General features: G+C 38.0%; 2 protein-coding genes across 2 annotated transcripts; one reads left to right on the forward strand and one right to left on the reverse strand.

Annotated features, from left to right (window-relative positions):
* Positions 1-4,153: 4,153 nt before the first annotated feature.
* CERKL (ceramide kinase like) lies at positions 4,154-56,495 on the forward strand. The gene is made up of 13 exons (XM_058809373.1): positions 4,154-4,382; positions 25,164-25,406; positions 33,582-33,713; positions 38,674-38,737; positions 41,372-41,514; positions 47,483-47,557; positions 48,604-48,781; positions 49,039-49,107; positions 49,429-49,454; positions 49,537-49,645; positions 52,535-52,631; positions 53,775-53,941; positions 54,772-56,495. Exons 1-13 carry the CDS (start codon positions 4,154-4,156, stop codon positions 54,851-54,853), a joined length of 1,614 nt encoding a protein of 537 aa, XP_058665356.1. The 3' UTR covers positions 54,854-56,495.
* Positions 56,236-90,803, reverse strand: ITGA4 (integrin subunit alpha 4). The gene is made up of 28 exons (XM_058809372.1): positions 90,591-90,803; positions 90,383-90,504; positions 84,360-84,466; positions 84,146-84,269; positions 82,801-82,868; positions 82,020-82,149; positions 78,542-78,627; positions 78,155-78,214; positions 77,924-78,061; positions 77,156-77,267; positions 75,498-75,592; positions 75,097-75,187; positions 73,745-73,790; positions 73,217-73,371; positions 71,715-71,869; positions 68,987-69,136; positions 67,537-67,613; positions 65,157-65,307; positions 64,355-64,453; positions 63,840-63,919; positions 63,417-63,503; positions 62,736-62,826; positions 61,946-62,053; positions 61,615-61,734; positions 60,109-60,228; positions 59,493-59,591; positions 59,167-59,286; positions 56,236-58,459 (listed from the first exon to the last, which is right to left on the reverse strand). Exons 1-28 carry the CDS (start codon positions 90,773-90,775, stop codon positions 58,367-58,369), a joined length of 3,069 nt encoding a protein of 1,022 aa, XP_058665355.1. The 5' UTR covers positions 90,776-90,803; the 3' UTR covers positions 56,236-58,366.
* Positions 90,804-144,179: the final 53,376 nt, after the last annotated feature.

Below are 144,179 nucleotides of genomic sequence, written 5' to 3' on the forward strand. Positions count from 1 at the left end.
CATTGTATAAACACACACTGTAGCCAGAAAAACATACAAGCCAAGGGTACGCTGCCAACTTCAAAATTCAGGTTTCTCCAGAAGGAAATCTCCATTAGCTACAGAAAACAAGTCAGCTACCAGAAATGTTCAGTCAAAAGCTCTAGGATGGGGATGTTTTCCCCAGAGTGTCCCCTTATTGCTTCTGGTCTAAATTCCTGTTCCTTAACTTGAACGTCACATTTCTTATGACTCCAAAACTGGCCTAGATACCTCATTGCATTTTTACAGACACTTTTTTTGAGGTGGGAGGACATATTTTCCAGTAGCAAGCTTTACCCACTTGCTGTCCTTCAGTTAACACTAGCTGCACTTCCCTCACTCACTACTTCTGTCACAGGTTGTCCTACCTCTTTCTTCACTTCACAGGGTTCTTCTGCAAAAGAGTTCTGAGGCTCTCACTACTTAGTAGCTTAGAGAGCAAGGGATGATTTCCAGAAAGAGACACTGTTAGTTAAGGAGAGCTTAGCTCCTCTCCTTGTTTCCCACTACCTCTTGGTCCATAGGGTGCTTCCCTCTCCTAGGCCATCTGGTTGTGCTCAAGGCCAGCACCCTGACCTGGGACAAAACCTCCCCTGGGTCCAGACTGCTGAGAACAAACTCTAAGAAACCACAAGGGAGATTTCCTCTCCTTCATGCAAGATCTGTGGTTTGGAAGAGGCTCTTAAGCGTGGTGTCTCCCTTCATCTTATTGCAGCCCTGTCTGTGCCATATCTGGGTCCTGACCCACAAACTCAAAATTCTTGTCTGACTTTGGACCTGCCTTGATAACACAAACTTCCCTGGTGGCTGCTGGGCTACCACTGACACTGGTACTGCCACCTGACCTGACCTAATGACTGTGCTTTTCAGCTTGACGCTGGACCTACCTTGATACAAGGGGTTTGTCTGGCTGGCTGGGCTCTTGTTGAACTCAGCTACACGCAGTTCTGTTTACCTTGCTCAGGTATATGGGCTCCTACCTGACTTGTAATCACTCTAAACCCCATTTCCTTTTTGAAGCACCCTGCTCCTACTGTTCCTCAGAATTCCTCCTCTTGTTCTTCTGGCTGCAAGGCCCATGAAGCCAGTACTGAGCCTTTAGAACCCTGAGCATCCCCACCTGCAACCCCCTCACTGACCCTAAACATGAGCCTGGAGCTCCATTCAAGTTCCTTCTGGGACTACAACTTTTTCAGTTCCAGATGGTGTGGGATGATGTTCTGCAGCTCAGCCACAATCCTGACCTGGCTCTGAACCCTGCTGATGCAGACTTGCCTCATCATTGCAAACCTGGCCGATGATTTGGGTCTTTGATGGAGTCTAACACCCTCCCCTGACTTCCCTGTTCTGTTGAATGTAGGCCCAGTGCTCCATGCTGCTTGAATGCCTGCTGTACAATTCCTACTGACTGTCTTGCATCTTCTTTCTCTGTTACAAGAACAGAAGATACCACATTAGATCATCCATACACATAACCATTTCTTACAAGAAAGTTAAAGGGAGTTTTATGTGTGATAATTCCAGACACAGCCTAGAAAAATTGATAAAATTATATTGTTGGACTATTCCATGCATTTCCAAATTCAATGTGCAACCTGAAATTTGTGATAACTAAAAAAAAAAAAAAAAAAAAAGGCTGTTATAATAGACTTGTTTGGAATCTTTGCCCCCAGGAAAAAAGTGTCTGTCTCAGATTTAGAAAGAATTGTGGTCATTGAGGATTTTTGAACAGCAGCAAAACACAATGAACAGACTTTTATGGGTTTTGTTACTATTCTATTAAGTTCTCTTACTATTTTATGTTTTTATCTAATATATTTAGTACCTTAACTGTTACTGATATAATAGACTTTTCAAGTAATGCCTATAAGAAGGTGTTAGAAGTTTTAATTACATCAGTCAAAGGATATTACAAGTCTCTTAGGGATTGCAGTACTTTCCCACTGGTGGTACTGAAAACACTATTATTTTAGGGTTCTAAGCCAGTTATCAATTTACCCTTTCCTCTACCTTAGGAGAAATTATCTGGTGGTAATACATAATATACACTAGGTGGTATAGGCTAATAAATTGTCCCAGAAACAAATACAAATGACTGCAGGGAATTATAGAGGGCATATGGCCTCAAAAGAGATTTGACTATACCTAGCTTCATATTATGCTTTATCTTCCAGTTAATGATTTAGCTTTCCTTTTGAATGACATCAGTGCAAACACATTAAAGATCACTGACACCAAATAACAAGCACAAATTGAATTGGATCATCTACTGCCGTATCAGAATGATAAAAGTTAAGGCAAGCTTGTTTGGCTCACAGTTTTTCCTGCCTCATCAGTCTTTTTTTTTTTGTTTAAAGATATTTTGCACAAAACTTCTGCACTCTACACATAATTTCAATTATTTATACCTTATTCTATCTGATTACTTTGCAGTTGAGATATTTATATCCCAACAAAAAAGACTTAAGGAACAAAACAAAAATTGTAATAAGTACTAAAGGTTTTAAGCAAACCTAAACCTTATGTGGTCATGTGATTCAGAAAGGCAAATTGGTGAGGCCTGCATTTCAGTAAAAGCTGTATAATTGGCTTGATGCAAATTGAAAACAGGCTGCATATTTAACAAATATTTGGAATATACATTAAACATGGCAAAGTAATAGATGGAAATAAGTATCAAAAAGTTGTACCATGATGACTTTTTAAAATGTGTCTTAAACCTGTCTTCTCAGCTACATAATAAGTAGCTTGTTCCTGTTCTTTATGGAATTATGACAGAAGGCAACATGCCTTGAAAACATGCATCATCTTGTGAGCTCTTGGCTGGTTTGACTCTCTTCTACAAGGCTAAACATCACAGGATACTCTAACATGTGGCTTAAACTGTATCAGCAAAGGGCAATGTTTTCAATATATTGCTTATTTCTCAGGAGGACAGTTACATTTGTATTGTGACAAACATAAAAGATAAAATTACTGAACTTTTTGTTAACTTTCACGCCCTAGCAAGCCACCATGACATTATAAAACTTTATAATTTTCCAAGTTTAGCCCTTACAGGCTCAGAAGCACCTTATAAACGGGAGTTGGCCCTGCACTCTAACATGATTGTCACCAGTGAACCTTACAGCAGCTGTGAGTAAAACTGTCGTATTTCCAAGCAGTAAAGTTCTATCATTCATAGAGCAAGAGTAAAGTGGTCTTCCTCCCTTGCTTTCAAGCTTTGAGGATGAGGGATGACTACGCAACCTCCTGGGTATTCCTTCGGCACTGGCCCACTTGACAGCGGATCTGTTCTAGTACGAGTGAGTAGCAGACTCCAAGTCACTGTTTTGCTCGAATGCAATGTTTTGCATTCTTATGAATAAAGGGTACAGCTGGATGATGCCTCCACCCGGGTTTATGGCAATAATCTGTTTTGCAGCAGGAATGCCAGCGTGGTATTTACATTAAGGTTATGTCAGAGTCACAACTTGTGAAAGACTCAGCCTTTTTAGTACGGAAGGGCTATTAGAACTTTACATCGTAGTTTTCTGAAGCTAAGGAATAGCAATATTGTTAATGATAACAGAAAAGTGGAAGACTTGGCACTCTGACAAGGAAAATTAATTTCTGTAGTGGGAGCTTTCCTTCCTTGCAGAAGTAACTGAGGAGAGCACAGCGCTGCGATGCCCGAGTGCCTTCGGGCCGCTCTTCGCCGCGGGCAGCGCACCTGACGCGGGTCCGGCCGGTGCCGCTCTGCGCTCTGCCCGGCGCCGGGGCGGCCGCGCTGTCCCGGCAGCCGAGCCCCGCTGTCCCGGTGTCCCGGCAGCCGAGCCCCGCTGTCCCGCTGTCCCGGCAGCCGAACCCCGCTGTCCCGGCAGCCGAGCCCGCTGTCCCGCTGTCCCGGCAGCCGAGCCCCGCTGTCCCGGCAGCCGAACCCCGCTGTCCCGGTGTCCCGGCAGCGGAGCCCCGCTGTCCCGCGGCTGCCGGCGAGGCACGGACGCGGCCCAAGCTCCGGCCCGGCCCGGGCGCCCTCCCGCCGGCCCCCGGGCGGTGCGGCCCCGCCTGCGGGGCGGGGCGGGCGCTGCTGGGCCCGGCGGGCCGCGGACGCTCGGCGGGGCCGGAGCGGAGCGGGGGTGCCGCTGCCGCCATGCCGGGCGCCGCCGCCCCCGCCCCGCTCCCCCGTCCGGCGGGCCGCGCCCGGGCCGCGCCCCAGGAGCGGCGGCGCAGGGTGGCCCCGCTGGCCGCGGCCCCGCCGGCCCGGGCCGGGGACGAGCCGCTCCTCAGGGGCATCTTCGAGATCGGCAAGAGGAGCTGCGACGTGGTGCTGAGCGCCCGGCGGCTCCGCTGGAGCCCCATCCTGCCCGAGAGCCCCACAGGTGGGACGGGGCAGGGCGGGGCGAGCTGGGGCCCGCGGGGAGAGGCGGCCGGGGCCCTCCGGGCAGCGCGGGACAGGCACCCTAACCCGGGATTGCAGTAGAGTGCTTAGAGGCAGTGCTGCGGGCACCTCTGTTCCCTTCGGGGTTACTTTGCTGACTGAAGAGAAACAGAAATTGTTCATAACGCTTTGAGTGTCTTGTACCTGAACCAGCTCTCTCTGGCAAGAGTCTTGTCTTCTTGGTGGGTCATACGGAAGGGACAGAAGGTAGAGAGCATGTTTGTATGGCCTCTTTAGCCCCAGGCAGAGCAGTAAGAGGATTTGATTTTGTTTCTGCGGCATCAACTTTTCCCGGCTTATACTCTTTGGCAGGTACATAAGCTAGAGCACAGAGAGGAGAGTATGGTTTTGCGCGATGTGTCTGAGTTTTGTGATGAGGCTTCTGTTGCAGGTCGTCGTTGCTCTATGGCGTTCACACGGCAACACGCTGAGAAAGTGTGGTTACAGGATTTGATCAAGTGAAACAAATTATATACGAAAGTTTAAGAAACAAAGGAGTGCTGCTTGAACATATCCAAATAGATACCTTTTTCCTAGAAACTGTTGAAACATACATATAGTTGTAAAACTGCGTACACACTCCTAAACGTCCTTGTTTATTTCAGTGACCTCCCAGTGTTTACATTAAAGAGAAGTCAAAGTTGTATTCAGGAATGCAGTTTCCAGGCAGCGTGTTTGCCTCCCGGGATGGCATGGTTTGCTTGTCCAGGCTTAAAATACCACATTTATTTTAGAAGTGTATTGGACAGAAATTAAAAGTTCCTGTAGGTAAGATCTCATCACCATGGAGTCAGCATTTAGTGAAGCAAAGAAGTAGTTAGATGCTCGCAGGTGAAGTCATTATGGTTCATTTAATGTTGGGATAGCAGAGCTATGGAAACTGATCAAGTACACAGTCATGCCCTGCTGCTGACTCCTCTCCTGTGCACAGTGTAACCGTGTTAATGCAGTGCTGCACTCACACTGAAATACCTGCTTTGCAGCCGGACTGCTGAGTTCTGATCGCCCGCACACCCGGTGTGGGGCACAGCCCTTCCTCCTGGGGAGCCGGTCTGGGTGCCGTAGGTAATGCTGCTAGCGCTGGAGGCTCTCTTCCTTCTCATTTGGGACTATCTACAGGTCTCTGTGTATGTGATCTGTAGTGTGATTTATTAATTATTTAGTTCTGTGTGTAGAGCTCTAATATGTCTGTCACTTTATGTTCTGCCTCCTTTAATGTAGGTTAAATTGCCATATATCAGGAACTAGGGTCTGTAATTGTCTTGTAATTGTCATCAGGGAAGGATATTAAGGTGCAGACAGGAAGAATAGATTCTGGTGTATATTGCTTCATGCTTCCAGAGATGGGGAGTATTTTCTGTGTTTTGGAATTTGTGTGGTTTTGGCTTTTTTTGTTTTGTTTGACTGGTTTGGTTTGTTTGTTTTCCTAGGAAAAATTCATCCCTCTCAGCTGCTTTCATCCACACACCAGAAACTTTCCATAGCTCCTGAGAGGTAATGACGTTAGCAGTGCCTATAGTCAGACCTGTAGCAGATGGCAGGACTTCAGGAGTCCTATGAAAAGCAGCACTGACAAACTGTTGCCAATTTTATCAGGATTTGAGCTTTTACTGCACATGTATTAAATATATGCTGAAACTTCTTTTCTGGTAATTTGGTTTTATACTATGTGGCATTGAGCTGCTGAATAGTTTCATTTTTGAGAGGCTGCAGTTGCAGCAGTCAAACACAGGTTCTGGAGCTTGAATGTTTTTTCTTTCCCTCATTCTTGGCTCCCAGCAGCACTTACCCTGGGGTGTTCTGTCCCGGTGCTGGGAGGAGCCATCTGTGGTAGGGTCTCATTCGTAGATAAGTACAGCAGTGGAGTGTTCAGAGATGGCTAAAAGATCTCTGGACAAGTCTTTCCACTGAGATTTGGCTTATGCATGTTCTCTCCAACCCAAAAGCTTCCTCATGTAGTTTGCCTGAGGCTCTAAGAGGTCAAGCCAGGTCTTCACGCTTTGCAAGCACTGCAGAATATCTTGCTTGGACTCATTTGTAGCAATTCTTCCTATTTTAGGGAAAGGTCTTTTTTCTATGGCAATTGCTACAGTCTGTCAAAATCAGAGAACCATAAGGTAGTTGCTTTGTTCCCTTTTTCCTAACCTCCCATCCCCCATAGTTCTCCAGATGTATTCCTGTCTTGCTGAAGTTGTCGTTTGTCATCCACAGCTCTGAGGTTCCGATTGTTTGTTCTTACACGTGGTATTTTGTGCAGCCTTGGCTCCTCCAGGTTCCACCAGAGCTCAAAGCTGCAGCTCAAAGTCCCCAGGCAGGGGACGTTTGCTGTGCCTGGGCCCAGTCATGTCACAGGGATGTATGTATGTGTAGTTCTGCTCCACTGTGCTGCTGCTGGGGGCTCTAGGCAGCCTGATTATCAGGAGGACTTCCTCCTTTACTCTGTCCTGGAGTTCTGCAGCTCTTGTCTCCAAGAGGTTTTTGGCTACCCATGCTTGCTGATGACTTTTGATGGCCTCCTTTGCTGTTCACTCCACAGCAAAGTTCCTACCTCTGAAATAAGCATGGCCCATTATGAGTTTTGTGTGTTATTTGTTATCACAGAGCTTATGGCAGAAGTGAGTCTTGGGCAGGTGGCTGGGTGTGGAGCCTGTGGAATGTGTCAGGTGGGAATGTGGACAAGTGAGGCACAGCTCAGGGCCCCCTTGGAAAGGCTGCAGCTCCAGCCTGGGTATGCAGCTCAGCTGAGCCTGTTCTCCTCCCTGCAGGCAGAACCCCTTGGCCCATAGCTGGTTGCTTGCCTTTAACAGTGCACTGGGCGCCTCAATGAGACACAGAGCTCACAGGCAGTAGTTGGTAGTTTTTCTCTCTAGCCTCTTTCTATGTGTCATTCCTGTGCTATAATAATGGAAATTAAGAAAAAGACAAGACTTGTATATTAATATTCCAGCCCTGAACTGGGGAGGTTCACTCATTTTGAGTGCTGCTTCAAAACTACAGCAGCGAAAGCGATCTTAAGTACAGATTTGAATATTATATGTGATTTTTCTAAGTTCCTAGAAGATCATTTGTATCCTCTTTATGCACACAGGTTTTTTTGTTGTTAAATAAAGACTGTAATTCTGATAATTTTTAAAGCCTCCAGCATGTTTTTAAAGTTTGCCACAGAGTTTCCTGATTAACAATAATTGCAGTTTTTCAGCAGATTTCTGACAGGTAGGAAATGTAACAAAACTGGCAATTGTCCAGTGCTTTACCAGTATGTGAAGCCTGGAGGATTTTGATCATCCTGATAAACTTTATAAGTGTAATTTCTTGTGTGTGTGTAGTGTACTAAACTGCACATGAAGTTATTCTCTGACTGACAGCCTTTGGGCTGGGCTGCCTATTGGGATAATAATAGTAATAATTTGGATAAAGCTTGCTTTTTAATTATAAGTAATTGAACATAATTTCTAAATTAATTAACAAACAAGAAAATAAGATCTTGGAGCAATCCAGAGGTTAATGTACTGTTGAATATATATTTCACAATGAATAAAATAAAAAAATATATTTTTATAATTAATTTAAATTAATTAATAATAAGCATACTATTCTTATCTATAGTATGCTATAGTTCTTGTTGCTGTTAATCTAAAATATAGATTTACAGATATTCTGTGGAAGTGCAGCAATAAGGAAAAAAGAATCACTGATGTATTTCAACAGTGAAAGAGTCAGCAATAAAGGACTTAAAATTAATTCCGAGTGCATAGTGGCCTGTTGCCAAGGCTATTTAGGAACAGATGTGGCTGAAATAGATACCAATAGTCTGTTTGGGATCTCTAAAGTAAGACATCTGTCAGTCTATCGGTCAGTCAGGAATAATGGAAATGGAAACTGGCTGTTACAAAATGTGAATTACTGAAGTTCCAAGAGGACTGAATTCAAAGCTTTTGATTCTACTTCTGACATGTAGAGAACATATTTTCTCTAAGTGGCTTATCTGTTATCCAAACAGAAAAACTATTTTTAAGGAAGAGACGTAAGAAATATGAAGTGTAACTGAAAGTGACATGTGCCACATAAATATGTGACATTTTATATACATATGTACATTTTAGGATGTAAATTGAAGGAAGAAAGCATGCAGTTTTAAACAATCCCATGGTATCTAAACTTATAAAGCACTCAAATATTTTTCCAGGAAGTCTGTAAAATTAATGTATTTTAGAAAACTGCTCTATGAAGCTGCAAAATAATTTACTAATCTACAATTTATTGTGGAAATTGAAAAGTATTTATGGAAATAGGATACACTAATTAAAGGAGTCTTAAATTTTGTTCTTTATTTCAGGGGACTTTTGAACATATCTTGACTGTCCATGTGGTTTTTTTTTTCCTTTATCAGAAGATCAGTTCACGTGTTTGTGGCACAACTTAGGTTGTTTCATTCTTTCTATTCTTTCTTGTATTTCACACATTTATCCACCTCTTTGCTTACATTGAAAAGGGCTAACATCCTCTGGATACCTAATAGGGCCTTTTATATGCACTTTAATTCTCTACCTCCAAAGAGAGAGATCAGATATTTAAAACTTTGTTCAGGAAAAAAGTTTCTGTGCTAGTTCTTGAAAATTATATTTGTGTGTTCAGGTTTGCATACACATTAAGTTCTGCCTGTGTTAGTGAGCTGGATTCTGATGCTATGGGAATTTGAAATAACAGGATTTATTTAGCTTTCATGGAAAGTAAGTCTACTTTATGGCCTGTTTAACGTAAGACTTTCTGTTGATGAATTTGTGGTTTGTGTTATCTTAAAGCTCTTGTAGGCCATAAACTGAGCAAGTTTTAGGCTTGGATAAAGGTGCTGGGTTTTGTTTTTGTGGGTGAGATTTTTTCCTTTGTTTCTCCTGTAGCACTGTGTAATAATTAGGTCTTTGCCATGTTGTATTATTAGAGATAAGGTTGTGCTTTGCTTTATTGCTCTCCTCTGCCTGCCTGGGGAGCGAGGCTGGTGCCTGGCTGGGTGCTTGGCACAGCACCTTGTGCGCCATGGGCCAGTTGGCACACCAGGAACGAGCCAGGCGTGGCTGGTGCTGGGCTTTGGCTGCTGAGCAGGGGATTGCAGGGAGATGGGTGGGCATCAGGGGCAGTCAGGAGCGCTGTGGTGGGGCTGAGATGATGTGTTATGGGAGTGTGGGGGCTTTGGGGCAGCTGATGTGTGCGGGAGGGATGAAAGGACTGGAGGGGACGCTGGAGCGTTCCTGGGCAGACAGGGAGACATGCAGGATGGTGCTGTGGAGTGAGGGGGTGTGTGATACAGCCTGGGGAATCACTGGAGAGTTAGAGGAGACATCATGAGGTAATGAGGAGTAGAATGTGAATTATTTTTAAAAAAGGTATCAAGGTTCCATAATTATCTTGTTCACAGTTCACTCTTGGCTATGCCTTTTGGCAAAGGCGTGCAAGAGTCAAATGATGGTCCTGCTTACAGAGCATGATGGAGAGAATCCAAAGGTGTATATTAAAAAATAAGTTGATATGCTAACCAATCTTTGATGCCCATGCTAGTGATGTTTTCATATCCACAATGGTGCTGTAACACTGAGTCACTTTCTCAGTTTAAATTATTGTTTTTTTAAAATTATTAAAGAATATGCAATCAAATCCCTTATTGAAGTAGGGATATGCAGTCAAATGTCTTATCTCAATTTCTTAATTATCCTGGTTTTTGTCCCTTCAGAAACACTAATTTTTTTAGCCCCTCCCTCTTTCAGATCCTAGATGCTATTGTATTCTTTCTTTGATTGTCCTTTTACCATATCATCCCCAAATCTGTACCCTCTATTATGCACCTTTGTCTTTTTCTATTGCATCAAATGTTGCCTGCTTATCTTAACTTTTAGGCGTAATTAATTGGAAGATGCATGAAAGTGAATTTTTTTCTGCAGCTGCAAAAAAGAAATAAAAGCAGGGAAGTCTGTCATCTGCTCTTGTTGGATTCAATAAAACTAAACTTAGAGAAACAATTTTCCTCTCCTTGTAAATGTCTTGTTAACTATGTATGTCACAGAAGCAGCAGGTAAATAATAGATACTGTTGCAATTATGTAAAACCCAAACAAATAGATATTGGATAGAAGAAATCCCTTTTTGTTTGCTGTTTCATTTAGGTATGCCTGGCTATGTTATGCACTGCCTTTAGAAGGAAGTATTTATTCAGGACATGCAGTTCTCTAAAGGTATTTTTATCCTACTAAGACAATTTATGAAAAAGCTTAAGTGGCAGAAAATCTGAGAACATAACCTGAAGAACAGAGTAGTCTGTGTACCTTAACATTTGTGGGTTGTGGAACTAATGTTTTCCTTTTGAGGAAATCAGTGGTCCTGGTTTTTATGACTTATGTTGTAGCAGTATGTGCAGACAAAAAACCATAATGTGTTGAGTATCTGATACATGTATTACCATATTGCCATAAGGAACTGCTATTATGTTAGACACCAACTGATTTCGTGATAGTGTTGGATTTCTCTCACATATGCTTATGTTTTTGTACAGATGATCCTTTAGGAACATCTGCTAGTTTTGTGGTGGTATCTGCTGTTTCCTTTCAAAATTTGACCTTTTTGTCGTTTAGTGCTGTGACTGCTATAGAATTGTGTTTTACCAGGATCCTTTTCTAAATTGATTCCTGTCTCATAGACATTAACTGTCAATTTTTGGGGTTGTGATTTTTTTTTAAAACTTTTAAAACTGCTGACTTGAAATAAGTGACTAGAATATTTTCCAACTCAATTGTTCAGGTTGTTTCAGAAATACAGGTGTCTGGGGACTAAAAGTGTGGATGGTACATCTCAAACTATTTCTCTAGGGAAGTAGTTTTGGAACTCTAGACTTGCAATTTAGGAACTCTTCCCCCTTTAGTTGAAGAGCAGATTTGAACAGTAAAACCATGTGTTATTAAAAAAGTTGAAATTGTAAGCCTGAATTTTTTTGTGAGATTTGATGTCTGGTAGCTGACCTGTAAGGGATTTGATGAAACACAATTCACTTATGTTTAAGATCTGATGGAACTTCCTCCTTCCCCAGCTTCTCACCTAGTTGTGAAAGGAATATATTAAATCACTTACAACAGTTTTTTCAATGACTTGGTGTAACTCACAGGTTTCTAGTCCAGCATGTGGCTGTTTCTCACCTGTGTGCTCCAAGTTTAAACAAATGGTCAGTTCATTAACAGAATTCAGTGCTGAACTCTGAATTTCCTGGCTGTTGCCTGTTTGAGCAACGTCAGATGGTAGTTAGTTGGATGCTTTTCAGTACTGAATAGTTGCTGTAGTTGTCAGTTTATTTGAACTGTGACAATATATCTGTTCTGCCAGTCCATACACTCAAGTGAATATAGGAAAGTATTCTTTGTGAGGCTCTCAAAATGCAAAGCAACAGATGTTATGTACTGCACAATTATAGGTATCCTGGAAACAGGTCTTTACACAGTGCAGGCAGTCTTGGAAAAACAAAATTTGACACGTGAATGATCAAGTTAAGGGTAACAGCAAGGAATCCTTATGACTAAATATAATGCTGTTTTGCACATACTGATCTGAGTTTGGGTAATTAAGTGCTTATTGTTATATCACCCTCCTGTCATTTGACAAAAGTTTAAAAATTATCTTGTAGTTATATTTTTCCGTGTTGTTTTAGTACAGCATAGTAGAAATAGAATATTCTCACTTAAAAATAACAAATGAAAATGACTTTTGAAAAAGCCTATGTAATTCTAAGTAGTGAAAATTCTTGTAAATAAATTGCTAACAGAAAATAGGAAAAAATTCAAGGTGACTTACTGGGTTTCTATGTGAAAATAGCACATTTTTGCCTGGCTGATCTGAAGATGGTTCAAAATGAGATTGCTCCTGTCCAAGTCCTCTCCCTGGTCTTCTGTTTGTTGCATGGCCTTTTGGATTCTTGTCAAAATGCTCTGTCAAGAAAGGTACTGGAAGATTTCACACTTGGATGGCTTTGGGTTTCCCAAAGGCCTGCTCTGTCACATCTATGTAATTTAACTTGGAGTGAGGTGATTAGCTAGGGATCAAAATTATTGTGCTGCCAGTGAATAATACACTAACAGTTAGATGGCTATAGATGGTGGTAACTCATGTCAACATCAAACTTTGAACAGATTTTTTCCGTGGATTCTGCAGCTGACATTCTCTGGTGAACCTAAATGTATTGTATGTATACAAAAGATTGTATACAGATGTCTGTTTTTAATTTTGTATTGTTTTTATTTAAGGAAAAAGAATATGCTGAGTATTTAATGTCAAATGTAATGTTTCTTGGACACTTGACTGCAACACACTCATTAAACAGAGCCAGTAGTAACTGGAGTTGGTTTGGGAAACAATGCTTACTAGAAAAATGAGTACCTGATCAATGTTTGTTTCTTTTTTTAATTGTAGTACAAGTTAAAATTAAATAAGAGGTGGGTTTTTTTTAGGATTTGCATTTGCTGAGTACTTAATTATTTAAAATATGATGGAAATGAGCAGGTGGTGTTTTTGAAATTTTGTCCCCAGGTTTCACTTGTTTTATGGAAACAGTTTGGGGAAGGTACACACAGAAATTCAGTACTTAATTTACAATGATTTGTATGTATACAAATGTTTGTCTTGCTTAAAACAGATATTGTTTTTTTCATCAGCATTTAGCAATATTGATTTTATGTGGGAGCAGAGCAATAAAGTAAGTTCTTTCCTACAGCCCAACTTCAAAGCCATGGCAGTTTTACAGATTTGACCAGGCAACAGGACAGTGAGTCCAAGAGTGGGAAGAATTACACATAGTGTAATTATTAGTGTATTGATCTCTTGCTTGAATGCCATCAGCTTGGAATAAAGATCAGGAGCTGTAGCTATACCATTCCTAATGTGTGTGATTATAGTTTATCATGTGCAAAATGTCATCTGTCACTTAAACAGTTGTTAGGATTATTATGTTGAGGATAATTAGAACGTAAGTAGAGGCTAAAGCAGATGTTTGTATGCTCTATAAACCAGCAGTTATTTAACCACATCTTGGATACTGTGTGCAGTTCTGGTGTCTGCAAAGGCAATGTGGGACTGGAGAAGGTTCAGGGGATGACAATGGGTAAAGGTGCATAATGGCTTCTGGATGAGAGTGGCAGACTAGGCTGGCACTTCTTGGTCTGAAAGGAAGGTACTGGAGATGGGCTCTGGACATATGGAAATATGGTGCTTCTAATAAGGCTGAGCAGAACCAGGCTGAAAACCAAATGGATAGCTATGAGAACTGTAAAACTTACTGCCAAAGGATTGTTAATGCTAAAAGATTGTGTGGATTCAGATGGATATGGAAGGCCTCATTTTACTGCTCTTAAATGTTTAGAAACCACAGTCAGCTCAGGGTGTCCCAAATGAAAACAGGTGGGGAATGGAAAAGTACTAGTGGGAAACAGAATAAATGCTTCCTTTATTCCTTCTCTTCTCTTAGCATCTGCTTATGGCTATGGTTTGATATAAGATACTGGGACAGATGGACGTTTGCTCTGTCCTGGTATTGCTGCTCTTACATACCAGAAACCAGTTAAATTATATTTAAATGATATTTTGAGTAAAAGCACACACATCGCTAGTCTGCAATTCCGCCAGTGTCTGCAGTGCCAAGCAAGATTTAATGATAAAATCTTAACTTCAGTTTGCCTGGCCTTCCATTTTCCATTTGCAAGGTGCTTCTTTTTATTGGTGGAACAATACAGTTTAAAGAACTATGTTCTTTGCCTAACAAAATACCTTTTCATTTTATTAAATGTTGGTTAAGTATTACAGTGCAGTAGCAGAATGTTTAAGAAACCTGAATTTCTTGGCCATAATTCCCTTGAAAATATTGTTCATATGACTGCTTCTAATTATTTATAGTATTGGGGTTTTTTATATATTTATTTTTTGTTGTGGAGATAGGAAGGTAAATTCCAAAGACATAGTTAGACTTGTATAGGATAAGAGTCTGAAACAATTACAAATGTTTTAGTTTGATCAACTTCAGAATAGGGAAAAAGTGTAACTTCAATATGCTTTGATGGTATTTTTCCATAAATATATTTATGGAAAAATATATTTATTTTAAAATTTATTTATGGAAAAAATTATATTTATCCATAAATGTGTTTGAGAAGATTTCTTATGTTCACAGAAGAAAACCCTTAATACAAAACATCCATTTCCATTAGTTTTGTCAGCCACTTAAAGATATGTGCCAAGATATCAATACAAATCATTTCTTGAACACAGGTGGTGATAATTTTATTGCACAATTCACTTTATGGTTAAGTCAAAGATTATTGTATGATGCGTAATGTGTGGCTGGATATGTGCAAGAACTAATATTTGTTAAATTTACTTTTAAACGAGAAAAATAGGTTTAATATTGAGATAGAGGAAAACTTGCATGGAATATAACAATAACACACTGTGAAAGTGCATGCTGAAGAGTTTGAAGATGCATCTTTCTGTTGCTGTGTGGGTGCTCTGAATGGGAATTGCTCCCTGACTCTGCAACCATATGCAGGATTGTGATGCTGTGAGTAAAATTTGTAGGATCTGCAAGTAAGATACTTACTTCAGCCTCATAGTGGTAATCCCTGTGCATATTGGTGTAATGCTAGCATTTAAAAGTTTGAGGGAGTAAAAATTCGTGTGTATTATGGGAGATTTGAAGCGCATCTTTGTCAGCTGACATGTTTATTCAACAGTGAAGACTGATCAGAAACGGCTTGTTTGTTTGTTTGTTGTTATATGTCAGTCGTATTTGTTGTCATATGTCAAGTAATCTTTCTGTTTGATTTTAGTACTTAGTACCAGGATATGTAAATGTGAAGTGCATGTGCAGTTACCATACTGGAGATAGGAGGAGTTGGTGGTAGATGCCAAAGGACTTGCTTAAAGTACATTGGAGAGGTTTGTTGGAAGTTTTTGGTGCATGCCAGGATGGAAAGCAGACATTGTGGAGCATTTTGGGGTAGGTTTTTTTGGCTGCTTTTTTGGCAAGTAGCTCTGTTTTAAAGCAGTCAGAAAATAGGTAAGTTTCTGTGTATATATTTACTATACTAATTTAGATTGATGTAAAAGTGCAAGTTATCTCTATACCTAATTTTGAATTTCATGATACTCAATGTTGACCTTTTATTCATAAAGCATTTTATGAATTATGCATGTTCTCTGGCATGCATTAACTTATTCTACTTTATGGACTGGTTATGTCACATTTCAAAATTGAGATCTCCAGATTTTTGAGAATCTTGTGAAAATCTCAATCGATATTTTAAATGACTCATTACCATTTATTAATGGTAATGAGTCATTTAAAATATTGTTTTAGGTATGGTAATAGAAATTATAATTTAGAATTATAATTTCTAAATGGTATAACAACATAAAATATTAAAACAACTCTAAGGGCTTCACCTGATCATTTTGAGTGTATTTTAATTTTTAAAATAGAAATATATACAATTTTTATAGACTAATCAGATATTCCCTAGTGTTATTTTTTCTGCTAAACATTGTGTAGACCTGTTGATAGACTTTATATGTGTGTGATGCAATGTACCAAAATTTAAATTAGCTCAGAGATATTTCTTATCTCCAGTTTTCCTTTGACATGGGTGTGTTGCAGTGTGTGCGCAGCAGTGCTGCTGCTCGATGCAGTGAGCCTGCCCTGAGCTCAGTGCAGATCCACGGGCACAGGTGGGTGTCCTGGTGGCACCACGCAGGGAAACACATGGCACTACACAACATGGGGCAAAGAGCACGCAGTTGGAATTCAGATTCATTCTGTGGATACCTTGGAAATTTGTGCTTGTTGATGTATGGGTTGTAATTTCTGAAAAGGGAGTGCGTGTTGTTGTATTGAACTTTTGTGAGACAGACAGCACCCTAATGTAGCTGTCCTTACTTTGTGCAGAGAGGAGCTATTGTATGAGCTTGTTTATGTCAATATTTTAATAATTTATCTTTATAACTGCTTTTGACTATATTTATAGTAACATTGGCACCCTGTGTACAGAAGATAAAATCAGTGCTGAAAGGAAACTTGCATCCATCTGGAAGCAATAAACTTTTCTAAAAGACTGCACAGTGTTACTTAATCCTGTGATTTCTCACTGTGAGTGAAATTAAGGTTTGGTTCAGTTGTGTCACATCATATTGGTATCAAATCTTTTGTGAGAGCCATGTCGTAGTGTTAAGCTACAAAAAAAAATTAAAATTTATGACAGTCTGAGATTGTAATTTCCTCAGTCACAGAATTATGCATCATTGCAAATGGAGTCAATTCCAGATAATAAAAATAATTGTAATACTGGAAAGCTTCTGGAGTGTTGCATTTTTAGGCCTTCTCTTTATATGAAGTGCTAATTTCTTTACTGCACAATTGACTAAGAATACTTTAAATTTGGTGTTGCATTCTAAGTAATTTTTGTATTGTACATCTATCATGTAATATAAATTATGTTTTTGTTAAGACAAAATATTTTATAAAGTTAGAGAAACATGAACAGTCTTCATAAGGAGAAAGGGGGGAAAATCTATATTATAAAGATCTTCTAATACAATTCTGGGGGGGTTTTTGGCCCTTTTCTTTTAAGTTTGTTACAAGTGTGGTGTACATGAACAAAATAGGATTCACTCACCCCTGCAGGCAAAGTGGTGTAGCCTGATTCTTCCTGTTCCTAAGTGGCAACTGAGCATTGGGGTGAGGGAAGGGTTTTATGCTTGTCAGAGGATTCTGGTGGTGCTATTGCCATCTCTTGCCCTTGGGCTAGGGCAGGAGATGCAGATACACTGATACAAAGGATCACAGAGTTTCCTTCATAAATCTCTGGAAAAAAAGAAACAGACCAGACATCAATGAGGATAAAGCCAAACATGTAGAAATTTGTGGATGAGGTCATCTAGCAGCTGATAGCTGTGCTTTGATAACTAAAAGCATGACTTGCTAGGGTACTTGAATTATCCACAGTTTACAGAAGGAAATTGTGTTTAGAAGAGGCTGCTGGTTCAGCATATTCAGCAATATGGATGGTTTATAAATCTGTATTTGAGGCTGAGGCAGATCTGGTGCCGGTAAGGCTCCAAGTAAAAGTAATTGTTAACTTGTATTAATCAAACTCAGTAATGTTGTCTGGCCATAAGAAGTCATTTGTTTCTCCGCTTTCCCTTATTTTCTGAAATGACAGAAGTAATTGCTGTGATTGTAACATAAATTAGTGGGTACCAAACACTGTGTATCTGTGAGATGCTTTTGAGGAAATGTAAAATTAGGCTCATGTTTCCTCTTTGGGAATTCTTTAGTATATTTCAGCTCTGCTAGCCCACTCTATTAAATCATGTAGGCTACTAGATACCAGTCTTCTCTTTATTTGAGAAATCTCTCTCAAAATAAATTCCATTTTATGATGGATGTAGGGTTGGTCTGTGTAAGACTAGTCATTGTATATGATACATATGTTTGCAGAGGTTTTGGGAAGTGATGGAAATCAGTGACACTTTTTAAAATGTTGTTACTCTGAAGTTTCTACCATAAGTCCTCTTACTTACTAAATGAAAAACCTCAAAGTTTAAGCCACTAAACAAAAGGTTTGCAGCTATTTGTCAAATCATATTATGAAATTAGGCAGTATGTGGGCCATGATCTTAATATAAAATGTAGAGCTTTCTATAGTACATTTCCAGTGACCTCTTTCTTGCTCTGGTATTAATAAGAAAGTGTAATTATTAAAAGCAAAGCTCTTGCTTCATGCATCCTCTCAAATGCTTCAGGAGGGGAATCAGTCCTTGTCTGCCTTGCTTCCTTTCAGCTTACCTTGTTGTTCTAGCATTATTCCTGATAGATCTTTATGCTATTTTTAAATTGATCATCTCCCTCAAACGTACGTGTAGAATGAGGGGGAAACTTCCTTAAGGTGAAGCTTTTTCTCTGGGACAGTGTTAGGCCTTCTGCTAAAGCTTCAATCACACTTTTTTTTTTTTTTTTTTTTGCAGAGGTATTTATTCACTAAGCTATCTGACTTCTTTTCAAACTGCCAGTGTCAGTATATTTTTCTAATGAAATTCTGCCATTAGCCTGTAGTTAATAAGCAAGGTAATTCACTGCTCTATGTGAGAGCTGAGTCAAGGCACTAATGAAATTTGATGGATAGATGTCTGATGAGCCTCATTACAAGAGGAAAGGCCTTTTCCATGGCCTGCTGGGCACCAAGCAGACTCAGGAGGATGTTTCACTCTGATGGGTGACAAGTGTCACTCTGAGATCTGGTCATACTCCCAGGGAAGTCCCCAAGCCTGGCCTTTCTCCACAAGGCCTCAGCTCCAGCAAAGCCAGCCTCTGAGCTGTACTAAACTATGCTCTTACAGTATGGGATCCTCTTTTCTTTTGGTTCAGCCAGAACTAAGTAGTTTGGTGATGGTTGTTCTTTTCAGAAGTTTGCCTATTGCCATTTTTTAAAGCTGTAGTGAAACTTAAACAAATTTTAAGTCTTGATCCAGCTTGAGTCTGATCCAGCTCAAGACTCCAAGGACTACACCAAATGTTCCCTAAGGCTGCCCTTCTTTCAGTTGGTAGGATGCTGTGCACAGGGGCTGTGTGTGCAACAGCCCTGTGGTTTGGTGGGGGTGTTCAGAAGCTTGAGGAATAGTTTTTAACAGATATGGTGGAGAACAGGGGCTGGAATCAGCTGGTTGTGGTGTCTTGGGGAAAGACCCGTTTGAAAAGTGGTGAGAGACAAGAGAGGAAGATGAAAGGTAGGAGGTTACATTTACCCATGCTTTTAGTATAGCAAAATTGTTTAGGAACAAGGGAATTATTCTATTATGTAATGTAAACCTTTATCCTATGACTGAGATTTGCACTGGAAAAGTACTTGGGTTTTTGGCTAGTATTGTGTTGAAAAATTGAAACATCAAGTACAAATTTGTTCTGGAATTTTATTTTTTAAATATGTCCATTATTCTTCATAAAAATATTCTTTTTAGCAATCTGTAATTGCTTAGTAGTTTAAAATAAGATGACTTTAAGCTAGAATAGTGAATAACTCCTTGTCCAATGAAACATAACTGAATGTGTCATTGTTTTGCAAAGTGGAATTTTATTCTGAGACTTGTAATTTATTTTTTTTAATGTATGAGATGTCACTAGGGCTCTGAAGCATTAAGAGAAGCCATTGTGCATATTTTCCAGTTCTCACTGACTCTTGTTGATCTGTGTGATCTTTGGGGAGTTGGCAATTGGAAGTGAAAATGCACAGCAGATTGGCTCAGGCCACGTTGACTTCCTGCTGATGAAAGCAGACAGTCCCAGTTCTTCCTTCTTCCCTGCTGTGAATTTTCTTAGCACTTTGTAGCATCTCTAGTTTTATAGGACTTGTGTTGAACTGATTGTACTAAACAATGTGTCAGCAGACTAAGCCAGGGAAAAGTGGGCAATCTCTGTTACTTTAGGGGTTGATTTGACTCAGCTGGGCTCTGTCCAGAGGCAGACTTCAGGAAAAGGGCTGGGCTGCGCAGTCATGGCAGGGGAGTGGAGGGTGGGTGTCTATTGAGAGAGGGATTAGCAGGAAGCTATTGCATTTGCTTGACAAAATACATCCCTTCTCCCTAAGATTCTCTAGAGAAGGAGAATGAAAGTGGGTTGTATCCCTGTCAGATGTTTTTAAGCTCAGTTTTCTGCCCTGAAGGAATACAGCTGCTGCTGCAAGTGAATAGCTGCCATTAAAAGGTGAAGTGAGTAGTTGCACCCTGCTTTTTCTCTCCAGCTCTGCACAAACTGAGATGCATCTCTTCAGTCCCTTGTAATACTTTCTGAGCTCCTTGCTGCTCCCAAGCAGGTCATTGCACAGTCTGAGAAATGTATTTCTAGATTAGGGCCTTGCTTGTGTTAAACTTCTCCTGTAACTCCTTTAAAAAGGACTAGAGTAATGTAAAACTAATCTTCAAACAAAAACCAGCCCCTCCCCAGCCTGGCCCTGGCTGTACCACCTTCTCCTCAGCTTACTGTTGGATACTTTTGGCAAGCAGAAACTGGAATTTTGATCTCTCTGCTTACAGAATTTGCAATAAGAAATCATTCAAAATTCATGTGTTTTGAAATAGATTTTCTGTCTCATGTTTAGGGTAGTTAAATAAGTGCTAAATAGCCAGAAAAGCTTTACACTTTTTCTTGGCTTTTCTGGCAAGAATGATCATATCTGCTTTTCTCACTGCCAGCCCTTCTTGATCAATAAGTAGCTGAAAACTGTAGAGGTTTTATGAATCAGCTGCATGCTGCTTTCTGTGCTTTGCTGATTTACAGTGAGGGAAAAATGGGCTTAGTAACTGATGGGCTGGTTTATAGGCATTAGACATTATATTAAATATTCCTAAACATAGATTTATTGACATACTGTCAAAAATTAATTTAAAATTCTATTTATTTTTGGGTTTATATTAATATAATTATGTTTATTGTATGTCCTGAATGCTTATTTTAAAAGTAGTATTCATACAGTATAGGATGGTCTGTGATCAATTTTATGATAAATGTTTTATAATAAACCACTTCTTTAATATGTACTGATCACTGTATTTTCTTTAGCATGGTCTTGAGGATTTTTAAAAATTTCTAATTATTTCTGTTAAGTTACACTGCACTCAGCTATATCAATCAACTATTAAGGAAGTAAACTTTGAGAACACAGTGGGGCAGAGAGCCTAAAATGTGTAAAAGCTTTATTTATTCATTATAGTCAGGAGGGCTAGGTATCTTGCCAAAGGTCATAGGAAGCATTTGTGACACTCTTTGCTTTTTGTCCAGTTCTTGTATTATTGTCACATTTTATGTGTGTTTTCTGGTATTTTCCATATACTCCAGATATTTGTTATGGAAATCAAGTCCTTAAGTACCATATCTGGATGCTGGGCTTCTGTGGTAAGGTAACAGTCCAAAAAGTGGTTCCTTGTTGAACTGTTGGTGTTTATATTTAAATAGCACATTTTCTTTAAAATTGTTCTATTTTTCAGTTGTACTGCATTTTTTCTTTGTGTATATTTTCATCAATTTTGCTGTAGACATGAGGTAGTTAACACTCTTAACTAATTAAAATTTGGTTTACTATTTACAATTAAGCTCTACTTGAGTGTATTAGTTCCTCATCTTTTGATTTAGCTCAGTCTGGTTGATTCAGACATAATTTTTTGTTAAATTAGAGATTTGATCACCATAAATAGGAAAAAGATAGGATAGTCTCGTTGCTTGAAATTAGTGCGATGATAAATAGCAGCATAAAACTTCCTAGAAATTCATCTATCCAGGCAGATTTTTCTTTTTTTCATGCTGTATTTGGAAAAAAAAAAAGTGGACATGTGCAGAAACTGTGAGTACAATTAGCGTCAAGCAGATAAATCCAACTCTAATCCTGTTTACGCTCCACATCAGACAGATGTGCTGAGATTGATTCAGACAAGCCCTTGGCTTATAGTAACTTTTTTTTAAGTGCCACATATTCTGGTTTTGTTAGATCTTTATTAAATGTTAAGTGCTGTTAGTTTTGCTCTTCCCTAACGCCTGTAACCTACTTTATGCAGATTGCCTCTCTGCTTTCATGATGACACGGCAGCCTGGTAGAAGAGATTATCTTTATTCCTTGTAATTAAATTGACTTTTTTTTTTCAGAAGATACAACAATGGGAAGTGGGTACTGAATTAAATAAATAGCATGATATCTAATAGATGTACACTTAAATCTCTTGCAAGAACAGATGGTACCCAATATCTTTCTGAGTAATGTGAGAGGACAGTTAATGTCCTGAAACTGCTTGCAATAACCAATATGATAGTAACAAACCAATACGGTTTTCAAAGTTTAAAAAGTGTTTACTACAATATATACTTTATTGCACAAGTAAGCTTGCTTGTCCCCTCATTCTAGAAATATTTTATAAACACAGCTTATGACCTAAATTTTCTTTATCTTAATGAGTTGTTTTATAAAATTTTACTACATTTGAGATGGTCTTATTTTCAGTAAGCAGAGCAAATGAAAATTATAGAATATGCCTGGGATTTTATGCAGATTTCTTTACAACTTTAGGAAAAAATGGGCTATCCTAATCCTACTAGCTAATTCAATGTTTCCTCTAGAAATTAAAACTCAAGGATGATGGTTTTTTACAATTCAGCATTCCTAGAGTTTATATCATTTTCCAAGATTCATCTGGAAATGTATTCCTGTAAAATCAGCAAAGTCAGATGATGGTTTTGAAAATCTAGTTCTATCTAGTAAGAATGTTTGATAAATGCAAGTAAGTAACTGGCTAAAGTAGCCGTGAAAAGAAAATGCAGACCTTACCTGACTTAAGACTAAATGTCATTTTATGAAAGCAAGTGGAGAATAAAAAGTATTTTGTCAGGCCTTCATTTTCCTTGACTTGTGTGGGGTAAATAGAGCAAAGTTTGTAACTTATATGTGGTGCACATCCATAACATTGGTATAATAGAGTTCATGATCTCCTCAGCAAAACTAAGAGTTAAATCCAAAATATGATTTATTTTAAAGAATTTAAAAAGCAAACCCATTTAGAATATTTGTATTCTAATGAATGAATGTTGCAGCTCAGTTATTGCTACAGAATGGTTGTGGTTATATTTCCTTTCTCCTAAAACATTGAGGTAGCGTGCTGGCATTTTCAGTGTACTGTATGTCTGACAGTGAGACTTTGTGAAAAAACCTAAGCAGACCCCTCAAAAATTCTATTTTAAAAGTTAAATAAGTCTTTAATGTAGATATTAAACTATGTAGTTCTAGGTAATTTGGAACATCACCAGTCAGTTTTTCATTTCAGGCCTACAAAGACTATTTGCTCTTAAATGTTTCAGAAGAGCAGTACAAATTTTGACAGAAATTAGGATCTTGGGTTTGGTAATGTTAGTACCAAGTTTGTTTGTGCAATGTCCACTTTGAGTTTGTGTAACATCATAGTTCAATTGGAATCATACAGTATTTCTTCCCCCTCAGTTCCCTCATTTTTAAAGGATACATTGGCTGAAAATATTTTTACAACAGTTGTTGCAGTACTTCAGGATTTATGTTGGGGTTTTTAAAAAAAGTCTTTAGGTGAGTTTTCTCCTGTTTATTTGCTGTATACTTCTGAAAATATGCACTACAGAGAATTTCTTGTTTACTGTCTCAATGCACAGTACTCTCAATTACTTGTCACAGTATTCCTGCTAAGAGTGGATTTCAGTCCAGTTTTACACCTTAGTAGCTGATTTATGGAAATATTAGGATGATAAAGTATAACAAGTTGGTGAAAAATATGTGGGAAGTATAACAAGGTCATGCTTGATTCAGAGCAGGAGAAAATGAATTGGTTGAGAGTTATGAGAAGTCATATAGACTTGAGCTTTAGCAGTGTTAGCATGGCTGAGGAGAAGTCATCCAGGATTCCTGGACAGAGAAATGATCACTCCTAGCCTCCTTTCAGAAATGATGTTGAGCAATGACAGTGTCAGACTGTTACAAGAATTGACAAAGTCATCTTTTTCCTGCCCAGAAAAAGTATATGGCTTTCTGAAACCCTCAGCTTCAAGTGGGGTAATGAAGTTGGGGGTGCTGTCCATCTTTCCCTGGGTGACAATTAAAATAGTTTTCCCAACACTCCAGTACAGCATGTATCAACTATTCATCAAACAGAATCTGCTGTAGTTTTTTTCTCTTGAGAAACCAGAGTTGTTGCTAGATTTGGGGAAGTTTTCTGCTTTCTAGCATTTCTTGCCTTGGGCTGCAAAAGAACCTTTATTGATGTGCTGTATGAGATCTGCTGTAATTAAGAAGAAAGCAGGGAAATTTTTCTTTCTGTGTCCAAAGAATCTGATACCTACAGGAAGGGTGATATTTTTCCTTCGATTTGTGTATTTGACTTTGGTTTTGAGGAATCTGAATGCAGCTCAAGAGAGCAGAAAAAGGAGAAGCCTGCACCACAGCGCCTCAGTTGATACATCTCCAAAAGGCACTTGGAAATGAAGTGGTAGCATCTGCAGCCACAGCATCCATGCAAATAACAGCCCCAAGATAACAAAACCTTCCCTTGGCTAACACAAATCTCCCCTGGGATGAGGATCTCAAACTCTGACAAGAACTTTTTGGACACTGTTTTTCTTGTCTGCTAAACTGAATTCATAAATCAAAAATGGAAGCAAAGATGAGTAACACAGTTTTGGCTTATTTGTCTGTTTTTCCTTGACTGTTTTCTGACATGTTTCTGCTGTAAACACAAAAGGTAATGGTTGTATCAAATGCAAAAATATACTCAGCTTGGGTCATAGCACACTATGACACTACAAGTATGATTGCTATGATTGCTGTGATTTAGGTGAATAGAATAAAGAATTTGCTTTTTGAATCTGAATTAAAAAAGGTGTTTCTTAGAGTGTGAAATTTTATTAATTTTTTTGAACACCAGAAAGCTGAGTAAATAACCTCTTTGAAATTGCTTTGTTTGTACAGCTGGATACATAACAAAGTTGGTAAAACAAAAGACCAATGATTGAGGGAAATGATATGCCATAAGTTTCAATGCAAGCATGAACAGATGCAAGAAGTGAACGTAGAGATGAAGTCCTAACAATACTTTTAGTTGTTACTCCCAGTCACTGTGGTAATGCTTTTCTTTTAATTTTTTTCTCCTTACAGGTGATTCCAGTGTGGCTTTACAGGCTCAAGAGGAGATTATTGAAATGAAGGATGTATTTTCAGTAAAACTGAAGCGTCGTCGTGTTGCAGGGCAGCAAAAAGGTGGTACTTTGTTGGGTATCACAATTTTTAAATGCTTGCATAAAGAGGAGAACAAGCTTACAGACTGTGCTATCCATTTAAATAACCTAAGTGAAGATCATTGTCAGTCATGGTTTAGACATCTGAAGGAAATTTTAAATGGTAAGCATTAAATAGAGGTTGCTGTCATATTTATTTCTATTGGCAATACATGAGGCTGACTGGAGCTCAGAAACATCTTGCCTGTGGAAATTAAAACACAGACATGAATCTTATTTCTGGCAAATGTTTACTACTGAAGTTTTACATAGTCAAGTGTAAAATCTAGGAAAGTGGCAATAATTGACTAATGTATCTGTAAAAGTGAAACAAATTGATGTTATTTTTGGAAGAGTCTTGAAAGCTACTGAAAAGAAGTGGTTTTCTTTATTTTGACTGAAGATTGTTCCGTTCAGAAATCTGCTTCTGAGAGAAAGAACATATTTAGCTGATATTTTCACTTGAAATTGCATCACACCTGATAGTACTAGAGTAGTTGCACTTCTGGGAACTCTTCAGGAACTTCCTGGTGATGGTTTAGGAAATCCCACTTGAGGCTTCCATATTCTTTAGCAACATAATGGGAGAGAATTTCCTCATCTTCATTAATTCACAGGTGGCAGTGCTCTTAAGATTCTGTATGACTCTTGTTGCTTGATTTGATACAAAATTTATTGACAATAGTGATGGGATGCAATCCTTTACTGTAAAAATATCTTTCTGTGTTTGCCTAGGCTAATGCCAATTTCAAGATGCTTTGTTTAACCAATTCTAGGGTTGGTTGGTTGGGGTTTTTTATTTTATTTTATGGAAGCTCTATCAAAATTATCAGAAAAATATTCACCATATAGGGAAAGGAGCCTCACAAGAAATCCAAACCTTTCACTGTAGTTTATATTTGAAAGGCACAGAATGTAGTACACATTTGATTTAAATAACCAAAACTGCATCCCTTCCCCAATGCCAAACTCTGATTTAGCTCCAAAAGGTGCCTCTATTTACAGATTATAGAAAATGAGTTTATTAGAGAAGAAAAGCAGTCTATCTTGTGACACACTATTAGAACTCCAGCTGAATTGTTAAGACTGAGCCAGATTACAGAATTCAAATCTTGTACATCTGTGGTGCTTGTGACAATACTTTGAATAAGAATTTATGGTGTGCTTCTACTGAAGTTTCACAAGCACATATTAAAGAAACAACACGAGTTATTAATTGTACATTCTTGCATTGTTTGTTTACAGTATGGTTTGGATTTTCCCAATGAAGATGTGCATTAAGAAGTGCCTTCCCTTTTCCCCTTTTAAAAGGCTTTATGATGAAATATCTCAATCTGCACAAGTGCCAGGATTCCTGTAGATCTCCAGCTACCCATAAAGGCAAGGACATTTGCATAAGGAGCAAATGTCTGTTTTGTTCCTAGATTACTCTCCATCTATCAGGAGCAGTGATACCATATGTTCACAGAAAAAATCTCTAGCTCAGGTTGCCTTGACCTCGAGGTGCAGTCTGTGCTTTAGAGCTTTGTAACTGGAAGCCACCTGAACCCAAAAATGTGTTCTGTGCAATGCTGTTTCAAGTTCTTGCTTCAGTCTTTCTCTAGAAGCTCAGACCTTGTACAGATGTTTTTTGGATCTCTGATCAGTACATTTTTTCTCCTTGCTTTCTACTTCAGGTATAAAAAGGACTCAGATAATAATAACCAAATGAAACTCTCATCATACCAGTTGCTGAGGTGTATATTTGCCTAAGTCTGAACTAAAAGCAGCTGAGTTCTGTTAATTTCTCAGTGGCTGATATTTCTTTGGGAAGCTATAGTGGGTTTTCATAGTTTTTGCTGCAGCCTTTTAATTTTTTTTTTTTTTGTAATAGTGCTAGAATCATTGCTGTTCATGAATTCAAATTGGCTGCTTCTGGTTTTATCCTTCTGAAGTAGTAAATATTACTTCCCTGCCCTCCTTCCTCCCTCAATCTGTCTGATCACAAAGTAATTTTTCATTAACAGCTGCATTATTTACATGAAGGATTTTTTTTATTGATTCTGGGCTATATCAAATTAAAAGGAGTTGATTTATCAAAGTAGAACATATATATATATAGATTTGGTCAATAATATTTAGACATTCTGACAAATGGGAGCACATATTACTGACAGGTATGTTTCCTCTGCAGATAAATTCAATTTCTACTTGTTTACCTTACTCTTTGACAAGTTTTTAGGTTTTTAGGCATATACATTAATTAGGGAACAACAATAGCAAGTGTGTTGGTGATAGCATGAGACAAAGTTTATCTGGATATTTCTAATGAAGATTTAATTTTTTTTTGGCAGTTTCATGTACAGTTTCCTTTTTACAGTGTGATCTGTGTTTGTCATGGCACATGTCATGTCATAAATGGTTTTTCCCTGTTCATTCTTATTATCTTTACAGGGAGTGCCCTCTGTTGCTTTGACTTTGTGTTCAGAGTACTTCAATTTAAAGTTTAACTGAGCTGTAATTTTTTATGAAGCCTGATATCATGTAAGTGAGCACACACAGATATAAGTGTTTAGAATTTAGTCACAGTGACTGCCATTATGGTTCTTCCTGTGTGTGACAGGGTAACAAAATAAATGTACCACCATCTTCCCATATTTGAGGAAGTTCTTATTTTCTGCCAGCTGTTGCTGCTGTTGCAGTGCATGCCAGCTAGACATGAAGAGCTTGCTCATTGATAGAGTGCTCCTGAAATCTGATCTGTACATCACACGTGTGTTAAACTGCTGTAAGATAACCACTGCCATCTTCATGCACCTCTGGAGCCTTGGCTCTGGGCTGGCTCCTGTAAGGCCCCAAAGGGCAGTTTAGACAGGGTCTAGGGTGCTGTTATCTTGTGTCAGCCCTGCTGCACACCCCACTCTCAGTGATTTCCATTTATACATCACATCTTTGTACAGGATTTACAGGCACGGCATGTGGGGGCACACTGTGTCAGTAGAATTCACTGTTTCTTCTAAAATCCTCTGCACGTGCAAATACATAGTGGTTCTGAAAGGGTTGAGGCAGGATCAAAAATGAGAGAAAATGTACAGTTGTCAATGCTCATCAATTGTTTTTAACAAGATAAGACTTACTAACAGCTGATTTGAAAAAGCTTGACTTAAAAACTCTGTAAACTAACAAGACAGTAAATGTGGTTAAGAATAAATGATAAGGTAGCAAAAAAAAGCACAAAGTGCATTTTATTTTTATCTGCTGTTCTGTAGTATCTATCACACGGGGATTTGATATGAAAGCCTGAAACTTCATGCATGAAGTTTTAATTAAACCATTAATGTTAAACATTAACTTAGCTTAGTTAATATTAACAGCAGTGTCTCCATAGTTACATCAACGACTCTGTCTCATATTGTTAGTTTTTCTCATGTATAATATTCCTAATGTATAAAGTATTTATAAATGTAGGTGGTAATGACATGATTCCAGGCTCTTAACTTTTGTAACATAAACCCATTTTGCTGAGGCTGGGGCCTGAAAGCAGCACAGATGTATGTCTGAGCACAGCGTCTCTGCTGCCCCAGGAGCCTTTGTTTTCAGAACACCCTGATTGACCCACCACCCTTCATGGTTCACTGATTCACTTGATAGATCAAGTTTAAACTAGTGCATATTAGCACATTTGTTAGTACTAGGGGAACAGTTGGCCTTCCTGCTTTAGGCTGCTGGCTCGTTTCAAATGGAGCAGCCAGGGAAAACAATAACAGAATACCAGTTAGGGGAGCCCCAAAAGGCTGGCAGACTGGGATCAGTTGCACACGGTAGTCAATGACATTGATTCATTCATATAGATGTTGTTTAAAGACAATTAAAAGATTATTATTCAAAAACACTTTAAAGAAGCTTCACAATTATGTTGTGTGAAAGTTTAATCTTTGGCTGTTGTAGGATATGCTTTCATTAAACTCAGTGGTTTGGTGCATTCTAATGTGTCCAGTGCACACCAGGAATGATAAAGTAATAAATTTTGTCATGATCGTCCTTTCATGTCAGTTGGCAATTATTTGGCACAAGTAAAATCACTTCAGTAGGGCACCATCTCTGCTCAAATGTTTGTGAAAAATATATCTGTCAATGAAATATTTTATATTTCTAAAAAAGTAAATTGATATTCAAGTAGTCATAAAGAGAATATTTTAATACTTTGATCCTGTGAATTCATTTGGTTCTTGAAAGTCTTGCTGGGATTTATCTATTAACTCTGATATGCTTTTCAGCAATAGCCCAATATGCATAATTATAAATAAATTTTCTAGTTTAGAATGCTTTAAGGAATTAATTTTTCTTAAAAACTTAAATTCAACCATTTTCTCAAAAATATAGGATTTTTTCTCCAACTGAAAAGTCTATTTTCTTTTGCCTCCGTAGGATTTCTTTTGAAACTTTATATTGCCACCTAGGGTTAAATTTTTACATGTCACATGCAAAAACATTGAAGTGAGATAGTGATATTTGCTTTTCTCCCTTCACTTTTCTCCTGATGTCTGTTTTGCAGAACTGTAACTCACACTGTCTGGGTAACAGAAGTTTTGACACTTCATCTGCCTTCTCTACTTCTACAAACTTTAATTTTCTATTCTTTCCCCCTGCTTTGTCCATTGCACTCTTATATTTGTATGTTTGGGGGTGTGGTTTTTGTTTGTTTTTTATAACTTTAAAGGTATACTCAGATATCCATGACTGAAGTCAGTTTTTACAGTTTTTAGCTGTGGATGTTGGTGGGGGAGTTGAGTGTTAGGAGGACCAGCTGATCACAGTTTCTTGTAAATAAGATAAGAAACATGACAGCACATTTATGAATTTGGTTAAATCTTTTCTCTTTTGAAGCAGGGGTCCTTATTCTTAGAAGTTTACCATTTAATTTTTAAATGGGAAACTTATAATTTGCCTGATGCTTTAGGCAAATGATAGTCACAGAAATTGTTTTTTTGGTCTTGTTATTTTTATAACTTCTACAGGACTGCAACAATACCAGTTAGTGGATTTCAATTAAGACACAATGAATTTCTGATAATTATTTATATGTATTAATTGTCTTTGGAAGCTTTTATTTAGACTTCCTTGTTTGTGTTGTAATTCCTGTAAAAAGACATTCCACTGCAGTACATACCTGCAGTGCTTCTTTCTGTTTCCAGAGAATCAAGAAGATTTTAGGTTGGAATGGACATCTGGAGATGATCTGTTCTGGCTTCCTGCTCAGAGCAGGTGAGCTTCTAATAAAGATCAGGTTGCTAAGAACCATGTCCAGAGAAGTTTTGAAAATCTGTAAGGATGGACAGTGTCATCTATGGCTAGCTGCCCTCATTGTGAAGGGTGTTTTTCTTTATTTCACCCTGGAATATTCCTTGTGCCACTTGTGCCCATGGCCTCTTTGTCCCAGCATCTGCAGGAAGCCTGGCTTGGAGGCCTGTGGCTTGCACAGGAGATGCTCAAGGAAAGATTTTGGTAGATTTGTCCTTGGGGCTGGCCAGGCCGGCTGCCGCTGCCTCCTGCCTGCGGCCTGCTCCGGCCCCTTGCTGTGGGGGCAGCTCCGTGCTGGACCTGCTGCCTTCATCTCTCCTGGGCTGGGAGCCTGCAAGGGGGGGCAGCTCTTCAACTTCAGGCTCGGGAGATGCTGACAACAAGGCTGTAGTGCCATCCTTTGGACTTCTGGCTGCCCTCTTGTTCCTGCAGCCCAGAGAGCCCTTGCCCTTCCTGGCTGCCCTGGCACCGTCCACCGATGTTGGGTCTGGTCCCTTGGGAGCTGCCAGTGCTCCCTGAGGTGCCGGAGCTGCCAGCGCTCCCTGAGGTGCTCCCTGCCAGAGCTGCCAGTGCTCCCTGAGGTGCTGGAGCTGCCAGCGCTCCCTGAGGTGCTGGAGCTGCCAGTGCTCCCTGAGGTGCTGGAGCTGGAGCTGCCAGTGCTCCCTGAGGTGCTCCCTGCTGGAGCTGCCAGTGCTCCCTGAGGTGCCGGAGCTGCCAGTGCTCCCTGAGGTGCTCCCTGCTGGAGCTGCCAGTGCTCCCTGAGGTGCCGGAGCTGCCAGCGCTCCCTGAGGTGCTCCCTGCTGGAGCTGCCAGTGCTCCCTGAGGTGCCGGAGCTGCCAGTGCTCCCTGAGGTACTGGAGCTGCCAGTGCTCCCTGAGGTGCTGGAGCTGCCAGTGCTCCCTGAGGTGCTGGAGCTGCCAGTGCTCCCTGAGGTGCTGGAGCTGCCAGTGCTCCCTGAGGTGCCAGAGCTGCCAGTGCTCCCTGAGGTACTGGAGCTGCCAGTGCTCCCTGAGGTGCTGGAGCTGCCAGTGCTCCCTGAGGTGCTGGAGCTGCCAGTGCTCCCTGAGGTGCCAGAGCTGCCAGTGCTCCCTGAGGTGCTGGAGCTGCCAGTGCTCCCTGAGGTGCCAGAGCTGCCAGTGCTCCCTGAGGTGCTGGAGCTGCCAGTGCTCCCTGAGGTACTGGAGCTGCCAGTGCTCCCTGAGGTGCTGGAGCTGCCAGTGCTCCCTGAGGTGCCAGAGCTGCCAGTGCTCCCTGAGGTGCTGGAGCTGCCAGTGCTCCCTGAGGTGCTCCCTGCTGGAGCTGCCAGTGCTCCCTGAGGTGCCGGAGCTGCCAGTGCTCCCTGAGGTACTGGAGCTGCCAGTGCTCTCTGAGGTGCTCCCTGCTGGGCCCTGCCCCATCCCATGCTCAGAGGGTTTGGCTGGCCCATGTGCTGGGCTTGGCTTTGTCCTATTGAACATCGTCAGGTTTTTCTCAGACCTTTCTTGTAGCTGATCAGGGCCCTCATGAACAGCAACCCTTCCCTACAGCACATCTGCAGCCCTCTCCAAGTTCCCTATTTTCTTTTTCCTCCTTTTTGAAAGAGATGCTTCTGAACACAGGTGCTTGTTACTGCAGGCATTCAGGATTCTCCAGGATTAACTTGCTGTGCAATGACTTGGCACTCTCTGCAACATTTTCACATAAACATGGTTATACATTTTTTCGTGTAAGATTTTGAGGTTATAGCAGAAAACTGATACAATAATTTCCTTCAGAAATTATTAAGAAACTCTTCTAAATTTTCTGACACAAACTGGATAAAGAGCTAGTTTTCCTTTCAAGATTCTTTGATGCATTGAAATAAAAGGAAAAATTATCTTTGTGACTTCTATAATTATGTTTTGATCTTAAGGAATACTTTCCTCTTTAATGTTGAAATAGTGTTTAGCTATAATTTCTTTAATAACTATTTCTGTTCAATTGTTGAGGTAGAGTAAGTGGAACGAGCTGCAGGAAGTCCCTGCTGACACTCTGAAGGTACCTGTGGCTGCAAAAATTGGAGTAGTATTCTTCATGGGCAGGAAAATGTGCTTTCATTCTTGGCTCCCTATGTAGCTCCTTTGGCTACTACTAATTTTGTTCTTGAATGTTGAAAGCAGTTCACTTGCCAGATATTCTAGCTTTTGACTAAGAAAGTGATAGTCTACCCTGGTCCTGAAACCAAATTCAGAATTGTTCAAATCAAGTCTTTTGAATAAACACCATAAGAAGAGCAGTATTGCACACTACTGCTTGCTTCTTGCAGCAAAGCAGCCTCATTGAACCGTGGCCATTGTAGGAATTCTAGAAAAGGGAATTTAAAAAGTAATGTTATTGGTTTAGCATGAGTTATTTACTCTTCAACAAAATGCCATGTTTCAAATAATAAAATTACTTCATGCGATCAATGTGCAAAACAAGGTTTAGCTTTGCATAACAGTGTTATTTCAGTGTTATTTCCTTGGAGTTTGTTACTTCAAAGGCCTAAATGAGCAGATTTCCAAATGATACTGCCAATTTTCTATTTCTTTATAGTTTTGAACCTCCTTTACAATGAGAAAATTTCCTTTGGACTGTTTGATTTGCACTCTCAGAAAAGAAAAGAGTTGGATTGTTGTGTCAGTTTTGTTGGGTGTTACTTTCGTATACCTGCTGGGATGAGTCATTAAATTCCAACAAAGATGCGTTTTTATGTTTGGGTTTCTTTTCTTTTTTGGTGCCCAAACTTCACATTCACCCTGCTCCTGAATCAGGGTTTAATTGGGCTGTGACATATGCACTTTTCTGGTTCCTACAGCTATTTATTACCTGTATAAACAAAATTAATCAATGCTGTAATTTAAAGGTAAGTAGTACAAATGCAAGAAGAAATTGAGACATTTTTAGACTGTAATTTACTTGTCCTGTCAAAGTATTGTAATGGTTCTGATTTCTAAAAACCATTTAAGCTGTAAAAATAGTCAGATTGTGTGTAATCTTGAATGTTTTGTTTTAATTTTAGGTTTTCAAAACAGACCTAAATCCTTGAAAGTGTTTGTTAATCCAAGCAGCCACAAAAGAGAAGCCACTAACATTTATTATGAAAAAGTTGCACCTCTTTTTAAGCTTGCTGACATAAAAACTGATGTTACAGGTAAGTTGCTTCAGAAGTATAACTTAATCCTTTGTGAAACTAATAGTTAAGCATGTGAGACAAATTCAATTTACTGCTTATCCCTATTGCCTTTGACTGCAAGTATTGCATTTGGAGTTCTAGTTAATACAACACAATATATTTTTATTTTGTCGAAAAGTGCTTTAGTAATTCTCTTATTGATTCAGTACTTTTCACCTGTAGCAATCAATACTAGTAATCTAGTCTTTTTTCCTATGTCTGTTGTAACTGACTTGAAAAATTATAGATGATCTCATCTTGTAGTTGTTCCTTAAATTTATTATGAAATGATGACTAGTTCAGGTTGCAAAATAATCAAAAATTATTCTGGTAAGATCTCACTTAGCCATGAGAATATACTAGTGCAATAATGGTAGATGAAAATTATCTTGCTAATTTTATTCCCTGTATCCATGTATTTTTTAACTACTTAGCCCACAATTTAAAGTAAAAGCAATTGAAGATTAAAGACACATTAGAAGAAATGTGAAAATGATGGTCTGTATTAGAATTCTGTAGCAATAATTTCCTAACTACCCTGAACTGAGAGGGAATGCCAGCACCTTTATATAAATTTTAATTTTCACAGACATATTTTTCTACCTGGAAGGCATGAATCATAGTGTGAACAGACTAATTATGTTGTCATATTATAAATTGACTTAGCCCTGTTTGGTCACAATTTAAAAAAAATGTTTTAATACAAGTTTGAATATAATTTGTGGAGGTTTCAAAAACCTTTTTACTAGCGGAATAAAAACAGTTTAAAGTTTATTTTTTAAGTATTTGTCTTTGAATTTTTAATAGGAAAACTTCTGAGTGAAACCAGAAAAATGTTTAATGGCCTGTCCTTTAATTAAGGTTATTTTGGCAATGTTGAAATACTCCTGTGCTTATTAGCTGCCTAACACTCCTCCTACAGGCAAAATGAGAAAACTACATTGCAGTTTTCAATGCTAGTTGAGAACTAAATAATTAAGGATTATGTTTTTATTTTAAAAAAGAGGGTGGTGGTGGGTGCTGAATAAAAATCCTGTCCACTGGTACCCTATTCTAATAAAACCAAGCACTTTTTTTCAAGTAAATTGCACTGGGTTTTTTCCTCCCATAATTGTTTTGGATTTTGTGATGTTGGAGTGTGCTTCCTGCTGTTCCTGCTGTTTTGGAGCATGGCCAATATTTACATAACTGGTGGTGTACAAAGGTGTATTGGGCACTGAAATTGTGAAGGCTTTTGTACAATTTTTGCACTGAAGATAGTTTACATTGTGACTTTTCCACATGCACATATTTAAAATACATTGAATGAGAAGTTAAAATTTGTTGAGCACAAAAAAATTCTAGCAAATTTGAACCTCTGAAGTGGCTTCTAGTGCATAAAAAATAAAAAATTTTCAGGTTACTTAAACCACTTCAGAACATCAAAGATTGACAGTGGAGTGCTGAAAGGCAGAGCTCTCCTCAGCCAGTCTTGTACATTGGTAGCTGTTGCTTCCTCTCTGATGAGGCTTTCCAGATTTTATTCTTCATTATAGCTTCTCTTGGAATAAACTTCTTATGTGTTTAGAAGTCTGGAGTGGAAATATTTTCTCCTACCCAAGGACATATGGCAATCCAAAGACATGTCTGTAAATAAGTGAGTGTTGAAGTAACACTTACTTTTTCTAATTGTTTTAAAATTCTGTGGAGTTTTCTTTCTTTTTTTTTTTTTTTTCCCAGACAGCTTTGTGTGGAACACTTCAATAATTTCAGTAAAAAATAATCAAAGGTATTCTGGAGTGGATTGTGTTTTGCTGGGTTTTTGAGATTTTTTTTGTCACATGCAGTAAGCAAACCTCTGAAGTGCTTAGAGCTCTAGAAAGTGTGAATTAGCAAATTTAAACTGAAGCAATGCTTTGAATTGTGGCTAAGGTGAAACAATAGTTAAAATCTGACCTCTTTTAAGAATTGGGCAATTTTTTTGTGCTGCAGCTGGGATGTGGCTGCTAGGATAAGAACAGTGACTCTTCCAAAAATTGAGTTCTACAAAAGCTCACTCCACTGTTGAGATACCTGCAGGTACTGGCAAACTGTGATAATTGGAACTATTATTTTAGAAATACATTAGTGTCTTGCAAAATCTTACACATAGTTATAGAAAAATAAATAAAAGAAACCCTGACAGAATCCTAGCTTGTCTCACTTCTCTTCCTAGTTTTGACTCTCTTGCTTCCACTTATGCACTATTACAACCTGGACTTTTAGGCAAAAATAACAGCCTTCTCTAACTCCTATTTTTAGGGCAGAACCACAAAAGAAAGGAATATTTGAGGGTTGGACAAACAGCACTGGTTTATGGTAAATTGCATTGGCATATGGTAAATACCAACAGATAACTGGTGTTGATGCTGGATGAGAAAAAGCTGTCATCATTAACAGTTAATCCCATTGATTTTAGACTGTGGCAGGAGTGCCAGCATGTTCAGGTGCCATGTGAAAGCATCCCCTGTTTTGAAGTGTTGAACTAATTTCATATTGCTTTTTCTGTGTGTAGTGGCCAAGCCCTTGGTTCTTGTTTGCCATGTGAAGGGGATGTTGAAGTGTTTTTGGAGTATGTGTGACTCTGTTCAAATGGGGTGCACCTTTGGTGTCCTTCCTTCAGAATGCTGTTATCTGGCACTTAAGGACAAAAGAAAGAGAAAATCTTTCTAAATTTTGCATTACAAATGGTCAAAAATAATCAAATTATATTTTTGTGATAATGATTTTGACAAAGATGAGATTTGGGTCTTTCTCAAACAATGAAAGAAGATTTCTTCCTATTACCAAAACACATTCAGTAGGTTTTTTTGTTTGTTTGTTTGTTTTCCTCCTGAATTGGAACAGTGCCAAATATTCAAACACTTAGCTTTTTTTCCAGCTATCAGAATGATTTATACATGCCCTTCTGGAGGTTGTCAAGCCTGCAGAAAACTTTCTAGACATGGTCTTTTTATGTCTGTGTTGGATTTTTCTAGGTTCTTTTTCTACTTGAATTATTCTCTATATGTTCTCACAAAGTTTTTTCTGAAAACCTCATTTTTTCACTGCCTTTTTGTCATGATGTGTCCAAATAGATCCTCTGTCATTCTCTCATCAAATTTTAAATTTCTTGTAATTCCCCAGTCTTAAGCCTTAGCAGTACTTCTACATAATTTCCAAACTTAAGCAATTAGATGCAAAGAGGATGGATTTGCTCTCAATCTGGCTAACAGTAGTCATTTTTACTGCCTTTATTGACTTCTCCGTAGACATGAGCCCTCTTTATTTTTATGTCCTTGTTCCTTGAGTGAATTAATTCTGTAACAGTAAGCATAACTTACATTACATTAGGAAAGCACTGAGCATGTTTTCTGTTACAAAATAAATCTTATTTACTGTTCCATTTTAATTAGACTGTACTCATAACTTTCTAAATGTCATCGTGTTCATTTAAAAAGGCATGTAACCTGGTAACCAACTCTATTTTCATGGGAAGAGTTTCTTTCACAGCTAAGCAATGGTAAGATATTTGAACCTTTCTGCATTTTTGCATGATGCACACTTTTATTGGTCACTTTTCACACAGCCTACAGATATTGATAAAAGCATTGTTCCCATTGGCAATGCAAGGCTGAATATGGTAGCTTATATAATGTGCTTTGATATTCCAGAGAGACCCTGCATGAAAGTAAATTCTCTAAATAATTCCCAAAAGTTATTACAGTGATAGGTGCTTCTGCAGCAAAATGATAAATCTCTGCCTTCCATATAATCAAAACAGCTGTTTTTTTAATTAAGAATTTTCAAAACATAAAGCATGAGAACTTTGCTGGTACTGATTGGGGGATTTTGAACTTACAGACAATATAAACAAATTTTTAGTGTGAAGTGTAAAAATTGTATCACCTTTGTTTTGATTTTGTTTTCCTTCTCGTTTTTTGGGAGAAAAGATATACACACTCACTATGTCCACACACATACTTGTGTGTTTGTTTAAATAGGAAGAGATAGGGGTATTTTCAATTCTTGTAAGCAGCTTTTGAATAGTTGTAGAAATACTATTGGAACAGGTACAGCTATGGAATGATTGTTTTAGACATCAAGACTAATAATTTTAGCAGTGTTTAGGAACACTGGAGAAAAGCCTTGAACTATGTGAGCACCAGGGACAGACAAGCATGAAAGATTAATGTAATTTTGCATATAATGATGCACATTCTTACACAAAAAATCCATCTGCAAGTGTCATGTCAGTCAGCAAAAATCTTTGATGGGTGGCTGCAGCTGGGCTGTCTCTTCTGGCAAAGCTGCCCTAGAAAATGCTAAATGTAGTTATGATGCTTCGTGCCATCTGTAGTATGCCAGTTTATCCTGCCTTCACTGGCATTTACAGTACTATATGGGGTATCAGCAAACACAGAGACATCAATGTGGAGTGACAGATTCATTTCCTCCAGAGGCTATGAACTCTGGTGTATACTTGTGCCACCTTCCTCTGTGTGTTATATGCTGTTGTCACTGGTATTTGGCTTGATTTCATACTTCTGTGTTTAACTCCTCTTATTTTTGATTTAGCAATTTGCATATCCTAACACAAAGGCAATTAACTTTGATTGATGCTGAAGTAATTCTATCTTAACTGAGGAAATGCTTATTTTCCTTAAGTTTACCAACTCTGTCAGTGCTAGAACTTGCATTCTGATGCAACAAACATCTTGAATTATCCAAATTTAAATGCATGAAATAGCCATGTATCTGATAGCAGCTGTAATTTAGTGTTTGGCCTTTTAGCTAGCATAACTGTAAAATATAACTTCTATCCTTTTAATGCATTAATGACTTAAAAATAATCTGAATCAAATTACTCTGTGTTCCTTATGTTGGATGGACAAAATAATTTTAAATTATCTAATCTGCTGCTAATTGACGTTTTCCACAGTAACCGAATATGAAGGACATGCTCTCTCAGTACTTAAAGAATGTGAACTGCAGGCATTTGATGGGTAAGTTGGTTAGTGACTATGAAGGTTGGTAAATCTCATCAGGTTGTTTTTTATTTGTATTCCAATAAAAACTATGTCAGTGGGTATTTAAAAAGTTACACTGTTTCTCATATATATGAAACCTGGGAAATTCAGTTCTCATTAAACACTTTGGTGTTTATTAATTACTGACAATAGAAATGCATCTTGGATTCATAAATAATGGTAAATGTACATAAAGCTCTCTGAAAATATGCTTCATGAGGGTTTCAGTCTCTGTATTTGTAAGAATACAAAGATAAAGAAGACGAAGCCTGGATTGTATCTTCTTTCACAAGTATCTTCTACACTGAGTCATATTTGAATTGTTTCATCTTTGATCTTTGGGTAGACACTGAGAACTTCCCCTATAAGGCTTTCTCCAGTAACCAGATCCAAGCTGGAACCCTTCTGAAAGACCACAGGCATATGTGCCTCTACCTTTTTTGCTATCCTTTTTTTTTTTGAGATCCAAAAATGTAGAAATGACAAGACAACATGTTTTTTTTAATTCATTGCAGTATGGAAACAATCTAGCAATGCAATTTCTGAGCTTGATTTTCTCACTAGGAAAGTTATGATTCCTTCCATGTCAACAGCATATGAGGTAAACTGAAGTTTATGATTTGCAGTAGAAAACTGGAAGTTTATATCTCAGTGCTTTCTGAAAGTGACACTCCTATGTGTTAATTCTTTGTCAAAGCTGTTTGTTTGTATTTATAATTTCTCTGATTTCCCTAGTCACCATTCTATTTTGAAAAACCACAGGCAGATGTCTTATACCCTCTAAATTTTTTTTGCTATCCACATTTTTTTTAGGGACACTGAAAATTGAGGCACTTTGTTAATTTGGCTTTTTGCCCCTGACTTGTGGCTGAGCTTTGGTGACAAATAGAGAGGCTGCATTTGTGATGCTGCTGTCTCAGCTGGGTTTTCCTATCTGAACAGAAAAAGAAATAGACAATACATACATTTCTTCCCTAGGCAGGAGCCTAAAGTATCAAGAATATTTAGAGTAGCCTGGGTTAGTCAGTCCTTAGTGAATAGTTGATTAATAAAGTTGCATCTGATGGTTAAATAGATGTTTCTTTTTCTCAGAAAGATGTTTCTTTTTCTCTTTCTTCTTCAAGGTCTAAGTAAAATTTGTTGGCTCAAGACTTTCTACTCTTTATGCATAGCAGGCTCTCGCTGATTGGCTTTGGAATCCCAGGTGCCTGCTGGTATCTCTATTTCCAAAATGCAAAAATGCAACTCTTGATGATTAATGCTAAAATAGTAAAAAACAAAATTAGCAGCATTCTCATGTTATTCCTTGGACTCTCTCTACACAGCACTCCAAAATCAGAGGAAAATATATCTGTTTTCAAAAGTTTTAATAGCTAGAAGACAATCCACACAAGTCCTTCTTGTATACAAGAAGGTATACAGTTTTTCAGACTTCAAAGATTAACTGGTTTTGCTACTGTGACAGAGAATTTTAAGCCTGGGAATAAACAAAAAATGAGTCAAAAGAAAGGCAAAGGCTCCTGATTGCAAGCAGGAAGAAAATGTGCCTCAAACTTTTATTTTCTATTCTTCCAGCTATATATTGTTTTTTTTTTTTAATTTAATGTGGCAGTGTTTAGCTAGATAGAGGAAATATTCCTAAAAATTAGAGATTAAAAATTGGCTTGGAAATAATAATAGAAACTGAAGGAAAATGTGAAAGGTGATGAGGTAATTGAATTTAAGTATTTGATACCATTAATAACATAATGAGTGTTTTCTTATAAAGATCTGACCAGTTTTACCTGGCTGAATCATTTGGTACAGTTTCACAACTGCATTCATACAGATATTTGAAAAGAATATAATTTAGGCGAATTGCTCCCAAAGTAACTCTGATGTTTCTGTCATAAATGCTTGGAATGTATTATTACTATTCTTATCATTAAAATATGTTTACTAACTTGGAGAATCACTGTAATATGTACTTAAATAAACAAAAACAAGGAAAAAAAGGTTTGCTGTAACAGAGCTTTTAGAGACAAATGCGTTGCTCTCTATAGCCACAGCAGGTGGGAGTTTAATTATGTGCTCCAGAAGCAGTGATTAAGTACCTTTGTGCAAAGGATTGCTGGCACCAGGATTTTATACTTTGCTAAATCCCTCAACTGCCTGCATAGTGTAGGAAAATAGCTGTTTTCAAGTGTTTTTTTCTTTTATTGCAATATTTGGTGAGTTGTTATTGTAAGGGCAATTAAAAGACATTGGAATGTTTGTATGGGTCAGCATTGAAAGATGCAAAGAGCTTTTCCACTGAGGCACTTAAACATGTGTTTGCTTCTTCCATCTGATCAGTTTATGTGCATGATGTGCGGTAAGGTAAGAAAAACTTTGTCAGTTTTTAAGTGTATTTACTCCTACTGAGACAGAAAGCAGAAATAAGAATGCTTAAGGAGCATCAAGTAACATTTACTGATCTGACAATGAAACCCAAGCTTGTTGTTAAAGAAAGAATGTTTTTAGCTTTTTGAAATACCATTATGTATATGGTGTGGGTAGCTGCCTTCCACTTGTTTGTTCAGCTATGAAAGAGTTTGTTTTAAACTGTTTGGCATTTTTGTTTTGTAATAGGGTGGTTTGTGTTGGTGGAGATGGATCTGTCAGTGAAGTTGCTCATGGGCTACTGCTCAGAGCCCAGATAGATGCTGGGAAAGACACAGAATATGTGTCAAAGCCTGTCAGAGCACCAGTTCCTCTTGGAGTAATACCAGCAGGTGAGAATGAAAGGTACTGTTACATTTTGTTAGTCATCTGGTTTTAGTCCCTCTGGCATGTTTTACAGTTATGGCTACTAAAGGCAGTTATTGATGCTAAAGCTTCAGTTATGTAAGGGAGCTATTGAATAAATGTCCTAAATTGGTCATTTATATTGATTACAAATGACTTGATTTTAAATTGTAATGATAATTTATAGTAATGGCACAGATGAGCTCTTTGCCTGAAGGAAGAAGCTGAGAAAGAATAAAACTAAAATAATTTTCAGCTAATCCATACAAGATCAAGTTTCAGTCTTATTTCCCGACAGAAATTATACCAAGTGAAAACTTTATTTTCTAGATTTTCCTTATTTGCATATCTAGTTTTCTTCTCAGTTGGATTCATGGTTAGGGTCTATTTTAAAATGGTGTCTCAGGAATACATTGTGTGCCTTATAGTAAAAAAAAATATTGGGTGCAAAAACGACTTTCTCCTTTACAGACATGAAAATCTGTCTCTCTTAAAAAGTCATCTTGCTCTTTTATTAACTTGTATCTGGTGGTGTGGTTTTGTTTGTGTTGGGGGGTTTGTGTGTCCCTTCTCCTCAGTGTTTGTATTGGCCCTCCTTGGGGTGTAGCTGTGCCCAGCAGGAAGGCTTTAGCAAGAGCTGTTGTGGTTTAAGCCCAGCCCCACACAGCTGTTTGATCACTGCCCCACCTCTTGGATCAGGGGAGAATTAGAAGGGTAAAAGCTGAAAAACTCTTGGGTTGAGATAAAGACAATTTAATAGGAAAAGGGAAAGCTGCTTACACTAGCAATGCAAAACAAGGAATTCATTCCCTGCTTCCCATGTGTTCAGCCATCTCCAGGAGAGCAGGGCCCCCATCACACGTAACACTGGCTTGGGAAGACAAATGCCATCACTTCAAATGTCCCACCCTTCCCCCCTTTTATTACTGAGCATGGTGTCATATGTCTGGAATATCCCTTTGGTCAGCTGGGCTCACCTGTCCTGGCTGTGTCTCCTCTCACCTTCCCAGGCACCCCCAACTTCTCACCAGCATGGCAGAGCAAAAAGAAGAAATGGCCTTGTCTCTGTGTAGGCTCTGCTCAGCAATAACAAAAACATCTCTGTATTATCCACCTTGTGTTCAGCACAAATCCAGAACACAGCCCATAGCAGCCACTGGGGAGAAAGTTAACTCTACCCCAGCCAAAAGCAGCACAAATCAGTACAGTCAGGGTTGATTCTGGACTGCTATATGAATCACTTCTCTTGAAAAGAAGAGAGGTGTTTTTGCATGAATGTGTGCTAAGACTACTTGACATAGTTCCTCAGATGTTTTTAACTGGTAAGGACAACATTCCTACAGCCAGTAAAACAGGAAATCACTGTTTTGAGTTTTCTACAGAAAAAAGGGGCATGTCACTTTGAACCGAGCCAGCAGATTTTTAAATGCTTTGATTTGGTTTCCACACATAAAAGGACCATTAGTTTCTTCTTAAGGAGCAAGACTACATTAGCTTTCTCTGAGGTTAAAAGCCCTTGGTAAAAGAGACAGCAATGTCAAAGACATGAAGGTAATGAATTTGAGTTGGGCCATCACTTACCAGCTCAGTTCCTGTGAATATCTCAAGGGTGCTGAGACAGAATCTCTGCAGCCCCTGACTCCATGTTGTGTGTGGGTCACTGTGCCTCTCAGTGGTGCTTTCTCTCCTCACTTTAGGGCAGATATGTTGTGATCAGAAAGGACTTGTAAACCCAAAAGAATTCCGTAGGGTTTCTTACACAGAATGGCATAGATTTTGTGAAAGAGGATCAGAACAGTTCATAAAATGATATTGTGAGAAACTCCTAATAGGTTCTTAAAAACAATCTGTTGTTTGTTTGATTTCCATATTCCATGAGGTGCTCAGTTAGGAAACAGGTAATTATGATACTTGTTCTCATGAGGATGCAACTCTGGTCAGTTAACATTTTTTTCCCCACCAGAAATCCATTGTACAAAATTATTAGGAATTTCCAGCCAAGTAGAATCAACAACTGAATTACAGGATAGTATTATGTGGGTGGTTTAAAATCTGGTTTTAGTCTCCATAATAAGTACCTAAGACAGCATTTTGAACTTTCAGTCCTCTTGATGGGAAGAAGATGCTTTTGAAACAATTTACCTCCTGAAGAGAGAGGTCCAGAGGGGAGTATGTTTTTACTGAAATACTCTACTGAGCTGGCTTATTGTGGTCCACATCAAATGGATGAGATGTGGGGAAGCCTGCAGTTGTACTGCTGGCCATTAGCAAGAGTGTTTGTTGCTATGGGAACTACTGCTAAGAAACTGTATGGAGGGGGAAACAGAGAAAGGGGAGGGGGAACTGTGGAAGGACATTAAAAAAGCTATCCAGTTGTTACAGAACAAGAGACAATCTTTATCTGATGCCTACGAACCTTTTGATCCAAAGGGGTTCATATAAATAAATTCATAATTCCCAATTAATTCAGAAAATAAAATATCACTGAGGGACTGTTAATTTCTGTGATATTTCAGGCAAAGAACCAAAATGTTGGTGCAGTTTTCATCAGAATTTTAGCTATGCTTGACTAGGAAGTCATTACATCACATTTATCTGTTTGGATGGGGGAGACATTAACAGCCTTATGAATATTCATGTTGTCTGGTTAATTAAGTTAATTGTACTGCAGAAGTGCTTGCACTTCCAAGGACAATTTTTTTCTCTACAATTTCTGTTTGGTACCTTCATCAGTCATGCTTTACATGACCTGCAGATACTCTGTTCTTACTGAGATGCTTTTGCACTTTTGGTGGGAAGGAGGTGGTAGGAAGTTGTTTGTAATGTCAGGAAAATCGGTTGATATTTTGAACAGGATTTCATTTTGGAGTAATAAAATCATTGTTTCTGTAAAAAATGCTAATGATAGAGATGGTGGAATTGTATGGATAAAACCTTTTCACATTAAATTGAGTAGCTGAAGTGAGAACTAAAAATGTGACTTACTAATGTGTGAGCAGTGCAAGTCATGGACATCAAAGGCTTTTAGTTCTGAAGTAACATGATAGTGTTCAGGGGAACTGTTGTTATTGGTAAATAATATCTTGAGCTTGCATAGGGGAAAAGAGATTACTTGGGAGTTTGAATAATGGCATTAAAACCATTATTGAATCACTATTTAAATAAGAAGGGCTTGGGTCCTTAATTTTGTATATTTTTCTACCTTGTTTATAGGCTGCATGTTTGGGTTTGCTTGTTTGTTTTGGTTTGGATTATTTTGTCTGGCATCCTGCTTGTATAGGACTTAGTTAACAAGGCACATTATTCAGTCATTATTGGGATTAAAGCTGCTGCTAGGCATGTGCTAAGTGGAGTTTTTATAGAATATGATGGTGCTTGCTCCCACAAAACTGTGCTTGGCCTCGTTCTTCAGCTTGTGGAAGGATGGATGTGGTGCTTTTGTTTTTGAACACAGAACTTGTTTCATCTTCCTCAGAGTCCTGAAAGGGTGGGATTTTGCTTTGTTTACTTCTGCAAATGTTAATGAGCTCCAAAGATTTAAGAGAAGGATGCAATTACTTGTGCCTATCCTGTTTAGTAGGAATGAGATTTAGGTCTCATTAAAGTCAGTTTGAAGATTGGTACCGACTTCAGCTGTGGTTGTTTGGTATCTTGCTGCCATCTGCATTGATAAATTACTCTTAAATCAGGATTGCAGTTTAAACTCATACCAAGCTTGATCTTCCAAACTATATTCCACCTTGTGCTCTTTAATTAGCTTGATCTTCAGTGAGAAGTGAAACATTTTTTTAGAATAACAACTGCCCTGTCTTGACACACAGGAAGTAAACATGATGTGCCTGACTTGTAACAATCTGCTGCTTGTATTTGTGATTTCCTTTGTTTTGGAGAGGTACTCATAACGGTTCATAAGAGCTGTATAATACTGACTGAAGGAAATATTTGAGTATTTTTTAATTACATCTCTAGCTACCTTCACTGGCAAAGCAGAACTAGTTGGATCTGGAAGTTAAATCAAACATGAAGTTATTCAAACATGAAATATTGTCAAGTCATTCAAACATGAAATAATGTTGGGCAAATACTTGTAGTATTCTGGGGAGAATTGCTTTTTAGGTAAAATGTAGGGGGTTTTGTAGGTTTTGGGTATCTGTTACCTTAAAAGATGTACCTCACTTCCTTCATACAGCAGGAACACAGAGCTCCTCTCTCTGATGTTATGGCAGCTTTCCATAAAGTTCTAAATTGCTTTCAGAGGCTAGGGTGCACTAAGGATGTAACAGGTGATCTGTGAGATTCCCTGTTATACTAAAATTTTTATTTAAAGAAATTTTTGGAAAAAATCAAAGATATATTCCCGAATATGAATGGCATGATGCCTTAGAGCTTTGTAATTATGTACATCAGTCTTTGCAAATTCAGTATTTTTTCTACACTCTGTATGACATAAAAACAGAATTTGGGGAGAAGCAAAATTTTTCAATCTGGTACATTATGGTTTAAAGTGCTGATTTAAATATTGAGTGCCTGTTGCTTGACATGTGGTAGTCTTTTCCTTTCTTCCCTTCTCTCCCCTACTTTTGAAAGTATCTATCTTTCACTTTTGAAAGTATTTATCTTCCATAAAACTTAGGGCAAATTTAACATCCAGACTTGTCCATTGCTGCTGTAGATTATTAAATAATTGAAACAAGAAAATTATTATAAAATATATGTGAGCTCATTTTTATATGAGAATGTTAGGTTCTAAACTGTTCTCATGTAATTTTTGTTCTGTTAATTAAAATTTTATTGAATTATTCATCTCTTAATCATCTCTTAATCAGTGATATGAAGAAGTCAATATTCTGCCTGTTTGGTGGCAGGCCTTTATTTTTCCAGAGGTGAATTCTTTTGCTGCTTGGCTAATGCCAGAAGTGAGAAAAATCAATTTGAATTTTTTTTTAAACTACACCTATTTAGGTGTACTCCTTCTTCATGATTTTAAAAATAAATTTATATTCAAAAGTCAGCTGATGCATAGTATTTTATGTCCTAAGCATTAAAACAGAAGGGCAAAATTTACATACATATCTTCATGTTTCTTACCCAGGTAAAGTGCCTTGAGATATCCATCATCAGCAGTCGTGGGCCTTCAGAACTCTGCTTCTTTCTTTTGCAAACTGACAGCTGATTTTCCACTCTCTTTTTCAACTCAGCGCTGACATTGCTGGGTTTTGACTATTTCTTCTATTTGCCACCTGATTTATTCACGCCCTTGTTTCAAGTTCTGTTCTTCTCTTCTCTCTGGTGCTGGTAGAATGGCTGCTGCCAGCATCCAGGCAGTGACAAATAAAAGGGAGAAGGATCAGTTTGGGTGCACTGAGTGCAAGTCCCCTCTTTGTCAGACGTCACATTCTGCCTGCCCTGTTTTTCAGTCATTGAGTTCTTACTTGTGAAGCTGTTGTGCAGTAATTAATTTTGTTCACTATTCCAGGAGTCTAAAATGCAGCCTGCAAGAAGCACAGCAGCTATCTTTGACTAGATTAAATATCATTTGGCTTGAAAAATGTACAGTTTTACACTGTCTGGTATTATTTTACCAACCTAAAATATTCCCCAAATGCATCAACTGTCTCCAGTTCCTTAGTACAGCACTTGGGTATATAAGAGGTGATGATTAAGGAGATGATTTTAAAAAAATCCAAGCAGGCAATATTTTGAGAAACTTGTTTCTCCCACTGCTTAGTTTTTATGGCACTTATGAATGAATTTGCAGAGAAGATTTCATAGACCTCTGGAAGTTTTAAAGGTTTTAATTTAATACTATTCAGCATTTCTGCTGTTAACAAGAGAATTTATGGGCAGGCTTTATTTTTTATAAAATGCATAATTAAAAATGCTGTGTATATTTGTACTGGTTACTCTCTATCTCTCATGATTTTTTACAGCAGGTTTTTTTTTTCACTTTTACAGGTACTACAAATATTTTGGCCCATACACTCTATGGTATTAAACATGCAGTGACAGCAGCACTGCACATTGTAATGGGTAAATATTTTTACATTCACTACCATATTATAAATAATAAAGCAGTGTGTAGAAGTTTGTCATAACCAGTTGCTCAGTGAAGACATTGCATTTTGCTGTGTCACTGTAACCTATATTCTAAGACTTTTAAACCCAAATGATTCTATCCTGGTTTTAGCTCCAGGTGCATTTCCTTTAATTACTAACAGTTTCTATAAGAAAGCTTTATTCATAGAAAAAACTGTATCATTTGCCACTGGGTCTGCACAATAAATGGGTTTTGAATGTGAAAATGTAATTATGCTGAAAGGGAAAAGTAGGTTGCTAGTGCAAACCTTATTTTTAGGTCTTAGAAATAGCAAATAGTTTGTCAGAAAATGTTAATTTTACTCTCAAGGCAGTCTTTCTTTAGCAATTTTATTTTAAATTAAAAAAAGAGAAAAAAGATTAAGGTCCTTCTTGAGTATCTCTTCTCTTGGTCTTGCAGTCTGCAGTGGAAGAGCCTTTGCTCTATTTCTCAAGTCATAAAACAAAACCCTTTACAGGCAAAATCTAAATCTTTCTTTCTTTAAAAATCAGAGACACTGAATGCAGGGTCTATTAAAGAAAAAATGTATATATCCTATTTTGAACAGAATTATATTTTATAACTGTAAACATGAATACATTTAAAACCTATGTTTAAGAGTTCCCTTATATCCTCCAGTACAATGTGCAGTCATTACATTTATTTGGTGAAATAGTTGCAGAGATTTATGCAAATATTAGCAATATTACATTTTCCTTGATTCTACTTGTTGAAAATGTGCAAAAAATTAAGAGTCAGACCCTTTGCAGCCTTATGAAGTAGCTGAATGCTTTACTATAGCTTTAAAATTTTCAAGCATCTGAAATTACTACTTTGATAGAGTCTTAATTTTATCTAGATGGATTCTGGTTTTGATTCTGAGAGAGAGGTGTCTGGACAGGTTTTTTCCCCAGCTAACGTAGATGAAAAAGAAATGGTGAGTTGTGTGTCATTTGAAATACAGATTTTTCTTTTCTCTTGTCTCTCTGTGCACCTGTAGGACACATCCAAGTGGTGGATGTGTGCACCTTCAGCACTCCAAGGAAGCTGCTGCGCTTTGGGTTCTCGGCCATGTTCGGGTTTGGGGCGAGGACGCTGGCTTTGGCAGAGAGGCACCGCTGGATGCCCTCCAGCCAGAGGAAGGATTTTGCTTTCATCAAAACCCTGGCAGATCTCAGGTATGCCAAGAGATGTCATGTTTTTCTAGTGTTTCTTATTTTCTTGAGGAAATGGAAATAATAAATCTCATAAAGACAGAGAGCAGTTTATCTTAATTGCAGACAGATTTAACTCAGATGTGATGTATCTTACAAGTCAAAGAGGAGATAAATTCTATACATTCAGAATCTCCTAAAAACCATCTTAACTTTGATAAAAGTGTGTCTAACAGTCAGAATACTTGTTTACATCCTAGTAAATGTCATTACTTTTCTAGGCCAGAGGAATGTGAATTATCATTTCTCCCTCTACAAATTCTGCAGGAAGACACTCATGAGAAGGACAGGTAAGTAAAACTGACTCAAGAAATTCCAAAGCTACAGAAATGAAGAAGAATAAAATTGTACAGATTCTTTACTTTGTTCAAATTTAAGCAACAGGTGATATAAGCTTAAAAAGTATTTATTTTGACAACTGCAAACTTGTACATATTGTAAAGTGTTTTCTGTAGACTGTTATAGAGGATCTTGTTACAAGACAGTCTTCCAGTCAGTATTATTGATTTTTTCAGTTCCACTAATATGCTATTTTTTAATAAATTATGTGTTGCTTAAATGTGCAAATGACTTTAATTTTTTTTTTTACCTACATGCTTCCACCCTTTTAGAAGGAAGAAAGAGAGAACGAAAAAAGGTGAGTTTCTGCTTTTAGGATTTTTAAAACTGAACCATGGCTGATTAACTGGAGTAATATAGCGTTACTCTGTTATATTTAGGTAGCAAGGATCAATGGCAGAAAATTCAGGGTCACTTCCTGAATGTGAGCATTATGGCAATCCCTTGTCTGTGTTCAATGGCACCAAGAGGCTTGGCACCTAATACGAGGTCAGTATGGGTTTAGAGAATTAGTCATGTCTATAAATTCTGACATCTTACCTTAAGACCTTGGCTTTTCCGAGAATATGAGCCTATGTTTAGGTAGTCTAGTCCCTCTGGACTGGGGGAGGGAGCAGAGACTGCAGCAGACTCGATAATCCCAGGAATTGTAATCAGTTTTTGGATCAGGCAAATAAGGTCAAGCAGTCTAACTAGAATTATGAGTGGATAATTGCTGTGATTAAATTAGTTGGCAAGTCTGACTTAAGTAGTAGTCATGGAGCAGTCATCTGTCATAGGATTTGGCTTTATGGGGAAACTTCACCCTTAGATTTAATTTTATTTTTTCAAATATAAAAGTGGCCCTTGTCTTCTGCTCTAAAGCCAGCAAAAATGAAATATGAGTCTTTCTCATGTTATTAAGGACTAAAGTTCACACTTGTCTTTTTCTTCTTATTATTTTTTGTTTAGTTCCCTTCAGAACTTGGGAAATGAAGCTTCTGCATGCAGGGTTTGGGGAAGCAAAGGAGTATGTAACTTGGTTGTTGACATTGATTCATTTTGCCTTTAGCTCCTTGTTGAGAGCCTGCTTTGTGCTGACCAAAGCAGTTCTTAGGTGGTAAATATTTGTACTTGTTGTATCCAGTTGGCAATTGAGCAGAATAGCAAGTACAGACTTTGTAGTTGTAGGCAAAGTACAAAATGCTCCCTCATAAAAAGAATGCAGAGACTCACGTGAACATGCATGAATGTGTACCAGAAAAACCTCAACACTCAGGGAAGTTTATGGAATGAGTCCCTTTTCTTTCATTAGATTGTCACTAGCTGAAATTAGAGAAGAATTGATGAGGTATTTTTCTTCAAAATTACTGGCCTATTTGGTAGAATTTGACTTCTTGGAAACAATGTAGCACCAAATAATTTATGATTAAACTCTTAATGAGAAGTTTTCTTTGCTCCCGGGGTCCCGCTAGTCTCAGTCCTCAAGATAGTGCTCTGATGCTGTCCCATCTTAGAAACTTTGTTCTGCATTTAGTGTTTTTATTTTCTAGTCAGTTGGGAAATTCTGATGAGAATTTTAGCTTTGCTTTCTCTTTCTATCTGTTCTTCCCCATTTCTCAGTGACAGGAAATTTTGTGACATCTCCATGCAGTTTTTGCAGGTTTGAATAAGCCAGTTTCCATCCCAGTGTAGCTGCTCAGTGAATCTCCCTAATTTTTTGTGTGTGTAAGAATACCCTTTGTTCTTCCATCTCTTTTTAAAAATAATCTTGAAGTGTGGTCAGCTGGTAGAGTAGGAAGGGTACACTCAGACAGGAGTTTCCTTTGTCATAGTGAATAGCATATTGACTGTAAGTCTTTCCAATATGGGAAACAAAAACATGGCACTGGTTGTTAGAGATTCCAGACCCACTATGGAAGGAACTCACATAGGTTTCTTCTCTCTCCTTTTTTCCCACGAGGTTTCTGCCGTGTGAAGACATTTGAAGTGGGGTGCAAGCTTTGGCTGCTGCCTGTGACACCAGTGACACTGGTCTAAATTTGCAGGAATGTGTCCAGATACATTTAACTGTCTGTGCTCTGTGAGCCCTGTGGGATGTCTTTTTCACAGCATAGGTGTTGTGCTTCACTGCAGATGGGCTTTTTAGAGAATTAATGAGAATTCTTAGTCATTTCAAAAGATGAAAGGCCCTAGTGCTGAATGCCCAGTAGTCTGCTGTGCCCTTTTATTGAAACAAATATGATAAGGAGGCAACTTTTTAAATGTCATCATCGCTCTTTCCTGAATCAGCAAAGTACTGCTGTGCCAGGTGACTTGCTTGATGTTTATGTAACAATTATCCTCCCAGATAGTGCTGCTACCATAGTCTGAGAACTTTCCTGATGCACCTGTTCAGTGGCTAGCTGAACTATCCCATTCAGGGCTGGTAGGCTGGAAGTCATTTTTTTAAACACTCTTAAGATATTTTCCTAAGATAGCTGCTGAATAAATAAATAATTATATGTATGTATATAAGTGCAGAAGATAGGAAATACACCAGCTCTCTCCAGAAGGCAGTCTCAGCAGGGATTGCCATGTTCATCAGATATTCTTGTTGAACACTGATCTGTCCCTATAACTCAGATGGGACTTAGGCATGGTTGCATGGATATTCCAGTGAGTTTCTGTGCCCAAGTACATTCCATTAAGGAATGGGGGAACTGATACTGGCTCACAGTTCTCAGAGATGCTAAAATACCCATGGAGACTGGATACTGAGAGCCACAGAGCATCTGCACTGTGGGGGCTCTTCTTGTTTAATCTCTAGTACATGACTGTTTTGTGAAATGTATAAATAGAGCTGTACCAAGAGCTGCTATGAGAGTGTGAGTTGGAGATGGCAGCCTTGGTTAGGGCAGCATGGGTGTTGGTGGGGGGGTGGGGGAGCCCATCTGCACTGGCTCTGTGCTGGGGGGCTCCCATGCACGATGGCACTGTTTTCTGGGTACAGCTCTGCCTCACAGCACTTATGGTAGCTGTTACTTGGTGCTGGAGAGAAAAGTAAAATGAGAAGTTTGTGATCCCTAATGTTTAAAAACCATCTATTAAGTAGAAAAGCAAGTTTTTCTTAGATTGTATGTATTGTATTCAACAAATTATGTCTATTGATAAAGAACTACAAGTTATTATTACAATGTATGCTATAAATATATTGATGCTGAATAACTTCACTGCATAATTTATATTGATCTATGGGGTGGGGGTCAGCAAAAATATTTGAAAAACCATTGAGACTATCCTATTAATTTACTCTTGTAGGCTTTTAAAATTTTTTCCTTCTAATGTAGGCTATTGAAGAGCCTGCTGTACTTCCAAACTAGTGATGAAAGATAATTATCTTTTTGGTCTGCTTTTCAGGTTGAACAATGGAAGCATGGCTCTTATTGTTGTACAAAATACTTCTCGAACAGAGTTTATAAAGCATCTGAAAAGATACACCACTGCAAAAAATCAGGTACTGTTAATTTTTTCCTGGCGATTACGAAAAGAACAGTTAATCGTGAAAGTAGACAAGCTGCAAGAGTTAATGTTAGCATCCTCGTAAGGAGACTTAGCTTCCTGTCAGAATACATTAGCCCCTTTTTAGCTGATTTTTTTTTCTTTTTTTAAATCACTAGACTAATACAGATTAGCCTATTTCAGTCCATCTGTTGTGGTTTAAATTGTGTTTGTGTTGTACCATAGTTTTATGGGTGTAAAGCCCTTCCACCACAATAAGGAAATGCATGCTGTGTCTGAATTTTGTGTAGTGCAGAGATGAAAAATGCAGAACTGTGGGGGCATCACACAACTCTGTCAGAAATTGGTACAGTTCGTAATTTCAGCAGGTCATGGCATGCTCTGCTGGTAGCAGTGAGTTGTGAGCATTGATTTTTAGCAGGTATGTATCCCATCTAGTTATATTTGCAAAACTGTATTTCAAAATTGTAGTCATAATTCTGTCTTGGAAGAGAAAAATGAGATATTCGAACATAGATCTTATTGCTGTCTAAAGCCCCAGTGCATGGCCCAAGCACACTGGTACTCATTCAAGTGTTCTGGGATTATGTGAAATCACTGTAACAGGAAGGTTTGGGTTTGAATTCATCTACAGACAGGGAGTTTGGGGGAGAGATGGGTGACAATTCCAGGTGACAACATTAATGGCTGAATTGAGGAAATAGCTTAAGCTTTCCAGGCATACTTTTGAAGGAATGCCTTGATTTTCTCTCTGCCTTTGTAGTTACAAATCAGACAAGGAGATGTGGGCCCTCCTTTAAGCTTGAGACAACCATTTACTAGAACTGTAACTAGCCTGGTTTAGGACAAGATGACTGGTAATGATGAGCAGAGCACAGGAAACAATCTGCTTGGACTTTCACATATTCTGAAAGTATTTGGAACACTGTTTTTTTTCCTGAGGCACTGTTTAGGATATAAACACCACATTAATATATAAGCACTAGCTGGAATATATAATGGCTCATGTGGTCAAAGCTTGAGTTAAATGTTCCTACTTAGAAAATGGGTTACTTTTGATTTCAAGTAACCCATTTTGTTTTGGGCTATCACCTCGTATCTTTAATTTTTATTTGCTGTTTTTCTGTGTTTGGTTTAGTTCAATTTTCCCTTTGTTGAGACCTACACAGTTCAAGAAGTAAAAGTACAACCAAGGCTTAAAAGTGGCCCTGATGCCAAGGAAAATGTGTGTCTGAGTGCAGAAGGAAACTACCCTTGGAATATAGATGGAGACCTAATGAAGGAAGCATCAGAGGTTCATGTCCGGTAAGGTTCAGTGTCCCATTTAGGGCCCACATACCCACAACAGATCAGTGCCGCAATCTCAGATGTGTCACATCTCTGTAGGGCACAGATGGTCCCACAGTCAGGTGAGTTAAATGCTCCTACACAGAACTGCTTGCACTGCAGGGTCTGGCTCTCCCACCATCGTTTGGGCCTCTGCCTTGGCTGCCCTGTGTTCATCTTTGGAAAGGTTTGTTATAACTCACATGGCCTTTCCTTCCCGGCGCTTCATCAGCTTCCACTCCACTTCTCCTCTTTCTTGTTACTTTACTACTTGTTTCTTCTTTCCTGCTACTTTACCCTTCCATTTCTTGGAGAACAGATGTATATAATGTGTCTCCATGAGGAGCTCCTTTTGGGACAAGGATTCCTACTTGGAAAGCAGCATGTGTAAGGTTAAGAAAAACATGTAGTTCTTCAATTGTGGAAATCTTAATGCTGCTTGAGAATAGTCCCCATATCCAGCTCTAAGAATGAGACTACAAATACATAGCAAATGGGAGGATTATCAGTGGAATTAGGGGGGCAGCAGCTCATTTTTCTGCAATGCACACAGGATTAGTTGAAGGCACACAGCTCAGAGTAAGTCTGGTCTGTAAAATAAAAGGCAGATCACGTTGTAGGGTATATAATATATTCTTCTAAAGATGAACCTATAGGAATTGTCAAAATGTAATTCTCCCTTTTATATGGATTTATTTCCATAATAAAGCTTGTACATATTCATTCTCCTTGCCAGTCTCAAAAGCAGCACACCCATTGCAAGAGTTGATGACACTTGATTGATAAAGTTTGACTTCCTTGCTTCCCAGGGTGCATCCTCAACTTATTGATCTCTATGGAGTGAACACTGATGACCTGGAGAGTTCCCAAGTGACGTGCAACTGCATATAGAAGGGACAAACTGGAGATTCTGTAATAAAGAATCCTGTTCTCACCCCTATGCACAGCTTTCCAAGGTCTGGACTTGTACTGATATCAGTTGTAGCACAAGTTTAATTGGTAAGGGTTAGGGTTTGTTCTAATTCTAGGTTTAAATTGTTATTAAATTATATATTTTAGCAGGTTCTATTTAACTGTATTGAAGGTATTAGGCTTTAAAAAGAAAAAGTGAAAATTGATTGTATTGGGTTTGAGAAGCGTCCATCAGAATAGAGGAATTTTTTTTTTCCATTAGTCTAGATTGTTTTAGATTGAGATACTTCTAAGTCTGCTGCTGCTATTTATGTTCTTAGGTAACTCAGTTCAGCACAGGGAAGAACCATACCTCTACTCACCAGCTCTAACTGAAGAATAGTGGCAAAATAAAAATATATGCATTTATTTTTTTAATCAACTGCTTATATTTCTAGTTATGATTTTTTAACGTTGCCTTAATATATTTTCTCTCAAAATGTTTCTAATCAAATAATACAAAAGAGTATGTTGATGTCCTGTATGGCTTTTCTTTGTTAAAATGTATTTTAAAACCTGCTCCTTGTATAAAATTAGTATTTTCTCTGTTTAGAATTGAAACGTTATTCAGCATAGTTTTTGTTGCTGCTGAGACTAAAGTTGTGATAAATAAGTTAATAGTTGACTTAAATTTTTATAATTTCCTTGTAGGGCATAAACATAATTTTTGAGTGTTTGTGGTTTTGGTATTTTACTTAATATTAAAGGCAATTATTTCAGAGGACAGCAAATTAAGGCTATATTATTTCTAGGAACTGGCTTCCTTTGAGGAAAAGTAGCACCTGTGTTTTGGCAGGACCATGGGTAACGAGCGTTTTCCTGGTCCCTCCTCTGGGAGCCGTTCAGAAGGCAGTGCACAAACGAAAGCTACCTTGGGCCAGGGCAAGACTGAGCTGGTTTTGGTGCTTTCTTCAGGAAGCTGTCAAGTGTAATGTGAAATCCAGTCTTTGTATGATGTTGCTAAATCAAGGGGTTAAGCCTGTTCAAGAGATTCTATAGCTACTATGATTTTAAATAGTTGTAAAAATTCTTATGTGTGATAAATACACAGGACTAAGTACCACACCTGAAGCACTGCAGGTGAGGATTTGGCTCCTAAACCCAAGCTATTGCCTGTTGTCCAAGTCACAGGCAGCAGTCTCCACTTAAAATTCATACTCTATCCCATCAAGTTATTTTAACATGCTAAGGCAATTCAAACTAAGCTTCTTTAAGTTGTTTAAAAAGGCATTCCAGCAACACTTAGTAGATTTAACTTATTTATTAAATGAAATTTAACAAAAGAATTGAATTTGCAGAATCAACAGCATTCATCTGTTAAACTTGTTTGGGTTTTTTTAAATAAAATGCAGTTGAGTAATACTTCATAATCTTGTCACCATCAGGACATTGCACATTCATTTTTTGTCAACTTGGTTTATAAAAGCTTCATAACTTTGCTTCATATCCTATGAAAAGGCAGCCAACATATACATGTTAACAATCAAACCTGAATAGAAAGTGTACAATTTCCAAGGCATCATTATCACATGTACTGACTTATGTAAACTATTTCAAAGATAAATAAAATGCTTTTGTTTCACTTCCTTGCATTGTTTGTACTCAAAAGAACATGAATGCTTCTTCCAGTATTTGAGGTATATTTTTCACAGTATGCTGTAATGTCAAGCTAATTTCTGTTCAAAGGTTTTTTTGGTTAAAGTGCAAAAATTCACTAAAGCCATTTGGAAGGTAAGCATTTTTGGTACAGTTTTCACACATATTTGCAAGAAAGTATTTAATTCTTGACATACTTTATTTTGCCTTTTTAAAAAAATATTTGCACATTCATTTGTCCTTGCACTGTAGATATTAGAGGAAAACATACTTTGGAGTGATCTACATCTTTGGCATCAAATTAAGTGAAAGGAAGATACAAAAATGGTCCCAAATACCTTTGGAATCTGTGGGCAACATGGCTTTTATGGCACCAAGCACTCTGGTAGCAGAAGTGCTTGCTGAAGGCACTTGCAGTGGGTTTGAGTTTCAGGCTAATTCCCACAGGATGGATGGTGCAGCTCTGAAGCCTTTGCACAGGGGACATTCCATTCTGGGTGCAGTTCACAAAGACATCCAAGGCTGGCCTCACTCTGTCCTTCTGCTGCAATAAATTCTGTCACTGAAAAAGCTGAACGTTCTCCAGCTCTTCTGGGGAGCAAAGGACGGTTTGTTGCCCTTGTGTTTTGTGCTGTTTCACCAAAGCTGGGTGGTAGTGCAAACTTAGCTAGCTGAAGAAACTTCCTGGAGTACAGAGCAGTGGTTTGATCCATGTTTCTGGTGAGTCCTTGCCTTTCTTCTGAGTGGCTGCTGAGGGTGCCTGTTTGGATGGTATTTATCTGACACCTTCCAAGAACCCAAGCTGCCTCTCCAAGTGACTTCCTTATTCAGTACTTTCTGAAGTACTTCATCTAAAGATAAAATTTGACCCATTGTGGTTGGCAGTTGGTGTCTTTTGGGTATTTGTGTCTCTGTTTTGTCAGATGAAGCCTGTCTTTTTTTCAGGTTCTGGAAGAATGCCAGCACTAAATCCTATAAAAAGTACTATAGAAAAGTCTGCAAATAAATATAAATAAATACTTGCTTTAAAAAAACCCACATAGAAATAATTCGTTGGAGAAGTCCAAAACCTTATGGCAGCACTGTCTGAGGAAAGGATGAAACAAGTAATTCGACCATGCTTGCAAGTACAATGTTATGGATGGCTACAAATTATATTCTCCAATACTTTAATCTTTCTACAGCTGCATCTCCAGGCTACCCCACACAATTCCCTGCTCTGAATTCACCTTTGGCCTTCCTGGTTCTGGCTTGCCTGGGTGTCTAAGTACCTTCAGTGATGTGGCTGTGCCTGTGAAGCCAAAGCTTACCTGCAGAAGCCCAGAGCTTCTGAGAACTGTTTTCTATGTCTGTGTGTCCTACTCACAGTCCTACGGGTTTGAGCTAATTTACCCTTGGTAAAATGCCAGACAAAGATGAGAGAGGATTTCTTCTTGAATGCCTGATCAAAATATTATTGAAACTTTAAAAATTATAGAATAACTCCTGCTAATGTGTTTGAGATCTTACTTTCCAGGATTGGCCAAAATTATTACTTTCTACAAATACTTCCTTTTGGTAAGTAATTCTTGTCTTTATCTTTAGTGTTCTTCTGTCTGTTTGAAACCAGATATATATATACACACATATATATATGGCATTTCAAATATTACTGGGAGACTTCAGAACAAACTGGTTTACCATTTTCATATTAGAACAGTACTGTAAGGTGTATCCTCCATACAGTTCAAGGAAATAAAGCATGTTTTGTAAGAGCAAGTAAGTTCAAGGTTTAGATTTCTTGTTGCTGATGTTTCTCCTGTGAATTAATCTGAATTTTAATTTCTTCATTTTAAAATCAAATGTTTATTTGCCATCTTAGTCATTTTTGTTCCCACTTTTAAAACTCCAGCTGTCTCTTCTGTTCTCATCCTGAGGGATCTGTTTGTATTTCCTTTTGAAGAAGCCAATCTGAAATAAATAATTTGGAATCTGTTGTCAGCAAATCTTTGTCATCAAATCTAAACCATAAAAGATTATTTAAAATAAAAATGCCTATGTATGGTATTTATGAAGTATGGTATTTGCAAGTGCTTTGTCATACCAAGTAATCAAGTGTTACTCATCAATCAAAAAAGTAGGTTTGCTTTTCCTTCTTTTAATTTTTGGGAGGCTAATGCTGTTCTGTATGGAGTAAAGGCTTGGGCTTGTGAACTTTAACAGTTCATGGAATCCAGTATTTTTAAAAATATGGTAATAAAATGTTAAATTTGTTTCATTTCTACATGTCCATGTAAAAATGATGGATGGAGAAAGTCTTCACATAGGTAAAGAAGTTAACAATCTCTCAATCACTTGTCAGAGGATCTGCATCCTTATTAGTTTTGTCTTTTACTTAGGCACAGAATTTTTTTAGTATTTATGTTGCAGTTTGAGATACCATATAAAATATTGTAAACGGATTTGTGGTGTTGAGCAACAGAAAATGTAGAACATACAGAAGATTAAATGAAATGAAAAAATGCAGAAACACTTTTGAAGAACCCCAGGTTACAGGAGGAATTCTCTTTCTTTAGAAAGGACATAACATAATAAAATGTTATTTATTCTGTAATCCAAAAATCCTCCAACAGTATGAATTCCTGACTTGAAGCAAGTAAGGAATACTCAAAACTTACCTTCCACAATATAAATGAAAGAACCAATAACAAGGCAACACCAACTATTAAGCCGAGGGAAATAATTAGCACAGTAACACGGTATTTTGGCTTTTGGTGGTGCATTCCTTCCAAATAGACCTGAAAAACAGAAAATAAGCTTAGGGCTAACCATTGGGGGTTTTTCCCTAATAGATACTAAAAACTCTAGGAAAATTAATTAATTTTAAAAGTAATTAACACTATTCACTGCTGGTGTATAGGTTTGTATAGAATTCTACAATATTAATTGCTATTAGTTTTTCTACTTTAACATGTTCAGCACAAATTCATAAGAGAATTCTTACATATGTGACTTGCTTTTCCTTGTGTAGTTCAATAACTTTTGCACTTTTTTCTGGCCAGGCCGTTGCTCTTACTTCAAACTTCAATGCTGATGCATCATCCTGATAAAAAATAAAAATAAAAATCTATATTTTAAAAGATAACTTTAACACACTGATTCCTGCCCAGCAAAAATGATAGCACAGCTGCTGACATAACCAGAATCTCACACAAACACAGAATGGTGCTTTTTTCTGAGCACAAAACAAATTAGTAACAGAAGCTGGAATGAAGCCAGGTTGGATTTTACTTAAGTCCACATCCATGCTGCTTTTCTTAGAAAAATACAATTATGAGTTGAAATTAAATCCCCATCCTACATAACCCAGCCAGAATAGGCAAAGCAATACATACCATAAAGTGACAAACTAAAATACATATTTTTGTTTTTCATACATTACCTTGAGCCTTAGCATTGGCAACATAAAATAAGTTAAAACCTAGAAGATTTAGATTTACTCATGTTTGAATCATGTTTCACTGATAGAAAACAAATACTAATACTTGAATTTATATGCAGGAAACACTGCAAATATGCCTTGAAATATTCCCCTCAAGTATGAAAAATTCATGTGTTACCATTTGTAGAAGTAAAGGAGTAGCCTCCAGATGCAAGTGAACAGTTGCTTCTTTTCCACTCTCCATGTTTCCCAGCGTGCAGTGTATTTGCAAGCAAAGGCTGTCATTCTTCATGCAGTACTGTACAAGGGAGGGAAAGATTAAAACTTAACTTTATCAACTATATAATCTTAAAGACAATAAAAACTGACTAAAAAGGATTCATGTTTATTCTTGAAAACTCAGGATATAACTTGAGGTTGTCATCCATCACTGTCATTCCAGAGGTGCTAAAGGTAAAGTAACAAGAGACCAACCTAATTGTTATACAAAATACATAATTTTTATTAAAAATTCAGTTATTTTAAGACTGAAAAAGAACAAGTGTCATAATTTGTTTATATATTTAGGGTTTATTTTTACACTGTTATTTCAAATTAGCTTTTATCAATAATGATGAATGACAATAACTTTGCTATCCAGTGCAAACAGTGTAATTGGTTGATCCTTACATTTGTACATTAACAACTAGTACCACTTCACATAGCTTTGGAGAAGACAAAAACACAAGGCTGTACATGATTATGTTTATTATATCTTTAACATTATTCTTTATCCAAGACTACCATGCTGAATACTGACTGGATATTCTAGTGCAGGCTTTATCTCAATCATTGGCTGATATTTCTTGTAATGTGCTTACTTAAAAATCCCAAATTAACAATTTTCAAAAAGAGGTAGGGTTTTTTTGTTTGTTGTTGTTATTTTTTGAGATGACAGATTAAATAATGTTGTACTTTGTCAAAGACAAAGTGGAGGAAACAGATTCCTATGAGGACAAAGCCCCAGCAATGCAATGCTAACATAGCAGCTGTGGTTTGGACTGTGGAGAGGAGTGTCTGATCTCCAGCAGGGTCTGTGAGCAGGAACAGAGGGATGAGCTGGAACAGGCCACACATGTATGGCACTCTCCCAGCCTCCCAAACATTTTTAATCGCTTCCCAGCCAAATATGATTTTCACGTATTTTGTAATTCTTGACTTCCATTAACTTGTATAGTCTTCCTTGGAATTCAGTTATTTTTAACATCTGGGTTTTTTTTTTAAAACCTGGCTCCTGTTAGTTATGTTTGCTGGCACTCCTTTGATGAGGAAAAGACAATGAATATTTGATCTGCATACCTCATGTAATTAAAACAATGCCTGTTTTTCCCTTATGCATCATTTCTGTTTGTTACTGAATTTCCTCTGCCATTCTGCTTGCCCACTCATTCAGTTCCATACCCCTCTGGCAGTTTTTTGTAGGTGTCTGTCATCCACCCTGACTTCAGCAATGTGTCATTAATCAACTTTCTCAGCTCAGTTCTCACCCTTTCACTAAAGTCACTTATGACTATCCTGAACTTACCACAGGTCCCACCACACATCCTTGGAAGATGACTCTGTGACTTCATTATATAAGATACACTCTTTTCTTAAGGCTTATTCATACAGTCATTTCCCACTGATGCCAAAAGACAGAGCTTACCATGTGCCTCTTAGTAGGCTTTGAAAAGAAAGTGATGACATCCTTTAATATGCTTTCATTTTTTTCTGTTGCAGTACAGTCTCTGGGATATTCATTATAGAAGCAGTGTCCAGCTGATGTCTGAAAATAAATATAACATCATTATTAAAAATGTAAATTTTATTTCCAGAATTCTGAAACACATGGGGCTGAAGATGATCCTGTTCTAGTTCACTCTGTTTCACCATGGCTAGCAAATCAAACACAGACTGAGGGCCTAGCTGACTTTGTTTTGCTTCTCTTTTTCATAGAATTCATACAGCTACTAATACATAAAGTTGCTTTTGCTTACCTTGATATCCAATGGGTTGAATAATTTGATGTCCCTGGGTGGAAAAGCATTTGGTATCATTATTTCCAAGCTGGTATTGGGAGACATGCTTGGTCCTGCACTGATAACCTTGTGGGGAAGAGGTGAAGAGTTCAACAGTTAAAACTTCAAGGTAGCTATTCAGGGAACAAAACTGCACATATATAAATACATAAAACTGCACAGAATGGGGTAGCAGCTGCTCTGTGTGCTGTCAGGAAAGTGGATTGTGCTAGGAGTGTTAACATCTTGTTCATTCATTCTGTGGGCTTACTGAGCCCTTCCCTCCTCCAGAGCTGATGAGTAAGTAGTGCTAATCTCTGATGAGTACCTGAGCTCATGCAGACTGCCTGCCAGGAGAGGATGCAAAAGGAACTAGGGGAGATTTATGTCCCCATTCCTGCTTTTAATCCACTGAGGACAAATTTCATGCCATAGGTACTCTTACAAGAAGCTCCTAATTCCTTTTTCTTACCATAATTCCTTTTGAAGTGTTTCTGAAAGGAAGAAGTGGCAAGTCAGAACTGCTCTAGCATTTTCAATCCTGTTTGTGTTAGGAAATTTTTCTCTGATCACTCCGTGGAAGACTTGCCAGGCCAAAAAAAGTTTTCTAAGAGGGATTAAGAGCAACTTCCCATCACTAATGCACAAAAATTACTCATGGTGCCCTCATACTCTTAAGTTTCCTTACTGACTGTCTAGACTATCATTAGATGCACTAAACATTAACCTTCAAACAAGGATGACAGGGTTTACAAAGGAAAACTCTTACATGGAAAGTGAAGTTGATATTTTCCTTCATACATGTCACTGCTGAATCTTTCTCTTCTGCTCCATAAACAAATGAGGTTGGTGACACGAACCTACAATGGTTTAGAAATTGTTAATAAACAGAATTCCTACATGTCATTAGCACAGCTTTCTGCTTCATGCTACCTCCAGTAAGACTGGTTGTAAGAAAACATCCAAGTTTGCTTTTAAGTAGATCTAAGAACATAAGAGTAGAAATCATCTGCCTTTGGAATAGAAACCCTCTACATTTGTACTTTCCTCTGAAAAAGGCCAATGAATCATAAGAAGTCATAAATCCTCACCAAAGCTACACTCAATGAATGCCCCACAACAAACCCATATCATGGTTCATGTTAAGCAAAAAATCTGAGGATCTGTTATGCTCTGATTAAACACATATTTCTGGAAAAGAAATCCACTTTTTAAGACACGTTAGTCTGTTCAGAGACAAGTTTGATGCACCACAGACACCAACGGTCTCACCCCACAGCAGTGGAAAAAAGCTCTTACAAGTGTCTAAGTCAGTGCCCAGGACAGCTGTGCCAACTCAGTCCCAGGATTTTTTAGCTATGTCACACTTCTGCTTAAAGACTCAGTGAATTCAGAACAGTAACAAGACAACAGTTCTGTGATGTGCAGGTAATACCAATAGGGGACTCACCCATGAGTATTTAACTCCACCTCATATTTTAGAGGTATAGGTAAAGTCAGCGTGTTATCCAGCAACATGTTCCCATCTTCATTTTTACTACAAAAATGCAAAGAGAAAAATCTGCATTGAAGGCACCATCATAAGCTATTCACTATTTCTGTAAAAAATATTAAGCAGACCTTTTAGCTTATTAGAATAAACATATTTAATTGGTAACAACATGTCAGGCATTAATGCCCCCCACATTTTTACAGGCAGAAACCTACTAATAATTTAAATGTCTATCACCTATTTTCTTTTCGTAGTTTCTCTTTCTCTATTTGATTTGCAGCCAATTTACTTCCTTGCAATCCTGCTTTGCTGGGTCTTTCCAGTTATCTGTTTTCCAAAGCTAGTAGTATTTTTCATTGAGCAATTTTTATTAGACTTTACCAGGTAGCATTAATGGTGATGTTGAGGTCCTCATCTGCTCTGGTTAACGAGCTTGCATCCAAGAGGAAACTATAATCCAGCTGTAGAACAAATAAAATTTTCCTTATATTAAATGATAGTGTATCTTGACATAGTTTCAATGCAAATATTTTATTAAGCTCATTTAGAACTCTCTGCCCTAAAAAATTCAGAACTAAGGAAATACTTAATTTTTGTGTCTTCTAGTCCCTTTCTATTGACCTAACACATATGTCCATGGCATTGGTCAGCCCACTTGTCTAGAAGCCAAGCACAATCAGTCAATGCACAAAACAAACACTGTTGGCCCTTAATGAATTATTTCAGGGAGTGTTTAAGCAATTAATTTAAAAGTAGCAGGAGAGATACAGATACCAACATGATAAGAGATGGTAGTTGGGAATGAAGAAGAGAGCCAGAGATTTTTTTCCCCCCATGAAAATCCTCATAGAAAATTTAGGGTGTTTCTAAAGCTAGGAACTCCATTTGCAGCTTACCTTTGAGTTGTGATCCACATATAAATAGCCAACACTGCACTCAAGTGTCACTGCATTAATTTCTTTATCTAATACTGCACAATGTATCTGTTTTTCTTCCTAAAATAAAGGACAAGTTACTAATGATTAAAATAAAAAAGGTGTTTTTTTCAAACATTTCAAATTACATGCACACACTAAAATTGGGTGCTTTATATTTTCCTGAACCAGGTGTTTGTTATTTCACTGATGCCAATATCCAGAACGCCCATGATCACTTTAACATAATAGATTCTATTGATTATTGTATCAGTTACTTCATCTGCTTCCTGATTTACTGAAGCTAAGGCACATGCACCAGACCCAGACCCACCCATGTTAAAAGCCAACTCACCAAGATGGATCTGGGGCATTCTACATGGAGAACAGTTATTTTTAAAATGCAGAAGGAGAGCACAGTTAGATTTATGACTTTTTGTATGCTTGTGTATTTGGGAAATATTCTGTGAGATCTTTGTGATCACTGAAAACATGACCATAAGCCAAAAAACAGCTGTAATATCCTGAAAATATTTTAAAAACTTTTTTTTATTATTTAGTTGTTACTGAAATTATGTAAATCATCTGTATTGATAAATTGCACTTGATTTAGGTAGCTAGAAGTCTAAGAATCTAAAAATTGATGCTTTGGCAGCTTTTGATGAAGGGTCATAGGTTCAGTATCTAAAGAAACTCAACAATTCATAAACGGAATTTGAAAAACACCAGGCAGAAAAATAAAAATATCAAAGGATTACTGTTTGAGAGATTTTTTTTTCCTTACCAATTCTAAAACTCGAATGTAATAAAGACCTTTAGGGATCTGAACATGGAGGAGAGTTTCATATGCATCATCTCCAACATTAAGCAGAGAAATGTTCAACAATAAAGTCTTCACACTTCCAACACCAAGGTATGTTTTCTTTTCGTGAGACCTATAAAAATAATTACAATGTAAATGGAAAGTAATTTTAGAAACAGCCTGTAGGCAAAGCTGCTCTTTTAGGTAGTTTCAGTTGGTTCTGACAAAGCTCAGCTGGAGATGTAAGGGAAGGTTTTACTCCATTCTGTGACTAAGGTAGGACACCAGTTATGTGATGGTCACCCCTGAAAGGCTGGAGTGGTTACTGAAGGAGCAAGGGAATTGTCCTCAGTCCAGCTGTGCTCCTGGCCTTTACAAGTCCTTTCCTTTACAGGCCAGAATAGCAATGTGTCACTGCTACAGCATTTTCAGATGTTATTTCAACATTCACTCTTTGCACTCAAATGTGGGACTGAGTTAATGTGAAGAGGGGCAGAGTGAACATGCCTCTCTTATGATCTGTGTAATGTTCTATATTCATGTTACAAGTACAGACACCCTGTCGGGGGCTGAAAGTAAACTTCAGCTTGACATTAAAGTTTAATTAAGACTTGCAGAAAGGGTGCCTAGAAATAGACATTTATCAGATATTCTGGCTCGAAACCAAAGCATTAGTCACTGAACACCTTTGGGAAAGAAGCTGGCACTTACAAAAGCAACAGAAGGCAAAAGCACTGCATAAGCAGATAGGTTCCAAGACAAAAGCAAATTAAAGAAAAACACAATGTTAACATTTTGGTAGCTTGTCAAGTTTAGGTTAAATTGGAACGTTGTTTTAGCACTTATATACCCAGCACTCACTCCTCTTACCCACGTTAAAGCCAAGCTCATTAACAATATGCTGTCACAAAGATGCCTCCCAGCTTAACACACAAGTACACAAAAGCACCAGGTGCACATCTGGGACTACAACAAAGCTGAACCAGAGCTTTTCCCCAGTAATCATATTTCATTCTTCATTAAAAAATGCATGATGCAGACTAGAAACTTACAGGGCAGGCCAAAATCTAAGCAATTTAAACAAAACATGATAGTGTATACATGAAGACTTGCTACTCAGAAAATAAAGCATTACATTGCCATCCCTATTTGATTTCATTCTTTTAAAGCCAAAGGTGGTTGCCCTGCTCTTCAAGGATAATGAATGCATTCTGTCAAGACAAAATAAATTATCACTTCACAGTTAACTAGTTTTTAATCGAGATTCTAGGGGCACAAGGTAATTTAAGGTGATACTTCACACTTTATCAAGATACTTAGACTATTTATTTACACTGCAAATCTGCTGCTGGGCCTAATGTCAAGCAGATATGTTATAATCTGTGTTTTTCTTTCTTAGAGCTTGGAAGTGCTTACAAAACTGCATTTCTAATGTCATGAATGCAAATTCTGCACAACCATTCTTTCTGAGAACTATATGAGTGTTTAAATGAAATAACCATCCAGCCTAAGAAAATGAAAGGGCTTAAGACTCATGCTACAGGCCACAAGTTAAAGTAGGCAGAAAGATACACATCTTACTCTGAAATCTGGGAAGATGACAAAGTTTGTGCTCAGGATCACACAGGTGGGATTAATCTGCATTAGGTGACTGTCAGCATCTTTTGATGCCATTTTAGGTTGTTCAACCTAGAATCTTGATTTGAGTAGCATCGACTTTAAAAGTGATGAATGACATGAGAAAATCTAAGTTATAGGTAAAATATCTAAATAGCTGAGATTCACAACAGCTACAATTCCTCTTTTTGCTCACATGTATTCCTTACTTTGAAATATAATAGTCAATAAGGAAAAAGGTTGTGATGATAAAATACAACTTAAAACAATTAAGTGGCTCTTTTATATAAGAATATTATATCTTCAGTTTTATACTGCTGATTGAGACTTCATTCAGTGCAAGTACACTATATCCAGAAAGAGCAGCAGAAATAACCAATAGCTTGTCAATTTTACAATTTTAGTTATGATGTCTGCATATTGAGTAGGCATTGTGCAGCGTTATCTTAGCCCATTTATATATGAAGTGTAGAACACAAATTCATGGTTATTTAACATGATTTTTTGAGCTGTAAAATCTTCTAATTATGCAATAACAGTTCTTCAATCATATAAATTTATGCTACATTTTCTGCAAGATTTATGATTTACAAATAGTCTTCAATTAAGAAGCTTTACATCTTGTTTTTTTCAGAGAGTCCTGAGCATTTGTGGATTAGTGTAATTTACATACAAAAGATCAAAGAATAATTTAAATAAAATCTTACTAAATTGTCCACAAAAATGAAAGCTACATTATACTTACTTTGGAAAAACAACTTTTCCAGAAACTCTCAAGTCAGCTGAACAATTTTCTTGGGAACAAAATCTTGCAAAAATAAACTGTAAAAGCCAAATTAAAAAAAAAAGGAACTTCAGTGTCTTATGCTTCCAATGGTGAGAAACAGTATTTCCAGAGAAAGAAACCCATCACCTAGTAACTAAGCACAAGGAAGTGTCTAATAGCTCTTACTGCTAACATACAATTCAATCAGGCTACGATTTTCCATTTTCCAAACACATTCTGTGCATCCAAAGTAACAGTGAGGAGGCTTTCCAGACTCAGTCTGTCACAGTGAAACCTGTGGGTGTATGTTCAGACAATCTTTACAGCAGTACACAAGGAGGGCAGAATGTTTTAGAAGATCCAGAACTGATGTCTGTGCAGTCTCTCCTGTAATACAGCACATTAATTTTTGCAAGAGTTTAATTACAACTCTTATTTATACTACTGTTAGTAAGGTTTGATGAGAGCAGAGACACCATGAGTTGCAGGTGTCCGTGTCTTGGTTTATCAGTATGTTATAGAGCACATTTCTGTCACTGTACTCAACATCTCCCTCCTTCTTTCTTTCTTTACAACTCTGAGGTTTCTAAAACAATATTCTGAATGACAATGAGAAGTCAGAGCATGCCATTTAAAAGAAGCTCTTACATATCTTGGGAGTTCTGATGGCCAACTGTATCTCAGTTACAGAAATCACAGAGAAAGCTGAGTTGGAAAGGATCCATTGGGATCAGAGCTCCTGGTCCTGCGCAGGACATCCTCAAGAGTCACAGCCTGTGCCTGAGAGCATTGTCCAAACACTTCTGGAACTCAGGCTTGGAGCTCTGACCACTTTTCTGGGGAGCTTACCATTGTGAAAAGTTAAAAATTCAGCATATTCTGACTTTCACTAAAGTCAAAGTCTCTTAAGTTGGAATTTTTTGGGAAAAAAGGTTAATTTCATAGTTACTAAAGAATATACTCTTTCTTTCCCCTCACAGACTTGAAAACCTGCAGTACTTTTACAGAACTAATATTTCAGCAATATCAACACTTCAAGACTAATACCAACATGATATTGTGTATTTAACACAGAAATAATTTTAAAGTACAATTTTTATGTTGTGTAGTTGAATGGGTATTTCAAAGAGTGTATTTCATATATGGGTTCTGAGATATATAGTACTATTTATGCTGGCAAGTTCTCTGCACATATCTTCTTTATTTTTAAACCATAATACAGATGATACACAAGTTCTGCAAAGATTTTTTTTTAGCAAAAAATGGGGCATTTTTTTTAGCATTCTGGTTTATTAATTGATATCAAGACACAATCCCTAGGTGTAGGTCTGGAAAATGCATTCTTTCACATGCTATGAATCAGTGAACTGGAGATTAAAACACGAATATTTACTCACTGCATTGGAAAAAAGAGAACTCATACACTAACCTTGCTTTTTATAACATCTTTTTCTTTCCTGCGTTGAAGAACAGCCTCAAGTGGTGAAAATTCTTGAGCATTTCTTTTCTGTAGAATATGATGCCCCAGATGATAACTCGCTTCAACATGTACAGGAGTCAAGATATCCCTTACATCTTTCTACGAAAATTGGAAACCTAATGAGTTAATCATATAAGACAAAACATGTATGCTTATGTTTTAAACTTACAAGGTTGCCCAGAACTCACTAAAGCAGCGTGACCTATTTTTCACATGTAAAATAATTCCATATGGCTAATACACTTTCATCTTTGTTGCTGAAGGAGGCAATCAGAAATGCATAAAGGCAGAATACGTTCAGTGACAGCATCAGCCATTTCAGAATGGATGATCTTCTATGATAAGAAATCCTACTGAATAGTGAACCCACTTCTGTCAATAATCCTGCCTCACACACCTATGAAAGGCTGCACTGCCCAAGTAGGAAAAAAGGCAAAGTTGGCTAAAATGAAGAAAGCTAACCAGTAGAATGAGGCCAGACAAACCCAATGGGTATTTACATATGAAATCAAAACTAGTTCTCCCACAGTACAATTAAATCAAGTTGTGACTGCATTTTATTTTTCTGCCCCTTTATTTTCCATTCTGTATTAAGAAGATTAAATAAATGATTATTTTGTACATGAAGCCTTGCCTGTGTAGGAATGCTCAGATCAGAGCCCCAACTACCTACTTGTGAAAACTGAACAGCTTGAAGCACCAACAGTAACAAACCTGATTAAATTACTCCCTTAGTGTAGGGGATAGACAGACACTGATTGTCCTTCCACATGGCCACTGTTTTAATTCTTATCTGCAAGCTTGTGTTGGCCAAATCACATATTATCTAATTTGTAATAATTTTCCACAAGGTTTTCTCTGCATCTGCTTTATATTACTTCCATTATACTAATTAGCTATTAATTAGCCTTTACTCAAAATACATAAAATTTATATTGTCTCTTGCAAGGACTGTACTTGACAGACATTCACACTTACTTAACTTTAGGAGCTTCACACAAGTACAGAAACCTCAGTGGGTGGAAGGAGATGCTTATAATGTTATTAATTAAAAATTGAAAAGAAAATTGAATTCTATGTAGGAAAAAACTCCCTAACGATGGACTATAGGAACTGATGAGGCAAATCAATTCCTTCCTCCTACACAAATACCTGCTAATGCTGGTACAGCAATCTGAACAAGGTCAGCTGTCAATCACATCTCCATTTGTTTACAAAACTCTTATAAAGTAAGTGGCAATTTGCCATTGCTCCTGCAAGCAACATTCACTTAGGTGCAGTTATCAGCTGAGATGCATCTGGGAAATTTTCCAGTAGGTAACATAAGCTTCCCTTTTTACCCTGAAGCTTTGTGATGAAGAACTGGCTTCTAATCATGTCACAAACAAAAAATAAGGGAAATCAAGGAAGAAGAAAAATACATTGAAGAATATTTCCCTGCAGGTTTTTCTGTAGTTGTCGAAAATAAAATTTATTTTCTAGCCTTTGTGCAGGATCAACTGCATTGGTCACCTTGATAGATGTTTGTTTCAAAAGGTCACAGAATTGCTACCTTGAGGATTTCAAAGAAAATGTTAGGCAAAGTAGTCCATTATTTTATTAGCTTTATTTCCCCTTACATCTAAATATTCCCTCTCTTCCCTCCTAGATAAGGTCTGACAGGAGAGAAGTCTATTTCTTCTGAGTTTAATAAAATGTGGTTCCTTTGTGTCCACTGATTTTTATTGTTTGTTGTGGTTTAGGACTTCCAAGTTTTTCCACAATTTTTGTTTTGGAGGACAAGCTTCTAAAATGTTTGATAGAATAAAAGTGATTAATTTTTTTCTTGTTATTTAAATGGCCTTAAAAATATTATATCCTTGTCCTGATTACCGGTTTTATTCCATTTTCAAGACAAGTCCCTCTTCACCTTTCAGTGGGATAGGTCATGCACGAGTGCTCTTCCTACCCCATTTCCACCCTCAGGTTATGGGTGAGTGCTGCATTCCTTGAGGAGAAAAAAAATCAAGCAACCCCAAACAAAGCTCTGCTTCACACCCTGCCAGCCTTTGGCTCCTTGCAGCACACTCACAAAGCACACCACACTACAGACCTTGAACTACAGACTTTTCTAGCAACCATCTTCATTTCACTTCCTGTGGATCAGGAATGGGTTTTTCCTTTTTAACTGAGTCTACTTTATCTACTCACAATAACAACAGAAGCAAAACCGTATGCATGTTCTTTGTTATACTTACAGATGACAAAACATAAAAAATACAAGTTTTAAGACTTTGCATTAAGGAATACATAAGAAAATTCCATCAAAAATGTTCAGCAGAATATGAATGTTGAATCTTCATGATTGCTCCAAACCAACCTCAATCTATATATGATCTGTCATGCATAAAAATGATGAAAAAATTTCAAGAATGCTCAAGGTCCAACTTAATCACTGTGGTTATTGTTATTATACATCTCACCAATGTAAGAGATGGAAGATCTACTGATTTCCTCAGAGAAAGCTGAGAAAGCATCAGAAATAAAATATATTAACTGTGGAAGTTCTGAATACAAATATTTTACTTCCAAAATTATGTGGTGCAATTATAAACAGAATAGGTTCTTTTGCAGCAGGTCTGCTTTTCAGAGGAGAACAAAGGATTTACAAGACAATACATACTGAAAACTACATTACCCTCATAAATGCTGGATGATCTTTGCAGGTAGTAATATTGCTGTAAATCTTTATTTTTCCTGAGATTGTATCATGTGTTCCATTGGAGGAAAAATAAAATCTAGCTTGTGTATCCTCTTTTCTGTTCACGTCAACACTCAGATTATAAAGCAACACTACAAAATAAAACCCAGGGAAAATAAAGGTTATAAATCTTCAAGTGTTGCAATCTTAATGAGTTTATGTAGAAATTACAATTTCTGACTCACTTCCATAAGTATATTTAAACATCCATTTTAAAATGCTTGGCTTAAAAACACTGACATAAATCCATACTAAGAAAAACTTCTAATACCCTGAAAATTGCTTCATGGCTGTTCCCCAATACATGCATTTATATCAGGGATAGTTTATCAGGTTGTATTTATATTTTCTACCAAAATCTATTTACAGAAAACCCACTTCAGTTAGTTACACGGCTGACAGTAACTTACAACAAACACTTAAGTCAACTAACACTGACAAATATTGTTTACCTTCACAGTTTTTTCTATTTAAGTTAGCATGAATTGCTATGGTAACAAGTTGCAAACAAGTTTCAGAGCATTACAGATCTATTACTTCTAATTTTTTTGCCAAGGGTTAGGTTATCTACAATTTCTACCAGTACTTTTTTTTAAATTAAAAAGTCTTATGTACAAGTCCAGCAAGGGTGACCAAGTCTGACTGCTCCTCTTTCAAAATTAATGAGTTTCAAAAGATCTGATAAAGATCAAAAGACACATAACTTAACAATTCATCACTGCATGTGTTCTCTGTAACATGCTCCCTAAGGTTATTGTCTGTTCTCACCCAGAAGAGTTGAGCAATGTAATTTTATATACCATGTACTTGAAGGGCTGTTTGCAGTTTACAAATAGCACATGACAAGTAGGTTAAAAGCACTCAGGCAATACAGGCAAATTTAGACAGTAAATTATGTTAAATTAATTCACCATGAATATTCCCTCTGAAAGACACCATTTCCAGCAATACCAGTTTTTTGCCAAAAGCAAAATATGCATTATATAAAACACAATACAAGATTTATTTTTCAGTAATTTTGGTAGGATTCCTTCTCTTTCAAAAAGTGCCCCACAATATGATCAGCTGCTTGAGCTGGTTTGTGAAGGAATGCTTTCTCTCTATTGCTAAGTGGAAGGCAGCATCCTCCAGCAGTCCCATCTGGTTTGGTCCCTGCCTGAGAAGATTGCTGTTAGAGGACATCTAAATATCACCCTTTTAATGCTGCTGTCTCTCCAAGCAGCAGTTCTAGCAGGGATGTGCTCTTATTCCAAATTGAACAGAAGTGTAGTGGCCTGACGTTACAGGGTAGTCATGACATTAAAAAGGTATCCATGTTTTCAGCTTTTCATTTTATACTGAAGTCAGATTAATGCTCTACTGAATACCAGCAGCATTATTCTGCAAATAGGTGCATTTGAAATCAGTACATATAGGGGATTATTTTTCCAGTAGCTTACCAATATAACCAGGTACCTCCCGTCCTCTGTAGGCAAAGCATATCTTCAAATTCATACAGGTGGCAGGCTGCTCATTTTCCATGCAGTCCAAATTAGTTCGATTTATTGAATTAGAATGCTTCAAAGAAGCTATAACAATTATCACAGGCTTTGTTCTAAGAATAGAAAAGAGTAACACAAATAATGTTCAGATATAGCTTACAGAATGTCTGCAAAAACTAATCATCCCTGACAACTTATTTTTATATTTTAGAATTATAATTTTAAAGTTATCTGCATTTTTCAGATAGTTTCAAACAGTTGTATGCAAATTATTTTTACTTCAAAAAGTTACAGAATGATATTTTCATCTTTTCAATGTGTTTACTTAAATGTTTCACTTGTAGAGCCTTCTAGAGCCTAATGAGTGAAGTTGAAGATATCAAGAATATAATGAGTTAAATTAAATTACTGAGTTTTAATAAATTCCACTAAAAAACAGAGTTAAACTGTATGGTCTTCAAAAGTATTGAAACACAGCAATCTCACCTCAACACCACAGCAGAATCAGAGAAAAATGCACCAACTGCTACATCTGCACAAAAAGAACGTATCAATAACCATAATTTGTCAAGAGGAATTACTTAGGTACAAGCATTTTATAGCATATTCACCTTTTGGTGAATATTAAGACACCATTTGCCCTTTATTTACTAGAAGGGATATACTAGTATTTAAAGACAGCTCCTCAAATACTTGTGCACTGTCCATAAATGCTGCATGCTAATTTGATGGACTTCCAGATATTGATAATGTGATTATTTGATTTCTATTTCACATTTAAATGGTTGATACTGAAGGACAACTCAGCTAAATAGGAGATACTTGCTTTCTTCTCCATCCAGATATTCAATATTGCTATACATGCACATACCTACTGATTTTTATACTTAGAATTGATTTGCTTATTATATGTCTATTATATGTATAAAATTGTACATAGAGAGAAATAATAGTATTTCCTTTATTCCAAATGAACTGAACTCTATTCATGCAAGAAGGAAAGAAATATAGACAGTTTATATACCTCCCAAATCAGGTAGCAAAAGTGAATTGTCAGATGACTAAATGATATAAGGGCCTGAGGATGTGACTGCCAGAGTAGTAACCAACAGCTGACCTGTGAGCAGACTACTTGTAACCTGTCCTTTAGGCCAGCATTACAAATTAACCTGGAAAATGTTTCTGTGGACAGAGCCAGAACACACAACAGGGTAACTTTGTGCTTTTGCACCCCCAAGAGCAGGACAGACATACCTGACCTAAGACTTATCTGCAAAATGTCAGAATGTTTTGATGATGTGTATAAAACAATTAATATATTCTTGGCACCAAGTTAGCACTACTTTGTCATGGCCACAAGAACTCCACAATGGTTTTAGCTCAATGCCATGAGCCCTAAGTGGTGTTCACTCAGACTGAGAGTAAAGGAGCCCATGACTCCTGTCAGAATCCAGACTCTGGGAATGCCAGCAATATATTCAGGTTAGCACACTAGTCTGGACAACAAACATGCTTCCAGTGCCCAAAGCACCTCATTGTGACATTTGTAAATGAGATGTCTGCTTTTAAGATATAAATCACATTTCTCTTCCCCTTGTGCACTATGATCTCACTCTTACATTGTTCTCAGTCCTTAAATAATAGTTAGGTGACCGTGAAACCTGACTGCCTGGCCTCAGCTTTACCTCTTCTTTTTTCTTCCCAAAATATGAGATGTGACATGTCATCTCAATAACAGATTCTGCTTCTGATAAAAGTATCAAGTAGGACAGTAGGGTTGTTCCCTATGAATTTCTATTCTTTTAAATATTAAAAGTAAACAAAATTGCTTAATTTACCTTGATAACCATTGTTATCTACATCAATGCCACTTGATATGGATTGTCCAAACATGCTTAAAGAATTACTCACTTCTTTTCCTTGTATTCTCTGAGGACAAAAATACAAAAGAGAAAATTATTCTTGGAAAGCTAATCTCTGAGTTACAATTTCCAGCGAAAAATGTTAGCAGAACAATCCTGATGGTGAACTTAAATCCCATAAACCTTTTTTAAAGCTCCCAAAACAATTTTTTTTCTCTTACAGGTTTTATTATGACTGGAAATCACAGACCATGTAAAAATTTTCTGAAGTCTTTTAATATACTTCAGATGGTCAGACTGTTAAATGAAGGGAAAACCGTCTCAGATTTAAACTTGGGGTTTTTCTGGATTGGGTATTTTGCATTGGAAAAGCATACCTGTGAAAATGTTGGTGTTATTCCATCTTTCCTGCCATTGTATATATAAATAGCCCCTTTTAGATTATCTTCGTGTGGAGCCCCAATTGCCACATCTGTGAAAAAACAATTCAGCAATGATCATGGACTAGGAAATATGACCACTGAGCAGCTGAAGAAATGCAAATCTTGACGCATGCAATGCCGGATCAGATTTACTTGCCTGAATTCAAAGGCAGTTGTGAACACAGATATAAAGCAAACAAAAACAATACAGACCAGCTCAGTAATCTGATTCTACCTTAATTACTGTGTGTGAAAAGCAACAATCAAATACTGCCATTTTGTTAAAGACACAGTCTATTTCTAGCAATACTAATTTTGACCCTTAAGAGGTTAAAAGGTTACCATGAAAGAAGGCAAAATTATCATGATCTTTAAAAAAAAGAGAAAAATACCAAGCTTTATATTTATGGAACAGTGATGATTTTCCTGCTCTTCCCACATGGATTAAGTCACTGAAACACAAGTACTCTTATTACAGTGCCAAAAATAAACTATTTATTTTTCTATGAAGTGTTCATAACAGTTAATAATAAGCTTGGAAAGGCATTTAACAAGGAAATGAAGGTACAAAGGGATATTGCCACAAAGGGATATGTTTTATGCCTAGATGACCTAATCCCAGAGGGGTATGGCAATTTGTAACAAACTGAATGAACGTACCTACACGCCAATCCACCCTCAACAGCCCTTACCAAAAACTCCCATGGTTCAAATAGCCAGAGGCTGTTTACCAGGGAGGGATGGGGAGATTATGTACACCATCTTGAAAGTCACTGTTAATAACTGGGAACTTGCACTTACAAATAAGCAAAAACTGAACTATCTGCAAATCAGAAATACTTTAGGCTGCACTGAACCAAAATCACAAAAAACCCAAACCTTTGACTGTTTGGTTTTACAGAGCAATTCTCTCATTGAATCCACATTGACTGAGCCCATACTGTGGTGACTAAACCACATAAAGCACATTATACATCTCTCTACTAGTGAGATGAAAATGGGACAGTCAAGTTGTGCCTGTTAAAATTACACACACGATCTTGAGGTCGGATCCTACACCACCACCCACATCACTATCTTTACAGGGCTGATACTGATGGTTTAGATCATTGAAGGAGTTGGCTCTGCTCTGTTTTTTAATTATTACAGAAAAATGCTTTATATTACCCAATTTCTCTTTATATTTTGCTTCCAGCCTTTTTCTTACAGCAGTCTCCCAACATGAAGGTTGCTTTCAATATCCCCATGTATTTAGTACTTAGTGGGGACAAAGAAGCAGATTTTGACTCCATTTTTGTTTATTATTGTTACAAAATTGCCAAATTGTTCCCCAACCTTCATCTCAGATATTTAAAACATGATTAGTGATTCCATTTGAGTTACAAAAGTTACAGATTATGCTATCACTCCATGCTCATGCTCTTTATTAGACAAAACCTGGTGCCTTGGTATTAAACATCAATGACTGTGAAGGAGCTGTATTTCCAGTCAGAAAAGTCGAATCCCAAACCAAAAGAATTCTCAGACTTCCATAATCCTCCTTTGCCATGTTTATCATGGCATTCCACTGATCACAGAGAATGAAACCCAATAGGTTTTCTTTGTATTCTTACCTTCAAAGCCATCATGGTCTATGTCTCCTAGATTGGCTATGGACTCTCCAAACCTTGCTGCATACGAGTCACTCCCACTGAGCTCTATGTTCAGCTCTACCATCTTTGCTTCCTGAAGGAAAACAGAGTCAATGGCACATGAATGGAATATTATTCAAAATGTTAAAACTGCCTTGGATACCAATATATAACCCCACCAAACTTATTGATGTAGAAGCAAGCATTTTCAGATACATTTTATGGTATTTAGTGTAAGAATAGTAAAGTGACTACACTTCCACTTCTGAACCTTAGAAAGAATGAAAAGAAGCCCATTCTAATGCATGATCTGTCCAGTCATGTCAATTGCAAAACAGGAGTACCAGTCTGTTTCCTGACTGGTACCAGTAACTGCATGCAAATGTTTCAGTCCTTGTTTGTTTCTGAAGGGCCTGGTAAGTTGCTCTTCAGCTGGCAGTTCAGTGGGAAGCACAGCAGTGGAGGAGAGCTTGGAAAGGGGCTGCAGGGGCAGGCTGTCACCACCTACAGCTCCTAGGAAACGAACCCAGTCTGTGTGCAGCTCCAGCACTGGTGGGAGTAACTGTGCTACAGCTGACACTGCAGCCTTTGGGGGCGTGCTGTGCACTCCTGCTGGGGCAGTCATCACAGCCCTAATGCTGCTTTTTCCATATCTGGAAATATGGAATAAGAAGAGAGGAAAACTCTTCCTCTTACCCTGTTAAACCAGAATGGCTGTGTTGCCGTGTGTTTTTAAGAGAAAATACTTACAGAACCTGAATTAATATAGACATAAACTCTTCCCTCTTCTCTGATGGTACTTTCCATTGGAGCACCAACCAGTAAGTCTGAGTAGCCATCTGAATTCAGGTCCACAGCACAAACTGCAGCTCCAAAGTAAGAACCAAGCTGTGTGCAGACAAGAAATCATTATTATTTCTGCATTTTAATGAAGATGCACTAGAAGTTATGAGGTGCAGAAAAGCAATAGGACAGATTTACCTTTTTGCCCTTTACTTCAAAGAGAATATTTATTTCTCCCTCCTTGCTAAAAATGTATGCCTAAAAGGAAAAGAAAACACAAGCAGAATTCAGCAAACTGTAATCTGGAACACTTCCCAGTGCTTTCTCTACAGCATGTGCTAGAGAATCAGCACAGCAGTGCTCAGTATCACAAATTACAGCTACCTCCTGCCTCCTACCTGCATCTTTCTTCAACACCACAGTTCACATCAATGTTATCCAGATTGCCTACCCTAATTCCTTACTCAAGTTTCCCCCATGAAAAGTCACATCTGATACTTGTCTTTAATATATTAATCTATATTGGAAGATCATAGTATTTTTGGGGTTATAGTCATTAAGTCAATATTATAGACAATTCCTTACTTTACCAGTCTGCTCCTGTTGGGGAGCCCCTCCAATTACTTCTATACTGGATGGTGTCAGAAAATGTCCAGCTCCAATAGAATATCCTGCAAATCAGAAATGCACTATTCAATACTGGGAATGCTATGTAACAAAGATAGAATAGGAGCATGCCTTATAAAAGCTCTCAAGACCATAAATTATCATGAGTCTGACATTCAGACCTCATGCAAGTCAGCAATGAAAACAGAATAGAAAGTTTTTGAAGTATAAGTAAAAGGTCACTACAGACAGTAAGTTCCATCAAGCATGAGAAAGTGTCAGAAACACTCATTTCTTCCCAAGAACTCAATTATCTGCCATAGTTCAAAAATTTATTTATAAAATAAATTGCAAAGACCTTCTGATAATGCATATTCTGCAATTGTTCAGTAAGTCCACACTATTAATACAAATAAAAATTATCCAAGTAGATGCACTGGAATGTGGAAATAATCGATTCAATTGTTACTCTGACTATTATAACTGGATTTAAGAAAAATTAAATGTAGTGCTATTCTATGTGCACATACACACATAAAGCACCATGGACACACACATGAAAATGTCAGGAACAAACTGCAAAAGCCTTATTGTGCAGTAAGAAGCCATTACATCAGCTTTAGTAAATAAATCTACATTACAAAGCATTTCTGTATGTGGAGAGAGATTATAAACGGGATCATGTTTTGGTGCAGACATCCAGACACAGAATTGCAAAATAAAGGCTAACACCTTAACCTGTAGCTGCACAAGTCATCCTTACTCTTTCCAAAGTACATCACAACTCAGAATACAGGACAGATAACATATACTCTACTCTTGCATTTACTGAATGACTGCTGATGTTCCTGAATGCAGAGGAAATGGAAAAATCATCTTAAGATAGATGAGAACAAGCTTTGAATCTTTTGTCAGTGAACACAACTGCCTAGAATTCAAGTTCTCATTAAGCCACCTTTTCCTTTTCATATTTTAATCTAAAAGAGACGAACAGAGCAATTTATCATTTGAAGGTCAACATTTAGCTTTTATTTACTCAACAAAAAATTAAGGATAAACCTTAATTTACCTCCTCTGACATTTACTTTCTAGTTATTTTTGTTTTGCCAAAGTGCAAACATTATTAATTCTTAAGGACTTAAAAAAAAAAGCCAAACATACACAAGAATTACAGTAATTACATAGTTCTCATTTTTCTTTAATGGTATTAAAATGTTTGGCAGGGGAACGGGAAATCACATAACTGACCCTTTAAAGGCATAGAGAAATGAAATTTTATTTCCAACGCCATAGTTTTCTCCTTTTTACCATGACTACAGTTTTTCAGTTTTCTGAAATGTTACTTGCCCTTCTCAGATTTCTCAAAGGAACTGTCCTCTACTTTATGATTTCTTTACGGCAGTTTAAGTGCTTAAGGTTACTTTTTCATCAGGGCCAGCTGAATTGAAAGGCTGAATAATTTTGAAAATTCCTTTTATAGAAGTCAGCTACCCCTCTCCAAGAGATTCTCAAGTAGTCAAGAAAATATTACCTAGTGTTATGTATTACAAATATCTAATTTCCTTCCTTCTTTCAGTTGTCTGGCACACGAACACCCTTGTTTCCTCCAACTTATGGAAAACGCTACAATACTACTGCACTTCCTGTAGTCTCTAGGTTCTTAATTATTATTCTTTATTTATGTTTTTCATTAAACTGTTAAAGATGCCAATGTCTTTGTCCCTATGAGTGCAAGAATAGAGTAAGTAGATAATGCTATCTCCTTACATGCTTGAATTACACTCTGGTCACAATATACTTCCACCATTTGGTAGGGATAATTTCTTTCATTACTTAAGGGAGCAATAGACTCAGACTTCTAAAAAATTAATTTGGTAACAGAATTAACCCTGAACAGATTTTTGTCTTCAATAATTATAAAGATGGCACAGATGCTGAGGGAGGGAAGGAAGGTACCTTTTCAACCACACCATGGGGCTTCAACTGCAATATGAGGGAAAGGAGCAGAGGTTAAAGTAACATGAAACTGCAAAATTCCAAGTTTATCACAGCTGTTACTGTACAGACATACAGATGAGTTAATGGTGCTCTTCTTCACCTTCCAGTAGAAGGGCAAGTTCAGAAGACATATGGCTCTGCTGAGCCAACATGCAGCAGATCACTAGAGTGAAGCAAACTCCAGCTGACTTCAGGTCCTGGATGGCCAAAGCAACTAAGAGAGATCACATTTGTGTGGAAGGGCCTTCCCTAACCTCTCCTTAACACAGTCCTTACGCAGGTTTTTACCCATTTGCCTGGATCTGGCTTCTGGCTGTCAATGATTTGACTCATTCAGAAATTCTCATTCTTATACTTTCAGAAGCAGAAATCTGGAATGAATTTATTTTCCCTAGGCAGGTGCAGTACTTTTCCTGCTGATTACTATTGGAAAACTGAAGCTTTCCACTCTCTGAAGCTCTTTTTTTGTCCTGTGAAAGGTTAGAAGTTCTAATGGCTGACCCTAGGCATCCGCGTGTCTGATCCCCCTTCACCAGTCAGTCTCTCTTCTGCTTGACTTTCCCACAGAGTCCCTGTGGCCTTTGCAGGCCCAGAACTGAATTCTGAAGTCTTAGTTTCACTGTGTTTCACAATAGCTATTTCATAACATATGCCAACTTCCTATTGTCAGAGAAGTGGAATCAGAAACAGGAAATATTTATCCACGTGAACCGGAACTTTGAATGGGAAAATGCAAAACCCAATGGTCACAAGCAAAAATTTTCTTGCTTAGGAATTCAGGAAGGACAGATGAGCTTTTCTCAGTGCAGTGAGAGTTCTGAAGCTGCTGCTGTTTTTTTGGCATAAACCTTTCCAAACTGTAGCACTAAATTCAGCTGGTTACTTGGATATAGGCACGTGAGTAGAACTTCATGGCCTTGGTTACAGACATTCATAAATGAGGGTTGCCTTCTCACATATCCAGACTAAAATATGTTTGGAATAAAAAAGAAACAAAAAAAACAACATTGGAGGAAAGTTTGTTTCTAAAGGTTACAGCATAGTTCCCCTTATTGACAATACAATTAAGATTTCCCTGCAGCTTTCACTGTAAAAATTTTTTCATATTTCTGTTAAATGTGAAACCACTGTCTTTTTCTGTGAAAGCTTGTGGCAGCATTGCAGACTTGAGTAAAATGAAAACCATTGCTAATCAGAAGTATTTCTACCTTCCAAATTAAGAAATTGTTAAAAGTCAGTGGAGAGATGGTAAGAATAGAAATCCACTGTTTGAGAAGTTTCCTCATAAAAAGAACAGAGAGGAAGCCTTATACATGAGTAATACTTCACAAAATTAGAAATCATCTGTAGAACTGTTGCTTCTGGGGTTAATAGTGAAAACACTCAAAAACATTGTGCACTCCCCCCAAGACCAGCCATTTAGCTTATATTTTAGTAAAGTGTTAAATCCTTTAAGTACCTAGATAACTGCCAGATTTCACTTGGTTACTGGAATCTGTGTAAGAGTGGATTGTACGTGCAGTTGTGTTGTATACAAACACAGAACCAGTCCAATAGAATGATCCAGGGGCTCCCATTATAATTAAGTCCTAAAAGAAAAGCAAAACAAAGCCATGTTATTCACACTGAAATATTCATGAAAATAAGCAAAACAAGTAAAATGCTCTTGTTTAGATCTCCTGTGAATTCTATGAAATGCTACTGGAGATGCATCTGGCTCAGCACTGGGGTTTACTACTAAATTACAGATAATATTTTCCAGACTTTGTAAAAATACCATTTTAAAAGCTTTAAACTGTAACAGCAAAATACAGCAATTCAGGATATTCTCTTCTCAAATGAGCTTTTTAGAAATTACAATCTTAGGATGGAATGAAGATTAAATAATAGAGAGTATTACTCTGTAAAGCAAGAAGGCAAGCATTATAAATGTTACACCAAACATATTAAAGATAATAATAAAATTTCATCCTCTGCTATATCCATGCCCTTTTTTCAGATGAAAAATAACTTTGGTTTTAGTAAGGTGTAAAAGTATTCTTGGGATTAAAAACGAAAGCCTTACTTGGGAATTACCATGCAAGTCATAGCAAGATTTAATTAAAAATAAATTAAAAAGTGATTTTTCCCTCCCACAATAAAATACAGCATTGATGTTTGCATTTACACATCCCTTTTTAGACATTATACATAAAAGTAAGTATATAAACAGAGAGACTTCTGGTATCTTTAATACACACCTCAATGTAAAAACTAGATATTCCAGCCTGACATGACCCATGTCTTTCTCCATACTTTCGTGCATGATCTGCGAATGGGCAAGAAATATTCAAAAGGATGAGAAGCAAGTAATTCCAGAGTTTTGTCACCAGGCTTTCAACAGAAGTTCAGAAAACTTATGAAAAAACAAACAAACAAACAAACACCTCCCCAAAAAGTTGGTTTTCAGTTCTGCAATAAAACTAAAACGACTGGTTTCTACTAGATAGCCTTTGGGTGCAATATACTATTGTAACAAACTTAAAACACTGTGTATCACTTGATCACACCTGCCTTTGAAATATTGACTTTAAAGGCTATACTTTCAAAATTGTTCCATGAATGAAACAGACAAATAGTTTGAGCACCATGTCTGGATACTCTTCCACTCTGTACTTCAGGCATACTCTGACAGGCTTGATTGAACTTGCCCTGTGCTCCACTGGTGCCATGAGGGGTTTGTGTTATGGCAGTCTCAGACATCCTGCTTTCATCCTAGCAATCCAACACTGTCCCAGCTCTGCTTTCCTGCAATTCTTTGCTGACTGCCTGCCATCAGGGTTCCCTTCATTCCATACACAGATTTGTACACTTAAAGTCTCCAAAGATAAAAAACACATGGTTTCACTACCCCTTGTAAGAGTCTCCAAAGCCAGCAGTGGGACATTTGATGGCACTACTCTGTCTGCACAGGAAGATCACTTTGTCAGCTGATCCTTGCATTGGCAAGGCACAGGGCACGTGATTGTTCTCCTGGGTGGATGGTAGATAACAATGGGAAAGCATGGATGGAATTCATTTGGTAGATTCTGGTGCTGCCTCTTATTCTGCTCCTGAAGTTCTCCAAGGAAGAACCCCTGAAGGTCTCATGCCACAGCAGCAGCCTTGGCAGAAGACAAGTAAGGGACAAGGACATGCAATGTGACAGGCACTGCAGCAAAGGCTAAGGAGCAGGTGGTACAATCACTTGCAGGTATTTCTGCTGCTCTGCTGTGAGACTCTCCAGAGCAATGACAAGAGTAAAGGAAGGAAGGATGTCCTCTACTGGCCTGGTTTTGAAAAGCACACGTCCTTCAGCAATGCAATCTGGGAAAAAACTACTCTGATGCCCTGTTCCATTTTTTTTTTTTGCCTTTTGAAAGCAGGTTTTCTTTGAAGTGATAAACATCTTTACATCACAAACTGGGCTCATATCATCAGCACTCAGCCTCCAAGCCTTTGGCTGCAGAACACCTTCTCATAACAACACAGGCTTTTCACAAACTCTGCACCATTCAATTGCGTATCTCACCCTTCCCTACAAAAGGACTCAAGCCTTTTGCTTACCTATATGGCATGGGCGTATTCCATCGACAGTTCGAAAATCAGGAGAGATGGTAAAACAAATGCCCTGTGGCAGTTTGTGCTCAATTTTGACGTAAAACACATTTTTCCATCTATGTCCACAAGCCTATGGATATAAAACAAACACAGCATTTGACATGGAAGCCCAAGAAAGCTGGCTGCAGTGTGACAAACAGGCCCAGTGGTTAATACATACAATGATAGATCCGTCCTCCTTTGGTTGCCTCGACAAGCTGACACCCAGCCACTGATTATCCCGCTCTTCCACACACGTCTTCCCACAGTAGTTGCTACTGGGATGGCCTAGGAGACAAAGACCAGGGCTCTGAACAGAGGGACAAGGTGAAGAACAATGTGGTGGTAACAGGAGAATCCAAGAACTCTGGGGGACAGTGCTGCAATTTGGATATGGTGGCTCTGACCTCTGTCTCACACAGGTCACACAGACTTTTTACTTTCTTCTTAAGCAAAGTTATGATTGTGGGTAGCCAAAGGGAACATCCTGGCTCTGAATGTGATAGGCTGGCAGTGAGGATGGGCTTCCCCATCATTACTCAGATAGAAAGTGACATTACACTCAATTCTGGTTAAGGGCTGTCCCTGTAAGTGCTCTTCAGCCTAAATGTTTGTAAGAAACACAAGTAATACCTGTGAGTGCCACCTAAACTCTAGCCTAAAGCAAACATCCTTCCAACTGTGTGTCTACTGGTAGCAGATCTTAAAACAATCTCTACTGCAAATGGCTATCAAATAAAGGTTGTATAACTGCCACCTCTGTTGGGGATGGCACATCATTACCTATGCACATCCTGCATGCTTCTTTCACTGTTGCAATTATTCACTAGCAGCTCTTAGTGTTAGTTCTTAAGTAGAGTTATTTTTTAAAACCTTGAGAAAACACACTGAAATGTCTTCTAATTCTGCCCCACAGCTCAAAAGGCCACAGTATTGCCAAGTTAGCAAACATCTGCTTTCCTCTGGAAAGCAGTAGCGAACCCCACAGTAAGGAGAAGCTACACATTTATTCTAAGTTATATAAAGGAAGTTTTTAATTTTTAAGATGTTTGTATGAATAAGCATTAATCAAATTGCTGAATTGGTATTTTCTATGCATCAGCATGATAGTTTATGAAAATAAGTTCTTATAAAATAAGGAAACACATTAGTTCATTTGAACAAACTCTTTTGCATAATTTTTAAAACTTTCTCAGATTGAATACAACTACAGGTGAACCCAAAATGTTTGAGGTTTAAGTGTTAGTTTAGTTATCCAGAAGAGGATGTCAGTACAGACCACAGAGTACTAATGCTGATGGGATATTGTTTGCACAGAAAAAAACCCCATAAATCACACCCCACACCTTCTCACCCCTCGCCCCACCAAAAAGCCTGCAAAAAATAACCCACCAAACAAAACACCTGTGCTGAGAGCAGAACTGGCATTTATTACTGTCCAATGCATTAGAGAGTTTAAATGAATACATAGATTATCCTATTGGCTAATGTCAGAGATGACACTTCCATGTACTGAATATACACTGCTTTTCAGAAACAAGTGTGGAATTTAGTTTTGGAACTGAATTATGCAATGGAAAACTTCTCACTACCTAAGGGAGACATTTCCATGGTTTACATGAATTAAAAAGCAGATTTATCTGATTGAAATATCCTCAGAAAAGAAAATTCCATTACACTCCCATGTGTAAGAATTAGTCCTCCTTTAAACTGCACAAGGCACTTCTGGTAATTCCCTTCTACCAATGAGTTCCATCCTCTTCTAATAATGACTTACCTGGGACTTGCTTTTATGTGGACTTACAGGAAATGGGAGAAGTAGAGAAGACCAGGGCAATAAATTGAGACCCCAAGAGACTGAGACTTTTTATCACTAAATCAAATAAAACCAGACAATGATGATGTGAGAGATGAGTAAGTTCAGCCTGTCTCAGTGTTTCCTTCCTGTGCCTCTTTCAGAGGTTTGTAACAAGAAAAAGCACCACCATTCTTTGACGCTCAATGGATTGCATTCCCCTTTTCCTTTGCTCCAGTATACGTTGATTCAGGATTATTTTGGCCCTCTACTGAAATGCTGCCTTATGTTTCCTATCTTTCTCTGACTGGCAAGTATTCAACCACCTTGAAATTACAGACATTCGTGGGAGAGAGAAGCAAGAACTTGACATCCCAGACAGCCTGATGAGTCCCTGCTCAGGGTATGACATTATAAAAGCTTTATCAAATGAGAAAATGCAGCATTCTGCACAAGCAACAGAGCAGCACTGCATAAGCTCAAGAGGACATGGCAGCTTGGTTGCCTCAGGGAAAAGGAGCACGTGCTGTCATAAAGTCGCTGAGAAATAAGTAATTGCCCATGCCTGTGTACATTACACAGCTGGAAGATACACTTCTGCTGCAATCCCCTTTGAACACATCCACAGAAACAATGCAACTGCACACAAATATGGTCAGAACTTAAAAAGCCACTTCTGGTTTTGGCCTCAAGGATCATAATACAGATGTTTGCAATGTCATCTGAGAAACCAGTTTTATATTACTTGCTCCAGTGTTTTCCATGCCCAACAGCCTCTCATCACCCACTTTATCCTTCCATAACTCCTCTGGTTCATTGCTAACTGATGAAAATGATGAAGTCTGCTGCAAAGGCAATAAGCCTCCTGATATCCTGCTCCTAGGTGTCAGGGCCTCAGAGTCTAGTTTTACTCACACAGGAACTACTTTCTGCTTTCATAGATCTGATGGGGTTTATCCCTCCTATGTCCCTCAAATGACTTCAACCCAAAACATTTTAAATGATACCCATTTCCATCTTTCTGTAACAGACCTAGGTCCAGAAGATCCCATGTTCCTTGGAATAGTATGGCTATTTGAAAGAGGTCACTTGCAAGGTATGAGCAATGCAAGCAACATAAAAAGCACACTACCAAAACTCAAACTTACTGAAATCAAAGTTGAACAGACACAGCTCTGCCTTTGGGGAAAACCATTAACTGTTCACTTTTCCATTGTAATGATTCAGCTGGGGGAGCTAGAGGGCAATTTGTTCACAGGTTAATTGTAGCAGAGACTTAAAGGAAGGGAGCAAGACTGAAACTGCAGGCAGAGCTTTCTGGCCTTATGTTAAACTGCATGCAGTGAATTTACTGCATTCATTTGTAGCTAAAACTATTTTTTTCTTTAGACAGGACGGCAAAGTGCACAAATTATTTCCTATATACTTTCGCCAGTCAATCACTGTTTCAAATCTGACAGCAGTGCTACTGAAGAATTTCTGTAACATTTTATATGTCCAAAATTCAATAGGTCAAAATGTATAGAAAACTTTGTGTAAATTCCTCTGCAATAATCTGTGACTACCCCAAGCTGATGTGGGCAAGGATTTGAAAATCAAGACTAGAAGATGGACACAGTGCCTCAACCTGAAGTACTGTATTTTGTACTTGAAGTTTCATAATCAAACAAGCCTCTGCATCTAACATAAGCCATTATTTAAAAATACTCCGAATACAAATAAATCTGCAGTCTAGAACACTTGACACCATAAACAGAAGTACTAGAACTCAAAAAGAGACTGAAAACTCTTCTATTCATCAATCAGAGAGAGATTTAAAAGTGTTAATGAGGGGCTAGGAAAAGGAAGCCTTACTAGTGTATCTCATTGCTCTTTTCAGCTCTTAAACCAGCCCAGGGCCTGCAACATCTTGAAGAACATTAAAATTCTTCAAAGTATGTCTGGATGAGTTATCCCAGATACTGTGATGACTGCAGCATAAGACTGCTCCCAGCAGACCTTTTGCTTCTGAGAAAGCAGATAGGGACTTGCGATATGTAAAAATACAAGAGCAGTTTTGTGTGATCAGAGGCTTCCTAATGGTTCATGAATCCTTCATTAATTAGTTATGGCAGTTTCAAGGCAACTTTAGCAAAAAGGAGTGACAAAGTATTTTAACATATTTATGCCTCCAAGTAATTCACATCCATTTATTACAGAAGCCCAACATTTGGAAAGCCATTTCTATTGCCTGTTATCACCTCTACTTTTTTATGACTTATAATTAGAAACTTACCACCTCAAAGAGGTTTTTACCAGAACAAAATGCAAATTCAACTATTTAAGAGCAAGACAGAAACATTTATTTCTTACTGTGCCTGTTCAGCAGCGCAATATATTGCCACACATTTTTCTAAGGAAATTCCCTATTCTATGAGATCAGAATCCAAACTCGAATGAGTTAGACAAAGATAATTAAGTTCAGCTTTGTAATTGCAAGTTTCCCTGCACATTTCTCTGACCTCAGATACTATGCCACTTCATTCACATCCCATGTTGCACAGCTGCCTTTGGCTTCTTCATTGACCTCCATGACCTGTTTTACAATACAGCACTTCTTTTCAGCTTCTATTTAACTTCAGAAATACTACAGACAAACCTTAGTGATGCAAAGATGTCATCTTTGCAGTAATGAAAACCTAGTTTGAAAAAATGTGGCATAACTACATAACTGTTTTAAAAAGTATGTTGCGTAACCTGCAGCCTTCAATTCTGGGAATAGAGGCCATGTTAAGCTGAACCTTTGGAACTACATAAACTTTTTCATATATCTGTTGCCTCATTTCACTTAGAATCCCTTAAGCTATTGAAGAAAAACCCATCATATTATTTCTTTGGAGATTTTGTTTCTCCATTGGCTAAATGAGCAAAGTGAGAGGCATTGCAGATGTTTGTAGTTTTCAAAGAACCTGAAATTTTCAAGTCTTCCTTTTCTTCCCTCACACAGTAAAGGACTATTTTTACCACCAATCTAGGAACAGGGATTTATTGACTCTTAGCATATGTTATAAAGTCACTACTTTAGTTGGCCTCCTAGATTTTTTGCAAGCCTCCTAAAAATCAGACAGTCAGAAAAAAAATAGGTCTTTGTTATGTGTAACTTTTTAATAGATATAGTATTGGAATGAAATTACTCAACAAAACCCCAAAATACTACTTGGGCTGGTATAAATTTAATTTCCATTCTTTCTAGGAGCAACTGCTTGTTTTTTTCTTATAGGACTACACGTAAAACACCACTGAAGTACCTTAGGTTTTTGTAGCTCAGTTACAAATTGAAACTCTTATATTGATTTGTAGCAAAAAAAAGACTAAAAACAAACTGACAGAAGGCTAGAACCTGTCAGTTCTAAGTTTTATACACAGACATGTAGAAAAATAATTGTTCTAGCATTTTTTTGGTTACAGAATGCTGTCACCAAACAGAGCTCCGCCCTGACAGCCACCAGTTCATGGTGTGCCATTGCTTTCAAATATTTTGATAGCCCTTTTCCCGCGCTTCCCCGCGCTGGGTGGTGTGCTCATAACGGATGGGATACTCTGGGTCGGAGCGTGGCACAGTACTAGTTGGGGAAGATTCTCTCCATAGCACATGAATAGCGTCAACAGCACTGTATGCAAATGGACAGGAAGAGAGCCCAAAGCAATTCACACATGTTCATGGCAGCCCAGTGCAAAGCCTTCCCCTTTTTAACAAGTATCAAACGCTTGAAAGTGACTAAGTTCAGCCAGTTACATCTGCTAAGTATGGAGACCGTGGAGATAGAGAGAAGCCAAGTTAAATGCAGGACCCATAAACACCGATTCAGTCAAGAAGAACTTTGTTCGCCTGAAACTCCAATAAATCTGCAAGCAGGGGGAACCCATCAGCAAGACAGCTGTGGCTCAGAGTTACTTTAGGGTGGCTTCTACGAAGAGAAGGCTTTGCAGGAGAAAACATGATTTAGGCACATACTTCCACCCTCCCATCCCTGAGCTTATTGCATTCACCCACTGCCCTGAGAGCTGCAGCAGCTCTCCGCAGAGCGGGCTCACACCGAAACTCTCACGGGGCTTCTGACTCGGAGGCTGAAAGGTGCGAAACGGCTGTGGGAACATCTGTCACACCTAACTTCCCCAAATCAAGTTTTGGTCATGTCATCTCTCTTGATGCCGCCGCTACAGTCCTCGGGCATTAGCGCTGATCTCGCCCTTTGGCGAGAGGCACAGCACTCTGCAGTTTACGGCGGAAGGGCCCAGCACACCCCGCCGGGCAGCGGAGCGGAGCCGCGGTGCGCGCAGGGCGGCGGGCACCCTCCGTCCATCTGTCCGTCCGTCCCCGGCCGCCGCCCCGCCGGGGTCTCCCCGCCCACGGCCCGCCGCCGACTCACCCAGCTGGAGCTGCTCGCACTCTCCGCTGGAGCTGCCCCCGATCCGGCACCGGAATATGGCCCCGGGGTTCACCACCGACTCGTTGGCGGGCCAGCTGGCCCTGGGCGCCCCCGCCACCAGCCTGCGGGGCAGAGACGGCAGCGTGAGGAGCCGCGGCCAGGGCAAGGCGCGACGGGCCCCCGCGGGGGCGGCCGGGCCGGGACTCACCATCGCTCCTGGCCGTGGCGGTGCAGGAGCACCGAGTAGCCGAAGAAGGTCCCGTTGCCCCCGCGGAAGAGCAGCGCGTGCTGCGTGTCCAGGTTGTAGGGCCGCGCCGTCGGCAGGCACAGCCACAGCAGGAGCAGCGGGGCGGCCCAGCCCGCAGCGCCCCGCGCCCTCCCGCAGCTCCGCATGGCTCCGGCCGACCGGCAGCGCACGGACGCCGGCTTCCCGCCTCTCTGCTCGGCGAGAGGAGAGGGCAGGGCAGCGCCGCGCCCCGCCCCGCCCTGCCCCGCCCTGGGTCACCCTCCCCGCGGCCCTGCTGGGGGTGTCCCCGCGAACGGGGGAGTCACACGGGCGCTCTGCCGCCGCCGCAGCCCCTCTCCCTGCCCGGGCGGCGGGGGTCGGGTTTCTCCCCGCCCCGTCCGCGCCCACGGGGACGCTGCGGAAGGGACGTGGCCCCCGTGTCCCCGGGCAGTGCACGGCCCCGTGGGACGCGACCATCCCGACACCGGCGGAGCAGAGAGGGCCGCGTCCCCCTCGCTTCGCCTCAACGCATTTGCCGGCCGAGCTGGCAAAAGGGGCAGGAGATGCTGGAAATTTATCCCAAAATCTGCCGCCGAGCAGCGGGCGGGCAGCTCCACCCAAGCGCAGGACTGTGTTCTGAGGAAGGAAGTGTGGAGAGGATTGAGTTTTACCGTTACATTTAGGAAAATCCCAGTACCCCTGTGTTGAAGCTTTCCCCACCGTGGGTGTGCTGAGGGGTCTTGCCTGCTGTCCCCCGGTGGGGGTATTTCATTCCTGAAACCAGTGCCGCAGCAGCAGAGCACAGTGAGCCTGGCCTACCCGTGTTGCGCAAGACTGCTCACTGCTGATGGCTCCTTCCTTTCACGTGTGGTGTAGTCAAAACAGCACCCCGTCGCTTTTTTTTTTTTTTTTACATTTTAGAGTAACTTTTTCACATTCCTGTTCAGTTCTTCAGTTGCTGACAAAGTTAGCAGCCATGCCTCCAGACAGCAAAGGAACAAAGGAAAATGAGCATTGTGCAAGAGATCTGGTATTTGGCAGACCTTGTAAGGGCTCCCTTGATCTTAGTGAGGAGCTTTTCTGTGTGTTTTCAGCAATCAGTTGCTGACTCTTGATTTAGCTCATACTGAGTTGTGTTCATCCTGAAATCAAGGCTTTTACTTCTATCTGCAAACCTTGCCTCACTGAAGTCGTTTGAATACCAGGGCTTCCCTGTTGCTATAATAACCCCTGTATATGGATGACCTATGTGTAATGGTATTTTGAATCTGAGAAACAAGAACAGAAGAACTTGTAAATGAAAATTTTAGTTACAAAGATTACTTCCTGCATCTGGAATAAAATCCAGTATGATTGCAACTATCAAATATTATACACATTAGAAATAACAGTGAGATTTCCTTAATGGAAATTTAGAACATGGCATTTTAAGTTTCTTGGAAAAATACCCCCCTTTCATTTCCATTAAGTTAGTGGAAATGTGGAAAGTTTCACACTTCTGCAAAATGCTGAGCAACTACCAGAGCAGGGAACTGAGGCAATGCAGAGTGAAACATCTTGTCATCCTGACCACATGCAGATGTGTAGTTTCTGGAATGAGATCAGCACAGTGGAAGATCTGACAGCCAGTCAGTAGTGTATCTTTTTTTAAGTCCTCATCTCTTGAGCCATCAGAGGGCTTCTCCGGATGACACTGATGTGGAGCAGTGGCTGTTTCGTGCAAAGGAGTCAAACAGCTTCTCAGCTGCTATTCATCTTCCTTCCAATTACTGACATCAAAGGAGTTAAAACAATCAACAGCAGCTGTGAATCTGCATTTCTACTACTCAAGAAGCTTTTACCCTCATTTTCAAAGCAGCAAAACAAACATGATTCAAAACTGAAATGCTAAATTGTGGTTTAGTTGGCGAAAAATTGTGACATGGTTGTTCCACCATGATGCAGGAACCATGTTGAGATGATGGCTGGGTTCCTAGCTGACAGGAAAAGGTAGATTGTGAAGTTGTGGGATTCAATTATTGGTGTGTACATAGCTGCTTACCAGCTATGATATGAAATTGAGACCTCTACATCACCTGTCAGGAGGAAATGTGTGTGTTGTCTTCCTAGACTCTGCTAGAATGGATGTGATCATGATCCACCAGGCATCAATGAAATCAGAGGAATACAAATTACTGGAGAGTGAGAAATCCATACTTTGAGAAATATTCTTAGGTTTCAGTACCATTCAGGTACCAGGCAGAGAGCAGAATAAATGCAACTGACAATGGAGTAATGGAGAGAGAACTTGAGTTTTATTAGGGATTAAGAGAATTTGCAGAAAAGGTGGAACCAACACTGGAAGCCAAGTACCTGTATTTACAAATCAAATATCAGTTATGTATCAGTTTATATCTAAGTTATCCTGAAATAATAAAAAAAGTCCTCCCCAAAATGTCTTGCTGCTGTGCATTCGCAACAGCACATCTCCCACAGTCCTCTGTGGGTTAATAACACTAGAAGCAAAATATAACAGTGACTTGCTTTTGTGCTTGAATTTGGTTCACCATCTAAGGCAATTTCAGGGGAGCCAGTGGGATGATTTGTTAATTCTATTACTCTGCAGTTTGGCAGCATATTTTGCAGCAGATGTGTACATTTCATCTGACTGTCCTCATCTCTTGCTGCTTGTTCTTCAGTCATACTTCTGCCCCTGTTACACTGAAATTGTTCAGTGTCTGAGCAGTGAAACACATCAGAGAAGTGATCTGAGTTAAAAATAACTCAGCAAAATCCCCCAAACCTAGATCTGATTTGTAGTTTTTATATTGTGTGGCTGGACAGTTATACTGGTTGCATTTATAGGATGGTTTAAACTGATGCTGCAGCTTTAGGAGCTTTCTCATGTAACAGCCTTAACTTTCTAGAAGTAGCAAGTCTATAAAGTTAAACCCTACACATCTAACTTAAAATGAAGCAGTTTCTTTCCCTTCTTAAGTGAGAAGAAGGGAAAGAAAATTACTGAAGGAAGAACACCCTGATTCTGAATGTCTGTCAGCTTTCTTCTTTGGAACATATAATTTTTGATTCCCTACGTTGGAAGGCATTTGTATTAAATTAAGTCCTGTGTATGGGCTGGTGTTGGGAAACTGATCACATGATTGTTTTTGCTGTGTTATAAATACATGAAAGCACGTGCCGCTAAAAATCGTCATGGATATGGCTGCTTTCTGCTGTCCCTAGTCTCCTGTGTGTCGTGTAAGCCTACTGCTGCTTACAGAAGAGTGTCTCCAAATCTACTCTGAATTAGAAATAAAAACAATCAGTGGTTCAGTTCTTGTTCCTAACTAGAAAGACATGAAAGTTTAATTTTCAAATTGTCTAAGTACTTAAATAGTCCTATTTCAAATTTGAAGTTTCTAAACCTTTCTGATTTACTGAAACATGGAAAATCTAGGGTTTTGGTCAGACCATAACTATGTCTTATTTTTATATAAATTTCTCCCCCACCACCCCCAACAATGGCAGTGGGCCACAAAGTCTAGTACTCATATGCTGTCATCTGAGAAATTAGAGAAGGCAAATACACTCTTACCTCTAAGGCTGTCTTCAAGAAACTTCATCTTCCCTCTGCTGTAAGATACATGTGAGCTCTCATGAAGAGGTTGTATTGTCCACTGACAAGTATAATTAAGCACAGATGTTGGAGGCACCAAAAAGAAACAAATGTTAGCAAGGGTCTTAATTTTATAATTTTGCTTATATTCTCTTTAGAGGTCTGAATTTCCTTTAGAATCAGGTAAAGAGAAACAATCTTTTAATTTAATCAGCTTATAATATATTTACAGTCATATAATGTGCTTTTAGGAAATTCTTTAAAGAAGTTTTTTCTTCCCTTGAAAAATTGTGCTGCTGAAATAAAGACTGATCTGCCAAAAGAGCCTTCCAGTATTTAAACATATAATAATGTCATACAGACAATGACTATGGCAACCTGACTAGAAGAAGAAAACAAAAGATAATTATAGCTAACAACGGCCTAACTAATAACTGCATTTTGATTTACAGATAGGTAGAACTGGAAATTAATCATTACATGCATATGTGTGATTTTTATTTCTTAAGATTTTGTCAAAGATTCTTGAGTTGCGAGACCAGACACGACTAAATAACTGGTTCTGAGCAGAATTGGGCAGTAACTTCTTTTCCCATCCCAAAGGAATTGCTGAACTTTTGAAACTTTCCCATCTGAAATTCAAACAAAGAGTGTTTTCATGCACCATTTCTGTGTCTTTCTTTGTAAAAGTCTGGTTCAGCACAGTTGCAGCATTTTTTCATTATTATCAGTTTTTTAAACAAATATTTTAGTTAGATCTAATCTTTTTGAGATAAAAAGGAAATATGTATGTTCAGAGAATTTTAACATAAAAAAATGTAATTTTCTTTTTTAAAAAATAAATAATTTATTTAAATCAATGCTTTCCTATAATTATTTTTCCATAATTAATTAATGTTTCAACACATTCATCTCTGCACAGAAAAAAAAATCTGACCATTTATTGGTATTTCTATTTTTTCATGTTTCTATTTTTTTCATATTTCTATTTTTTCATAGGTTCCACATGTCTGCTGATGAGATCAGATGCAATGGGAATGGAACAGAATCTGAAAAAACTTTGCCTAGATTTATTTCTTAGCTGCAAAGCAATTTTAAGTTAAACATTGGTCTGTTGCATCTGCTAAGCAAAATAAACTGGAGCACAAGGTAAAAGCACAATCTTGGTTATTTAAACAAGTAGATATTAGCTTTGCTGAAAAGAAGGATCAGTTCTGTACTCAGGTGTGAATGAATTTGGCACTTACCATTAATGTTAGTTTCAATTTGCATCAGTGTTTAAGTATGTGCGCATGTCAATACAATCACAGCGTTATGTTATGCAGGACTGCCCTAATTGTTTTTATTTTCCAAAGGTTTCTATATAAGAACTTCAATGAATAGTTTGAGTGGAGTGTAAGGTTCTTTGTTGTCTCTATCATTTATTTTTAAGGGTTTTATAAAATAATTTCTAACAAAAAATAGGCATGGTCAATGATTGGTGCAAGTTGGGCAATTAATAGTTTAGAAACTGAGTCAAATGATGCTGAGGCTGAAAGCCTTTGGCTCCATAGAAAAACTAAGCACTATGAAAACAGCCCCAAATTAGAAAAGGTGGATGTGTGTGGACCATGTTCTTCCAGCAGTGACAACAGCTAATATTTCAGATAGAAAAAAATACCTCACAGGACCTCTTTATTTCTTGAAAATAATCCACCAGAAACCAAAACTGAAACAGTTGTTGGAAGAGAACTGTTGAAAGGAAACATCTGGAGGAAATGCCATTCCAATTTCAGTCTTGTCTTCAGTATATTATAACATACATTTTTCAAGATGCGATACTGTGCTTCATCAGACAACATCACAATGAGATCATACCTCTGAATATGGACTCCAGGTCACCTTTGTGAAGGATGGTAATCATTATGTCTGATTCTGCTTCCTGAGAGAGCATATTAAAAATATTTCTCATTCACTGGTCATTTCTTTGATGCCAGCATGAAATCCTAGATATGCACAAAATGATTGCTGCACAAACTCCTAATCTATGTAAAAATGGAAGCAGGCATCTCAAAAGAGGAGCCAGGCCTGAGAGTTCAAGAGAGTTGCAGAGAAAAGTCTAGGACAAACCACAGCTAAATCCAGAACTACAATATGGTAAGAAGGAATTATGGTAGAAGACAATGAAAACTGGGTGATTTTGTATAGCCATATGAACAATGTAACACTTTTGGAATTCTTCAGAAGAGATGAAAATAAAAGATTTTTCTAGATTGTTATGTTTCTTATGTATGTATATTAATATTTTTCTTGTACGCCTTTCATGGATACTCTTATTGTGAGTCCAAAACCCATCCATTCCCCATACTGTGTCTTCCTGAATTTATTAACCTCTTTAAAAATTAGGGAAAACAAAAATTTTCTGGCAAGCTATCACGGCTCTAGTTGTTAAAATCTCAACTTAAAATGCCCTTAGTACTGGCATTACATTCATAAGTAGTCATTTGCCAGCTCTGTATCTGTGATTTCACAGTTATCAGGTCAAATAAAAGTTTAGACCCTGACAATTTAAACATTAATAATTTTTGTTGGCTTGCAGAAAAAAGACCAAATCTGTATCATTGTCATATAATTTGAAAGAGAATTTTTTTAAAGTTACATTAAAGGAAAAGGTAGTAGTATTGAGATTAGGCAGACAACAAATTATGTAGAGGATATACTACTAAGAGTTCATCCACTTACAGGTAACCTTAGTTGTTCCTGTTATTTTGCCAAAGTAGGCTGTGTCTATTTGCCTGTTTGTTTGGCTGGGTTTTTTTCTCTGTTTATATAATGGGCACTATAAACAATGTTACATGTTGTTGCTAGAAAACTTGTAATGAAATTAACCAATGCAAGGCTGTTCTGCTTGACAAAGTTTCTCTGAGTTGTCCTTGCTCTGTTTTAGAGTACTGCATGTAGTAGCTTAAATATTCCCTTTTTAGGTTTGATTTTGACATGTCCTAATTCTCAGTTTATTTCTGAATTGTTTTAATTGTACCTGGATGTATTTGAAACGTATGTGGCCTTTTGTGCACTTGTAAAATCTATAGACTTATTGCCCAGTATATATGTATAAACCATGTACATTTGTATTTTTATCTCATATTCTATGGGCTATGTATTCTGTCCCAAAATGGACCTGAGAATTCATAGCATTTTGAATTGAACTTTTCCTTTCACTTTAAAAATTTACAAATTCTAGTTACATTGGGATCAGGTCTGAACAATTTTATTCCCCCTTTTCAGTGAGTGCTTATTATACCTGAGCAGGTGCACCACAGTATATCTGGCCTGAGAAGAAAATACTCTGAGTGCATTTTTTCTTCAAAGAACATTGATATTCAGCTTTTGTGGCTAAAATACACCACTCCCAAAACAATTTTTTATTACAGCAACACAATAAATAAGATACATTAACAAACTTCAGCAATGGAGTCTTCCCATAAAAAAAACATATTACAATTTAGAGGTGCCAGTGATTTCCTAAGGAAGGAATAGGATCTCTAATTTTCTTCCCTTTTAATGAAACTGTACTTCCAAAAGTCAAGGAAAGGCCATGTGTGTGTCTTGCACAAAGTGATAGTTTGCATCCAGCTACACTTGCTGGTCTGTGTCTTTGAGGGGTGGTCTGTACAGACACATAGAGCAGTTTCTCCCTGCAAACACATTTATAAAGGAGAGGAAAGCACAATGAAACTGGCTGTTTAATAACTCCAGTGAGACAATCACCCGTGTCCTGGAGGAACATGCAGGTGTGTGCTCAGCTGTAGCACAGCTCTGAGTTTTAGTGAACTGAAAGTTCAGCTCATACATGAGCTCCTGGTTAGGGCCTCAGTGACCGAAGCTGTACCAGTTTGCAGCTCTGGCTGGGAGCTGGCTCCCAGCTGTGTTTGTTTTCCCCCAGCTGCTTGGCCATGTCCGCCACATGTTCCCTGTCTTCTCCCCCATCTTGTCCTGAGGCAAAGAGGCCCGGTCGAATCCAGGATGCCTGGCAGGGAAGGTGGTGTGTCTTGAGCCTTGAGGGATTGCTGGCAGGTCATTTAGGGTGTCCCTGGTGAGCCATGGGCACCAGGGCGGCTGCAGGTGTGCTGTGGGAGAGGCTGGTGGCCGCCCTGCACTGCCCGCAGCCGGTTCCGGCTGGTTCCGGCCGGTTCCGGCCGGCTCCCTCAGGAGCTCCTGAGGGCTGCGCCAGGCAGCCATGTTGCGGACATCTCTGACTGTCCCAGACAAAGGACAAAGCGCTGCTCAGGTGGTGAGGTGTGACAGGAAAAGAGTGAGGGACAACTCTGCAAGCACCAGGGGTAGGGCAGGAGTGGGAAAGACGCCACAGGTGCCAGAGCAGAGACTCGCCTGCGGCCTGCAAAGACGAGACGCCATTAAAGGCACCCAGGCCGCAGCTTCTCTGGGACCTCATCCCGGTCCAGTGGATATGGCCTGGAGGAGCTCCTGACTGTGGAGAGCCCATTCTGTAGCAAGCTTTCCTGAAAGAAGCTGTGGCCTTGGAGAGCTCACACTGGTGCAGAGCTTTCCTGACAAGAACTGTGGCCATGGACTGCCCATGCTGGAGCTGGTTCCCTGACAGGAGCCATGGCTCCATAGAGCACACATTGCAGCAAGTGACAGGCATTGCACCCATGCTGGAGCAGGTTCTCATGACAGCCACTGTGGCCCTGAGGAGGCTACACTGATAAGAACTGAGACCCATGGAGAGAAACTTCAGCCCATGGACAGGAGCCTGCAGCCTGTGGACAGGATCTACAATGGAGGTGGGGGAAAATTTGGGAAGGAGGGAGAGGCAGAAGGGGGCTGTCATGTACTCATAGTAACCTCACAGTCCCCATCCCCTCTGCTCCTCTTGGACATGGCTGGGGATATAGGGGACCTCAGAATGAAAGAGTGAAATTGAGTGGGTGACAGAAGTGTTGGTGTTGGGGAAGGTGGTGTTTTAATTTGGCTCCAAATCTATTAAAACTGGCCGGAAATTATTTTCCCAGAGCTTGATCAATCTTTTCCTGATGCCAGTGACTCGTAAGTGATTTCCCTGGCTTTACCTTGACCCCAAAGCTTTCTCATCATACTTCCTGCTCTTGTCCTCTGAGCAGTGAGAGAGAAGCTAAGTGGCTCTCTGGCAGCCAGACAAAGTCAACCCAACACAAAGTTCCAGGCCTTTTCCAATTCCACAATATTTCTTTCAGTGTAAATAGACTGGAGCTACAAATTTTGAGGTATAACCAATATTCAGGACAATTTTCAATGAATATTTAAATTAATTTATGTCATATCATAACTATATTCTCTACTTAACTCTCTTACAAGAAACATGATTTAGTGCTTTTGTTAAAAAAACTTTTTTTTTGCAGTGTTCCATGAGAGTCATGATAAACAAAGACTTCATCAAGATCTAGTACCTGCAGAAGAATCAAGCTCATAACTAAACAGTAAGAAACCACACATTTTTGATTTTTACAGACTTTAAAGTGATTTTAAGTTTCTCATATGAGTTATAAGCAAAAGTTCCAGCTCTTGATTATACAAATATCTCACTGGGGTTTACAGCTGTTACAATCTCTGTATTATATCTTGTGATCTCACCTCCGGTAGCCCTTTCCTATGACAATCCTTCCTGGGATTGTACAGAGGGTTACAGAATTTCAAAACAATTGAGGATTTTGTTCTCTATGTGTGAATTTCATCAGTTTGAGATAAAGTGAGTGGAGAATCTACAGCACAGTATTTATGACATAATGCTTAGAGATATGAAAATGCACCATAATTTTAAGAACAAAAGGTTTTCTTCTTTTAGGCAGAGCACAGTTATCTTTTAGAGTAAGTTATAAAAACCCCACACCTATATTTAAATATCATTACAAATCCTATGTGATAACACTTTTAATTTTATATGAAAAGTTATGTTGGTATTAACCTACCCCATAAGAAAACAGCAAAAATAACTTAGTCTTCTTCATTCTTGTGACATATCTGAATCACAGTTCTCTCTTTATTCTCACAGTCAGGATTATTTCATGTACAAAACTGACCATAAATGAGCATACAGTTTGCACCACAGACATGCCTGTGGGGTAATAAGACATAATATCTGTTTTGAAAAAGGAGTGTTACTGATCTAAAAAAAAATTCTGCTTACTGAGATCACAGAAGGCATTTTGAAGAAAAGTAAACCAGAATTTAAGTGTCATCACAGACAGATAAAAATAAGGTACTGAATATGTATTTTGTGTAGCTAAGACAAATTTGTGTGTTTCACAGAAAAACTCAGATCTAGAGCTGTCACAGGCTGAACATCTTCAGCAATGGGCCATGTCTCTGTGACCTTCAGTAGCTGTTACAGCTGTCTGGCATTTCATTAATGAAACAGAGATTTGGCCCTACTGTTCACTATTCAAGCTTAGACTGGGTTTGAAATTCTAGCTCTTGGAATAGCTAAGGGAGTTTTTCCATTGTTTTCAACCAGGCCACAATCTGTGTATTTGTCTGGGACTGCATGAACACTAAAGAATGATCACTAGATGAAATCAGATTAATGTGCTTTGCAGTGTGATGTTTTTATTGTTGTTTTTAGGTTTTATGGCTAATGAAAATTGATCTTCTAATTAAAACCCTCACAAAAATTCTGGCATATTTATTTAAAATATGATTACGTAAATAATTGGTGCAATGTATGAAAAATGGGTTCTCTAGTTAGATGAATTTTCCCAAGATATGTGTATTTTGAAATGATTCTGTGTGTTCTAATGCCTTTATTACATAGGATCAGTGTTATAAACCTTCTGCTTTGTGAAAAGATCCTACAGTTTCGTCTTCAGAAGTAGAAGGAAGTGCAATATTGTACATCTCTTTCTGAACAAATTTTCTTTCTGCTATTGCAGTCACCATGAGCACGAGTCAATGAACAGCCTTCCTCATGTCCCAGTGATTGTAAATATTTCAAATTCAAGTTTAAAGGTCTTTACAAACATAAAACTTATGAAAATACAGAGTTAAAAAGGCAGCCATCAGTTTAAAAACAAATCTGTTTCAGACAATTTTGACCATTTTACCACTTAGTAATTTTCAAAGGTATTGCTTGTCTGAGACAGTGAATAAGGCATACATGAGCAAACCTGATAATCAGCCAAACTTTATATTTTGGAAAGCTTGAGTTGGGTATATCTCTTCATGATTACAGTAAAAACCTTCTGAACCCAGCTGAGTCACGTGCATTACTTTTCTATCTTTCTTCTTGCCTACATCCTTTCTTTTATTTATCTCTGGTTTTCAAGGCAAGAAATGTCTACTTTTTTTTTTTTTAATTAAACTTAGATTTGTGTCATCTCAGTTTTCAGAAGCTTTTTGAGTATTCATCTTGTGTTGGCTGCTTTTTCTCCTTTCATGGTTTAGCTCTTGAAAATGTTATTAGACACAGTTTGTGCAGACTGTGAAATCAAATAGCTCTGTTTAGTCACATGTGTCAGCCAGTAGTACAATTCTGCCCCAAAACAGGTACTGGGGTCCACTCAGTTTGATGTAGCCATAAAATGTTAAATATTTTTTAAAATTTCTATAAAAAGTGCTTTTTAAACCATTAGCATCTCCAATGACTGCTGGATTTCAGGTTTATTCTTCAGAGAAGGGTAGAACAATCTCAAAAGTTAATGGTAGTAGGGGCCTGCTTTCCACTAGAGAGGAGAATTGTAGTTTTCAAATGTCTTCATGTTTAAATGGAATAAGTTGACTGATGAAATCTCAGTGCAAATGTTAGTGTTCCCTGAAGTTTGTTCTATTGTAATTTTCTTCTATTAATCATGGTTCATGTCTGCTAGCTGCTAAGTATAAGCAATAGGTAATTTTTCACAAGGGATTTTGCTTTTCCTTCCTTTGCATATTAATTTCTACAAAGGATAAAGCCAAAAGAAGAATTGGCATTAAAATCTCAGAGAAAAAAAAGAGTAATCTGGAAACAAGAATGTTTTACTTACAATCATGAATTGTTTGGAGTGTATAACTGTAATGAGTCAAAGAATCATAGAATTTTACAATATCAGATTTGAAGGGACTTCAAGGATCATCTGGTCCAACCTTTCTTGGCAAAGGCACAGTCTAGACAAGATGGCTCAGCACCCTGTGCAGCTGAATCCTAAAACTGTGCAGTGTTGGGGAATCCATCACTTCACTGGCGAGACTGTTCCAATGGCTGCTTGTTCTCATTGTGAAAAATTTTCCTCATGTCCAATTGGAATCTCTCCAGGATCAACTTGTAACCATTACCACTTGTCTTTTCCATATGAGTCCTTGTGAAAGGGGAATTTTCATCTTTGTATCCATCCATCCATCCATCCATCCATCCATCCATCCATCCATCCATCCATCCATCCATCCATCCTTTAAATATGGTGATAAAGTCTCTCCTAAACCTTTTTCCAAGGCTGAACAAGCCCAGTTCTTGTGGCACTTCCTCATATGGCAGGCTTCCCAGTCCTTGGATCATCTCTGTGGCCCTTCTTTGGATCCTCTTCAGCCTGTTTCCAGTGTTTGGTTTGGGTTTTTTGTGTGTTAGGCACCAAAACTGAACACAATATTCCAAGTGTGACCAGGAAGTAGCACCCTCAGGTGGAAGATAATGCCAGGATACTGAGTGGGATAATGATTTCTGTCTCTCTGCTGGTGATGTCCTTGTTGATGCAGCCCAGTGTCCTTCCTGCTGGCTTTCTTTGCCACAGCAGCAGCAGCACTGTTCACTCCCACTGAGCTGCTTGTCCACCAGGATCCTCAGGTCTCTCTCACAGAGCTGCTCCCCAGGGAGATCCCAGCCTGTGCTGTGCTCCTGCATTGTGTTTTCCCAGGTTCAAGGCCTTTACAGTTATTTTTACCCCACTCTTCCAGCCTGTTCTGGTCTTCCTCCAGTGTGGCTCTCCCTTCTGAAATGTCTGCTTCCCTCTTCAGTTTGGTATCATCAGAAAATTTCATCAGGATACACTTGATCCCATCACTGAGGTAATTTATGAAAATATTAAAGAGTAATGTGCTCAATATTCATCCTTAAGGGCCTGCACTTTAAATACAGGAAGATGTAGAATGTAGATACAGATGGAGCTATAGATAGAGTTGTATACACACAAATACACCTATGAAAGGGAAAACAACTGTCTTTTAAAAGGGTTAAAACTGTGCCTATGCATGTTTAAAATTACATTTTAAATGTGTAAAACTGTATTTCAACAAGGGCTGTTGCAGCTGTAAAGAGAGAATGCAGCAAGCACTGTGTCACTTACAAGTAGGGAAAGTTTTGTTTAAGTCTGGGGCGATACCTGAAGCAGATTCATAAACACAAAGGAAGTGTCATGTGTAGTTCTGGTATTTAGATCAGAATTGCAGCTCTGGATCCAATCAGTTGAGCACAGGGTCTGACTTCAGTAGTTGCATGTGTAGGAGTGAGTGTTTGCCATCTAAGGCTGTAACAGCCAGCTGAGCTTACAGTGAGCCGTGACTTGTAGAGAAATACACCACAGTAAATCATGCAGACCATATATTAAAAACTGTAACATGCAGCAATACAGTTTGTTAGGCAGACTGCAGACTTTTATTCCATGTCTCAAAGCTAAATGGTGTGTGCCTGAGGGAGGGTTGGGGATGAGAGGTCACTGAGTTGAACTGATTTACACCTGCTGAGAATCTGGTATGGTGAATTATTTTCAACCACTCCTTGAGCAGTAGGCATTTATTTTTATCTTTCTAAAATATTTTCCTCCGCTTGCCTCTTTTAGCATTCCTTGCTGACATTAAATGTTTGAGAGCAATTTTGCCACAAGTAGGACCAGTTTCAGTGACAGCTGAAGTTTTCCCATAAACTGGTGTAGATTATGCAATTTAAGTGGACAGAATTCAGTCTTAGCTGCCTGTCATGTTGATCATAATCACAGTTACTTTTTGGAGGGTATTTTCATAGTCTTTGCACATATGATCTCTGTAGCTCAGAGTGTTTGCATGCCACACAGCATCTGGCTTGGTTTTTACAGGATCTTAACAGATGCAGTCAGGAATTATACACAACTCCCTGATGTCTAAAAATACTTGTATTTCAGTCATCTCTTGTTCTATAATCACTGTCCCATACAAATGTAATAATAATAAACCATTGGAAATTACTCAAAAATGTCAGAGCAAATGCCCACAGCATGTAGCCACTGAATCTTTAACAAAAAAGAACTACTGGAGATAGAGAATACTGAAGAAAATACTTACTTAAAGTGCTTACTTAAGAAAATATACTGAAATCTTTGTGTCAGGATAGTTTCAACTTAAATCTTATTAGAAATATTTTGAATATCATATTGAGTCCCCATATAAAAGATATAAATCACATATTTTCTTAAACTATTACTTGTATTTGGCCTGCACAATTTCATGTTAAGGAACCTACAAAATTTCTTCTATTTTCTTTATATCAGAAAGAAAGAAAACTGTTTTAGTTGCTGTCTGAAATATAGATACACCATTGTAACATAGTGGAAGGAAATCTTGGGCTCACAATTTTAGTTCTTCCACAAAAGTATCTTTGACTGAAGTGAATGTTTTGCCTGAATAGAAAGTCAGAGACCAGGGTGAAATGCCAGATGAAACAGACTGCTTATAGTAACTTTAACATAAATATAGTGTCCAACAACTGTAAAGAACTCCAAGTACAAATAATGTGTAACTCTTTCAGATCCATGCAGTAGATCTGGAGCTAAAACCCATCCTCCAGATAATTGCTGAAAAGAAGAAATAATTAGGTTCTGAAAAAAACCCATAAATAGGTACTGAAAAGTTTGCAACCACTCATCAGTAAAATTGTATTTGGGGATCTCTGTTGCAGAGAGAATCATAAAGCTAACATTTGTCTAGGTTTTCTGTCTTCTGTCCAAGTTTTATTGGCAGGAGAGGAGTATGTGTATGGGTGTTTGGGATTCCCAGGGTCCCAGCAGGTCTCTAGGCTACAGCCTTTGGAACTGGTAACCACCAGTCAAGTAACCACCACTGGGCTACACCCACTGAACTGGTAATCACTACATGTAGGTTTTTTGATTCAGGACAGGTGTAATGAGTTCTAAAGTGAGTAAAGTTAGGTATGACTCTTCAAGTTAATACAAGGGGCAAAAGTTTCAAGCCAAGGCTGAAATAGGTGTCTGAAATGGTGTGCCATTGAGGAGGGATAGGGTGAGACCAGGGTGCACATATAGGTAATCAAAGTGAGAGCAGGGTATGTGAACAGTGTATATGAGTGACATCAAGCACGTCCCTCCTATTACTTGAGACTTGTATGTTAAGGAAAAAGGAAGTGAAACTTGTTAGGCAGCTTACTCAGAGCAGAATGAGCTTTGGAATCTGACTTCTCCATGTATTACCAGGAAATATGTCTCTAGTTAGTGAGATTATACCTCCAGCACAAAATAAAAACAAAAAACACCAAACAAAAACCCAAAACAAATGGAGAAAAACCAAACCAAACCAAACCAAACCAAACCAAACCAAACCTCTAACCGCAAACCCAGGAATTGGATCTTTGTCTAATGACTTAGGGATTCTAAAGGTAAATGATTTTCAGGTATGCTCACTTTTATGGAAGAGAGATCAACTAATTAACAGCTAAATAACATGTGACTTGAGTGATCTATCACATATAATTATGTGAAAATAATAGCCTTACATTTCAGATAATCCATAGGCAGTAATTTGTTTGGACAAGTGTCAGTGAGCAGTGATGAACAGCAAGCAAATTTTGTAAAATCATTGTTGGTTTGTGGATCAGTTCTAACAGGAAAAATGATGTGTAGTAAACAGTGTTAATTTTGAATGTTCATTTAATTCTGCTAGAAGGGAAAAGATGACAAGGTTTCAATTCTCATTTTCAGCCATTCATTTCTGTGTTGCAAATAAGTCAAGAATGTGCTCCTTACAACATGAGCAACTCTAGCTGTTTGTACAATAAAACATTCTTTGGTGATGGTATTAATCCAAAAATGCCAGATGTATAATATTTTCATGTGTGCTTTTCTTGTGAGTTTCATGTTCCAGTTTTCATCTCCTACAGGTTTTTGTTTTCAGGAGCCAAGGTACACTGGAGCGCACACCAAATTATCTGACATCTTTTAAGTATGAAATTTCAGAAATTTAGAATGAAAATCATAGGATCTGAGAGATGTAGGGTAGCATAAATTATTTTAACAAATAATTCTTTAATTATTATTGTACCGAATCCAACCTTCAGCCAACAGCTAGTGATCCTGTTTGTCCTTTTTTGCATATTACACAAGTTTGCTCTTTCCCTTTTTGAATCACACTCAGATATTCTACAGCCATCCTTGGCTTTAAGCATGCTTGCATGACAAACCTTTGCTTAATCATTTTTATCATCTTGTGTTAGGGAAATAGTGGCTGGTAGGGTCACTTAGATGCTCCTTTTGTGGATCCTGTTCCTGGGTGACCATCCAAGGTTAAATGTGCTCTGATATCTGTGTAGAATCAGTTTTCTTCATAGAGGCACAGCTTTCAACACTGAAAGTGTCAACTGCAACCCCACAGAAATGGTATTTCTCCTATCTTCTTGTGAATGAGAGCTGCCATACACTGCTGCATCTCAGTTATCAGGATAGCAGTTTTAGTTTGGTCAAATGAACTGAAATTTTTAATATTCATGATAATTTTCACAGGAGAAATGAAAAAGAAAGATGCGGTTCCCTGGATTTGTGAATCCTTACCTGGTCATGCAGCAAAGCTGCAGTGGAGTCAGGGCTGCTTGAAGATGGGATTCTGATCCTGAGAGGGGCTCATCCATCCCCCTTTGCCCTGGGGACTTTGGTCACTGCAAAGCTGCTGCCTTTCAGAGTGGGAAGGCTGGAAGCCCACAGAGCTGGGTGACCTGCAGGGACAGTCAAAGACCCACTTAATGGAGTCACCTCATCCTTAGGCTCTGGCTCCAGAGATCCCCCCTGTCCCCTTTAATGACCATGCTAGGGGGTTTAATAAGTGGTTTAATAAGGCCATCGGTGGCTTTTCCTGACCATCCAGCTTAGAAATCAGTAAATCATGGAAAAACAGTTTGCCCGGGCACACCTGCTCAAGCTCCAAGCCTGTGCAGAGCCAGAGGCTGCAGTACTATACCCTGAAGTCTGGGTGGATGTGCAGGTGTTGGTTGTTGGAGCATTGTACTCCCTTGGATGTAACTGGGAGTTGTGGGACGAGCCCTTGGCAGGTGTGTGTCTGCAAAGAGTGTGACGTGGTGTGGAACACAAGTCTTGGAGCAGAAATCACTGTGTACCTGCTATAGGCATTTTGCTCAGTAGACAGATTGGAGATGTTGTGCCACTGAGTGATGTGGTTCTGTTCCTTAATGCCCCATGACAGAATGAAATAGGCTGACACTCCTAAATTGAACTGAATGGATGGACCTTCAAGTATCTTATTTTCCTGTTCAAGTTTTAAACAGTTCAACTGCAAAATATATTTATTCAGTATTAACAAGAGTACCTGTTGCTGCTTAATTTAAAGTGAGAATTAACTAATACATCAGAAATGAAATACTAAAATAATATAAAGCCCAGGCAACCCCGGAAAGAAGGGATTGCTAACATTATGATTGCTTATTTTCTGAGAGAAAATTTCTCAACTCTGCTCCTAATTTTCATTCTTTGGATTTTTTCTATAATATATGAGCAGAAACAGATGTTCTCCAATACTAACATTTGATCTGTGTGTAAAGAATTGAGGGTATTATGTACTGTCAAGGCAATGAGTGATATTTAATCGTGCAGAGTCCTGTTAACCTCAGACAGAACTACAGTGGTAAGCATCTGTATATTGTCCACAAACCTTAGAGTAACCTGTTATGACAGTCAAGTCTCTATAAATGATATGAAAGTATTTAAAGAAACAAGGTTAATTTAGATAATTCCCAACAGAGGAAGGTTTTACTTTCCAGTAGAGTTAGGGCCATGAAATAGTTTTCTTTGTATAATTCAGCAACTATTTCAGGTATCAATCACACATTTTAAAACTGAGTCCTTTTCTTAAATATTCCAGCATGTTTAGCTGCTTTTGGTTCTGCAGGCCAGCCCCAGGGTGGGCTTAAATGGCTGTTTCTGTTTAAGAGGATCTCTGGCTGATATACTCTTTCTGTTGTTCCTGCTCTGATTCCCTTCTTGACCCGGATCAAAGAAATTGGAAAGTTATGAGGTCAGCTTTTCACTTCAAGTTTCCTCAACTACTCAGGCTGGAATGCCCAAGGGAAAAAGCATTTAGCAATGATAGTTATGTTATTGCCGTCTCAGTACTGATCTTGGCCATCAAGTTAGAATAAATTGTGGCAGGGACAGAGGCTGTGTAAATCAGCCTCAGGGTTATGGCAGAGCAGAGCCATGCTACAGCTCTTACCCTTCCACAAGGATGTTTCAAGTAAGGTTCCCCTGGATCTAGCATATTTAATAAACAGCAGATCTGATGCTATTACTTATAAAGTGACAGGGGCTTATTTTATATGGGTTTTGTGAAAGCTCATTTTTGCACATCCAAGTATTTGCTCCAAGTTCCCTGTAGTTTCTACAGTCAATATTGGTACCAAAAAGAGGAAATTCCCCAGAGCAGCCAAGTTGCTTGAATTGAAAAGAATGCTCGAAATTACTTCTCCAACCCAGCATTTTCCAAAGTCATCACCATAAATCTGCCAAATACATTCCAAACTAGTATCTTATGACAGACTATTCCCCTTGTAATACCCAGTGGAAAAGACTGGAATCTGTGCCTTTTTTGCATTAACCAAAGAGGCATACTGAAGAATGTTAATTTAGAAAAGATGGACATGATACAACATTTCATATTAATTTTAAGTTTGAAAAGTGCTTATGTAACAATTGAGTCCTAAAGATCTGGATGCATCAATGAGACCGCTCTTAGCAGATGCACCACTGTAAATAAGGGATTTGTCATCAAATGTGCATGTCAGTCAATGGACTAAGTTAATTTGTGATATACATTAATTAAAAAAAAAAGCTCTGCTCTAAATATTATAGAAGAAACTCAACTATTTTATTTGTTGGAAGAGTAGGAATCATAAAATCTGAAACCTCTATAAGCCTTCAGGAAAATACATGCCCAGGAAAAAAGAAAAATTCTGTGAAAATGTCTCCAAATCACCTGGATTTTGATGGCCTGAGAAGTCATGTTGTAGTCATGAATGCGTCACTGCTAGCTCCAGTCATGTAAATTGGAGTTGTGCCTAAGATGGAAATGTTGGATCCACATTTGCAAAGTTGGACAGGCTTTGCTCATGCTTGTCTTCAATAGTCTTGTGAGGCTCCTTTAACTTAAAAAGAACAGGCTACTTTCTGCTGTTTGGAGTAATATCAGAGGAATGAGCTGAGCAGAACAACTATAAATAGAAATAGACAAGGATTAGAGTATACATTACTATGACCTTTGCTATTCTTAAAGTGAAATTAAACAATACAGATGTACTGAAAATTGAAGTACGACTTTGTTGTGTGCCCTATGAAGAAGTTCAGAGTCCACTGAAAAACATGAGTCTCTCAAAAATGTGAAACACTTATTATTACTAAAGATTCCGTGGATTCCCTACCTACCCTCACCACTCATCAGATAGGGCTAGGTACGTCATCTCTGGAGGAGAAGAGTAGCTGTGCACCAGACAATGTACATGCATTTGTATCTGGATTTGCTATAAGGAAAACATTGCTTTGTCAGGGCTTGCGGCAAAGCCACATACCAGGCACCACTCTAGAGACAGGACAAATTCCTGTCACTAGAGCACATTATTTAAGAAAAACAATATGGAGAACAATAAGTGAGATGATTTTACTTCATAAAAGTGTGTAACATCACCTAGGTGTCAACACTTATGACAAGAAGATTTAACCACTCTTAACTGATCCATAAGGTCGTCTGTCTGTCTCTTCTTGTCTCCCTAGGGCTGGCCCCACACACCCTCTGGGGTTAGTGCCATGCTTTTTCAATATGTCACAGAAGGGGAATTAAATTAATGGCTTTCATTGTTTTTCCTGGAAGAGAGGCAAGTTTTTTTATGAGGATAAGCTATCCCTTGTAGGATAGCCTTCAAGGGAAACTGGTGTGAAGTCTCCTTCAGGGTGAAGCTTTAATCATTATTCTTACTCTTTTGGAGTTATTTTGATGCTTTTTGTGTAGCAAAAGACAGGCAAGACTGTAACAGTCAGTTATAAATTCCTTCTCATTGAGTAAATGCAGTTTTTCCTATGTGCTAAAAATTAGTGAGATCACCTCTTAATCATAGTTAATCACTCAACCTAGTATAGTTCAGCTGTGTTTGGACATTAAAGAAAAATCTGTCAGACATACTTACCATTTTTTTGGTGCCAAAATTCACACTACAACACTTTTCCACATTTCATTGCCCTATGAAGTTAGCTCCAGTAATTTTGAATTCATTCATGGCTTCTTTCAGTCATCTACCCAACCACAGATGCAGCAAAAAGCAGAAAAGCTTTTTGTATATGATGTACTAGGAGATTGTGAGTAGCAGGCTACATTCTTCCTGGAGATGCAAGGGAACAATAGCTGGGGGTTTGTACTAACTAACTTATTAGTAAACATCTTCCCAAGATTCCAATTTGTGTGTGTAAATATGGTTTGCAGAATAACAGCAACTCTTTCTCTCTCTTTTCTGAGTTATTTTTAGTGATAACCTCAGATTATTAATTAGCTCAATTACAGACCTGCATAAATGAGGTTGTCACGGTTTCCATGAGACAGTTTCAAATAGAGCACAATATCATGGCAATGGCCATCACCTCACCATCTCTATCCCCAGCTCTGGCTCTCTGACACTTCTCACATGATATAACCTTATATGGCTACTTAAATGTACCATGAGCTTCACTCTAAATTCAAGATAAAATGAGCCCATGAATTGGCCTGTAGCTAAGTAGAGCTGCACATAAATCCCTAAAAAACATGTTAAGTTAGAGATCTCTTGTTTATCCATTTCATGGTTTCTTTAACATTTAATGCTCCAATTAATTTTTCTCCATATTAATCAACATGTCCTTTTTGATTCCCTTGGATTATGTTTTCTGGATTTATGCTTTTTTGATTTTTTTTTTGATTCATGAAGAATAAGGTCTCCTTAGTTCCACAGATTTATAACAATCACAGTTATTTCATTCCCACAAGAAAAAGGGAAAAATAATTTTTTGCTATTAGACACCTACAATACTTGCAGCATTATTTTTCTATGGTATATTTCTTTGTCTGCTTTGTAGAGGCTTATAAAAGTAAATTTCAGCTTGCATTAAAATTTGTTGAATACCTTTAGCTGTGCACAGAACATTACACCTAACAAATGCCATCCCATGATATTTCTTTTTGTACTCTGCCTGTGGAAAAATTGCATCCTGTAAACATTAATTTATTAAATATTAGTGAATTTTAGATGTGCGATGACATATTTCTTGCTAGCTCAGGGCCAGAAGGTAGTGCCCTATTTGCAAGATATTGTTTAGCTTACCTAGTTAGTTTCTATGCCATGATCCCTTTAAGCCTAATTCATACTATTTAAAAATGGTTTGCCATTTTTGTTAAATTTTTGTTGTAAATTAAAGCATACAAAGAAAACTCACAATTTTTGGAAGCACACAAGTATAGATGCAGCAGACTTTGTGCCCTTGGAATATTTTTTTTCTGTAGGTCATATATATGTATGTTAAGAAATTAAAGGAACAATGTTTACCATGAATTCAGAAGTCCTTAACTTTTTCATTCTATATTAATGATGTGAGGATCTGTCTTTTCATAAGCTTTGTATTGCATATAAAATGCACAGCAAAGTCTTAAAGGCATAAGATTAGCATGAAAGGATTTACCCCTAATGTAATGTAGAAGCAACTACTAATGTAGTAGCAACTTTGGCAGCTTAATGTCCTTTTGTTGGAATTTTTTACTAACAGAAGCAACTTGAGCAAATTCTAGTGCACCATCACTATTGCTTAATTCTATGTGTGCAGAAATATAAGAGTAAGCAAAATACACTAGTAACCCTGCTCTTTTTCTACTTTAGCAAACTGATTTGTCAAAATACATTTTTTTGTTTAAAAATGAGATGAAAAATTAATGTTACAAGTTTTCAGTCAACAATTAGATCCTGCAAAGCATTTTTTTGATAAAAATTAAAGAGACAAAAATCAAGTGGCAAGAGATTACACGGGCAGCAGTTATTGAGGCAAGGATTTGTGAGAAAATAAAAAGTACTGTACAGGAAACATCCTTGCTGATCAGTTAGAAAGCTGATCGATATTACTGTAATGTGTAATAAATGAAAACCCCACACATTCGACAAAACAAAGGTAAGCAGAAGGAAAATGTGTCCTAAGAGAGCATGAGAGAGCCCAGACCCAGAGGCTATTCCAGATCTGTTTGCACAACTGCCTTTAGACCTCGCCACAGAGCCAGATGTTGCTGCTAGAGTCTTCCCAAGCTTGGCATCTGGGTCCTGGCATGCCCCAGGAGCAGCCTGGGGTGCTACCCCCTCATTAGGGTAGGTGCACAAACATAAAGCCTGGATGAATTGCTTCTTGTCTCAGCTGAAAGATCTGATTTGCTTCAGAGTGTAGATCCTCTAGACCACAAAAGTGAAATATTTGAGTAAAGATGTCACAGATTAATGTTTCTCACTCTATATAAAAACATGTACATCTATTAAATTTAATTTCCCTTTTTTCTATTGGTAGGAAGCTCTTCACACACCCACTCCCCTCTCCCAGACTTCAGCCTCTGTGTAGTAGTACTTTCTCTCAGTTTATAGGAATTTGTAATGGCATTCATAAGGCTTAAAAATTGTGTGAGTTTTCAGGCTGAATCTTATGAGGTTCTTTTAGCCTTTGCACAGGATATGTCCATCACTGGTTGCCATATTCTCTCCTAAACAGACAGGATTTCACCCACACAATAGGGATACTGAGCAGTAACTGTAAGCCAGATCTTCAGCTGGCACAAGCTGCACTATGCTTAATCAACTTCAGTGTGAAGCTATGCCAGTTTGTACCAGCTGGGCATTTAGCCCTTTGTCTGCCCCCACATAAAAACTGTGTTTATCTGCTTTTATTGAAGCTTTACATTTTCCATGTGAGCATAAGTAACATTTTCACTTTAGAGCCAAAAATTACTTTTTATTTCATTTCCCATTTCTGCTCCGTCTCCATCCATCTTGAGAATTAAATGCACACAGGGGAGGGTAAGTAAACTGCTTAGGAACATCTGGGATGCATAGAGTCTCTGTTCCAATCTCCAGGGAGAGCAACCCATTTGCACAGTACGTCTGGTGAGCACAGAGCTATTACAGGAATCAGTGGTTACTTCAAAGATTTAAGGGGACGTCCAAATCTTGCAGTGCTCCTCTCCCTCAGCCACCTTTGATGGCTCCTATCTGAGACCAAATAGGTCAGTAAAGGACAGATGCCATACGAGGGACAATGGACTTGGTCTCTCTGCTAAAATCCTGAAATTGCTGTGTATTTGCAATTTTCTGGGTCTCCCTGCTTCAGACTGGATGAGATTGCTACAAAGTGAAGTCTGCTTGTGCAAACCTGAGTACATGAGCAGTCATGTATCCACCAGTGCTATTGATTTCAACTTCAGTGTCTAAGTGCTCACCACATGAGTAAGGCTTGAACATAATAGCCTTCTGATAGTGTTCCAAGTTTGGGGGGATATATGAAGGTTAATTGAAGCTACAGACTTGGCAACTTGCCTCAGATGGCTGTGTGCCATGGTGTTTGGGGATTTTAGCTGTTATATGTATAAGTAATTGCTCTTTACCAAATGCTTTAGGGAGAAGAAAAATCACCAAATCTAACAATTTAAGATACAAAATTCTCTATGCAAAAAGCTAAAGCAAACCCAAACATTCAATATATGCAAGGTAAGCCTTGGCACTGGGACCGCTATCTAGCACCAAACACCATGTTCCTGCTTCTGAAGGCATTTATCAGCAAATTATTGGCTCAGTAGATTTAATCTCACTGTACAACAATGATATTTATGAGAAGAGCCAGGCTCATGTTGCCTACCTGGAGACCTGGCATACAAAAAGGCAGCAGGCAGACTGAGTCTTTTTAAGCCCATACTTTTCCCATCTGTTTGTCCTTCTGCAGCACTGAGGTTTACTGGCCCCACACCATGTTAGCAGAACAAAATGTGTGCACCAGCCACTCTAGGAGAGGGTTTAATATCCAAAGATTCAGCACATAAGATACACTGGGTGAAGCATTCATGACTCAAGCTAATATGGTGAATTTTGAATTGTGAACTGAAGGAAAATGTTAATTTTTCCCATCCCTGGTATACAGGTCTTAACCTCCAGCAAAGGAGTCATGTGGACAGTCAAAAAAATAGTGACTGATACTAAATCAAACAGAGTACATCTGACAGTACCCTTAATGAGTACTGCAAAGAGAGTAAGTTTGTGTACACATGCTTTCCTAAAGCAGTAGATCTTCTCCCAGCCACTGCCTTGATGCTGAGGGGCACAATGGATTTCTCAGCTAGGTTACTGTTGCTCACATTTTAGCAGTTTAAATACTTTCAGTCAAAGCCTGATCATCTGATAATGTATAACAAGAATATATTAAATATTCATGTTACTGTGGCCAGAGATAAAAAAGGGAGTACTTTGAGTCAAAACCTCAGGATAAATACTAATCAACATATTCCCAGGATATTAGGAATATCCTTTGGACTCTGGCTTCAGGAGAATGCTATAAAACCAACGTCTGTCTCTTTCTGAGGATGGCAGCATTAGCTCAGCTGTGCCAGTCTGACTGCAGCAGTCAGCAGAAGTTGTGTATGCAGCCATAGAACTGCAACAGAGTCTGATCATCATACTGATGAAATTACACTGATCTAATTTGCACGCTGTGAAGACATTTGGCACTGGCTGGATCTGAGCCGTGACATCTTCATTGGAACTAAAAGTACACTAAGAAGTGACATTACATTTCATACTCTTTTGTGCCAGACTGTGGCATTTCTTCCTCTTTAAAGGCATTATTTCAAGAACATTTAATTTGGCTTTGATATGTCTGCCATTTTGCTATGCAGGAATGTACTGAGCCAGAAAAGCTCAGCTGTAATAAAGTTTGGCACCATCAGCCCACCATATACCTGCACCATCCTGTGCAATTTAATTGGCATTCAGTGGGTTGATAAATGGATTGGCTTAATGAGACTATATACGTGACATATGCAGGACTCTCCTGAGGAATAAGATTCATTTTTGCACTTCACACATCAACATGCTACAGATACCAACACAGTCACCTCCAGCAGCTGTGCTATAACCAGTGACATGCCTTCCAGTGTGTTGACCAATATCTCTGCTATCTCTCAAACTAGCTTTACATCATTTCCCATTTAAGCATTTTCCTAACAGAATTTTTTCATTGTCTTTCTGATTGCAAAAATAAAGCAAGATACTGTAACTGCCTTTGAAATCTCCTGTATAGTATAATATCCATATATTTGTCTGGTATAAATCAAAATCCTATCTTCATAGCTTTATGAGGATCTCTGCCTCTGTTTAGAAAAAGCTTCTAGTTGTAGTTTCAGTGTAGTATAAGTAAAAAATAAAAATATTCAGTAAAAAACCATAAAAGTAAAGATCTATGTTATGCAGTTTTAAATTACTGTGAGTAAGCATGACCTATTCTCAAAGGCTCATTTGTATGGAAGAATTAGATTTATATTAGAGCCATCTCTGAACCGAGTGTGAAGATGGAATCTCTGGGAAGTTGCAGAGTAGCTGACAAAGGGGAGCATTTCAGTGCTATTACAGTACAAAAAATTTCTGATTGCCGAAAAACTTTATTCAGACTTTTTTTTAAAAACAAGCCTAATTTTGCCTTAGTAGGGAATGAACAAGAGAGCATCAGCAACATCAGGGAACTGGTTCAGCGTTTAAAAAACAGAAGTTTCATGGTAGATCTTCGAATTTTGCCTTTCAGATGTAAACATGAATGTAATCAACATCCTTTGATGTTTTTCACAGTCCTGCATCTTGGGGTTATAGACCCTTTAAGAATTAGGATTTAGCAACAATCCAGAGGGCTAATCTGTCTTGCATGGACAAGAGAGACATATATCCAGCTTTCTGGGATTTTACAAAGTCTTGCAAAACAGAGACAGAAAACATTAACCCTCTTACACAACACACACACAGACTTAGTTTCTTAGCTGACCTAAAAATATACATATATATGTCCCTTATTTTAGGGAAAAAACATTTAGTATGACCAAGTTCTCAGTCATCATTACCACCAGGATAATGAAGATAAAATGAAGCAGTTTTATTTGTCTTTCTCCTGTGATGTATTTCTGAGGGCCAGATTCAGATGCTTTAAGTGAACCAGTTGTTTATCAAGATATAGAAAGGAATCATTACCTAAGAGCTGGAGACATTTGTCAAAATCATGTAGGCATGAGGAAAACTGAGAGCCAGAGCACTGTTTTCATGTTTTGCCCTTGAGAAACTGTGTTAGGATTTTCAAAGGAACCTTAGGGAATAAGGAGCCAAACTCCTGCTGAATGTACATACATATTAATAAATTAAATTTCTTGTTTCTTTTGGAAAAAAAAAGTTAGTCCACATGCCCAAGAATGTACACTACAGGAATGGCCAATACTTCAACCTGGAAAAGAAAATTTGTCAGAGGCAAAGAGGTGAGTGAGGCTGCAGCTGGCTGTTGCTGAGCTGTGCTCTGGGCTGTCTCAGTACCTGCCACTGGCTTCTTGTCCATAAGGTGGAAGAAGCCCACGTATCACTGCCTCTGATTTCAACTGGGTGCCAGTTTGATGCTTGCAATTCTGCTCTAAGGAAAGCCTCATACATGCAAATAAGCCCAAGGAAACTAAAAAATGAAACGGTGTGTGACAGTTTCTAATTACTGCGTAAAAACAACATATGGAAACTTCATTGTCCATTTCATCCCTCAACATGTACTATCAAGTTAGATTTCTTTTGCTCAATCATTCTCTCTAGAGTATTTGGAGCTGTTTCACTTGTATTATATGAAGAAAAACAGCACTTGATATGAGCAATGTGATGGTTCTACTTTCTCTGTCTGAGCTTGTTAATCTCAGGGAAGGTTTAAAAAAACTAACAACTGGGTTCGCAAAAATTGTAGTGTTACAAAAAAGTAATAATTTCTAAATTCTTTTTCATAAATATTCCATCCATGGTAATGAATCATATTTGAAAATGTATAAACATTGAGAAACAGGAGAATAATATAGTATTTAAACAGAGCCATGGTAAATGCTAACAAGTAGAGAACATCACTTACTGATGTGTGTTTATGAGGTGCATTGTTGTAGATAATGAAGGAATAGCAAGTATGACTTATTTTTTCTGTACAATTAAATAGGAGGTAGTATTCTTCTAAGCTTTTAAGTGTTTTCTCCCAGATTTCAAATTGAAATATTTGTGGAGGCGTAGGAGGCATGGAGGCATAGGAGAAAATTTGGAGGATATGGTTAGGTCAAAGGAACAAAGCATACATCGAAGTCCCATTTTCTATGGGCAAAAGTCTTGCAGCCTTCCCTATCAAGCCCTGTGGCCACAGAAGCAGTCAGTTAATGAATCAGAAAAAAGCTGGTTACCAGATGTCCTTACTTATTAACACACACATTGCATTCTGTAATGGCATTCACTAAACAATCTGTGTGGAGCACAGATCTGCTCTGTTTAAAGTCCCTTTTTCAAAAAAACACTTCTAACTTTTCTTCCTCTGTGATTGATTTCAGGTTAGCTGTTGTTTAAGATGCTGCCAGGCATTTTGTCTAATTGAAATTTCTCCCCCATTCAGAAGGTTCCTAAGGTACCTAGCAAAACAAAACAGTTTTCAGCATTTATCCTTTTACTCTTCCTTCCAAAATGATAATGAAATAAGATAAGATAAAATAAATAAAAAAATATTAACTTAAAAGCAAAGCAGGAGAGAAAGCAATTCTCTTTGATGGGTTTCCACTGCTGCTAATTTTAATGCCACCCATTGTTCAGCTCTGCAGTCTAATTTTATGTTAATATCCTGAAAGTTGTCAAATCTTGGCAAAACCTATGCATAAATTACACAGAAAGTAGCTCACAGGAGGGGGAAAGTAATGACTGTCATGGTTAGCCAAACCCATTAATAGTCTGACAAGCAATAACCCAAGAGCTCTGGTCAACTGCTGCAGACATCTGTGAAACTTTTGCAATTAATTTTTTTTGGAGGAGGTATCAGCTGTGAAATAGCACATAAGTGACTGATTATTATCAGCTCTGCTGGTGAGGGCAGAACTGATCAACTCCAAGCATTCATCCTTCTACCACATTATTGGTTTATGAATACAAAGTTTTATTTTTCCTTCTTTTTAAGGCACTCTAATCTCCAGAAAGGGAAAAGGAGGAGTAGTTGCAGATGAGCAGCACTTATACATGATCTTTCATATCAGCGGTTTCCAAAGAACTTTACAGAGGTCATTAGCATGATCTCTGTCTGTAAAGGGAAGAAACTGAGGCAGAGGTAATGTCTGTGTGCTCATGCCCAGAACATGAGCGAGGCAGAGAAATAGATAGAGGGGCTTTCCTGAAGTCAGATATTAAGCCAGAGATATGTCTGCTCTATCAAGCACTGCTCTAGAAAATTGTGAGATCATCTCTTTAAAAGCTGGAAAAAGCACACTATGCTGAGAACAATGTAGCACTTTGGTAAATGATTTATCAAGTTTTTGATCAAACAAGTTTCCCTGAATTCTAGTTTATAGGCTGAAGGTTCAGCTGAGATCTGTTCCATGATTCCTCCTGAATATAAAATGCACAGGGAAACTGCTTTACAATTGGGTTTACCTGATAAAGGTCTGCTGCACCAAAATGCAGGCCTGTTAAAACTGAAAATGCATACATTTTAGTTTCTCAATTAATACTCAGCATGGCTGACATGCTCACAAGGAGCCTCTGGGTCTGAAAAGAAGTGTGATATGCCCTGTTGCCTTATTTTGCCTGGTTTTTCCTTCTGCTTTTGTATAAAATCTAAAATCCTGATAAGCATTTGTCACTAGTACACAATATTTTTATCTTTAACAGGATGCCATTACTGGAAGTTTTGACTGACTTGAATGCTATGTACTTCCTTAAAAGCTTTTTCTTAGGCAAGGAAATTCTGCTTTTTTTTCTAAGTAGGTTGTCTGAAATGTTGTCACTAGAGTACAACATAATCCAGTTGATGTTAAAACCAAAAGCAAAACCTCTAAAAATCCTCAGGCATCATGATTTATATGGAATGCTATACCCCTAAAGAAAATAATTGCACTCACTAGTATTAATGAACAGATAATTAACATGATAAAATACATGGGGCATATAAAAGTGCAGCCATATCTTATTTTTTGACTACAATATAGATCTTTATGTAGTGTTATAACATGGCCATTATATTTCAGATCTCTAATTTTTATACTTCACTTTTTTCATTTTGCATCTTGAACTGTGCAAAAGCTTAGAGGACAGCGCAGAATAAGCAGGCACTTTATCATGTGTTCTGAAAAAATAAAAGAAATGTTACTCAAAGAATGGGATTTTTAAAACTAAACTTATCTTGGAAAACACAAGAAAAAGGGACATGCTAAATGTAGCACATAAACTGATGCCCACAGTCTGGAAAACAAGTTTGCTACTGCCTTGGGACACATAATTTTTAGAAATAATGGACCATTTGGCAGTTCTGCACATGTCACCAAGCATGGTTGGAAACACCATGGGCTTTGCTTTATTAATATACATGATTTGAAATAAATTCCCTCTGAAATGCTGGAGAAATCCTCAAAACAACTAATTCACGTGACCTTTCATTATTTAAGGCAGCCTTTATACTCAGGCTGTCCTGTGCTCTCAGAAAAGATAAATATTATCTAGTCTACTGTTTTTCATCCCCAAACTCCGGCAGAAAACAGTTCTGTGGGATTGATTGCAGTGCACAGATGGGAAACTGTAAGTGGGCATTTACTTGGGGTGCTGCCTCATTGCAGTTAGAAGACTGATAAAGGAAAAACAAAATCTCGATCTTGATTCTGTGAGCCACTTCAAACTGAATTTAGCAACCTTCCCACTGTAAAGAAGGTCTGTTTCTAACAGGATAGCACCCACTGCCTTTTCTAGAAGGGTCCTTGGAAGGAGCCTGAGCAACAGCAGTGACAGTGGAGAGTTCAGGCACTTCCCACCATGCCACAGTCACTGCAGTCCTAGGAAGCCTAAAGGTGACCAGTACAGGCAGAAGAAGGGCCAGAAAACTCCTTCAAGTCCATGGTGCAGTGAAGTGGGTGAGAGGGTGACCACTTCTTCCACTTTATTTCTGGGAGCTTCAGCCCTGCCGAGTCCTGTCACTCCTGCAGTACAATCTCTGCCATTGTGCTCCACCCTGCGCTGAGGCCGAATGCCTGGGGTGCCCTTCTGCCCCTGTGTGTCTCTGCAGACACGGACACTATTTAGCTCTTGGTTCCCCAGCTGAGCCAGTCCTTGTTATTCAAAAGCTTCTTTTCTCTTGACCATGGGTTATTTCGAGGAGAAGGATTTGAAGGACCCCCTTTTTTGCCCTTTGACACAGAAACTTCAATAGAATGTTTAGGTTGGACAAAGGCCTGCTCAGAATTAATATAGCTGCACTTTTTGTTGAGAACTTATTAATAAATTAAACCGATACATTTTTAAATTTTCTTTTTCTTGATATCTAACTACAAAGTAGGCAAATAAAGAAATCAGATAAAATAAATAATAATATTATATACATATATACAATAAAAATAAAACATGGACAAGGGCAGAAGAAACGTCCGGTTTTCCTAGCATCAAGAAGATGAGTGAAGGGGATATTTCATTTTAAAAATTATGGTTGTTTAAACTAAATAATTGGTTTTTTTCCCCCTTCTCACCCTTTGCCCCTTCCCTTTCAGGAAGAGAAGGTCAAGATTTTTTTTTTTTTTTTTTTTGATCTACAGCAATTATTCTACACCAGTAAATTAAACTTACTTGTGACTGCTCTCTGGCATATGGTGCAAACTGGCCTACATCCATGCCATGAAACTGTCTGTCTTGTCCAAAGGGTGTTTGTGTTCATGCTACCTATGGGAAAAGGTCCCTGAGAATTGTTTGGAACTGTTGTCGCTGGGAAAAGCCAGAAGTGTGTCAGGGATTCTTTTAGCAATTTAACAGTGTAGACAATCAAATTCCAGTGCTTGGAAGCATTTCCCTGGCACTTTTAAGTGTACTAGTCTAGATGCAGCTACTGTGGTCAAAATCTGCTTCCCCTATTCACCTAAATAACTCCAGTGAAGTCAGCTGTGAGATTGGCTGTAAAACAAGAATTCTGTTTTGCAAATTATTTCAAGCATTTGGCCTTCATTCTACATTGGGGAAAAAGCAAACAACCTGCAACCTTGAGCTTTCAAATTTTTAAGATTAAACAACATAACTGAGAGCTATCCAAACAACAAATAACCGAGTGGCCAATATGTTCATCTAGAATGTAGGGTCTCATGTTGAAATCTATATCTTCTCTGTGTGAGAAAGGCTTCTTCCTGATGAGTCATATTCCTGATGAGTTTGGGAATCCAGTCTATTGGGAACTCAAAATATCAGGAATTCTGGTGCTCCAAATTGTTTTATTTTTTACATTGGCATGAAGCCTTAGCCTGAGGCTGAGGAAATTCCAATAATGAAGTACCTTTACTATGGAAAAAGTGTTTTTTTAAAGATATCCTGGTAATTTACATGGTGTGATTCCAGAAATTCAAATGCCTCCCAAAAACCAAACTCACAAAACAACCCCGGCCCCAAATCAACTCAGCGTAAACTTCAGTAGTGGGTAAGACATTTGTCTAAGAATGTCTCATCCCAGAGCTCACAGGAGTTCAGATAGGTCAGGAATTTTTGCAGACAAAAGTTGTTATTTTGGAATTAAATTAATTTGTGCATAAGTTTAGTGAAGTAAAAATATGCAAAATTATACCAGCTTTGACAATAATATTTTAGAAAAAATACTGTGAAGCATTTGATAATCTTTTCAAATATAAAATATTGAGCTTTTGTTTTGAAAATATTTTCATTGGACTTTCATCTCATAAAAGAAAATTATAAAATAATTTCATATGTTAATGTATATATATTCACATGAAAAATATAAACAAATCAAACATTTTGGGGTTTGGATCTGAATATTTTATTTTGATTCTTGCTTGAAAAATTGGCAATTTTATTTTGCAGCTTTTATTCCCAAATGAAAAATAAAATAAATCCCAGCTTTAATAAAGACCTTTTTAATGGTAGTGTAAGGTTTGCATATAAAGCTAATATTCTGGAAAAAAATGACTAAAAAAAATATTTCTTATAATTCTCTGAAAAATATTTTTTATTTTAATCATGCTAGACATGCTTTTTCATTATGGTTTTCCATATGTCAGGTCAGATTCATATTTATTTACTTCAGTTGTTTTCTATAATGTCTCCATATGGAAAGAAGAGACAAATAGGCCATAACTGTAAAATCTTACAAAAAAAAAAAAAAAAAGGCTTGATAATTAATTGAAAAAAATTACCTCTAAATAGCACATTATTAGTGTAAAATCCATTTTAACGGCACATACTGGACACAGCAGACCATACATGAACCTTCATCAGAGACACTTTCCCACACAAGTGGTCAGCCTCACACTAAAGCATCATAGACACAAACCCCATACAATCCATCCACAGTTGCATATTAAACTCACATTCTGTGTGATCCCACACATTAGACTTATATTTTTGGAATTTCTGGGGTTTTATAGCATTAACTGTAAGGACATCCCTGTGCACCTTGCATCAAGCTGCTGCTGCTGATGCTGCTACAGCAGTCAGGATGTGAGGTGCACACTCTCACAGGTGGGGATGCACGTGCTGGGCCTGCCTTCAGCAAGGGCTTGGGAGTCAGTCTCTGCAGGCATGGAAACCCCCACCCCAGGATAAAAGTAGGCAGTAGGTCTGCTGAATGTACTAATTAGTCAGAGGATAGAGGAAAATTTAGGGTGACTCTCTTGAGCAGAGAGCACAGAAAAGGGACTTCTGTGTTTAAAGCTATTTGCTTGTGTGATTCTGAGAGCAGAGGGGAAAGGGGATCTTGCTCGTTGTGTGGTATTCATTCCCTGGGCAGAGAGCTGGCTGATGGCCACTCACAAATACCCCATTAATGCACAGGTCAGCTGATTTCCTCCAGCCCTCCTAGACTCAGGCATTTTATTGACTCCTGCCTCCAAAGAGAGCATGATGGTTGGATATTGGAGACTTGGAGAGCAGCAACTGACTGAGGGCTACCTACAGCAATGCCCCACACTGAAGAGAGGATCATGGTGTTGCAGTAGCCACATGGAGGTGAGGCTGCCTCTTTGGAGTCAGCCAGGGGCAGAACCAAAACCGAATCTAAAATGAAAAATGTAAAGGAGTTTTTCTGCTTGAAGTTCTTTTTTCTTAATGTATGTAATATTAAACTCAGATCCTTTGTCTGTAATGCAATCCTGCTGCATTTGACATCATTCTAAGCAAAGATATGAATGATTCAGAGAAAAATACCCACTGAAGCCTACAATGATTGTCACTGGCAACAGTGTAGACTAAGTCCATGAGTTCTTATTTTTTGTAATTGTAATGATCTCAGTTGATGAAATACACTAAGCAAACTGGTAATCCATTTACATTCTAGTACAGGACTTTCAGAATAAAAATTGCAGGTTGGATTGAAAAAATGTCAGTCATTGCAGAAGGCTTAACGGCTTATGTTTTCTTTATTATTTTGTATGAAAGTACTTAGAAATCCAAATTCTACTGTGAAATGGAAATACTTTGGAAGGAAGTATCCATGATTAAAAGCAATATAGAAAAGCTGAAATATCAAGGTTACATACAAAACAGCTAGAATGAATGCACAGTGTCTAAACACAACAGCATTCTAACATTTTGATTTTATTTTTTTTTCACAAATGAAGATGCATTATAACATCTGGAACCAGTATATTGTTTGATTCATTGCCACCATCCATAGGAACAATTATATAACTACCAGAACTCTTTTTACATTTTCAAATCTATCTGCATCCTCTATAGTTTAATATGGAAAATATATGAGATAAGGGGCTCTCAAGTATTCACCTGCAGTCTACTGGAGTTCAGTAGTGTTTGACTTAATTTACAACATGATAATTATAAACAGAGCTAGGTTGTCTTACTACATGGTTATATACTTTTTTCTCCAACTTATTACAGATAAGTGAATCATGGTCTCTTCCAGGTTTTATTACCTAATAGGAGCTATCTTGCTTGCTTGCTATCATATTCTAATTGTCATTTATTTCTTATATATATGGATCTTCATTAATTATCATTTAATTCATTATATTAGAATGAATAATTTTTATCCTCAAGGTCACTAAATGCATATTAAACTTTGGTGTTTGTTTTTTGGATTCAACAGTAGGTTTTGGAATGTGTGAGAAGAATGCTGTGAAGAAACAAACTTGTTTATCAATAATTTTCAGATTGATAGGTTTTTAATTATTAAAATTTAAAGGAGCCATTATTCAAGACATATTTTATGAGTTGTGTGTTTCCAAGTCAAATATTCTGATTTAGGGATGTGGATCTAAAGAACTTCAATCTGAAGTTAATCTTTGTAAATCAGGCTAGAGTGGATTAAAATGCAAGAAAGGGAAAAACCTTACTACAGGTTAATGAAATGGACTGAATCTAATCCAAAAGAAACTAAGTGATTATAAATTGAAGATTACTGCAGAGTAAGTCCCCTGTAATCCTTCTATAGTTGACATTGGATGTGTCACTTTCTAAAGACAGGTCTATTAGAGTTTAATTCCTTCAGTGATTTTTTTTTTATTATTTTCCAGAGCACTGAATTATCTTATATAACTAGATCACTGCAGTTCTGATAGGTTTGAAAAAATCTTCTCCACTCTGTTTATGACTCATAGAGAAATCTGCACCTTGATTGTTTTTAAGAAGAGGGTTGAGTATTTTTTGCTTATTTTGAAAAGAAAATGAAAGTTTTTCAACATCTTTCCCTACATTTCTCACCCTGGGCAAATTTAAAGTATAAATTATTAGAATAAAATCTATTGCATGTCTGGCTTTGGTCAAAACGACCTGACACTGGGTGGGTGGTTTGCATGGGATGTGCAGTTAGGACACGCCACTGGTCCTCTTCCACAGGCCTGCTCTCACTGCTGCTGAGTGGCAGTAGGTCTGCTCCTTCACTCATACCAGTTTCAGGGAAAAGAAATAGTAGATGTATTAATGTATTCTGATTGAATTTCATTGGATTAGGAGAACATTTAAACAAGCAAGAAAAATTGCATTCATAGAAAAAGAAGATAGATAATAGAAGTATGTGTACAACAGCAGTGCAACAGTGCCATGTCTTACCAGATCAGTGCAATTTCACTGATTGCATTGAAGTCAGAGTGGTTAACAGCCAAAACTCTCTTTGAACTGTAATTGTGTCTTAAAACTTATATAAATCAATGTAAATTTCTGCACGAACAGAAGGTTAGCTACATAATTGTTAGACAAAAACTTTTATTTTTTATAATAAGGCACACAGAAAGAGTGGTGAATTTAGAAAATTCTAGCTGAGAAGAAATTACCATGTTAGAATTCTCTTTGCAGTGAAGATGTAGATGCAAGACAAAGCACACATGATTAAGGTACTGATCTTGTTCTTATTTCTTTAACTACCTTTAATATTCCAGGCAAGATCCTTAACTATTTTGTTCTCCAGTCTCTCCAAGTATTAGTTGAGATTGGAGTATTTCATAATCTTTGCAAACTGTTTTTTTATCAATCACTACATATGTGTACATATAAAGTGGGTCATATTAATCTTTTTTACTTTTAATTTCTGTAGCAATATATGGTATTTTTGGTTGTTTTCTTATGAAGGTGAGATTTGAATCCACATGATCTGGACAGCATCTTTGTCAACACAGCATTGCTGGCAGTATGCATTAGTAGAAATGTAATGTGACCTGCAGCAGCATATAACAGTCTAAATGTTTTTTCATCGACCATTTGGAGAATTTGCAGAATATATCCTCCTTCTGGATGTCCAGAAACATTATGCCCCATACTCCAGAAATCCTATGGCTGTTTTGCAGATGAAAGGAGGAAGAAAGACTCTGTTGCAAAATTAAGTTAAACTGCTCCTTTCTTTATCTAAGTGAAGATTTTATAAACAAGAAATGTGGAAAGAATTTATAAACAAGGATTTATAAACAAGGAATGCATAGTATAATAAAAAAGTAATCCAGGGTCCTTTAATATCTGTGAGACTTCTAAGAGGAAATATTTCCTTGCTTAATCCAGTAAAATTCCTAAAACTGATGACTCTTTCCAGACTGCTTAGTGCAGACCAGCTCTTTGTGGCAATCAAATAGACTTTGTGTCATCAGAGGAAATATTTCTTCCTCATGTTAAGGGGCTGGGATGAGTCTGAAGGGTGAGCAGGGAATTTAATCTCACTAGTATCCTCTACATGTACTTTCAATGCAAAGACATAACAAACTTCCTGTACGTCAGGAAACTGACGCAATAAAGCAACAGCACATTAAACATTTTAAATCTCTAGGGCAACAGACATGGTGATGGATGACTCATACCCAACTAGTCATCTCTTGAGTAATCAAGTGAATAAACTTTAAAGTGATAGTGGCTATATTCTTCATTAGAAGCTCTCACACCTGTGATTGACTTGATGGCATCTAAGACCAAGAGCTTAAGGGTTTTCTTGAAGGGTTTTGGTGTGTCACCACTGATCACTGTCCCCCGTATATTTCATTGGTTATTTATGGCCAGAAACCACACCCGCTAAAAGTCTGCAAAAGCCAGTTCTGCAGGAGTTTTGCTGCTTTACAGGTTTGTGTTTACAGCTCCTTCTCTCTTAGCAGCAGTACTTCGGCAGCATCCATGGTCATCTGAAGGCACAGAACCACCAAGTGTGTATGCCCATTACTGTACCCCTCATTTGGTCATCATCTGACCCCCATTACTTCTTCCAGTACTTCAAAAGTGTTGCTGACAAGATGCTCCCTCATTTGATACAATTTACTGCAATCTCCTGTGTGCTTTGTGTGCTTTTAGTCTGCTTTACAGAGTATGAAAAAAAATCTCATTGCCTCAAGTTTAAACCAACCTAACCCAAGAGAAGTCTTGTCCTTTTTTACTGATAATCCCTAGGCTGCTGCATTGGAAGGCCAGAAAAGATGATTCCCTTGGATCACATCACATATCTGATCTCTATTTAACCTACTATTATATCCCAAGAACTGTCAGTCTGAAGAATTCTTTGAAATGGCTCAATCTATTTTCCACATCCATGTTTTCACTTGTCACACCACAGTCATCCGTAACCTTAAGTAATCCAGAGTAAATTCCAGGAACTGGATGTTTTTAAAAGTATATGAAATTTACCTTTAACTTATAAAGTTAAAATAATGCTTCTTCACACACATACAGGCACACACACATATATATGTTCTTGTGTTACCAACAGACTGCCTAGTAAAATCATAAATAAGAAAATAAGATAGCATCTAAAGAATGTAACTGTTCTTAAGAATTATGGACAAGGTAAATGTGAAAAAAGGGAATGGTTGCTCCTCCAGGATACTTTAAAAAAAGGCTGTGGACCTTATTAATTATTTGGGATGAATTTTACCATAACAATATTTTAGAGGGTTGTAAAATGGTTGAAAGCTCTCTCTTTATCTAGCAAGGATAATCTTAAAGAAAAATAAAGTGCTTCCACAGCCTTTTTTTTGCTTCACCTAATAGTATCTTCAAATCCTTTATCATTTACCGAGATGTTCAGGTACTCAGGACACCAAAGGTTTTCATTGCTGTAGAATCAGTGAACACTAATTTACAGAAAGCAGAGAATCTGCCTAAAGCTTTGTGTCTCAGAATAGATCATCCATAATTTGGGTTTTAAAATATAAGACAAGTTAAGGGATATCAAGATGTAGCATTAAACTCTGGGATAGATCTGGCTTAATTTAGACTGTGTGGTTATGAATGCAAGGACATTTTTAGCTTCCTGAACTTTTAGTTGTTTTTCTTTATGAAAAAAAACCAAACAAACCAAATGGAAATATAAGTTAAAATGACAAGAAATAAGAGTTCTGGTCCAAGGCTCTGTTTAAAAAATATTCAGACACCAAATGACTGTTGAAGATACATAACCCTTTATAAAAACATGCATGAGTCTACAGTTCTTGGAAGTCCAGGCTTTTTTGTTACTAACATATCATGACCTTGCCCGCACAAAATTTTTACATGAAGCATCATTAATCATTAATACTATTAGAGATCCAACACAACAGAACTAAATTAATCTCAATTTACTCAAACATTAACATACCAACCGCTAACTTTGTTAAATCATAACACTATGACTAAACTACTAAATCTCAGGACCGCTATAACAAACAGTGTAACTGAAGTTTGAATGTATTTCTACACATTTCCTTTTTTGGAAAAATAGAACAAGTTGTTGGCTTTACTATGGTGACATTTTATTTTGTGATTAATTTTAAAAAAACCTTGTAAAAACTATAAACTCATTTTAATTTGACAAGCATTTGGTAATTAATTTTCAAACAATGCTATGGGAATCTAAGAAGCACTCTTCATTTGACATGTATTTTATAATTTATTTTAAAACAATGCTGCACAAATCTGCAAAGGCATTATTCATTTGAGAGTTCATTAATTATGCAAATGAGTTGCAATTAACAAATCTGTTCTGAGGATGGCATTTGCATAATAATGAACTTCATGTTTGTGACATTATTTAATAAGATACCTTTGTGCATTTTTAAACAAAACACCCTTGTGAATAATTCGGATAAAAATGGACAACCAGTTGGTAACATTAAAAACCAAAATACTACCAAGAGAAACCTCACTAAAATAAATAATTTTACCTAAGCTCTCTGTAATAAAAAGGTATGTAAAAGCTGATTCTTTTATTAGTCTCTCCCTTTCAAAAAAGAGTCTTTTTCATTCATGCTGTTTTCAAAATGGTACTAAGGAATAGCATTGGGAAAGAACCAGTATTTATCAAGACAGCTGGAAATAAACAAATGGATGCAAACACATAGATTGAGTCTGTGCAATGATGGATCTCATTACAATCTTATATGCAGCATGTGAGCCAAAAACCTAGAGAAGATCTTTTGCTTGGTTGTATGGTTAGCAAATGGCAGCAGCACCAAAAACATAATTTCAGTTAAATATTCTTGCAAAAGCAGAATGGCTGAGTAAAGGCCTTTTGTTTTCACCACTGCAGCAGTGAGTTACAGATCATCGCAGCCAGGGATCTGAATTCCCACACATCCCATGCAGATCCTCAAGCAGCAAAGTTTTTGGGCAATAAGGACCTGCATGGTAACTGAAGGCAAGATTCTTAGTGTGAAGAAAATGGACTTCAGTCAGTCCTGAAGCCTTTGTGGTACCTATATTTGTGTTTAGCCCAAGATGATGTTGCTTGGCAACGCTCTGGCAGAGGCTTGGTTCTCTGATGGAGGCAGTGAATCAGTGATGCGACTGATAAATTCACAGTGGCACCTTCTAGGTGCATTGCCTGAAAGCTCAGAAGGCTGGAAATCCTTAGACAGGGCTTGGATCATTCCCTAGTGCCGATGACTTTCCTCTGGCATCTCTTATATTTATTATTCTGCCGTCTGTCACCGACAAGGAATTATTGTTTAGCATAGCTGTGTGTGAATTCTCCAGGACTCGGTCAAGTGCTTTGAAATGCACATGACAGCAGCTTCCATCTGAAAAAGCATATGCAATAAAGGCAGGCAAAACCAGCATAAAGATACATAGAAAAAAATGAAAGAAATGCCTGCAAAAGTTCTCCAAAATCTACAGTAGTTAGAAAACAAAACCTTAATTGGCTATTTTTGGTAGAATACTTTAAAGTAAAGAGCAGGAAGGAAAAAAGGAGAGAGTATGACAATTTTTTTTATTAAAAGATTTGACTGGTCTTTGTTATTTTCCATATTTATAGTCAGGAAAGTCCAAGATAAGGATTTATTAACAGTAGCATTTACAATGGTGGCAAGGAATTTCAGTGGAGAATGATACTACTTGTGTCAGACAAGATGTGGGAACTTGCCATCTGAGAGAACTTACAGTTGAATGGATAAGACAGAGAGAGGATTTGGGTAGGAGGGGATAAAAAAGATAAAATAATGACATTTTGAGATGTCATATTAGGCACTTTTTTGTGCCTTTATAAAGCTCAAAGAGATAGGGTTTTGCTTGGAGGCAAAAAAGACATGGAGATGGCAAGCAAGGGAAAGGTGACCTGAACAGAAAGGCAAGGCAGAATAAAGTGATGGTATCAAAGGGTTTGAAACCTATCAAAGGTTAGAGAACAGGACAGAGAGCAGGACATTAAAAAAACAGTAGGACTCCAAACAGTACTACCAACTGGTGATTTATGCTTAACCATTGGCAATCCAGCCCTTAAACTCCATTCCAAGTGGGAGTTTACTCAAAACAGCACATCATAGAAAAGCTAAACACATCTCACCTAAGCACTTGAGCGCTACTCCTGGTGCTTCCAGCCACATCATTTACTGCATCCTACACCCTACATATATCCTTGCACATGTACTTGATAAGTGTGCAAAAGTCATTCTTGGCAACATCTGGAGAAGGCCCTGCTGTAGCTGTTACCCCTCAGTTCCTTCCACATGCCAATTAACTGATGTCAACAGCAACTTCTGGATATTTTTTGGGTTTTGTTGAATTTTTTTCCTTACTTTGTTTTTTTTTTTATTTTATTTTTTTAAGAGGCCCAGTTTCTATGCTCTGGCATGTACAAAGAACTTATGTATTAACATTTTCTTTTCAGGAAGGATGAGAGGAAAAATTCTACATTTCAGCCCGTTCCATTGGGGTGTTGCAGTGATGCCAGTCTTCAAGGCATCCCCAGTATGGAAGAGAGATTCTGCTGCTTCTTTTTTGTCAACAATTGAACAGGAGTTATCTCGCAGTACAAAATGAGTAGGGGAGGAAGTTCTGACAGAGTTCAAATGTCTGTTATTTTACATTATGCGTGAATACCTGACAGTGTGAAAGGAAAAAACTAGAGATATGGTTATTAGATCATAAAATGATCACTCCTGAGAAGTGGCCATGTTACCTTGGTGCTGCCTTTTTCTCTTCTTTTTACAGTATTTGTATGTTCAATTGCCAGCTCCACTGCTCATATTTCTTCAGAGCATCCTTCTCTGGGTGCCAGGCATGCGATGGTGTCCCACAACTCTCTGGGATGCTGCTGGTGCTCCTGTCTTCCCTCAGAGCACAAAGAAACTGCTCCTTCCTTCAAGTCTGTCCTACTGCTTCAGCTTCAGTCTAGTTCTATTCACAGACTTTAAATGATTTTGATAATCTTCTCCTTTGTGATCCCACTGCCAGGAACTAGCCCTTCACTGGAATGAATCAATGATGCTTTACATGGGCAATTACAGATGCTACCTGATAGCTTCTTGGTCTTTGTGTCTTTCCCTTCTTCTTGCTTCCTGACGGCTTTAACACAGCTTTTTTTTTTAGTCAGCCAGTTGGAATCTGCATTAAAAGACTGATGGTCTGAATACACACCCTGCTCTGGAGCTGCCTAGCTCTGCAGTTTCTCAGGAACACTTCCCTTGGAAAAGGTTTGCAGAACTGAGCTGATGGGTTATACATTCTGGGTAGATCTTTAAAATTCTATAGAACTGCCCAAAGGAAAGAGAGGGCTGCGGTGTTAGATCTTAGAAAACAAGTGAAAACAGTTTTATGAAGACAGCCTACATATACTATAAAAAATACAGGTGGATATTGCACTGGCGCTCTTTCATGGGTACTTGGCTGCAGATGTGCGCAGTGGTTTTGGTGTTTCCTTATTGCCCATAAAAGAGATTACTGAGAACTGTATTAGCACTGAATTAATACAGCTGGGCACAGCCTATGCTACAACAAAAATGCCACACTTTTATAAATTCCATAACATTGCTATTAGTAGCTATATCCTGTCTACTGAAATAATATCATGGGGGAGGGTGGGAATACTGAGGTTTCAAGGAAACTGTTGTGGAAACAAAGGCCATTCTTGCTATAAGCTGCTGGGGAGAGGGAACTGAAAGGTTAAAGCTGCAGCTCTAAAATAAGTTGACCATTTTACTGTAGCCTCTGGCATATTTCTACTGTGTTTCACTCCCAGCTATTGACCTTTATGCTGTTAGATCATGGGATTTCCTAGTTGTCCCATCTTTAACAGCCCTGCAAAGACCAGTCAGGAGTTTAGTACCAGAAAGTACTGTGAACTGATTTTGTACATAGCTGCTTACTAGCTAGCAGAGCTCTAAATTTAAGGAAGTGATGCTTATGAAGTATAAGATAAAAATAACTAATTTTTACCTTCTATAGATAGAGAAATCTTTTCCACTGTTTTGTGCTAGCCTCTTATTTGTACGGAAAGACCAGTTTCCCTAGAATAATGGAATTCTATTGTGTACTGCGTTCCCCCTATGAACTGGCAATGCAATTTCAAAGTTTTAAAAGCAATAGACTAACTAGAATAATTGAAAAGCATTTTTTTTCCTCTTATGTACTCCCTAATTCTTAGCTATTTCAAATGCTTGCTGCTATAAGTGAATGTGTAAGAGAGTAAAATGAATCTTAGTGGTGTCTATGTATGTCTGTATAAGGCCCTGTTCAATCTCACTGGCTCTTTTAGTGAGATCTGCATAGTCATTTGTTTCCTGTGGTGATCCCTTCAAAAATTAAACATGGGAGAAAGAAAACAACCTTGACCACATCCCATTTTTGACCTCTTTAAAATTCCTACGTGCCCACTTGCTGTAGCACCAGGAGATGCTATTTTTGACCAAACTGCATGTAACCATGAGCTGAATAATTGACAAGGAAAGAAACACTGTGCTGTGTATTTGTGAAAGGATATACAGACTCTGAATGCAGGAGGAGTAAGGCCAGCAGCTGCAGTGGTCCTGCCGTGTGGCCAGATCATTTTCCTGTGGTATTCTGGAAATTTCTGTAGCACCCATTCACATGTAGCCTTTAAATCAATGCAAAATTCTTACAAGCATGAATGTTCAGAGAGAGCTATTGTCTGATTTAAAGTACATCCTTACTTCAATTTAATGTCTGGCTATCATGTTCTCCAGTATTTCCAGAAGTTTCTCTTGAGTTATAGTTCTCTCATTTAGCTCAGTATCAGATTTTTTCCTACTTACTTGACCACCATACTCTATTTTGTTCAACACATTGAGTATAAGAGAGATTCCTCCAGCACAGACTGAGTTTGAGTCTTCAGCATTGCATAAATGATCTGCTGTGGTGTAGTGACTGTTTTCACTGGATCCTGCCAGAGCTTCTTTGTGGCATGGAGGAGGTAGCAGAAGGAAATACCTCCTTCCTTTGTACTCACAATCTGCTCTTGCCAGCACAAATCTGTAATCAGATAGGCTTGACTGTGGGAAATAGCTACATGAGAAAAAAAATTCTTTGACCTTCATAGTACATGTTGGGTAATTTCAAGCATAAAAACTTGTCATCAGACCTGCTCACTTGCAGACCGTGTCTTTTTGTATTTCTTGTTGTATCAGTGTCATTGTTTTTATGATTTAAATAATATTTATTGTCCTTAAATATCCCTTCTTTCCCTATTCTTCTCCACCTCTAATAATTCCTTTCTAATCTGATTATTTCCATCCTCATTCTTCTTTCAGCTTAGGACCATTACACCTGTGTAACCATTAAGAGCTTCTTTATAACCTGTCTTTATCCACCTGGACAGTGCTCTTAGAGGCTGTATAAATTCATGTTTTGATCGCAGTAAGTTAAGCTGACCTGTAAAATATCTGTTTCTGTTCTTCTCCCCAGTTGTGTTCTTGTTTATCTCTTTAGGTATGCAAAGCACTTGAAGACAAACAGGGCAAGGAATTTTCTAGGTCAGAATAGGTGCTTTGAGCACACCATGTGCTAAGGGCCTCTCTTTTTTTTTTTTCTCAAAACATGAGAAAATAGAGTAAGAAAAACCCTGTGTAATAGATACATATAAGGTGATTATATTTTGCCTTTAACTTGAATACAGTTCTATTTGGTTAGTAGGAAAAAACAGATAAAAATTGTTTAAGAGGCTTAACTCTAACTGAAATTAAACACCCTTCTGCATTTTATAAATTCTACACATTGAGACACCAGAAGGAGGAGGGCTTTTAATCTTGTTTCCATTCTTTATTAAGATGCTTTGTGTAATTAGTTGCATTTCTATTGGAATAAATGGTAATTTGGAATTCATCCAAATTGAAAACCTAAATGAAAAAGGAGCATTAGTGCTGGGTTGCATGCTAAAAGAGGCAAACTTCTCTAGGGCAGATCTGTTCATGCAACTTGGCCCTGCTTAAATAAAATCTATAGAATCCATGTGGAATTTAAGAGGGAATGTAGCACATAGGATGGATGGGAATGCAAAAGAAAACAGATTTTCAGCCAGAAGGGCAATTCAATTAACTTATAGTTAAGTGAAAACCCCCTAAAACCAGAAAGAATTATCTATGCTATGTAGAAAGTTGGATTTGAAATGAAAGAAAAAAAAGGAAGCCTATAAATAAATGCAAAAATATTACTGTGTTTTTTTCATTTTTGTATTGAGTGTGTTTCAGCAGTGGCTGATACAAGTTGCCAAGTGAAACTATGCTGTATTCAGGTGACAGAATTATAAAAGTACTCTGGATGCTGCTGTAGGGTATACTGTGTCACTGCTTCCAATTATAAACTCCACCTTGCAGCTGGCTGCTTGTCTTCTCTAAAATATTTGAAAAGCATGAATTTTTCACCTATTTATTCAGGCAGTTATTTTGCCCCTTGTCCTTTTTTTATTTTTTCACAGTTAATGATTTAAAGACATTAATCTGCCATGCACTCCTAGTGCTTTGGGGAAATATGGCAAATTTTTATTTAGGGAAGTTGTTACTTATGATGCACATTACCTTTCTAGGGATAAATATTTCATAAGGAGTTTTAGTGCACAGGCTTGTGTACATGAACAACCACACAGGACATGATGGACTGGAATGCCTCTGAAAGAGCTGTCATAGTCCATTGTGTCAATCTAAGAGCTGGGGTGTGCTCCACTAAACCTAAAAATTCTTGGTGTTAGTTCTGGTGACATTTTGTTTGTGGTGTGAAGAATCCAGATAAGGAAGGCAGAGATTATGGAGTCTTGATCAGAAATAGCTTTCTGGTTGGTCCTGGTTTTCATAATATGCCACATAAACCATGAAGTGCTTGTTTGGCTATCAATACTCTCCTTAAAGCCAGGGTGACTGGCTTTGAGAACACAGCCCATGATGGTTTATATGACAGACCCAAGAGGTCTCTAGCTGCATATGGATTTAATAGCTCAAATGTTTGTATTACAGCTAAAGAGACAACAACGCAAAATATTGAAAGTGACATAAATTTCTCTTTGGAGGAAACATCTTTCTCTGCTGTTAGAAACCTGAATTTCTCCCGTGGAAGCCTTATTTTCCTTTCCTTATTGTTTTGAGGAAGCACTTTTCCTGTGTTTGGTAGTAGCAGTAATTATAGAGATGCTGTGTTACAGCTTCACAGGTTTTTTCAAGCTGATTGATTTAACAGGATTTTTCTGTGATTTAATAGGAATTTTCTACCATCAAATTCTATAGGCAGACTACAGGTCCCTCTTCTACTCATGCACCAGATTTGGAAAGTTTCCTTCCTTCCATGCATACATGGAGGAATCAGCTACAATTTTCCTAGAAACAAGTCAAGTCGCAAATTTACAGGATCTTCTAGATGATGTGTAAGTTGGAGGCTCACCATTCAAGTACCCCACTTAGTTTCACTTCTTTGCAGACATAAGGCCTACAGTGCTCAGTGATCTATACTAGTAAGTTATTTTATTTCCAGAAATAAAATGGATATGAATGTATTTTTGAGTGGCTGCAAAATGTTACTTACAAAAAATAAGACAGTGAGGCAGGCCACTTTATGCTCTGCTCCTTGAACTTTTGAGATGAGCAGCTGGGTATATTGCTATGTAGAGGCTCATTGCAATAATCTAATCTGCTTGTGACAAAGGAGTAACACAATTTGAGACAGAGACAGATCTAAAATAAAATCTACATTTTCTTGTAACAAAAATTCTAGCTAGCATTGGATTCTGGACCTAACTCTGCACTCTTTATCTTGTAATCAACATTTCCTTGCTGGAAACTATAGAACTAATGAATCTTGAAGATCCTTTGGCTATGAATCTTTGTAACAAAAAGATTATTTTCCTACAATCTCTCCTCATGCTACCAATATGTTACTTTTCTTAGGATAAATGCCTCACCTTCATTTCAAAGTGAGCTGTAGTCAAAGTGTTCTCCTATCACCTTAGATTCAAGCTAAACACAAGGCAAACCCAGGGCTGCAGCGTTATCTGTGTCTGTAACACATCGGACTGTCACAGCTAGCTGTTATCAATGCAAATTAAATGACCTGCTTTGAGGGAAGAAAGGTCAAAACCAAAACCTGGGAAGTTCACAGAGGGCCCAAGAGCAGATGAACACTTACCCAACTTTTGCTGTCAAGAAAGAAAGAAATTCTTACACTTTTCTCAATGTGTAGTGTGACTAGGATATCACATAATAAGTCACAGCAAAAAAAATCTAAAATATTCTTGAAGAATGGTTTGGCCTGCCCAATCACAAAAGAATAGGTATAGCTAATTGTATCAGTGTTCTGATCACTGAACTCAAATCTCTAATTAGGGGAGGCATGAGATGCTTTGTAAGATCTTTTGTTAGCCTGAGATGATTCAGATGTTACCCGAAATGTTAGCCCATGATGACTAAACAGAAGAGACCATGGCAAAATAAGTAATGCAACCTTGATTACAAAATACTGTGCTCATTTCAACATGAAGTATCCTATGGGAAAATGTGTATGACTTTGCCTCTACCAGGGATTGGAGGAAGTGGGCAAATTCAGTTTTGAAGTATACATGAGTAGAGAGTGCATCATATCTTTGCAGAAAAATATGAATGCATAAATACATGAGCATTACATGTTTGGTACTTCTGACTGTTTGCAGCTGCCAAAATTATGCTACTGAAAATAAGTTTGTCTTGTTACATTTCAGGAGTGATCTTTCTAGGACTATCACAATGTACAGCTGTTTTTTTCCTGGTTGCCACTACACTTTTTCACGTTTCACATCTGTTAGGAGCATATGTCTAGATTAAGTTTGAGAGTTTTTTCATATACACAACATCCTCATATTCTGAAGATACATAAAAGTTACATATTGCTACTGTCTTTTGACCAATCTTTTCAACTTGTGACATGCAGCAACTGGGGAACAAATACAAAGCAGTTGTCTAGTAGGGCAACTAAAATTTTGGACTATATTTAAAAATATCATTTTAAATGATCCTCTGTGGTAGGAGTAAGCAATTACTTTGATCCAGCATTTCTTTATGAAGTTATTGTAGCTTAACTTTAAACACGAATATTTTCATGTGAATAATCACCCATACAATATTTTTTTCACAAATATTGCAATAATCATCCTTTCCATTGCTTCTTTTGCCTATTTCACACTAATCTTTTCTGTATGGCTTTGAAAATTCTGTATGGCTTACTTAACCATGGTTTTGAGCACAAATATTTTCTACAAACACGAACTGAAATTGGAGTGCTTTCTATTCTTTTAAAATGTAGCACTGTAATGGCATTTCTAGGTCTGCTTATCTTTAGAGTCTGGAAATGCTGAATTTTCATTTTGTCAAAGGCATGTATAGAACAGAATTGGCTAAACATATGTTTTATGTTGCAGCAGAGTGAAGCCATGAATCACATGGTAACACGTTAGAGTGACTAGTATCAAAGGAGCCCATGGGGAATTTAGGAAAAGGTAGTTAAGCAATTAATGAAGATATTTAAAATCCTAATATGGCAAAGACAGCTTTGAAGGCAGCAAGGGATGGATTAATATTTATTTAATAGATCATCAAATTCTGTGCCAAAAAAAAAGAAATATAACAGGAGCTACCTTACTCTGAATGCAAACATGGACAATTTGAAGAATATTTTGTGGCAGTAGCGACATCAGCACATCACACTTTGTCATGATAGCTGAGAAAAATATCTTGCCTTAAAGAAAAAATTACCTTTGCTGCTTTTGACTATTTTGGCTGAAAATTACTTCAGTGATCCAAGCTCTGTCACAACACATTGACTGCAGTCTTCAACGAGAAAGGAACATATTGCTACTTAACAGGGGTGACATGGGTTAGTTACATGATTGACAGCAGATAACTGTAACTGCTCTGCAGCATTTTATGGGGTTTGATGTGACTATCACCTGCAGGCAGGAATGGAATTTTCTAGTTTCCAGAACTGCTGGTCATGTTGAATGGATAAATTCCATTTAGGGCAGAAAACTCCATTTACTTCTCAGAAAAGGTCAAACTTCCGTGTTTATTATAATGGTTTTCGGAAGTTGTTTACAACTGGCCTTGCCTGCACAGTCTCTGTGAGTGTGAAAGATTGCTGTAAAGCTCCTCTTTTTCTCTTTGCAGAAAACCTGGAATTCATAAAGAGCTCATCTTCCTTAGTTGTACTTTAGGTTTCCAGAACACTGATGCATTGTCCTCCGTCCCAGTTAAAGTATTAATGAGTTCTAATGAGGCTGCTAAGGAGAGTCATGAACAAAACTACTATGAATGCATCTGTTTCTTCAGACACAGGAGGTGGGGTTGCTTTATGTCCCCTGCTCCAGGGAAAAATAAAATTGTGTCTAAAAGCTGGCTTGTCTTAAATCAGTTAAAACAGAAGAGAACAAAGAGGTGACAACTCTTCAGTGGTCAAAGTTCAGGGAGTTTTATATGCAAAGGTACAAAGATGGAAAAAATACAGGCACTGTTGTCAGACACCCACACAAGATGAGAGGCTTCCATGAGTGCAGCAGTGCAGAGAGACTGAAACTATCCCACAGCTAATTATTTCTTTTATTATTTTTCAATAGAAATTATAGAAGTGTAATACAGAATTCGTCTAAAAACATCAGGAGAGCTATTCTTTATGGTTGCTTTTGGCATTACAGAGGACTCAACTGAAATCAGTAGCAAAGAATGGAAAGCTGAGTCACCAGTTCTCACTGGACCGTCAATCTATGCAATAATGATGAGGGAGATGTGGTTTTTTTTAAACTTCTGATTGGTATTTAATAGGGTGTTTTTACTCCAGATAATTTCTCTTATACCTTGACTCTATTACACCCATTGTTTAAATCCTAAGCAACCTTTGTTTTTGACATGTTGATTTAAGGATAATTTCTCAAGAAACATTAAATGGTGACATGCTTTATAAGCAGAATTCTACTGTGCATTGCTGACAAAGTAGCTTTGTGTATCATTCTATTTTAAGTGACAGTCTAAAATTTATTGATAAGATAATGCATTTCTAACAAGGTGAATTTAGTAACTACCACCATATATCCTTTTTAGAATCATATGCTAATGAAAAAAGATGCTCTAATAATTAGGGCTTGAGCCCACTGAATACAACACCTTCCAATTAGCACTCCCCAGCTTGAATACCACCATTAACATTAAACAACAAAACCAAAAATGGGTATCAATTCACATAATAGAAACTAATTGATGAAGTTAGAGGGTGTGATTATTTGTGATTACTTTACAGTCATGCACTGAATGTAGGAGAACCCCAGTTAGTAGTTAATCTCTAGCTACCTCTTTGAAGATAATGAAATTGGCTTCCTACTGATGATTATTCATTAACAATTAATTCTTTCTTGGTGATCTGCTTCATTTTCAGCTTCTCACCATAAACATGCAATGGAATAATTACAAGTGGAAATGAAAAAGCAATTAGTGGCAGATAATGCCAACATCTGATTAAAACACAGTAGAACAGATTAGCCCTTCGGTAACTGCAACTTTGCTGCCTTCAGCAGGGAGATGGAAGTTACCCAGCAGTATTACAGCTCAAGCTGCGTTTCCCTTTCATTGCTTCCTTTACATCATGCTCTGCCACATTAAATGCTTTCTCTTATTCTTGGGGGCATCGACTTGTTGTAAGTAATTTTTGAAGATTAAGTATTATTTAAGATGATTTGTCATCCTTCATGTTGACACCCTCTGTCAAGAAGGAAGAAAAAAAGTACTTAAGCTGAGCCATTTAGTGCACTTACAAGCAAACATTTTTTTTTTTAAATTTGAAGGAGGATGATTGAAGATTTGCTTGAGTGAAGTGTGTGGAGACAAAGATCCTGGGATTTAATCTCCCTTCCTCTAGACAGTATTTTCTCTTAAACTAGAGAACACAACAAATATTTTTTTTTCAGTTTTCTCCTCTGCTTCTCTTATTCCTTCCTTCATTTTTTTTTCTCTAGCAAGTGAAAGGATATTTTTGTTTATTTTATTCTCAGTAAACCAATTATTAAAATTTTTTGTCCTATCTCCATTTTCTATATTTCTAAATTATCTGTGTGAACTTTTCATACATTGTCTCATTTTCTCCTGGGGACAGTGGTTCTAAATTATTAAAAATTTACTCAGACTTTTTAAGGTACCTCTCTCATTCAGATCAGAGATATCACCCTATTACACTACTAATTTCTTATCCTACACCTTTGCTGTGGAGAGTGGTCATTAGCAGAAAAAACTTTCACATCACTGAGCTTTTGTTTTCACCAGTTAGTAGCCACAGCAACACCATCCTATCAGTTACACAGACTTTCATCTGTCTGTATTACTCATATAGAACCAGAACGTTGAATATGTGAGATGAATTAGAAAGAAGCAGCAACATAATTCTCTGCAAAACAGCAGTATTTCAGTCAAGAGAAAGCTTTCATTTTGTCTTCTACTGATGCTAATAGCAAACACTGATCTGAAAAACCCACAGTAAAGCACTCTAACCAAATGTTCTAACCACATATTTGGTGGAGTATGAACTAATCAGACTAATCAGCCAAATGTCTCAGGAGAATAACTAAGGGTGTTGCCATAGTACCATGTTTCTTTTACTTGGCAAACTTCTCATTTTTGAGAAGATTTTCCCTTACAGCTTATGGGAGATAAACTCATTCCATATAAAATGTCAGGGGAATCCTGGTGGCGTTGCAACCTCCATTCAATTATACAGCAATGTTTTGCACTAAGTTTGTAAATGCTGGAAGTTTTGGTAAGAAAAAAATAATTTATTTGGACTTTTCTTTTTTGGATGAACTTTTTTCTCAATTGACTCATCTCTTGATACAAGGTTCTGCAGCCAGTGCTTGGAGATACATTAATCACATTCAAATGCAAAAAGATAAATAAATTACTAGTTATTTTTTTATTTTTTGCCAACTAATTTTGACTGGCTGAATTTGTGCTCTGTGTACTAAAATTTTGTTACTAACACTGGAAAAGAACTTTCAGGCCAAAATTTGTCTCCTAAGGAATGTCTTGAATGCTTAAGATATGCTTTTTACTTAAGAGATCAAATATATGTACCATGAAGGTGAAGTGTTAAGTTAAAAAAAATGCAGAAGTAAAGCAATTACATTTGTAATTGTCAATAAAATAGGAGTCCTGAAATAATAGAGAGCATTTGTTGATGCATTATCGTATGTTGCATTATTTTTTTTCTCCTTTAATTTTGGACTTTGTAATTCAAATTTGTTTTAATGTAAAACATTTACTCATTAATCCAGTAGTATTTAAAGTGTTAGTTAGTTTAATGAATTAAAAAAAAAATCTTTGTAGTTGACAAGAACTCATCCACAGGGCTTTCCAAATTTTATGAGTTGAGTGTGTGGTCCTGCATAGTCCCTTAACAGCAGCAGAACCATTAACATGGTGTTTGCAGTACCTGTATAGTAGGTTATTATCACATTCACAATGACAAGGCACAATTCCTGTATTAGTCTACCTCCATAATTCTATTTTTTCTTTATAGAACATGTAGAAGTAATAATACACATGTTTTCCTGGTACCAGTTTGTCTCTTATGTGGCTGGACACATCATTGGCCTGGTCATCACCATTTGAGTTTCAGGGGTTGGGCTGCTGGTCACTTGCAAGATTTATAACCTATTTTAGACCTGAAAGCCTTTACTGCAACTATTTATCAGCCACCTTACAGGAAGTATGTTTAGACAGATGACTGTCTCCTTTCTGAATTAGCAGACCCGTCTGACCTTTCTTCTGCCTCGGGCAAGTCAAGATCTCTACCTTGCTACTGAATTGCTCTTTCCTAAAAGGTTTTAGAGAGCAAGATCTATAGTTTTCTTTTTTTTAATTAAAATCTACTGCATGGATCTAGAGGGTAGAAAGTGGTGCTGACATGTCTGTGGTCATTGTGGAGTACAGGTTGGAGTTCACACAGATGAAACTGGGACTGCTGCTTACTTGAAGTAAGCAGTCAAAACACCATCAGCCATAAATATTTAAAAAATTCAGGAATAAAAGGAGGTTTCATATTTGTTTCCTTGACAAAGGATTATCCAAAATAATTTTCTCACTATCCTCAGCCATTCAGAGATTCTGCAACAAGTAATATTGATACTTTCCATGTGTTTCTCTTGCATCATGATCAGCAGATTTCATCAAGTCTTGCAGGTGACCTGTTTTGTGTCTAGTTCAAAGTCTGTCTCATCTGTAGTTTGTATTTTTAGCTTAAGCTGTTCTTACTTTGGGACACTCACAGCACTCCATGTTGCACTCATTCTTTTTCTCCTACTGAGCATGGGCTGGTGGATTCAGAAAAGCAGAGGCCAAATGCCTGTTCCAGTAAGTGTTGGTTGCTTTCTTCAGACTTCAGCTTTCTTCAGAGACACTTCTCAGTCCATTGCTGTCACTAAAACATAAGAAGGCATCACCTCCCAAACAGCCACTCACTTATTGTCAAAAGTCATATTTGACTCTCACCTCCTACTAATTCTTCTCTTGAAATTGTGACTGCAATAGATTTCCTCACCCTACGCCTGCTTGAATTGTGGAACCATATCCATCATCTTTTTGACTTCTCTGCTGACCTTTCCTTCACCTTCATGTTAGAAGCAATCTTTTCTATTTTGACTTCTAATGCTTTAAACTTGAATCGCATCTTAAATCTTCTTCAGCACACATAAGCAGAACAGGGAGAAATTTATATTATTTAGAGAGAGATGTTGTGGTGGAGACTGGAAACAGCAGAAGAGCAAAGCTTTACATTAACATGCCATCTTAAAACCATCATGAATACTGGTAACTGCCCTATTAAGAATGTTAATCTGAAACATAAAATATTGTTAGACATTCTGGTTAAAGTAATTTGCCATTACTTTCTCACAGCCTACTGCAACTCGAAGGACCTTTTGCCTTTTCTCATAAGACTTTATTTAAATGATGAATACCTTTTCTTCTTTTAAAGACTCACTATAGTTTCAAGCTTGGAGATCTAGTAATCAGCACCTGTAATCCTCAAATCCTTAGATTAGGTTTGGAGTGACATTTATAGTTAGTTTAACAAACTTAGATACAAGAAAACAGACATTGCTTTAAGCCTCTGTCTGCTTCTCATCTGTGAAACTTTGAAGTAATAATGTAATATTTTTTATAGTTCAAGGATTTAAACTAGATCTTCATGAAAAAAGAACTATTTTTCTGTATCTATCAAGTTGCTAATCACAAACAGTCAAAAACAAACACAAAACCAAAATACAAAACAACTCCACCCAAAAGCAAAGACCGCAACTCTGCGGCTCAGCAGAAGGGTAGGATGTATGTAC

The sequence above is a fragment of the Ammospiza caudacuta genome, chromosome 8, assembly GCF_027887145.1.
Source record: "Ammospiza caudacuta isolate bAmmCau1 chromosome 8, bAmmCau1.pri, whole genome shotgun sequence".
In the NCBI taxonomy this organism is placed as follows: Eukaryota; Metazoa; Chordata; class Aves; order Passeriformes; family Passerellidae; genus Ammospiza; species Ammospiza caudacuta.

Bases quoted from the DNA above. Each gene is read 5' to 3' on its own strand.
- CERKL (XM_058809373.1), top strand. From the start codon at position 4,154: ATGCCGGGCGCCGCCGCCCCCGCCCCGCTCCCCCGTCCGGCGGGCCGC. The intron at 33,714-38,673 runs GTAAGTTGCTTC...CGTTTTCCACAG, and splicing joins CATAAAAACTGATGTTACAG to TAACCGAATATGAAGGACAT. The intron at 52,632-53,774 runs GTACTGTTAATT...TGTTTGGTTTAG, and splicing joins ACACCACTGCAAAAAATCAG to TTCAATTTTCCCTTTGTTGA.
- ITGA4 (XM_058809372.1), bottom strand. From the start codon at position 90,775: ATGCGGAGCTGCGGGAGGGCGCGGGGCGCTGCGGGCTGGGCCGCCCCG. The intron at 84,467-90,382 runs GTGAGTCGGCGG...TTTGTCTCCTAG, and splicing joins GTGCGAGCAGCTCCAGCTGG to GCCATCCCAGTAGCAACTAC. The intron at 59,287-59,492 runs GTAAGAATTCTC...TCTGTTTTTCAG, and splicing joins AGGAAAAGCAAGTCACATAT to GTCTATTTGGAAGGAATGCA.